This window comes from Mytilus edulis, chromosome 1 (genome assembly GCF_963676685.1).
Source record: "Mytilus edulis chromosome 1, xbMytEdul2.2, whole genome shotgun sequence".
NCBI lineage: Eukaryota > Metazoa > Mollusca > Bivalvia > Mytilida > Mytilidae > Mytilus > Mytilus edulis.
The window spans coordinates 126,172,251-126,280,668 of record NC_092344.1 but is presented as its reverse complement, the minus strand read 5'-3'; the positions used below and the strand labels follow the sequence as shown (position 1 = coordinate 126,280,668).

The following is a 108,418-nucleotide window of genomic DNA, read 5'->3' as shown; positions in this document are numbered from 1 at the left end:
CCCTACAACAAATATAGTTGGCTTATTGCTTATAAATTAAGAAAAACAGACCAAAACACAAACACTTAACACTTAGCAATGAACCGTGAAAATGAGGTCAAGGTCAAATAAAACCTGCGTAACAGACATATACATCATAAAATATTTCCATACACCAAATATTATTGACCTAATGCATAATGTATTAGAAAAATAGACCAAAACTCAAAAATTTAACTTTGACCAATGAACCATGAAAATGAGGTCAAGGTCAAATGACACCTTTCAGCTAGACATGTACACCATACAATCATTTCATACACCAAATATAGTAGACCTATTGCATATAGTATAAGAAAAACAGACCAAAACATAAAAACTTAACTATAACAACTGAACCATGAAAATGAGGTCAAGGTCAGATGACACCTGCCAGTTGGACATGTACACCTTACAGTCCTTCCATACACTGAATATACTAGACCTATTGCTTATAGTATCTGAGATATGGACTTGACCACCAAAATTTAACCTTGTTCACTGATCCATGAAATGAGGTCGAGGTCATGTGAAAACTGTCTGACGGGCATGAGGACCTTGCAAGCTACGGACATACCAACTATAGTTATCCAATTACTTATAATAAGAGAGAATTTAACATTACAAAAAATATTAACTTTTTTTTCAAGTAGTCACTGAACCATGAAAATGAGGTCAAGGACATTGGACATGTGACTGACGGAAAGTTCGTAACATGAGGCATCTATATACAAAGTATGAAGCATCCAGGTCTTCTACCTTCTAAAATATAAAGCTTTTTAGAAGTTAGCTAACGCCGCCGCCGGATCACTATCCCTATGTCGAGCTTTCTGCAACAAAAGTTGGAGGCTCGACAAAAATTATAATCCTGTCAACTTTGTTGTATCAAGAAAATATCATCTATACCAACTCAATATGAAATTAAAGTGCTTTGAGCACCCTAAGACTGCACAGAAGGGTAAAAATTTCTTTCATTTGGCAATTTTCTGAATTTTTAATAAAAGATAAAATTGTATTTTGCTACTTATAAAGTATTAAAAAATTTAAAATTAAAATCTGTTCATGATTGTACATTTGTAGTTGATCACAGATTCATAAACCATGCATATCTTATGTTGTATTCAATAAAAACTTATGTAGTATTCAATAAAACTTTTGTAGTATTCAATAAAAACTTATGTAGTATTCAATAAAAACTTATGTAGTATTCAATAAAAACTTATGTAGTATTCAATAAAAACTTATGTAGTATTCAATAAAAACTTTTGTAGTATTCAATAAAAACTTATGTAGTATTCAATAAAAACTTATGTAGTATTCAATAAAAACTTATGTAGTATTCAATAAAAACTTTTGTAGTATTCAATAAAAACTTATGTAGTATTCAATAAAAACTTATGTAGTATTCAATAAAAACTTATGTAGTATTCAATAAAAACTTTTGTAGTATTCAATAAAAACTTATGTAGTATTCAATAAAAACTTATGTAGTATTCAATAAAAACTTATGTAGTATTCAATAAAAACTTTTGTAGTATTCAATAAAAACTTATGTAGTATTCAATAAAAACTTATGTAGTATTCAATAAAAACTTATGTAGTATTCAATACAAGAGTGCACACACTGAAATGTCTCGCCTTCTTTACTAATCATTGATATTATGTTGATAGTCCTAAGTATAAAGCTTTATTACAACTGTCACATAAACTTAACATTAACCAAGTAGCTAAACAAAGACCAATGAACCATGAAAATGAGGTCAAGGTCAGATGAACCATGCCAGGCAGACATGTACAGCTAACAAAGCTTCCATACAACAAATATAGTTGACCTATTACTTATTATAGTTTAAGAAAAATAGACCAAAACACAAAAACTTAACACTGTGCAATGAACCGTGCAATTGAGGTCATGGTCAAATAAATCTGCGGGACTGACATATAGATCATAATATATTTCCATACACCAAATATAGGTGACCTTTGGCATATAAAATTACATAAAAAGACCAAAACTTAAAAACTTAACTTTGACCACTGAACCATGAAAATGAGGTCAAGGTCAGATGACATCTGCCCGCTAGACATGTACACCTTACAATCATTCCATACAACAAATATAGTAGACCTATTGCATAAAGTATGAGAAAAACAGACCAAAACACAAAAACTTAACTATAACCACTGAACCATGAAAATGAGGTCAAGGTCAGATGACACCTGCCAGTTGGACATGTACACCTTCCAGTCCTTCCATACACCAAATATACTAGCCCTATTGCTTATAGTATCTGAGATATGGACTTGACCACCAAAACTTAACCTTGTTCACTGATCCATGAAATGAGGTCGAGGTCAAGTGAAAACTGTCTGACGGGCATGAGGACCTTGCAAGGTACGCACATACCAAATATAGTTATCCTATTACTTATAATAAGAGAGAATTCAACATTACAAAAATTCTGAACTTTTTTTTCAAGTGGTCACTGAACCATGAAAATGAGGTCAAGGACATTGGACATGTGACTGACGGAAACTTCGTAACATGAGGCATCTATATACAAAGTATGAAGCATCCAGGTCTTTCACCTTCTAAAATATAAACCTTTTAAGAAGTTAGCTAACGCCGCCGCCGTAGCCGCCGCCGCCGCCGGATCACTATCCCTATGTCGAGCTTTCTGCAACAAAAGTTGCAGGCTCGACAAAAAACTTATGTAGTATTCAATAATCAAAGCCTTAAAGGCTGTAAAAGCAATTGCTGCCATGTTAATGTTTGGGGACTTTTATTTTTCATCCACATATATACAAGAATTAAACCTGACATGAGTGTTGTCTAGTTAAAAGTAAGAAGGTTTTAACTTTATATAAATAAAAGACTTTAGCAGAAAGTCATTTTTAATATGTTTTATATTTCACAAGAAGACAACACGTTTACCAGGCTAAAGTTGGGGTCAAATATACATGTGCTGAAACATATAACTCAAAAAGAAATCATCATGGATTATCCCCTGGTAGTGTTTGTAACTTCCTTGGCAATAATTTCCTTTATTGATTTAATTTTAACAATTTTCATTATTAATTTATATTTAACCATTAACACAAAATTAATGATTAAGTTAAAACATTTCAACTTTCCAGACGCAAATGTTAAAAAACGGGAAAGAAATAAAATATCTTACAAGACATAAACATGTAAAGAATAAATGTATATTTCAGCTTAATAAAAATATTTTCATAATGTTACTTTGTCATCATTTTTAAAACTAAGTTCCCAACATTATTGCTCAGTTGATATGTGTCCTTCTGATGTGGTACGAGCACAGGCACTTGTTTCTATCCATAGGAAGGTCGATTATCCATATAAATAGTTTTATATGGATAGTCGACCTTCCTATAGTATGGATAGAAACAAGTGCATGTGGGTACGAGATAACTACAATTCTCATGCAATCCCAAAAAAGGGGGTCATCACAGACGAACATGACATTAAATCGTTATCACTGAACTAGTATATATATTGTATAGGGGCCAGCTGAAGGACGCCTCCGGGTGCGGGAATTTTTCGCTGCATTGAAGACCTGTTGGTGACCTTAATTCTGCTGTTGTATGTTTTTCTATGGTCGGGTTGTTGTCTCTTTGACAAATTCCCCATTTCCATTCTCAATTTTATTATACGAACAAGAACAAACAGCTCTACGTTGCTTTGATATTTATCAATTTTCAGGAAACATTGCGAAAAATGATCTTCAATATTTCGAAAACATGTGAAATAAAATTGCTAACACGGTGGACCTTCGAGTGTCAACAAACGTAGTAGACTTGTTCACTGAAAAGACGAGGATAATGGTTTCATCTGACATTTGTTATGCAAACCCAGTTTTGATCATGATATTTAAAAAGACGTACTTTTTTTCAATCTATGTATTAATAAACTAGAAAATTCCAAATTGTAAATATCTCTTCATCTGGACCGACTTGGCATCTACTACGTTTGGACGGGTCCATTTCATTAGTAAGGTGATTGATAAATATTACGGAGTTTTGACAGAAAAGGAAAACGAACTTATTGTTATGTGTTTTCAACAAGGGTTTCGTTCCGCTAAATTATTTGCGCAAATAAAGTTTGTCTATTTTTAGATTACAGGTAATAATTTGACACTACGCATTAACCTGTGTAGTGATTTTGATTTTACGATAAATGTATGAATGAACGATAATTTTATGAATGAACAAGAGCACCTGACCTCTTAAAGAAACACAAATTAAACATAAAAAAACGTATTTATTAGGAGATAATTCAGTTAAATTTTCAATACTAAATCAACAACTGAAATGAATCCATATTTTGTTGAAACATCGTACGAACGGCGGAAAACGGAATCACATTTATAAAAATGTACTTTTTTTCACTCGGACTTCTATGTTATTTGATAGTCAAACGGTTGACCCTTTAAATACAAAAATACATCTACAAGAACATATTCTGAAACTTCTTAAATCCACTAACTTTTTTTAAAGTTTCAAGCTATGTATTGCATTAGAAAACATACATAGGTGTTAAAGAATGACTGACCAGGAGCCTGTTTAACAAAATACTATGGCTTGATCTGGGCGGAGTCTCTGATCTGGGTCACAAAGATGGCCATACGCGACGGCATAAAAGCAATTGCTTTAAAAACTTATGTAGTATTCAATAAAAACTTATGTAGTATTCAATAAAAACTTATGTAGTATTCAATAAAAACTTATGTAGTATTCAATAAAAACTTATGTAGTATTCAATAAAAAAAATATCTTTTTTTGACAAGTAAGGTAGGATCTTAATAATTTAATTATCACTTCACTGTGCCTTTTTGTTTGAACTATCAAAGCTGTTGATATACCTTGGAAGATATGAGATCTGTGTTTTATAACATTATCATTCTGTATGAGATTCTAAACATTTGGTTGAGGCAAACATAAGTTAGAAGATGGAAATAAAAAATTCATTTATTTTTCCATTTGTAAAGGGTCATAACTTTAGAAAGGTATAAGTGATGCCACCTAATTTCAAACTCGATCTGTGTTTTGTGGTAATAATTATTGCATTAAGTTTCATTACATTTGGTTGGGGCAAACTAAAGTTAAAGAACAGAAACCAATTTTCAGACATACAGATGTACATAAAAAATATAAACAAAGTTTTGTCTCACAACACAGAGATTTTTCTAACACATTTTTGCATTTTTCTTGATGTATTGCTATAAAATATTTTGTTATTCGGTAATATGGATAAAATTTACTTGATTTTCTTTTGTTTTACTGCAACAAGATAAAAATTAAGCTTACTTAAAATTTGGACCACCAAACACAATGGGAGACCAATTTAATAAACTCCAAATTATTTTTTGGACCTTAAAAGTTAAACCCTTGGTGTACAGGAGGCATCAGTTGAGATTGTCTCATTATAGATTGCTCTAAAAGATCAAACAGTCAAACAGGAACACAATTAGCATGTAACCAAGTGTGTAAGAATTTCAAGATTTTTTTTTAAATGTCTGCAAATGAATGACAAATTGTAAGATGAATTTTAAAAGTCTTATATCAGTGATATGAATTTATAAATTTTTCATTGACTTTAAACATTGCCTTTTCCATTCTTTATAAACTTGTCACAACTGTTAGTTCATTCTCAATTACATTTATCAACCAATTAGTCCTTAAAAAGCATGAAAATCCATAGTTTGTCTGTCACTGGTTACAAATAATTAAAAAAATTGATTATCCCTTTTTCCCCCCAAGCAATAACTTTAAAGGCTAACATGTCTTATTTATAGATAGTTAAAATCCATTTACAGTTTAAAGAACCTATCAACATTCAATAGAAGTTTTTTCTAAATAAAAAAATACTTTCTTTTTCATTGACTGTAATCCTCACAAAAAATCTTCAGGCTAAAAACATTTTTTATATTGTAAAATATTAACCAGGTATTCAGAAAAATATTGCACTATCAAGGACTTGAACACATATTTTGTAAGAAAATATTTGCTTTAAAAAAAAGAAGAGGAAATATCAATGTGACTTCTTTATTATTTTTAATTAAAATAATCCATGTATGATCAGACTTATGTACATTTGTTTTAAATGAGGACATAAAATACAATGCAATACTACACAAGAAATGAGTGTGTTGGTTTTTTGCCTGGCCATGCTTCTTTGGCATATTTCTTCTTTCTGGGTTCCTTTGATCCCTCCTCTACTTGGAACACCACCTGTTGATTAGCATCTATTACAGGCAGAGTTGTCGGTTCTTCCTCAATGTCAGGAGCCAGATTGGGTAAATGTATTCCCATTTTACTAGCTATACTTGCTGTAGTGTCACTAGATGGCAAATCACCATATAAATTAGGATTAGAGTACGAGAAACTTTGTAGTCTTTTTGTAATATTGTCTGTCATTGAACCTGAAGATGATAGTAAATTCCCATCTAATTTCTGTCGCTGTAATAAAACAAAAACATTTTAGATACTTGCAGAAATTATAAAAGACTTAATAAGAAAGATAGTGTTTTAAGCTGTTGCTTAGGCTTAAACATAAAAGATAATACTTGTCAAATCCTTCCAAGGAGCAGACAAAAAGTCAATAAAACTTCTTGATCAAGTAATATCTTATTCATCAACTTCACATATTTAATTCATAGATGTAAATCATATTTGTGCAGAAACTTCCAATGCGCTATATATAGATTAATATTGACTGTAAATCCCGATTAAGAATGTTCAAAATGGTTTAGGTTTTAAAAATAATCTGTATTCTTTGGATTTGGTACATTTCTAACTATATTACATTAACTTTGAGTGTCCCCTCCCTAACATTGACATTGTATTACATTATCTTTGGGTTTCCCCTCCCTAACATTAACATTGTATTTTATTAAAGTTTCCCCTCCCTAACATTGACATTATATTACATAAATGTTGAATCTTCCCTCCCTCACATTGACATTGCTTAGCATTACCTGAGTTCCCCCTCCCTAACATTGACATTGCTTAGAATAACCTAAGTTCCACCTCCCTAACATTGACATTACTTAGCATTACCTGAGTTCCCCCTCCCTAACATTGACATTGCTTAGTATTACCTGAGTTCCCCCTCCCAAACATTGACATTGCTTAGAATGACCTAAGTTCCGCCTCCCTAACATTGACATTGATTAGTATTACCTGAGTTCCCCCTCCCTAACATTGACATTACTTAGCATTACCGGAGTTCCCCCTCCCTAACATTAACATTGCTTAGTATTACCTGAGTTCCCCCTCCCTAATATTGACATTACTTAGCATCACCTGAGTTCCCGCTCCCTAAAATTGACATTGCTTAGCATTAACTGAGTTTCCCCTCCCTTACATTGACATTACTTAGCATTACCTGAGTTCCCCCTCCCTAACATTGACATTGCTTAGCATTACCTGAGTTCCCCCTCCCTGACATTGTCATTGCTTAGCATTACCTGAGTCTCCCCTCCCTAACATTGACATTGCTTAGCATTACCTGAGTCTCCCCTCCCAACATTGACATTACTTAGCATTACCTGAGGTCCCCCTCCCTGACATTGACATTACTTAGCATTACCTGAGTCTCCCCTCGCTAACATTGACATTGCTTAGCATTACCTGAGTCTCCCCTCCCTAACATTGACATTACTTAGCATTACCTGAGTCTCCCCTCCCTAACATTGACATTACTTAGCATTTCCTGAGTTCCCCCTCCCAAACATTGACATTACTTAGCGTTACCCGAGTTCCCCCTCCCTAACATTGACATAACTTAGCATTACCTGAGTTCCCCCTCCCTAACATTGACATAACTTAGCATTACCTGAGTCTCCCCTCCCTATCATTGACATTTTTTTTTTTTTTTTAAGACTTGAAATACATTTATTGAAAATCACCTGATTACATTTTCCTTGTGTAACCCAGGGAAGAATACACAAGGGGCCCTGTGTTTACAATGATCCAACGTCCAGGGATAAACGGTGGACTCTTATAAAAAAAAATCTATTTTATATTTTTTCCATACATAAGTTATACATTCATATTAATTACACAGATTGAGTTTGCGTATAAATTATTCACAATATTCTACCAGTAAATAAAATACATCAAAAGTCCCCCAAAACACATTATAATCTACACAATAATTTACCTTTACTTATACAATTGACATTTTATTTTTTGTACTTTTAACACCTGGATTACATTGTAATGTGTCGGTCAGTGATTTTATAGGTCACATGCGTGTATTGTATATTTGGATGTATTATTATGTTCTAAAAAGAAAAGGAAAGTAAGTACAAATTATTACGTCACTTACTAATGCATAAGATTTGTTATAAGTTTTATTTCAGCTGCAAAATTTTCTTTTTTAGATGATAATGATTTGTCCATAGATTCAATTAAACTGCTCAGTTCCCGTTTTGCATATGCTATCAATTGACTGGAAGTAAAACTTTTAGACTGATATTTGATTATATTCCTACATTTCCAAATAATCCATTTAACTGTATTCATAATCGTATTAGTTATGACATTGTACTTTTTGTTGTAATCGTACATTCCTAGTATGATAAGTTCTTCGCTCAATGGAATATATACAGTGTTATTAAGTACATTATATGTTTTAAGCGCATCAAAAATGTGTTCCCAAACAACCATTATAATGTTACAGCTGTGAAAAAGGTGTGTGAGAGTTTCGTTTTCAGTTTTACAAAAATGGCATTTGCCATTATTTGATTTGCCGATTCTAAATAGTTTTTGCTCCGTATAGATAATGTTATGAACAATTTTCCAGCTAATTTGATTTGCTTTCCTAGAGGACATACTTTTATTTAAATTTATCCAGATCTTTTTCCACGGTAATTCCGAATTATACTGAATATTCCATTTTATTTGACAGTTTGGAACTATATCTAAATTTAACGAATATTGGATTAATTTCAAAGATATCTCACTTGGGATTACTACTTTATTCTGTTTATCGTAAAATTCAAATGTATTTTTAATGTAATAACCATTTTTGGGGGGTTCTGGATCAACGTGGACGTTTTTTAGTATGTCCTTGAACAATTTTGGAATAGCTAATTTCAGCCTTGTCCATTCCGAGATCCAGTTTCTCTTATCTTTAAGAGTATTGTATATAAAGTTGTCGCTTTTGATGTTTTTCGTTTCTTCATCCCAAATATCTTTTATTGTATGAATTCCACTTTTTCCGAAGTTAGCGAAAAAAATAGGTTTTTTGTTGTATTGAATTTTTATGTTTCCAAAAAGTTGTTGGTTTAGGATATCGTTTTTATTTATTGGACTTTGTATACTTAAAAATTTTGACCACGTTTTAATTAACTCAAGATAGTATTTTGGAAAATTTTCCATTTGTAATCCTCGTAAGTCCGAACACTTTGCTAAAAAATTATCACAATTATATTTGATATCAAACTTCTGTAGCCACCATTTGGCTATTGTATTCCAGTTATCGGTTTTTGATCTTAAAATCTTTTGCATACTTTTGATTTGTTTGGATTTAATGAACGAGTCTATATTGATCATACCAATCCCCCCTTCCTCTACCGGTAAGCAACACACGTCCCTTTTAATTAAATTTACTTTTCCCTCCCATATAAAATTCCACATGACATTGTTTATTTCTTTTTTATATTTTTCCGGTATACCTCGCATTTCGATTTCGAACCCTATTTTAGATATAATCAATGATTTTAATATTAAGACCCTGCCCTTCAATGTTAGGTCACGAGATTTCCAAACCTCAAGACACGCCTTAATCTTCTTTATTTTTTCTAACCATATAGCTTCTATATCAACACTGTATCCATGCATGACTCCCAATGCTTTAATTGGTTCGCTTGACCACCTAATTTTTTTATATTTTGGTGTTTTATTTTTCCAACGACCCAAATATACCCCTACAGTCTTTTCATAATTTATCTTAGCACCCGATGCTTTCTCGTATATTTCTAAAACCTTGAATGTTTCCTCGATTGATTCCTCTGTTCTATTAAAAAATTGTGTATCGTCTGCAAACATGTTAATCTTAACCTCTTTCTTTTCATTTTCTATGTCAGGGTGGGGTAAATTTATTCCTTGAATTTTCGGATTAGCCCTAATTGTGGCTGCCATCGGCTCTGCTTGTAAAATGTATAGCATCGGCGATATTGGACAGCCCTGACGGATTGATCTAGAAATTGGGACGTATCTTGATTGAAAACCGTTAGTCATTAAACAAGTTTTAGCATTTTTTAGTAACATTTTAACCCATTCCTGAAAATTTTCCCCAAATTGAAATTTTTCTAAACATGCATCTAACCATTCCCATTCTGCATAGTCAAAAGCTTTTGTTTGATCAAGAAAAAGGATTGATCCTTCTTCGTCTTCCATATCTATAAAATCGAAAATATCTTGCAGCATTCTATTAGAATCAAAAATATTTCTGCCCTTAACAAACCCTTTTTGATCTGTTTCTATAATAGATGGTAGAACTATTTTCAAACGTTCAGCCAGAATTTTTGAGCAAATTTTATAGTCTACATTTAATAATGTTATAGGTCGCCAGTTTTTAATATCCTCCCTCTCCCCACTTTTATATAATAAGCCTATCATTGACATTGCTTAGCATTACCTGAGTCTCCCCTCCCTAACATTGACATTACTTAGCATTACCTGAGTCTCCCCTCCCTAACATTGACATTGCTTAGCATTACCTGAGTCTCCCCTCCCTAACATTGACATTACTTAGCATTACCTGAGTCTCCCCTCCCTAACATTGACATTACTTAGCATTACCTGAGTCTCCCCTCCCTAACATTGACATTGCTTAGCATTACCTGAGTTCCCCCTCCCTAACATTGACATTACTTAGCATTAACTGAGTTTCCCCTCCCTAATATTGACATTACTTAGCATTACCTGAGTTCCCCCTCCTTATCATTGACATTGCTTAGCATTACCTGAGTCTCCCCTCCCTAACATTGACATTGCTTAGCATTACCTGAGTTCCCCCTCCCTAACATTGACATTGATTAGTATTACCTGAGTTCCCCCTCTCTAACATTGACATTACTTAGCATTACCTGAGTCTCCCCTCCCTAACATTGACATTACTTAGCATTACCTGAGTTTCCCCTCCCTAACATTGACATTACTTAGCATTACCTGAGTCTCCACTCCCTAACATTGACATTACTTAGCATTACCTGAGTTCCCCCTCCCTAACATTGACATTGCTTAGCATTACCTGAGTTCCCCCTCCCAAACATTGACATTACTTAGCATTACCTGAGTTCCCCCTCCCTAACATTGACATTACTTAGCATTACCCGAGTTCCCCCTCCCTAACATTGACATTACTTAGCATTACCTGAGTCTCCCCTCCCTATCATTGACATTGCTTAGCATTACCTGAGTCTCCCGTCCCTAACATTGACATTACGTAGCATTACCTGAGTCTCCCGTCCCTAACATTGACATTGCTTAGCATTACCTGAGTTGCCCCTCCCTAACATTGACATTACTTAGCATTAACTGAGTTTCCCCTCCCTGATATTGACATTACTTAGCATAACCTGAGTTCCCCCTCCCTAACATTGACATTGATTAGTATTACCTGAGTTCCCCCTCCCTAACTTTGACATTACTTAGTATTACATGAGTTTCTCCTCCCTAACATTGACATTACTTAGCATTACCTGAGTCTCCCCTCCCTAACATTAACATTACTAAGCATTACCTGAGTTCCCCTTCCCTAACATTGACATTGCTTAGCTTTACCTGAGTTGCCCCTCCCTAACATTAACATTACTAAGCATTACCTGAGTTCCCCTTCCCTAACATTAACATTACTAAGCATTACCTGAGTTCTCCTTCCCTAACATTGACATTGCTTAGCTTTACCTGAGTTGCCCCTCCCCAACATTGACATTACTTAGCTTTACCTGTGTTTCTCCTCCCTATCATTGACATTGCTTAGCATTACCTGAGTTCCCCCTCCCTAACATTGACATTGATTAGTATTACCTGAGTTTCCCCTCCCTAACATTGATATTGCTTAGCTTTACCTGAGTTGCCCCTCCCTAACATTGACATTACTTAGCATTAACTGTGTTTCTCCTCCCTAACATTGACATTGCTTAGCATTACCTGAGTTCCCCCTCCCTAACATTGACATTACTTAGCATTACCCGAGTTCCCCCTCCCTAACATTGATATTACTTAGCATTACCCGAGTTCCCCCTCCCTAACATTGATATTACTTAGCTTTACCTGAGTTGCCCCTCCCTAACATTGACATTACTTAGCTTTACCTTTGTTGGTATAACTGTTGTAGAAACAAGATTTCTGAACCTGCCAACTGATGGATCAATGTCCTCTAAAACAGAAAAAAACAAGCGCTTACAGTCATTAGGAGCAAAATTATTTCTTAATATCTGTCAAGTTACTCTTGGACCTACTACTTGGTGTACAATAGAGAATATTTATCAAGTTTGTGTCCAGGTATTGCAGTTTACACTTGTTTTCACCTCATTTCAGCAAACACTGTATATACAGGATATATGTTACATTAAAATAGAAAATATCCTTAGCTTATTATTTCAAAAAAATATATTGATCAATAAACTTGGCTTTACAATTTTACATCACATGATTTTTCAACAAAACATGGTTAATTTTTTCCAATTATTAGATAAAAAAAAAACATGGATATTTGATTTCATTGTTTTGTATCTGTATACAAGGTGTACAAAGCCTATAGAAAACTTGAGATTTGTTGAACATTTAAATTCCTGATTCACCTCTACTGATCAAACACATGAAGATTGGTATTATAATGAATTGTCAGTATTTATCAAACAAACCTAGATATAACATTCAAATCATTATATTAATCAGCAAAAAATAACTCCAAGGAAAATTCATAACAGAAAGTCCATCATCAAATAGAAAAATCAAAAGCTCAAACACATCAAACCTTGATTTATTATTTTTAATTAATAGGTTAAAATCAACTATACACCTAATCGGATATCGGTTAATCGAATATATCGGCTATTGTAATATTATTTCAAAACACCGAACCATTCCCTATGCATTTCAGTCAAAATACATCGGATAATCGAATATCGGTTATTAGAATATATCGGCTAATTGGATAAGAATATTCATGGAAAATGTGTGAAAACCATGTACAATCGAATATATTATGAAATAATTTCATATTTTTTTTGACAGGAAATGAAGCCGGAAGTTACGCCATTACGAAGTTTAAGAAAACTTCAGTACAGAAATGTTTCATTTTATTAATAAAAACGATCTTTCATAGTCAAATAAAACATATTTTTTCTTATTGTCTTGTTTATTTTATGAATTTGATATTATATTCTGCCCAAGATGTGTTTGTTATGTGTTTATCCAAATGTGATCGTTATCATTTACTTCACAAACAATGAGACGACCAGAAATGATAAACTGTGCGCGATGTTCATCAATGTTTATTAAATATGAATGAAATGTACCTCTTTCTCAACAATTTATTAAAATATATATAGAAGTCCCGTGTAAAAACAAGGAATCGTGTGTCAATCGCATGGTGAAATAGAATTATGTAACTTGTACACACGTACGCCATTTTCCTAATTTACATAATATTCAGCCTTTTATTTTGAACCACGACAGATAAGATAGACAGGCAAAATTAATTTTACTCATCTTGATGCAAAATTTTATATTCATAAACATAGTTGTATTACTTAAAATTGGAAATGGGTTTCATAAATAAAAAACTGTAGAAAATTAGATCCGAGTACGATTACAGTTAGAAGTTTATAGTCGGCATGAATTCGTAGCTATTAATAGAATTTACCTGTGGCCTACTTCCGAGAATTCATAGCTATTTTTAGCTTTTACCTGTTTTAACACACAAATGAAACAAATCACGCAAAAACAACAAGTCACATTTATTTAAATGGTACATATTTTATTCAGATAATCAACACATAATTAATAATCAATAGACTGACAGATAAACAAAATACATAATAATCAACTGATCGATCTGTTACTCAATCAAGCGAATTATCCGAACTTGTACCTGAAAAAACAATGAGATTAGTTACAAATTTCCATTAATAAAGCAGCTGTAATAGCTATTGGTATCTTAGGGTTGTGTCTGTCAATTTTGAAAAAAAAACTTGGAGGAATATACGTTCATCGGCTAATTGAATATATCGGACAATCGGATATTTTTAGCTGACATTTTGGGTATCCGATTGGCCGGAGTCTACTGTACCAGTTTTAATATTTCAAATCAACATATAACTCCATGTACTCTACAAACCTGGATTTATTATATCTTCCTCATCATAAAAGAACACATGGGCATTTTTATGTTTCCTCTTTAATGGATTAGGGGCTGGGCCATCCTCTTTCATTGATGCTATTCTTCTGTTGTGGGCTGTGTTAAATTCTGTTAAATTCTACAATATCAAAAATACATATAATTAATGTTCTGTGCTGTTTTACATCAGATAATCATACATAAAAAAGTGTATTTCTGTTGTGTGCTGTTTTACATTGATCATATTATCATACATATAAAAGTGTATTTCTGCTGTGTGCTGTTTTATATTGATCAGATAATTATACATGTAAAAGTGTATTTCTGCTGTGTGTTGTTTTACATCAGATAATCATACATATAAAAGTGTATTTCTGCTGTGTGCTGTTTTACATTGATCAGATAATCATACATGTAAAAGTGTATTTCTGCTGTGTGCTGTTTTACATCAGATAATCATACATATAAAAGTGTATTTCTGCTGTGTGCTGTTTTACATTGATCAGATAATCATACATGTAAAAGTGTATTTCTGTTGTGTGCTGTTTTACATCAGATAATCATACATATAAAAGTGTATTTCTGCTGTGTGCTTTTTTACATTGATCAGATAATCATACACATAAAAGTGTATTTCTGCTGTGTGTTGTTTTACATTGATCAGATAATCAGACATAAAAAGGTGTATTTCTGTTGTGTGCTGTTTTACATTCATCAGATAATCAGACATGTAAAAGTCTATTTCTTTTGTGTGCTGTTTTATATTTATCAGATAATCCTACATGTAAAAGTGTATTTCTGCTGTGTGCTGTTTTATATTGATCAGATAATCATACATGTAAAAGTGTATTTCTGCTGTGTGCTGTTTTACATTGATCAGATAATCATACATGTAAAAGTGTATTTCTGTTGTGTGCTGTTTTATATTTATCAGATAATCATATATGTAAAAGTGTATTTCTGCTGTGTGCTGTTTTACATTGATCAGATAATCATACATGTAAAAGTGTATTTCTGCTGTGTGCTGTTTTAAATTGATCAGATAATCATACATGTAAAAGTGTATTTCTGCTGTGTGCTGTTTTACTTTGATCAGATAATCATACATGTAAAAGTGTATTTCTGCTGTGTGTTGTTTTAAATTGATCAGATAATCATACATGTAAAAGTGTATTTCTGTTGTGTGCTGTTTTACATTGATCAGATAATCAGACATGTAAAAGTGTATTTCTGTTGTGTGTTGTTTTACATTCATCAGATAATCAGACATGTAAAAGTGTATTTCTGTTGTGTGCTGTTTTATATTTATCAGATAATCAGACATATAAAAGTGTATTTCTGTTGTGTGCTGTTTTATATTTATCAGATAATCAGACATATAAAAGTGTATTTCTGCTGTGTGTTGTTTTAAATTGATCAGATAATCATACATGTAAAAGTGTATTTCTGTTGTGTGCTGTTTAACATTGATCAGATAATCATACATGTAAATAAAGGCAACAGTAGTATACCGCTGTTCAAAACTCATAAATCCATGGACAAAAAACAAAATCGGGATAACAAACTAAAACCGAGGGAAACGCATTAAATATAAGAGGAGAACAACGACATAACACTAAAATGTAACACATATAGACAAAATCCCACGAGAATAACAAATATAACATATATATATAACATCAAAACCAAATACATGAATTTGGGATAGACAAGTACCGTGACACGTCTTATCGCAATGTGAATTTACACTCAAAAATAAGAGAAAACAAACGACACAACATTATAATGTAATACACACAGAAACGAACTATAATATAACAATGACCATATTCCTGACTTGGTACAGGGCATTTTTAAAGGAAAAAATGGTGGGTTGAACCTGGTTTTGTGGCATGCCAAACCTCGCACTTTTATGGCCATGTGAAATATAACATCAAAATGACAACACAGGACTACAATATAAATAAATTGGAGAACACAATTGACAAAGAATCACACGAACAACAGCCAACAAAAGGCAACAAGTTCAAAATTTTAATACGCCAGAAGTGTATTTTGTCCACACAAGACCTATGTGTGACGCACAGATACAAAAGTTTGAAAGCCGAAACGATTACAAAGTTGAACAGCATCGAGGACCAAAAGATCAAAAAGGTTGTGCTAAAAACGGCAAGGGTTTTCTGTTAAGTTACGAGAAAATCCCTATAATTTAGAGTAATTTATACTTTTGCAAACAGTAAATTTAATAAAAAAGTGTATTTCTGCTGTGTGCTGTTTTACATTGATCAGATAATCAGACATGTAAAAGTCTATTTCTGATGTGTGCTGTTTTACATTGATCAGATAATCATACATGTAAAATTGTATTTCTGCTGTGTGCTGTTTTACATTGATCAGATAATCATACATGTAAAAGTGTATTTCTGCTGTGTGCTGTTTTACATTTATCAGATAATTATACATGTAAAAGTGTATTTCTGCTGTGTGCTGTTTTACATTGATCAGATTATCATACATGTAAAAGTGTATTTCTGTTGTGTGCTGTTTTACATTTATCAGATAATTATACATGTAAAAGTGTATTTCTGCTGTGTGCTGTTTTACATTTATTAGATAATCATACATGTAAAAGTGTATTTCTGCTGTGTGCTGTTTTACATTGATCAGATAATCATACATGTAAAATTGTATTTCTGCTGTGTGCTGTTTTACATTGATCAGATAATCATACATGTAAAAGTGTATTTCTGTTGTGTGCTGTTTTACATTTATCAGATAATCCTACATATAAAAGTGTATTTCTGCTGTGTGCTGTTTTACATTGATCAGATAATCCTACATGTAAAAGTGTATTTCTGTTGTGTGCTGTTTTACATTTATCAGATAATCATACATGTAAAAGTGTATTTCTGCTGTGTGTTGTTTTATATTGATCAGATAATCCTACATATAAAAGTGTATTTCTGCTGTGTGCTGTTTTACATTGATCAGATAATCCTACATGTAAAAGTGTATTTCTGTTGTGTGCTGTTTTACATTTATCAGATAATCATACATGTAAAAGTGTATTTCTGCTGTGTGTTGTTTTATATTGATCAGATAATCCTACATGTAAAAGTGTATTTCTGCTGTGTGCTGTTTTACATTGATCAGATAATCCTACATGTAAAAGTGTATTTCTGTTGTGTGCTGTTTTACATTGATCAGATAATTATACATGTAAAAGTGTATTTCTGTTGTGTGCTGTTTTACATTGATCAGATAATCAGACATGTAAAAGTGTATTTCTGCTGTGTGCTGTTTTATATTGATCAGATAATTATACACATAAAAGTGTATTTCTGTTGTGTGCTGTTTTAATTTACATCAGATAATTATACATGTAAAAGTGTATTTCTGTTGTGTGCTGTTTTACATTGATCAGATAATCAGACATGTAAAAGTGTATTTCTGCTGTGTGCTGTTTTATATTGATCAGATAATTATACACATAAAAGTGTATTTCTGTTGTGTGCTGTTTTTATTTACATCAGATAATCAGACATATAAAAGTGTATTTCTGTTGTGTGCTGTTTTATATTTATCAGATAATCAGACATATAAAAGTGTATTTCTGCTGTGTGTTGTTTTAAATTGATCAGATAATCATACATGTAAAAGTGTATTTCTGTTGTGTGCTGTTTTACATTGATCAGATAATCATACATGTAAATAAAGGCAACAGTAGTATACCGCTGTTCAAAACTCATAAATCCATGGACAAAAAACAAAATCGGGATAACAAACTAAAACCGAGGGAAACGCATTAAATATAAGAGGAGAACAACGACATAACACTAAAATGTAACACATATAGACAAAATCCCACGAGAATAACAAATATAACATATATATATAACATCAAAACCAAATACATGAATTTGGGATAGACAAGTACCGTGACACGTCTTATCGCAATGTGAATTTACACTCAAAAATAAGAGAAAACAAACGACACAACATTATAATGTAATACACACAGAAACGAACTATAATATAACAATGACCATATTCCTGACTTGGTACAGGGCATTTTTAAAGGAAAAAATGGTGGGTTGAACCTGGTTTTGTGGCATGCCAAACCTCGCACTTTTATGGCCATGTGAAATATAACATCAAAATGACAACACAGGACTACAATATAAATAAATTGGAGAACACAATTGACAAAGAATCACACGAACAACAGCCAACAAAAGGCAACAAGTTCAAAATTTTAATACGCCAGAAGTGTATTTTGTCCACACAAGACCTATGTGTGACGCACAGATACAAAAGTTTGAAAGCCGAAACGATTACAAAGTTGAACAGCATCGAGGACCAAAAGATCAAAAAGGTTGTGCTAAAAACGGCAAGGGTTTTCTGTTAAGTTACGAGAAAATCCCTATAATTTAGAGTAATTTATACTTTTGCAAACAGTGAATTTAATAAAAAAGTGTATTTCTGCTGTGTGCTGTTTTACATTGATCAGATAATCAGACATGTAAAAGTCTATTTCTGATGTGTGCTGTTTTACATCAGATAATCATACATGTAAAATTGTATTTCTGTTGTGTGCTGTTTTACATTGATCAGATAATCATACATGTAAAAGTGTATTTCTGATGTGTGCTGTTTTACATTGATCAGATAATCAGACATGTAAAAGTGTATTTCTGTTGTGTGCTGTTTTACATTGATCAGATAATCAGACATGTAAAAGTCTATTTCTGATGTGTGCTGTTTTACATTGATCAGATAATCATACATGTAAAAGTGTATTTCTGCTGTGTGCTGTTTTACATTGATCAGATTATCATACATGTAAAAGTGTATTTCTGTTGTGTGCTGTTTTACATTTATCAGATAATTATACATGTAAAAGTGTATTTCTGCTGTGTGCTGTTTTACATATATTAGATAATCATACATGTAAAAGTGTATTTCTGTTGTGTGCTGTTTTACATTTATCAGATAATCATACATGTAAAAGTGTATTTCTGCTGTGTGTTGTTTTATATTGATCAGATAATCCTACATGTAAAAGTGTATTTCTGTTGTGTGCTGTTTTACATTTATCAGATAATCATACATGTAAAAGTGTATTTCTGTTGTGTGCTGTTTTACATTGATCAGATAATTATACATGTAAAAGTGTATTTCTGTTGTGTGCTGTTTTACATTGATCAGATAATCAGACATGTAAAAGTGTATTTCTGCGGTGTGCTGTTTTATATTGATCAGATAATTATACACATAAAAGTGTATTTCTGTTGTGTGCTGTTTTAATTTACATCAGATAATTATACATGTAAAAGTGTATTTCTGTTGTGTGCTGTTTTACATTGATCAGATAATCAGACATGTAAAAGTGTATTTCTGCTGTGTGCTGTTTTATATTGATCAGATAATTATACACATAAAAGTGTATTTCTGTTGTGTGCTGTTTTTATTTACATCAGATAATCATACATATAAAAGTGTATTTCTGCTGTGTGCTGTTTTACATTGATCAGATAATCATACATGTAAAAGTGTATTTCTGTTGTGTGCTGTTTTACATCAAATAATCATACATATAAAAGTGTATTTCTGCTGTGTGCTGTTTTACATTGATCAGATAATCAGACATGTAAAAGTCTATTTCTGTTGTGTGCTGTTTTACATTGATCAGATAATCAGACATATAAAAGTGTATTTCTGCTGTGTGCTGTTTTACATTGATCAGATAATCATACATGTAAAAGTGTATGTCTGTTCTGTGCTGTTTTACATTGATCAGATAATCATGCATATAAAAGTGTATTTCTGCTGTGTGCTGTTTTATATTGATCAGATAATTATACACATAAAAGTGTATTTCTGCTGTGTGTTGTTTTACATTTATCAGATAATCATACATGTAAAAGTGTATTTCTGTTGTGTGCTGTTTTACATTTATCAGATAATCAGACATATAAAAGTGTATTTCTGCTGTGTGCTGTTTTACATTGATCAGATAATCCTACATGTAAAAGTGTATGTCTGTTCTGTGCTGTTTTACATTGATCAGATAATCATGCATATAAAAGTGTATTTCTGCTGTGTGCTGTTTTATATTGATCAGATAATTATACACATAAAAGTGTATTTCTGCTGTGTGTTGTTTTACATTTATTAGATAATCATACATGTAAAAGTGTATTTCTGTTATGTGCTGTTTTACATCAGATAATCATACATGTAAAAGTGTATTTCTGGTGTGTGCTGTTTTACATTGATCAGATAATCATACATTGTACATATAAAAGTGTATTTCTGTTGTGTGCTGTTTTTCATTAGGGAGCTACCATTGGATTTTTATGGGGGGGGGGCTAGGATGAAAAATTTTGTCCTGCATTTTTTTTAGCTGTAATCTCTGTCCTGCATTTTTTTTAGCTGTAATCTCTGTCCTGCCTTTTTATTTTTCACTCTGTTCGGTCCTGCCTTTTTTTTAGTTTATCCTGACTTTTTTTTACCAAAATTGTCGTCCTGACTTTTTTTTTGCAAGTGTTTCATCCTGCCTTTTTTTTTACTCAAAACTCCTGTCCTGCCTATTTTTTTCAAATTTCATCCTAGCCCTTCTCCCCCCCCCTAAAAATCAAATGGTAGCTCCCTTACAAAATCATACATATAAAAGTGTTTTTCTATTGTGTTTCATGGCAATACTACACAAATGTTGTGAGAGTGCAAACAAAGATTTTTTTATAAAAATTAACATTTCTTAATGACACAAAACTCAAAAGATAATTGATCAGTGATATTCAGCACTGGGTACAAACATTAAGAAGATATGAAGTATTAACTTTACTCAATTAAATCTGTTATAATTTGTTAAAATAATCACTAAAGAGTACAAATACAATACTGATATTAATTGTTCTTTGATAATTATCTTACATCTAGTTCTGTTTCAGTTTCTGGTAATCCTAATAAACTGCCTTCTAAATCCTCCCCTCTTTTATCTTTATCATCATTCATTTGTCCAGATATTGGCTGTGGTCTTTCTCGTATAATATAGAGTCTAGTGGATGCACCAAAATGAATTTCACTGTCTATAGGAACTTGTTGTGGCTTCTTTGATTCTAACCGTATTCTGCCAATGAAGGTGCCATGTGCTGTAAACATCATAATAAATTAGTGAAAAAAGAGGCTCCAAGGATCTATATTCACTAAAGCCTCGGTCACACCTTACCGGATAGCACGAACTGACGCCTAACGGATGAAAATAAAAGTTGTCCGTTGACAAAATTGTTATCCGTTGGGAGTCCGTTGATGTACTGACCGAATAAAACAGACGTGTAACAAATGCATAACGGACACAAACCGGATATGCAACGTACAAGAAAAGGAAACGTACCGGACAAAACGGATGTCAAACGTACATCCAACGGACAAGTACCGCATAAAACGGACACCTAACGGAAGCGTACCATATAAAACAGATGAACAAGATATATGGAAAAATTAAAGGTTTCAATAATAGTACATGTAAATCTGTGTAATTGGTTTTGGTTTGTTCTTCAAAATGCCATCAAAGGGCAGTGTCTGGCCTGAATAAGAGCTGCTTGATTGTGAAGACGTGCCCTTACTCTATAAGATTGATTATCAATAATAAGAATTCATGAACCTTGAAAAATCTGACATACCAATAATTGGCATTTCTGACGCAAAATTTTCAATTAGCATTTATCCGTTTCAAATCCGTTCATCATCTGTTTTATCCGTTATACGTCTGATAGAAGTCCGTTTCTCATTCGTTCAACATCCGTTTTATCCGTTTAAACGTCCGTTAGAAGTCAGTTGGTGAATTTTTCGTACGCTTAACGGACATGCAACAGATATGGACGGACGTCTAAAGGTTAAGAACGGATGTCTAACGGACATGAACGGATTGAAAAAAGTTTACTGTTAGGCGTCCGTAAGAGCTATCTGGTAAGGTGTGACCGAGGCTTAAGTAAAACACAATAATGTTTTCAGTGAAAAAAGAGGCTCCAAGGATCTATATTCACTATGTAAAACATCATAATGAATTCAGTGAAAAAAGAGGCTCCAAGGATCTATATATTCACTACGTAAAACATCATAATGAATTCAGTGAAAAAAGAGGCTCCAGGGATCTATATTCACTATGTAAAACATCATAATGAATTCAGTGAAAAAAGAGGCTCCAAGGATCTATATTCACTATGTAAAACATCATAATGAATTTAGTGAAAAAGAGGATCCAAGGATCTATCTTCACTATGTAAAACATCATAATGAATTCAGTGAAAAAAGAGGCTCCAAGGATCTATATTCACTATGTAAAACACCATAATAAATTCAGTGAAAAAAGAGGCTCTAAGGATCCATATTAACTATGTAAAACACAATAATGAATTCAGTGGAATCAGTAACTAGAGGCTGTCAAGAGCCTGTGTCGCTCACCTGTTAATGTGTTTACTGATGTCGGCCATCTTTGTTGGTAGGCGGGGTCATTAGACACTCTTTTTAAAAATAGATACCCTAGTATTATGATTGTGGCCAACTTTGGTTAAATTTGGCCAAGTAGTTTTAGAAAAGATTTTTATACAAGTTACAAAAATGAGGAAAAGTTGTTTAATATTGACTCTAAAGGGCAATAACTCCTTAGGGGGTCCTCTAACAATTTTGATCATCCTAACTTATTTGTAGATCTTACTTTGCTGAACATTATTGCTGTTTACAGTTTATCTCTATCTATAATAGTATTCAAGATAATAACCAAAAACTGCAAAATTTTCTTAAAATAACCAACTTAAGGGCAGCAACCCAACAACAGGTTGTCCGATTCAACAGAAAATTTGTGAGGGGATATATCTTATTCTGATGGACATTAAAATCTTGAAAGATTTGCCCTTAATGTCTTGGTTTCAAAGATATAAAGCAAAAACTGCATTTTACCACTATGTTCTAATTTTAGCCATGTTGGCCATTTTGTTTGGTAGGCTAGGTCATCGGACACATTTTTTAAACTATAAACCACAATGATAATTGTCGCCAAGTTTGATTAAATTTGGAAAAGTAGTTTTAGAGAAGAAGATTTTTAGAAAAGTTACAAAAAATGATGAAAAGTTGTTAAAAATTGACTATAAAGGGCAATTACTCCTTAACAGTCAGAGCTCAGACATAAACAAGTCGATTTCTGTTTTTGACTTAAAGAAGTCGAAACATGTATTTATTATAAAAATGTGTTTTCAATTTTAGACTTATCTAAGTCACAAAATGACAGACTTGTTTAGGTCTATTTATGTTGATGAAAAATCTAAACTTGACTTGGTGGCCAAAGTACACCACCTATGACAGCAAAAACCTGTCTGAGTGTTCACAAGGACTTGAGCTATCTATATTTAATTTTCTAATTGAACATCCTTACTAAACACAGATGTTTTACCTCATTAAGTGTGGATCCAGGTGGTTGCATTGTAAGGTTAATTAACATGATTCCCCCATTTTTTAGCCTCTCATTCATATTTTTCTTTAGTAGACAAAGCATTGGCTTTCAATGTTGTCATTATTTGATTTAGATGCATGACCTTTTTATAAATATGCGTGGGTCTTGAAGTTAACCAATTTTGGTAACTTATCGACTTGTAGGAGTCGATATTTGCAACTTTTTGATTTTGGTCAATCATTTCTTGCTTAACAATATTTGACTTATTAAAGTCGTATTTTGTCTTGCATTAAAGGGAGACAAATCCTAAAACTGACAAATTTAGACCTCTATGAGTCAAAAGCAGATTCAGACTTATTTATGTCTGAGCTCTGACTGCTTAAGGGGTCGACTGGCAATTTTGGTCATGTTGACTTATTTGTAGGTCTTACTCTGCTGAACATTATTGCTGTTTACAGTTTATCTCTATCTATAATAGTATTCAAGATAATAACCAAAAACTGCAAAATTTCCTTAAAATAACCATTTCAGGGGCAGCAACCCAACAACAGGTTATCCGATTCTTCTGAAAATTTCAGGGCAGATAGATCTTCACCTGATAAACAATTTCACCCCATGTCAGATTTGCTCTAAATGCTTTGGTTTTTGAGTTATAAGTCAAAAACTGCATTTTACCCCTATGTTCTATTTTTAGCCATGGCGGCCATCTTGGTTGGTTTGAAGGGTCACGCCACACATTTTTTAAACTAGATATCCCAAGGATGATTGTGGCCAAGTTTGGTAAAATTTGGCCCAGTAGTTTCAGGGGAGAAGATTTTTCTAAAAGTTTACGGACGACGGACGCCAAGTGATGAGAAAAGCTCACTTGACCTTTCAGGTCAGGTGAGCTAAAAAGAGGCTCCAAGGATCTATATTCACTATGTAAAACACCATAAGGAATTCAGTGAAAAAAAGAGGCTCCAAGGATCTATATTCAATATGTAAAACACCATAATGAATTCAGTGAAAAAAAAGAGGCTCCAAGGATCTATATTCACTATGTAAAACACCATAATGAATTCAGTGAACAAAGAGGCTCCAAGGATCCATATTTACTATGTAAAACACCATAATGAATTCAGTGGAATCATAAAAAAGAGGCTCCAAGGATCTATATTCACTATGTAAAAAAACATAATGAATTCAGTGGGATCAGAAAAAAGAGGCTCCAAGGATCTATATTCACTACCTAAACACCATAATGAATTCAGTGGAATCATAAAAAAGAGGCTCCAAGGATCTATATGAATTCAGTGGAATCAAAAAAAGAGGCTCCAAGGATCTATATTCACTATGTAAAACACCATAATGAATTCAGTGGAATCAGAAAAAAGAGGCTCCAAGGATCTATATTCACTATGTAAAAAACCATAATGAATTCAGTGGAATCAGAAAAAATCTATATTCACTATGTATATTCACAACATTGTGTTTAAGTCAGATTATTTACGAACATGTGTTAGGTATCTGAAAAGCTCTCACGATGTAAATGCCATTTTAACATCAATTTTTAAAAAGATTAAACAGTGGTGCCCCTTTATAAAAGCTTGTCTTATTAGATTTATTCCTTCCAAAAGACTGGACACATTGATAATTACTGGTTAGATTGGAATTATTCACCAATAAACATGAGACAACTTGCCAAATTGATAATGACTAGCTTAACATGATCTTTGTCTCCCTTCAATTTGAACTTCCTATTGACAATATGGCTGTTTCAATAAATTATTTAATATTATTTCAAATCCAAGCCATAAATGTTGATCAAAAATATTATTCAATAACTTTTCATCGAAGATTGGTTAACATACTTAGATATTATGATATTTACAACTAGAGAGCCTGTGTCGCTCACCTTGGTATATATATGTCATGTATGTGCATATTAAACAAAGGACACAGGATTCATAACAAAATTGTGTTTTGGTGATGGCGATGTGTTTTTAGATCTTACTTTTACTGAACATTCTTGCTACTTACAATTTTCTCTATCTATATAGACTTGGCCCTTTAGATACACAGGAAATATTTTGCAAAAATTTACAAAAATTTACCAATTAATGAAAATTGTTAAAAATTGACTATAAAGGACAACAACTTCTTAAGGGGTCAACTGACCATTGTGGTCATGTTGACTTATTATTAGATCTTACTTTGCTGAACATTATTACTGTTTACAGTTTGTCTCTATCTATAATAGTATTCCAGATAATAACCAAGAACCAAAAATTTCTTAAAAAATTACCAAATGGTGGCAGCAACCCAACAACCAGTTGTCCAATTCATCTGAACATTTCAGGACAGATAGATATTGACTTGATAAACAATTTTACCACATGTTAGATTTGCTCTAAATGCTTTGATTTCAGAGTTATAAGCCAAAATTTACATTTTACCCCTATGTTCTATTTTTAGCCATGGCGGCCATCTTGGTTGGTTAGCCGAGACACCGGACACATTTTTAAACAAGATACCCCAATGATGATTGTGGCAATGTTTGGTTAAATTTGGCCCAGTAGTTTCAGAGGAGAAGATTTTAATATTTTCCCGCGTTTCGATCAGTATAGCGGGAAAATGTTGTATTCTCGATATGGGAATCGTCAATTTTCGGTAGGCCGAAGAAAATCTATCCAATCAGAGGACTGAGTTGTGGTCATATATAAGGTGTTTTTTCTGTGGTAGCTTCACTTCTAGCCGTCGTATTGACCGTGTAAACCAATGGACGCCGAATTACAGCAAGTTATCCAGACAGAAGTACAGAATGCCGTTCAATCCACACAGGACCAGATGTTGAACAGTATGACAACGTTACTGGATTCACGTTTAGAAGGGTTCCAAAGACGGATACAGGACAACCAGAAAGTGCTGTTGGACACACAAATAGCTAGGATGGACGAATCACTGACCGACAGTTATAAATTCCGAAAGAGGGGGAACGAAGAACAACACAAACATAACCAGAAAGTGTACGCCAAAATCAGAGAAGTTCATGCAGAATTTGAGACCGACAACTTGACGCAGTCCAATATTAACAGTGCGAAAAGAAAAAATTTCAGAAGGTATGGACTTATAAAAATCGACAAAAGCTTATCAAACTTGCCGATTCTTCAGACGCAGGTTGGCGCATGGTAGAAGAATACGTTACCAAACCACTCGCTGAAGATTCCGAGGACGAGAAGAAGATGTATAAAGCGCAGAGTAGAGCAGAAAGCAAGCTGAAAAAGGAAAAGTTAAAAAGACGTCCAGACCGCAAGAGCGTGCCATACACACAACAGGCCCCAGCAGAAACAGCAAATTCGATCCCTGTGAACGTTATTGGTGGATCCAGGTCTGATGTACGACCCAGTAGATGTTTCTATTGTAATGAGTACGGGCACTGGATTAGGAATTGTCCAAAGTCTGCTGCTGAGCAAAAACATAAGATAAGTATTGATACTACTATATGTAAAATTGATAAAGTAGAAATGTATACTCACCCAAAAACAGATCTAGCATCGAGTGAACTCTATTCAATGAGGAATGTTAATTCAATAACACAGACATCATGTGATGTCCAGTCAATGAGCAATACACATACTACTACTATAGTAAAATATAACGGTACAGGTGTAGGTCATTTAAAAGAAAGCTTGAGCGAATGGAAGAGAATAGGTGCCACGGATTTTGTATTAGATATTATAGCAAACGGGTATAAAATTCCTTTCAGCACCATTCCATGCATGGTTGAATTACAAAATAACAAATTATCAGCAAGAGACAATCCCAAATTTGTTAAGAGCGAGATTGAAAAATTGCTAGAAAAAGGATGTATTACTCAAGTGTCTTGTAAGTCATATGTAGTTAATCCCCTAACTGTAGCTCATAATAGAGGTTCAAAATTCAGATTAGTATTAGATGCAAGACATATCAATCCACATGCAGTTAAATCTAAATACAAATATGAAGATGCAAAAACTGCTAGACATTAACTATATGATCAAGGAAATTTTGTATTTTCTTACGATTTAAAAAGCGTATATCATCATATAAGCATTTTTGAAACGCATACTACATATTTAGGTTTTAAATGGGAGCATGAATATTATGTGTATAATGTTTTGCCTTTTGGGTTGTCAACCAGCGGATATATTTTTACAAAGGTAAGTTATAAAATATTGGAGAAGTACGGGTCTAAAAATTGTCATGTATCTAGACGATGGCCTCGGCGGGGGCAAAAACATGAAAGAGGCCATGTTAGCGAGCGAAAAAATCCATTCCGATTTGGAGAAATTTGGGTTTGTTCTTGCATCAGAGAAGTGCAATTGGGTTCCTATTCAAGGTCTAGACTGGTTAGGTTTTCATTGGGATATGATAGAAGGGGTTATAAGAATTACCGAAAAAAGAATAGAGAAGCTTTTAAGAATTTTGGAAGTTTTCAGGATACAATTTCACTACGGAATTAGGCTTTTGGTGGTGAAATTTATTGCAAGTCTTGTAGGACAGATCATATCAATGCAGCCTGTATTAGGAGATCAGGCACGTTTAAGAACAAGGTATTTGTACCAATGTATATTGCAAAGGGCAAGTTGGAACGCCAATGTACTAGTTAGTACGGACGCATTCGATGAGTGCATTTTTTGGGAACATCTATACTATTAAACGAGAAGACCTCATTTTTGGTGTCGCTTCTCTTCTTTCCACAATAAATTAATCAACACGCCTCTGTGTCCTATAGGTACAGTGCATAGTCGCATTTGTCATCCATTCATATGATTATTCAGATTGAGTTATTTTAGGAGAAAAACGAGAAAAAAGGCATCCGGGTATTGTCCGGTCATTGTACGAAATTTTAAGTCAGATTAGACTTCCGGTTTGCGTTTTTCTGTATACTTTGAACATACATATACTACGAATAAAGTGTATTTTCAGAATTTTATCTGCTATCATTTTCAAGTTTACTATCCACGGCAGTCACAGAGTTTATTAAATAGAGAGGGTCTGTATACTATATCAATGATCACCTTGGATCGATTAGTAAACTTAGAATTGAAAGTAAATACGCTTTATTTATATAGTTATGAATGTTCATAATATATAGATAAGCGCTAAAATTATTCATGTGAACTTTTGATACTTTATCTGAAATTCTCCAGTCATTAAATCTTTTCCAAAATTCATTGATTACAAAAAAAAAGAAGATGTGGTATGATTGCCATGTTGAGACAACTCTCCACAAGAGACCAAAATGACACAGAAATTAACAATTATAGGTTACCGTACGGCCTTCAACAAAGAGCAAAGCCCATACCGCATACTCAGCTTCAAAAGGCCCCGAAATGACAATGTAAAACAATGCAAACGAGAAAACTAGCGGCCTTATTTATGTACAAACCAGATGCTCCGCAGGGCGCAGCTTTATACGACCGCAGAGGTTGAACCCTGAACGGTTGGGGCAAGTATGGACACAACATTCAAGCTGGATTCAGCTCTAAATTTGGATTGTGATTAAAAAGTTGACACAGCATAGGTTTCTGACGCAGAATGAATGTGGTCTAATGAACTTAAAAAAAAATGTTTGCCTTTGAGCAATTCACTATGCTGTTGAATATTAATCCTCTCAAAAAAATGTTTGAAGAAATTTTCTTTTTATTTATGAAATCTGAAATGAAAAAAATTGACCCTCCAATTTTTTTTTCACATCCCCCTTTCCCTTATTTCAAAACTGATCTCAATTCAAATTTCTAATGAAGTTTGCAACAATAACTACTCATTTAAATACATCATAAAATATTAAAATGTAAAAAAAGTGCTTGTTATCACTGAATGGTAAAGATTGTTTTAATCTATCAGTTGGTAGTAAAAGTGAATATACATTGTATATTGTATAAAACAATGATTTAAGTTGATTCAACTACTATTCTGGACAAAGAAAGATAACTCCAATTGAAATCCAATTGGAATTTCTTGCTATTGCACAATATTGTGCAATTAGATATTTCTTGCTATTGTGCAATACTGTGCAATTGAAAATATTTGCTATTGCACAATACTGTGCAATTGAAGATTTCTTGCTATTGCACAATACTGTGCAATTGAAGATTTCTTGCTATTGCTGAATACTGTGCAATTGAAAATTTCTTGCTATTGCACAATACTTAATATAATAATTTTGGATCCCTATTTGGACCAACTTGAAAACTGGGCCCATAATCAAAAATCTAAGTACATGTTTAGATTCAGCATATCAAAGAACCCCAAGGATTCAATTTTTGTTAAAATCAAACTAAGTTTAATTTTGGACCCTTTGGACCTTAATGTAGACCAATTTGAAAACGGGACCAAAAATTAAGAATCTACATACACAGTTAGATTCGGCATATCAAAGAACCCCAATTATTCAATTTTTGATAAAATCAAACAAAGTTTAAATCTGGACCCTTTGGGCCCTTTATTCCTAAACTGTTGGGACCAAAACTCCCAAAATCAATACCAACCTTCCTTTTATGGTCATAAACCTTGTGTTTAAATTTCATAGGTTTCTATTTACTTATACTAAAGTTATGGTGCGAAAACCAAGAAAAATGCTTATTTGGGTCCCTTTTTGGCCCCTAATTCCTAAACTGTTGGGACCTAAACTCCCAAAATCAATACCAACCTTCCTTATGTGGTATTAAACATTGTGTTTAAATTTCATTGATTTCTATTTACTTAAACTAAAGTTATTGTGCGAAAACCAAGAATAATGCTTATTTGGGCCCTTTTTTGGCCCCTAATTCCTAAACTGTTGGAACCAAAACTCCCAAAATCAATCCCAACCTTTCTTTTGTGGTCATAAACCTTATGTCAAAATTTCATAGATTTCTATTTACTTAAACTAAAGTTATAGTGCGAAAACCAAGAAAATGCTTATTTGGGCCCTTTTTGGCCCCTAATTCCTAAAATGTTGGGACTAAAACTCCCAAAATCAATCCCAACCTTCCTTTTGTGGTCATAAACCTTGTGTTAAAATTTCATAGATTTCTATTCACTTTTACTAAAGTTAGAGTGCGAAAACTAAAAGTATTCGGACGATGACGACGACGACGACGACGACGCCAACGTGATAGCAATATACGACGAAAATTTTTTCAAATTTTGCGGTCGTATAAAAGTGAACGAAAAACAAATATGTAACACATAAACAAACGACAACCACTGAATTACAGGCTCCTTACTTAAATAAATGTTCATAACATACTAAATGTATGTTCATATTGAAATTGATAGAAAACCAAAAATTGGGAACTTTGGAAATAAAGGTGGAGGGTAAAAAAAAACATTTTCCTTTCCTATAACCTATGACTTATGATACTTTTGCTGAAATTCTTCAGTCATTCTGTATTTAACAAAATTCTTCCAACAACACTTTATACAGATACTTTAAACTACGCTCTGAATGCCCGCGATTTCGCGGGGGTGTTCTAGTAAAGTTGAAAGCTTTAACAAGATAGGATCTCGGTTGAGTCAGTTGACTTATAATGTACCACAAGATTATTATGTGTTCATTGATGCATCTGGTACAGGTTTCGGTGGTTTTGTTACCACTGGTTCAGAGGACGAACCTTTGGAAATGTTTGGTAGTTGGTCAATGGGGGAACAGGCCAAAAGTTCGACCTGGAGAGAGCTCGAGGCTGTAAAAAGATTATTGATGAATTTTGTCAATATCCTCTCTGGTAAGACTATCAGAGTTTTCACAGATAATCTGAATATCACACATATACTTAATATTGGTAGTAGGAAGATGGTTTTGCACAAGAACGCTTTGTTCGTTAATGAATTTTGCAGAGAGAATGCAATTAAGATGAGCTTCGTTTGGTTACCAAGAAAATCAAACCAGTACGCAGACACTTTAAGTAGGGTAACAGATTGTGATGACTGGGAAATACAAGATGAGATTTTTCTGTATCTTAATCACGTTTGGGGTCCACATGACATAAATAGGTTCGCACATGATTACAATGCCAAGTGCAAGCATTTTAACTCAAAGTTTTGGTGCCCCGGGACTGCTGGGATAGACTCATTTACATTAGTATGGGGTGGACATAATAATTGGATAGTTCCACCACCAAGTTTGATTCCAAAGGTTATTAATAAGATTAGAATAGAAAAATGCAATGGCACTTTAGTCATCCCGGAATGGACATCGGCACCATTTTGGCCTATGTTGGTGGATCGATTTGGAAATTTTAAGGATTTCTTGTTGACAGAAATTTTTTTCAGGGGGAAAATCTGACTAAAAGAGGCAGAGGCAGTGCGAAGTATTTGGGCAACAGTGTTTCAAATTTAGATTGATTGCTTTAAGAATAGAATTTTAGTTTTCAATATACTTATGACGTTATTTATTTCAACAGGGATTACATTAGACAACACAGTGAAGGAGGCCGTCCAGGACAGTGGTATAGAAGTTGGCAGTTATATGTACGAGCTTTATCCGAAGATGTGTGAACTGTTGATAAACTCTTAAAGTGACAATACCGTTAAATCATATTTTAATTCTTACAAACTATGGGAACGTTTCATTACTTTACAAGGACACAAATCTTTGCCAGCTCAGCCAGTTCATGTTGCACTGTATTTAACACATTTATTGAACAATAATTCTACTTGTCACCCTATTTCGAACGCAGTGTATGGTATAAAATGGGCACATGAGATAAATGGTCTAAACGATCCTACATCAAACACTTTTGTAACATCAATTCTTGAAGCATCTAAAAGAGTAGCACCAAAAAAGACAGAAAAGAAAGATCCAATTACTCCGGAAACTTTAATCGAACTTTGTGATATGTTCAAAAAAAAAATTTATTTGTTTCGGCCTATTTATAGATCTCGTAATACATGCAAGCTTATTACTAAAGATAAAAAGCTAAGTTACACAGCGGCTAGAGAGTCCATTCTTAAGAGAATTCGAACAATTTGTCCAGAGGGAAACATAGGTCTTCATTTATTCAGATCCGGTGGGGCCACAATGGTGGCAAACGCCAATGTTAGTGACAGATGCTTAAAGAAGCATGGTAGATGGAAGTCTGACTCTAGTAAAGACGGTTACATACTAGATTCCACTGAGAACCGTTTGAAGATATCTAAGGTATTAGGCCTATAGATTACCCCTTTCTTTGGTTTTCTATCACATACAACGGGCTGTCCACAAATTTGAATTTGTGTTTGAGTTTTATTTCTTTTACTGCCATGTGTACAAAGAAGGTGTTGTTGGTGTGCTGTCAATGGCAGAAAAGGGTGTCATTTGTGTGTCTGTCGTGTGTAGTATAGAGAATACTTGTAAAAGTCTACGACGACACCAACAACTGACACCAAGTGATGAGAAAAGCTCACTTGGCCCTTTGGGCCCTCCGTGAGTTAAAAATGTATTTATGAGATTTTGATTTTTGTTTTTTCATTGAATAACAAGTTGTGTTAACAAGTTTTTGTCAAAAACGGACTTGTAATGACTCCCTGAACAACTGGGATGTATCTCTGAAGCAATTCTGATTTAACAGCATAACAAAAACACTTATAAATAATGAATTAATCAGAGAAACTTTAAAAATAAATAAGAATAAGTGTTTAGAGAAAGGGTATTCATGAGTCAAATCATGACTTTGCATCAAAAACTTAGTTGCCTGACTGTATTTTGGTTAAAAATGTCCTGAGTTCAATCTTCCGGCTTTAATTAGACAAGGCCTAAATTAAAATATTCTTTGTTTGCCCTTAAACAGTGTTAAAGGGTATAACCTATAGTAAACAATATATACTCACTACTGCCTAGATCCAATATAAAGGGTCTTGATAAATGTTTATGCCACACTAAAGCTGCATGTACACGTGAACAAGACTGATGGTCTATACAGAAATCACACATCTGTTTATTTCTCCCAAAGAAGTAACATTTCTTGGTGTCTATCATTAATTTCTACAACAAAAAGGCAATGCAAAAGATGAAATAAATGACTACTTTAACCTCTTACGTTAATTAAAATATACTAATATCAATACTGTATGTCTGAAGTTGTAATAACACAATACTGTATGTCTGAAGCTGTAATAACACAATACTGTATCTTCCAAGCACCATGCTGATAAAACTCATATTAATATTGCACCTATGTTAAAATGAACCTCACACCACTGTAAGGACACTTTCTGTTCTAGTGCTTTTATAACAAATATCTCATATTAACAAACAGATCACAGTGACCTATTGTTGCATGGACATGCAAATTTAAATTACCATCCACTACCTTTCATTTTCATGTGCTTTTAAATATTAATGTTGGCAATTTAGATGAAAAACCAGATGCTTCGCAGGGTGCAGCTTTATAAGACCGCAGAGGTGGAACCCTGAACAGTTTGGGCAAGTATGGACATGATGGACACAACATTAAAGCTTGATACAGCTCTGAATTTGGATTGTGATTAAAAAGTTGACACAGCATTTCTGACACCGAATAAATGTGGTCTAATGAACTTTTTTTTTTTTTTTTTGCTTTTGAGAAATACACTTTGCTGTTGAATATTAATCCCCTCAACAAAAGTATTTGAAGAAATTTTCTTTTTAATTTCTGAAATCTGAAATGAGCAAATTTGTACCCCCCCCCCCCCCTTTTTTTTCTCCTAACCTTTTCCTTATTTCAAAAATAATTTTTGATTGCAACAATAACTACTCCTTTATTACATAATAAAATATTCAAATTAATTTTTATCAATTTTTATATTCTGATTTAACGAACGTAAAGCAGTAAAACATGTGAAAATGGCAGACAGTTTTTTAACACTGTTGTCTGTACTGCCAAACCCTTCCCTATAGGCTCAATGTTAATTTCATTGTGAAATCAAATATCATATAAAAGAATATTTGGCATATCGGATAAGAATATTCAGGTAGATTTGTCAAAACCATGTGCAATCGAACATTTTCATGTATTCTGACAGGAAATGGATCTGGAAGTTGCAAATTTACAATCTTGCAAGAAGATTTTGTTTTTACCAAATAAAAAGGAACTATTTCTTGATAAATTGTTGTCTTTAATTATAATCTTCCTTTATCCTGTGAATTAGATGCCCTTTTATTCAAATAGTTCAAATTTACATGTTTCAGTTGACAAGATCAGTACGTTGCTGTTAGGAGATTTGATAAAATGCTCATTTGACAGAATCAGATATATAATCTAAACTGAATGTACGTCCTTCTGAATAATTTATTGCAATATAGATATAAATCCCTTTTGACAAGAGAAATCTGACTTTTGTCAGAAATATTTTTTTGAACATGTCTTTAAATTCATTGCTCTTCAAAGGTTTGACAGAATAAAAAGATATAATGTTTTAATATTTTCATGCAAATTCTGGTAAAAAAAAAGGATTTGCCTACCTACCTACCCACAAACTATATAGTCATCATGGGTCGGGTTTGGGAAAACTGAAATATTTTTAATTGTGGCCCTACCATCAAGATGAGTATCCATGTGATAAGTAGTAATTTTGAAAACTTAAAAATAACACTGTTTGATTCCTTAATTTACAATGTCAATAAATTAAAATATAAAACACAGTATATCACCAAGAAGGAGATAGAATTCCTCTTATCTGGATTACAATGGTGACATAGTTATAATTATGTCCCCTAGTATATAGATACAAAATGTCTATTACCTGATACCATCATTTTGACCATGAATGGCATTGAGGCACTGCCTTTCTATATTATTCCTGAAGTTTCAGAATATAAAATTTTGATATCTATATAGGGTTAGGGTTAAATGGGTTAGGGATAGGATAATAATCTCAGTGATGACAAACTTTAATGCTCTCATCCTTAAAATTAAGGTTTTTTTTAATTCTTTTTAGTTCATAATAGTAAAATCTAGCTTACCTGAACCATTTTGTTTTCTTTGACAACATCCAAATGGAGGCCTGGTGGTGGTTTGCCTGCCCTAAAAGTATATCCCATATCATACATGTCATGTTAATCAGCAAATTATATCTATTTTTTTATTATGATTCTGAATTCAGCAGAAGATGTCATATATAATTAGTGAATCATAAGATGATAAGACAAGAGTGCACACGCTGAAATGTCTCGCCTTATTTACTAATCATTGATATTATGATGATAGTCCTATTAAAGTATAAAGCTTTATTAAAAACTGTCACATAAACTTAACATTAATCAAGATAACTAAACAAAGACCAATGAACCATGAAAATGAGGTCAAGGTCAGATGAACCATGCCAGGCAGATATGTACAAATAACAATGCTTCCATACAACAAATATAGTTGACCTATTACTTATAGAAAAATAGACCAAAACACAAAAACTTAACACTGAGCAATGAACCGTGAAAATGAGGTTGAGGTCAAATAAAACCTGCGCGGCTGACATATAGATCATAAAATATTTCCATACACCAAATATAGTTGACCTATGGCATATAGTATTAGATATAAAGACCAAAACTAAAAAACTTAACTTTGACCACTCAACCATGAAAATGAGGTCAAAGTCAGATGACATCTGCTCACTAGACATGTACACCTTACAATCATTCCATACAACAAATATAGTAGATCTATTGCAAAAAGTATGAGAAAAACAGACCAAAACACAAAAACTTAACTATAACCACTGAACCATGAAAATGAGGTCAAGGTCAGATGACACCTGCCAGTTGGACATGTACACCTTACAGTCCTTCCATACACCGAATATACTAGCCCTATTGCTTATAGTATCTGAGATATGGACTTGACCACCAAAACTTAACCTTGTTCACTGATCCATGAAATGAGGTTGAGGTCAAGTGAAAACTGTCTGACGGGCATGAGGACCTTGCAAGGTACGCACATACCTAATATAATTATCCTATTACTTATAATAAGAGAGAATTCAACATTACAAAAAATCTGAACTTTTTTTTCAAGTGGTCACTGAACCATGAAAATAAGGTCAAGGACATTTGACATTTTTTTCAAGTGGTCACTGAACCATGAAAATGAGGCCAAGGACATTTGACATGTGACTGATGGAAATTTCGTAACATGAGGCATCTATATGTATATACAAAGTATGAAGCATCCAGGTCTTCCACCTTCTAAAATATAAAGCTTTTAAAAAGTTAGCCAACGCCGCCGCCAACGCCGGATCACTATCCCTATGTTGAGCTTTCTGCAACAAAAGTTGCAGGCTCGACAAAAATTAATATTCCTCATAATATATGAGACAACAATCTGTGAAAACAGATAATGGAACATTTTCTCTAAAATTAGGACTGTATTACTTTTCATTTCAAAATTTCAAATTTACAACAAAAGCTAAATATATTAACAGAAACATTTCAGTAAATTCAGAAATTATTGCGATGCTTTTATTAATGCAAAAAATGTGACAGGGTAATACATGTCATTGCATGTAATCCCAATAATTTGAACTCGCATTTTTTTACATTTTTTACACATGACTTGTTGAAGATTTTTGGCATTATGCTTGTGGTTGGTAAAAAAAACCGATCACTGTCAAGAACAATATAGGTAATTAATGTACAAAATGTAGCTATATATAGATACATACAAGTCTAAATTGAAATCAACGTTCAATCCTATGATCAGTGATGATTGCATTTTATCAAAACTAGAATTGTATACATGTTCCACAGTTTGGGATGCAGTAACCTGATTTAAATCTATAACATCACATGGTCAACATATAGTCTAAATAATTATGACGTCTTGAAAGGCTATTATAATTTTTTTCTTCTTACTTCGAAGTAAGGCGTCAAAGAAAAAAATTACAATAGCCTTACAAGACGTCATAATTATTTGTACTAGGTCAACATATAGATGTACATGTACTGTAGATCAGATTGTTAAATATAGTGTTACCTGGGCGACTTTTGACTTGAACATGTAGTCTAGAATGCATACCAGTTGACATATTCCAGACTAAATGCATCTATTGTAGAGTACGCCGGTTACGTACAATCAAACACAATATGCATTAGTCAAGAGAGCTCCCAATGGTCAGGAGTTCCCTTAGAGTTAATATAGACGTCCAAGCTAACAGACGTGTTTCCTGATGGTAGGAGCCTGGAATTTGGTGCTGTACACAGACCCTTGTAACTCTCAACCTTAGAGTACTCAGCGACACTCTTATATATCTATTAGTATACTTAAGTCACTACACTATGATACAAGCCCCAGTTGTAGACCAAACAGGTTACTGTAAGTAGATGTGGTTTCTCAGTTTTAAGGTTTGTTTGTACAGAGTAGTACATGTATATTGTGTAAACACTTAACACAACTATTTTTGTCAAATGTTTATGAGTAGCTTCACATTTCAGACGAAACATAATTATATCAGAAAAAGTGACCAGTGTAATTAAGGTTCATCATAACAAATGGACAAATATGGCCGTATTTTCACCTCAAAAACTACTCTGTGTTCAGACTTACCTGTGCTGTTTGGAAAGTTTTAATGCCTAGCATCCACTAGATATATAAAAGTTAAATGCATTTTGTGTTTAAAAAAGATAAAATCTTTCTTGGTTTTTGATGGGCATTTTTTTTTCCTTTCTGCAGAAGGTGCAAATATAAACAAACACCTGAATTACTTTGATACTGTCCACTCACTGACTCAGATAAACTCTTTAACTCACCCAAAGTTGTGAAGATACCTGGTGTCCTAGTCACGGAGAGATTCAATATGACCGAATAAAATAGGCGGAGAATGTATACAAATGGAAATAATTAGATAATAGTGTTAAGGAAATGAATATTCAAACATAAATAGGTACGTCATATCCTAGAAAAATATCTAACGAAACGAACTATATATATTGACAAGTTTTGCATGGATTATAAACAATATTTTTTTTGAGAAATAAGTGCGACCTGAACCTGGGTCGCAATTCCGAACATTTTGTAATAGGAAAAATCTGTAGCTCTATGGTCCGCAAATAGTCAAAAAATAACATAAGGACATAAGAGCTACGGTTCCGCAGCTAACATAAATGAAGAGATAAATGAAAAATGAACAGATTGATGCCCGATTTATATAATTCCAAGGCCGTCAGTCGGCACCAGAAGCAACGAAGCAGCGCATCTATTTTGGGTGGGCAAATATACACGTTTTGATATGGGACGAGCTCTGACGTCCCACGGCCCCAGCTTGTCTGGCAAAACAGCCGTTGGACGTCAGAGTAATCGGACTACTGGTGTCCATGTCAATTAAGGACAGTGAAAACAATACAAACCGTTTTTTTACCTGAGGGAGCATCTCATAGTTGTACCACAACTTGGTCAATTTTCAAACCTTTTGCATGAAGGAAAAAAAATGCCTATCAAAATCCAAAAGAGATTTTATCTTTCTGAAACACAAAATGCATTTAACTTTATTATATCTAATGGATGCTAGGCATTAAAACTTTTCAAACTTTACAGGTAAGTCTGTACTCAGAGTAATTTTTGGAATGTAAATACAGCCATATTTGTCCGTTTGTTATGATGAACCTTTAAAAAAAGTATATAATTACAAAGAGAAATGCCCGAGACTGAATAAACAGTGAATTACAGACACTCGGTTTGGCCTCTTTATGTTATGCACTGTCAAAATTAAATTTATATGCATAAATAATGAATAACATATGTTTCAGTCACAATTTCAAATACGTTATTAGTTACACACCATGACGGTACTTCGAAATTATTGACCAGCGGGCCTTCATTCTGTTGGATGTGTTGATTCTTCGCCATGTTTTTATAGTAAGCTGTGATCAACTCGCCCCATTGGAAAATCGACCCACACCAGCTCCGCTTTTTCACCAACTCGCCCCTCTTTTTAAAAAAATCGTCCCACTCTTATCAACCCGCCCCAATTTAACTATATTGCGGAAATAATAATAATAATAATAATAATAATAATAATAATAATAATAATAATAATAATAATAATAATAATAATAATAATAATAATAATAATAATAATAATAATAATAATAATAATAATAATAAGGCTCATTCTATATGCCACTGACACCGGAACATGGAACACATTTATAAAGGAATTAGATAAATCATTAGACCATATTTCAAACAAAAATCAAACCATCATACCAACTGGAGATTTCAACTGCCCAGACATAAACTGGAACACCATGTCCGCAAACCAAAATGCACAAGACAAGGAAATCCAAAGAGCTCTAATGGAAGTTATCATATCACACTCACTAACACAGATACACGAAACACCAACAAGAAGCAATAACTTACTGGACATAGTGCTGACTAACTTCACTTCAAACCCGTCACTTATCAAAACATCTTCTAATGCTCCAGGAAAATCTGACCACGATATGATTGTAACAGACTGCGACATAAAACCACATTATCAGAGTAAGAAGCCACGCAAATGCTACATATACTCCAAAGCAAAATGGGAAGATCTACACAAAGACCTGACTATATATATCCTTTCAACCAACACCATTGAAATGTACCATACAGGCGCCACAGTACAGGAATTATGGGACAAGTTCAAGACAGACCTTTTTTCGAACCTTGACAACCATATACCATCAAAACTCATCCAATCTAAAACCAGTCTACCCTGGATCAATCATAAAATCAGGAAAATGTTTTAAAAGAAAACAAGGCTATATCAACAGGCAAAGAAAACCAAAGACAAAACTCTGCCGACAACATCAAAGCATATAAAAAGCACAATACTGCCTTTAGACATAAGACCAGATGAAGTCGAAAAGCTGCTGAAAAAAAATAAATACATCCAAGGCATCAGGACCAGACGGCATACCAAACCGTATATTGAAAGAATGCTCAAAACAACTAGCACCTGGACTTACAATGATATTCCCAAAATCCATCAACACTGGTACACTACCAAGAGACTGGCTAAACGTAAATATATCAAGTGTCTTCAAAAAGGGAGATAAACATGCACCAGAAAACTACAGACCAGTATCACTAACATCTGTACCATGCAAGCTACTGGAACATATTATCTGTAGACATATACTTTAAAAAAAATAATCATCTAGAGAAGCACAGAGTACTTACATCACTAAACCATAGCTTCAGGTCAGGCTATTCCTGTGCAACCCAACTGCTAGTCACACTACATGACTTCATGAAAGCCTTTGACGCAGGAAACAAATTGATGTAGATATCCTGGACATTTCCAAAGCATTTGACACTGTGCCACACTACAAACTGCTGCACAAAATGAATGAATACGGTATAAGAGGACCACTAAACAAATGGTTGGAGATGTTCCTAACCCAAAGGAAAATGAAAGCTGTCGTAGATGGGGAGGAATCAGAAGAAGCTTCAGTTGACTCCGGTGTAACACAAGGTACAGAACTAGGACCCCTTCTCTTCCTCTGCCACATTAACGACCTTCCAGATTCAGTACAATCTTCTGTGAAGACTTTTCGCAGATGACTGCCTCCTGTACAGGAACAGAAATAGTCAACATGACAACACACTCCTACAGCGAGACCTCCAAAACCTAGAAGTATGGACCAAAAACTGGGGCATTCGCTTCAATGCAAAGAAGTGCTATATACTTAGTATCAAGAACAAAAGCCAGATGATGTACAGCCTAGACGGACATGTACTACAACAAGTCCAACGCAACCCATACCTAGGCTTACAAATATCAGAAGACATAAAATGGACCACGCATATCTCAAATGTAGCCAAGAAAGCCAATTACACACTCGGCTTTCTAAGAAGAAATCTACACTTCTGCCCAAAAGATTGCAAAATGACCGCATATGTATCATTAGTACGATCAACTATGGAATATGGTGCCATAATATGATACCATATACACAGCATGATATAAATCAATTGAAAGTATACAATGCAGAGCAGCTAGATTCATTACAGGCGACTATAGGTTTAGAGAAGAGGGGTCGGTAACCAAAATACTAGCCGAGTTGGAACTAGACAACCTACAAACGAGAAGAACAAGTCAGCGGCTGGTATTTCTGTACAAAGTGGTTGAGGTGTTGGTCTCAGCTCTTAATCCCGACGATTTTCTTGTTAAAAGTAAACCTAAGAGGAAAATCAAACCCAAAACATTTGACAATTTTGTAAGTGCCAATATAGTGACAAATTCAGTGAAGAACAATTCTAAAGGCACTAGAAACTATTCCTAGCAGCACCGATCCATATAAGAACTCTATCTTTGTCAAGAGCATACTACACTGGAACCAACTGGAAGACCGTATTGTATGCGCAGATACAGTTGAGAGCTTCAAGGCTGCTCACCAACACCGTTAATAGGTGTCTTTCTCTCCCGTTGAGTAAAAGTCAGAATTTGTGTCTTCAACGTACACATACAGGTACCAATACAGACAGATAATAATTATAATTTTATTCCACAACGCTTCAATCAGTTTGGAAGACTTTCCGATTTTTCACATTCACAAGTTTCGATTTCCATGACAACGGCAGCCATCTTTAAAGTGCCAGCCCCCGATTGCACATCTACACATGGGGGTTAACATTATGATAAAGTTCCATCAATCATCATTGGTCCATACAATTCCGAGAAATAGTCTGGACAAAAAGAGTGAAATAATAATCATTATTAATAATAAAAAAAATTTAAAAAAAATAAAAATTTGGAACAATAACAATATGTCACCCGACCTCCGTCAGGGTGACATAATAATAATATCTTTTTTAAAGAGAGTAACTCATCAAGTTTGCATTAAACCAATTTTCAATAAGGCTCTCTACATACAATAGCAACTACATGAACAAAATTAAGTAAACATAATTAATCTTATAACCTTATTACACACATATAAACAATAGATGTATATTAACACAAATATATATAACAATAATAAAACACAAAAACAAACAAAAACAAACAAACAAAAAAAAACAAAAAAAAAACCCACCTATACGGTATACATTGTGGCGTAGCTTATAAATTTTACACTTTAGAAAAAGACTTGTAAGAGTAATTGATTGCAGATATACTTTATTTACTAATTTCAATGGATAGTGAATTCCACACTAAGTTTTATGAAAAGAAAAGCCGGAAAAACTTGATTTGTATAATTATTTTGTATTTAATTTAGGGAAAATACAATTATCTGCTAATAAAAGTATTGTACGATTGTTACTATTTGTAGTCACAATACGATTGGATAAATATGTTGGTGTCAGGTCATGTTTTGATTTATACATTATAATAATGACTTCTGGTAGAGTATTCTATTTTCAAGAGATCTTCCCTAAAGTTTGAAAGTACTATTTTTGTTTCAAATGTTAAAATTCGCTAAAAAATAATTCTCAATTGAAATAAGTATACTACAAGTATATCACGCATTATATCAAACCTCTGATTATGAGCGACCTACTTTTAGCGAATTTGAAAATGACAAGCCTTACATTTGCTCTAAGAAATGGTATTACGTTTTCGCGATTTCACCTGTAATTTACCTAAATTAGGCTTTTACATGTGATTTAATCACAGGCACTTGTCTCCAATTTTGTTTCCCTATTGGTACCTTAATGATATATTAATGTATATAGGAAAAAAAATTCTGAGACAGTTGCCTGTGGATTGAATCATGAGAATAATAATATTACTTGTGTGTGTTTTTTTTTAATATAGGAAAATGAGGTATCTCGTTGGTTGTTGTCATACATGTTTTTTTCATTTATTGATTTGAACCGTGGCATGGTTTGCATTCATACCAGATTTTATTTTTTATAAACATTTTCCTTCAGTATAACTGAAATAGCCTTTGTTTGTATACAGTGTCTCGTAAGTCTTTATAGGCTGGGTATTGATCCTTTTTTTTATGATTTTGGTTTGTAATTTTATTGTAGATCAATATGTGATACTTTTATAAACTATCATTTATCTTTATCTTCTCTTATCTTTATCTTCTAAAATTTAAGAAATATTTCACATCAGCCGTATATTTGTTTTCATTCAACCATCTGACAATATATCGTTTGCAAAATTGTCTTCAATTTTCTCCATCGTGAGAAATGAAAATCCAAAATCTGCATAATTAATACATGCCTTCGTATGTTCCGTAGAATCAGAACAATCTTAATATCCTACTAAATAAGTTTTCTCTAAATGTATCATACCTTTAACCAAAGTCGAGTTGTTGCTCTTTTACAAATAATAACTGTACAAATCGGTGCCAAAAACGTCACAAATCCTTTTCGTTTTAAGGTATTCGACATGGCATCAGCGACCCTTTTGAGTATGATATTTCAAATTTGTATCTGTAAACTTTGTCTAAATAGCAGACCATAAAATTATCAGTCATCTAAAGCTAAAATTCAAATGTTTTAACCAGCGCACATCTTACGGAAATTTTTCTGTTGAAGACTATGTATTTCAACGTTATACCAGATGAAATGATATATAAAACAGATATATTCCAGATGAAATAAAGTTTCAAAAAAATATGAAAACCAATAAAACTTCAATAACTAGAGGTTACTTTTCACAATTAGGGCTATTTCAAATGCCGATGTTGGTCCATGTTCGCTCAAACGAAAGTAACATCAAAGCAGCCCTAGGTGCTCGATAAACAGAATGCGGGGTTATATATGTGAGCCCTCAACTCTTTCCCTAAACTGGGACATTATACTAAGTGTAAGAGCACAAGTGCACAAAATAATTTTTAAAAACCTGTACAAATCAGTTTCAATCGGCTTTATTCAGAGTATTGGTACGAGGTGCATGTACATCTAATGCCGAAATAAGAATACTTGTGCTTACTGATTAACTCACGTCATATAAACGCATGTTTATAGCTAAAATATGAGTAAACAGTTTCGAGAGGATGTATGATCTCACGAGTTCTCATAATTATGCATATAGTGATGCATATATAGTTATGTTCTGATTTTCAAAAACAAATTCAATGTTAGTACCGATAAATTATATTCTAAGATTTTCTGCTGTTAAGCTGGGGTCACACATTCGCGATTTTTACTGCCGTCCTTGACAGGACCATTCCCGATTAAAATTTGTATAAAGTGTGATCAAGATCCTGTGAATCGTTGATGGAAATTCAACTTAAATTAAAATAAAAATTAAAATTAATCACGACAACAATCAGATACTGTTCAGCTAGCATCGATATTCCAATGTTTCTAAGCGAATTTGTCCCGATAATGACGTTCTCAATACGATTCTAATCCGATTTGTATCTTTCGCATAGTAAAAATCGGCCGAATCTGTCATAACTGCGTCCCGATTTTACCAAATGTAATTTCAACAGAGATCAGACAGTGGCCAGACAGTGAACCGACTCTGACGGATTAAATTTGTTAGAAAACTGTCGGCATAATCGAAATGATCATGTACTGTCGGAACGTAATACTACCACGGTCCGCTCTACCGCATTGCAAACGACTTTATCTGGGCCCAGTCGCATTGTGTTCTGTAATTATCGGAACTCTGACATGGTATCATTGCCGAATATCATATTAATAACGGGACTATCCCGGAACGTTTCCGACAAACTTGAAGATGGTTCACAAACGACAAGATCTGGATGCAATCTGGACTCATTCGGTAGAAAAAACATTAATTAAAAATTTCTCCAGATCATTCCAGTACCACAAGACACCGTCCAGAAAACACAGAACATTGTTAACATTTTATCCGATGAAGCAGAATCTGTCACGACATAGTCACGCTTGTAATCCGACTAGACAAAATCGATTGAGTTTCACCGAATGTTATGCGGGGTTTACACATTGCCGATTATTGCTCCCGTTTGAGATCAGTCAGCGATACGACACAAAAAGGGAAAAAGTCGGATTACTATCCTCAATTATCTGGTATGTCCTATCATTGTCTGAATGCAGTCGATTGATTTCGCAACAGATTCCTACGGGTTGGGAAGGGTCCAAATAGTTCGGCGAAGCACCCGTCCCGTAAACTATGATAAAGGCAACAGTAGTATACCGCTGTTCAAAACACATAAATCCATGGACAAAAAATAAAATCGGGGTAACAAACTAAAACTGAGGGACACGCATTAAATACAAGAGAAGAACATTCGGGAAGACTCAGCCAATTTTGTCTAGTCGGATTTCCATTGTGCCTACGTCGTGACAGATTCTGCTGTATCGGATCCAAATCCTAATAATGTTTAGTGTATTGTGGATGGTGTCCTGTGGAACTGGAATGATCTGGAGACATTGTTTCATTACTGTTTTTCTGCCGATTGAGTCCAGATTGTATCCAGATCTTGTTGTTTGCGAACCATCTTTGTCGAAAATGTTCCGGGATACCCCCGCTATTAATACGATTTTCGGCAATGATATACCCACGTCAGAGTCCCGGCGACAAATACAGAATACAATACGACTGAGACAAGACACAACCGTTTACAATGCGATAGAGCTGACTTTGATAGGATTACGTTCCGACAGTACCTGATCATCCCGACTATGCCGACAGTTTTTGAACGGATAACTTCCGTCAGCGTCGGTTCACGATATGTCACTGTCTGATCTCTGTTGGATTACATTCGATAAAATCGGGACGCAGTCGTGACAGATTCAATCGAATTTTATCAGGCGAAAGACACAAATCGGATTAGAAGCAGATTGAGAACGGAATTGTCGGGATAAATTCGCTTGGAAACGGTTGAATATCGACGCTTCCTGAACAATATCTGATTGTTGTCGTGATTAAATTAAATTTTTGTATAAATTTAAATTAAAGTTTGAATTTTCATCCATGATTCACAGGATCTTGATCAGTCTTTTGACAAATTTAAATCGGGAAAGGTCGTGAATGTGTGACCCCAGCTTTACGGGACGCACGTACCTGTCGGGGTGCTTCTCCGAACTGTCCGGACCATTCCCGACTCATAGTGATCTGTTACGAACTTAAACGACTGCGTTCAGACAATGATAGACATTCTAGATAATTGAGGATAGTTATCCGACTTTTTTACTTTCCGTGTCATATTGCTGTCTGATCTCAAACGGGAGCAATGATCGGCAATGTATGAACGCCGCATTCATATGATATACTTTCGATCCTCTTACAATATTAATTCTAAGGATCAATTAGTTTACATGGAGCGTGTCTAAATTTACGTAATTTCTTATTTTGAAATACGTCCCATTTTAATAACCTCCGCAAAATAGAACAATAACACTTTTATTATTTATTGAAAATTAATGTCAAGTTCACTAACACACACTTTTCTGTATCTTGGTGGTGTTCCTTTTCAAACTTCCCTTCTAAAAAATAAATGAATTATAGTAAAACATGATTTCCTAAAAAGTGGGTAACGGTTATGATTAATCTTAAAATCATATGCAAATTAATAACAGGTCAATGACATTTTATATTTCTTTTGTTATCTTTGTATTTCTTTGTATTTCTCTTATGGATTTGCAAATCTATCATTGCTGGGGAGAGGATATGAAAGCTTGAGATACATTTAAAAGAGATATACGATGATTTTCTGCATGATAACAATACTTTTTTTTTTTGGAAATTATTAAACCGAAGCATGTATAATTATACCCGGTATACAATACAAAGTAATTCTTCAAATTAACTTTTAAGTTTTATTGCCCAAGATTACCAAAAATGACACAACCAACATTTAATCATAGAAATTGAACACAGTAAGCAGTGTATTCACCACTTCGGTGTTGACATGATGAATATCAATTATATTGTATTTTTTTTTTTTATAAATTTGCTGCTTACAAAACTTTGAGATTTTTTTTCAAATGAAACTTAGGATTTTCTAATTCCAGACATAGATTACCATAGCTTTATTTGGCACAACTTTTTTGGGAATTTTGCGTCCTCAATGCGTTTCAACTTTGTACTTGTTTGGCTTTATACATATTTTGAGATGAGCGTCACTGATGAGTCTTATGCAGACGAAACGCTCGTCTGGCGTATTATATTATAATCCTGGTATCTTTGATTACTATTTATACGTTAAATGATTGAGCGATGCCAGTGTCTTCGTGTTTCATAATAACAAGTGTTTTAGCATCCCCATTTTAGGTGTATACCGGTGTTTTTCGCCTAATTTTGGCAAGGAGGGGGGCATAATTTTTCTGTCTTTCTTATAACTAATGAGTTTTGATTCTTCATTTGATATTTCACGCCTCATTTTATCTGTTTTGCATTAAAGTACATTTTTATCCGACATAAACTGATAATTAATTAGTAGACCATATATATCATAAATTCCCTTTGAATGTTGGTTTTGGTTCAGAATTCTTATTTGTTTTTGCAACATATCCAGAAATCAACGCCCCATTGCTTATTTGAATATAATACTAACGAAATTGGATACGGGTTACGGAAGATATATTAAAATGATAGGGAATTTTGAAAAAAATGTCTGTTTTAATTTTAATTGAAGTGACAGACAGGTTGCCGGGGCAGAAAACAAATATACACAACAATATGCACCATTTAAACAAAACATAATTATGACTGTTGTTGCAAAAATAAAGGTTCCTGAGGTTTTTTTAAAAATCGAAGCAAGAGGCTTTTAATATTGCAGGGTAAAATACAGGCTGAAATGGCTGAAACGTCAAATTTTCAAACTTCGTGTTGAAATTTGGCATACAAGGTCATTAGAAAAACAGGTTGCCGGGGTGAAATTTGAAACTTGAATGTCCTACGAATAAGGAAGTCCAAACCTTGTATGTGTAGTCGTTGAACTCTAGGTTCCCACATAAAGTTAAAATGCCCCTATTTCAAGAAGAATAAGCTAATGAAAACATTAAAAAAATAACTAAATTCGCGTTTATTGTTTTGATTTTGACCACCTGACAACTTTACGGAACTATAAAAGCATTCTTTACAGCGGGTGAAAATAAGCTGTTTTTCTCTGCTAACGCTATTTGAATGAAATACATTAAGTTCTTTTATCCAGAATCTTTCTACTGATCCTTGCTTTCAATTAGTTGGTGAACTAAATTAACCATTCCACAAACACCGCAACTGATGTGGGAGCGATATATCATAAAGACGCCATATCTCTCAATGAGCCAACAATTAAGACAGTCTGCTTACCGTCTCGACGACGACCGTATGAACGTTCTAGTATTCTAGCAAAACAATCGATTTAAGGATATCCAGCGAGATGATCGGATTATATTCAGGATATAGGTTACTTACTGTCCTTGATTGGAGCAGCTTAGAAAAATAGAAAAAGCTAGGTTTGGTTTTGTTAGGGTTAAGGGTATGTTTATATTAAGAAGTCATGACGTCAAGCAAAACCTAGACCAATGTATACACAATTCGTTAGTTAGCTGATGTCTATTCATAAAGGGTTGTATTACTGATTAGATGTATAAAACATGCCAGTATATCTTTTCTTAAAATAAAGCTAGAATTTATGCAGGGAACAATTAATTCATGTTTTTTTTTTTTCATACGTACTCTTTTTCACAGATGAAGAAGGCTAAATTGTCCGAACAGAAGTCATCATGCCATGTAAATCCAGTACTGTACCATAGTATTCCACAGTTTTCACTCTGACGCAGATCCGGTTGACCAGGATTCCAGTTGACGTATGACGCAGAATTTCCGCTTTCAATCCATTTCCATTCATTTTCTATCTCAATGTCTGTTAGACCAATCCAATAGCCATGGGGTGGAACTGTAAAGTAAATGCAGGGACATTACTTTCTTATAACAAACTCAATGTAGCAATTGAATTGCACAGAACAGAATTTCAAACACATATTACATGTCGTTATCATTTTTTTTTTCATACCAAACTACAAGTTTGCAAGTTTGTATGCCAGTTATGTATTTAACCCTAAACTCTAACCCTATTTTATGTTCCATCGGTTTAGATCAACACAATTATTTGGTTTATGCATGGTACGTGATTATTTTCAAAAGAGGTTTGGCGATTTGTTTCCCCTGATATCATTTTACTCACAAGGTCAAAATAATAAATAAAGTTTTTAAAGGCGTCAATAATCCAAGTATCAACGAGTGAGGATAAACAATACAGCATAAAGATATGCAGCCAGTGTCTTACATTGATATAAATATTCAGAAAACTCCAGCATGTTGTAAAATGATTCAAGTCCGACATGTACAACTTACTTTCATTCCATACGAACAAAATAGCTTTTAGTCATTTCCCTTACTACATGTACTATAAAAAAAAACTTACCATAAACTTTTGTAATAAAATATATGAAAATGGTGGAATCAACTATTTCTGGGGTGTAAACATTCTTTGAATGTTTAAAATAAACTATGTGCTTTTGGTGGTCCTTTTAGTTTTGACAACAAAAGTACGAACTATTTAAAATACTACGGATTTTCTTATCCAAGGCATATATTATATTAGCCGTATCTGGCACAACGTTATGGAATTTTAGGTCCTCAATGTTCAACTTTATACTTGTTATGCGTCACTGACGAGACTTATGTAGACGAAACGCACGTCTGGTGTATCAAATTATGAACCTGGTACCTTTGATTACTATTGAATTTTCCACTCTTTACACTACACTTCCACACAATCTCATCAAACAAAAGTTTTCCTATTTTATTCAATGGTCGTTTGGTTCAATCTGAACGCAAACATATTGTGTGAAACTCATATAAAGCTTCCTTCTTCTTAAATGAGAACGGCCAACATGCTAGATATATTGGTTGTTTCATGAGACAATTGAAGCGGTTAATTTTCTCCTTGATAATTTTTATGTACGTTTCGGCAATAAAGTTTATGGACAGATTGTAGGTAACCCGATGGGCAATAATTGCGCGCCTCTTTTAGCAGAACTATTTTGTTAGTTCTGTAATGAATCACAGTTTATAACCAAATTAATAAACATCCGTCTAAATTGCAATTAATCAATAAATTCAACAACACTTACCGTTATCATCATTGATTTTTTTTTATATTGAATAAACAAGAATTTTCTAAGCATTTTCTGAAATTTACCGTAAGGAATTAATTTTGAATAAATCTAATGTAAATGCTAATTACTGTCTTTTCCTAGATTGAGATATTTCAGTTTTTCACGGGAAACACCACGGGAAAATTAACGATAAAAGGGACAATTGTCCGTTCCCTATTTTAATGGTGATGATCCTTGGGCACAATCTTATGGTGTTTATACTTCACTATTCGTTCGTTACGCACTTGTCTGTTGTGACATTTTAGATTTTCACGAACGTAATCTATATGTATGACTGTAAAAATGATTGAGACAGTGATTTTGTTACCATACATTTCTGAAAACTTTTACTAAATTCGTCCATATAAATAAAGATTTTATTTTGAAGTTAGGTTGTTCTTGTAAAAACTCATTTCTAACGGAATACCATATCCTCATTTATACGGAGATGTAGTTTACCGTGCCCAGAAAATTTAGAAACGATCCTGGTAAACATATCGATCCTTTTAAATACACTACTCTAATAGGTTACCAATTCACCATTGTAATTAGATCTTTGAATACTGTTTTTATTGGTATTAATATTGATTTTATTATCAGTAAATTAAAAGCAAACTAAATATCAATGTTATATTCATATGCAATTTCATGGATCTTTAATCTGCCGATTCCAGTATATTGGCACAAGTCCATGGTATACTTATAGACAACAACCTTAAAGCGATTAAATGTGTACCTGATCTGGAGTTACAACCTCCGACCTCAATAACTGGTATGTTGACTGTCCGCTAACATAGGGTTTCTACTTGATTTAACTAGTGAATCAGCGATATTTTTATTTTAATCTAATTATTTATAAATCATGTAACTTTTCAAGCAACAAATATGATTACCTAATCTGATGATGTCGTAAGAAAATTAAAACAATTGAAAAACTACAGTCACTCCCAATATGGCGTCTTAAATTCATGCCTTCCAAAGAGGACCCAAGTCTGAAAATATATAGTACTCTCTGTTCAGTTAAACCGGTATTTACTCAGGCATTACTTGACTGTGAATGAATATATGCAGTTGTTAGAAAGGTAGTTAAACACTGAAGTATCTAAGAATCCATGGACCATTGCGAATGTACCTAGATAAAGACAAGGACAGATGTCTTAAAATGTCTAATTGCTTGCGATCTCGTGCCAAGTCAGTATCAGTTCATTATAGATTCCATGGACTATTGTGGATGTACCTAGATAAAGACAAGGAAAGATGTCTAATGATGTCTTATCACTTGATTTTTCGTGGCAAGTCAGTATCAGTCCTTTATAGAATCCATTGACTATTGCAGATGTACCTAGATGAAGACAAGGAAAGATGTCGTATGATGTCTAATGGCTTGAGACCTCGTGGCAAGTCCGTATCTTTCCATTATAAAATCCATGGACTCTTGCAGATGTACCTAGATGAAGACAAGGAAAGATGTCTTATGATGTCTAATGGCTTGAGATCTCGTGGCAAGTCAATTTCCGTCCATTATAGAATCCATGGACTATTGCGAATGTACCTAGATAAAGACAAGGAAAGATGTCTTATGATGTCTAATGGCTTGCGATCTCGTGGCAAGTCAGTATCAGTCCTTTATAGAATCCATGGACTATTGCGGTTGTACCTAGATGAAGACAAGAAAAGATGTCCTATGATGTCGAATGGCTTGAGATCTCGTGGCAAGTCAGTTTCAGTCCTTTATAGAATCCATGAACTATTGCGGATGTACCTAGATAAAGACAAGGAAAGATGTCTTATGAAGTCTAATGGCTTGAGATCTCTTATCAAGTCAGTATCAGTCCATTATAGAATCAATGGACTCTTGCAGATGTACCTAGATAAAGACAAGGACAGATGTCTTGTGATGTCTAATGGCTTGAGATCTCGTGGCAAGTCAGTATCAGTCCTTTATAGAATCCATGAACTATTGCGAATATACCTAGAAAAAGACAAGGAAAGATGTCTTATGATGTATAATGGCTTTGAGATCTCGTGGCAAGTCAGTATCAGCCCACTATAGAATCTATGGACTATTGCGGATGTACCTAGATGAAGACAAGGAAAGATGTCTTATGATGTATTATGGCTTTCGATCTCGTGGCAAGTCAGTATCAGTCCATTATAGAATCCATGGACTATTGCAGATGTACCTAGATAAAGACAAGGAAAGATGTCTTATGATGTCTTATGACTTGAGATCTCGTGGCAAGTCAGTATAAGTCCTTTATAGAATCCATGGACTATTGCGGATGTACCTAGATAAAGACAAGGAAAGATGTCTTATGAAGTCTAATGGCTTGAGATCTCTTATCAAGTCAGTATCAGTCCATTATAGAATCCATGGACTATTGCAGATGTACCTGGATGAAGACAAGGAAAGATGTCTTATAATGTCCAATGGCTTGAGATCTCGTGGCAAGTCAGTATCAGTCCATTATAGAATCCATGGACTTTTGCAGATGTACCTAGATGAAGACAAGGAAAGATGTCTTATGATGTATTATGGCTTTCGATCTCATGGCAAGTCAGTATCAGTCCATTATAGAATCCATGGACTATTGCGGATGTACCTAGATGAAGACAAGGAAAGATGTCTTATGATGTCTTATGGCTTGAGATCTCGTGGCAAGTCAGTATCAGTCCATTATAGAATCCATGGACTATTGCAGATGTACCTGGATGAAGACAAGGAAAGATGTCTTATAATGTCCAATGGCTTGAGATCTCGTGGCAAGTCAGTATCAGTCCATTATAGAATCCATGGACTATTGCAGATGTACCTGGATGAAGACAAGGAAAGATGTCTTATGATGTCTTATGGCTTGAGATCTCGTGGCAAGTCAGTGTCAGTCCATTATAGAATCCATGGACTATTGCAGATGTACCTAGATGAAGACAAGGAAATATGTCTTATGATGTCTTATGGCTTGAGATCTCGTGGCAAGTCAGTATCAGTCCATTATAGAATCCATGGACTATTGCAGATGTACCTGGATGAAGACAAGGAAAGATGTCTTATAATGTCCAATGGCTTGAGATCTCGTGGCAAGTCAGTATCAGTCCATTATAGAATCCATGGACTTTTGCAGATGTACCTAGATGAAGACAAGGAAAGATGTCTTATGATGTATTATGGCTTTCGATCTCATGGCAAGTCAGTATCAGTCCATTATAGAATCCATGGACTATTGCGGATGTACCTAGATGAAGACAAGGAAAGATGTCTTATGATGTCTTATGACTTGAGATCTCGTGGCAAGTCAGTATAAGTCCTTTATAGAATCCATGGACTATTGCAGATGTACCTGGATGAAGACAAGGAAAGATGTCTTATAATGTCCAATGGCTTGAGATCTCGTGGCAAGTCAGTATCAGTCCATTATAGAATCCATGGACTATTGCGGATGTACCTAGATGAAGACAAGGAAATATGTCTTATTATGTCTAATGGCTTGGGATCTCGTGGCAAGTCCGTATCAGTCCATTATAGAATCCATCAACTATTGCGGATGTACCTAGATGAAGACAAGGAAAGTTGTCTTATGATGTATAATGGCTTGAGATCTCTTATCAAGTCAGTATCAGTCCATTATAGAATCCATGGACTATTGCAGATGTACCTAGATGGAGAAAATGAAAGATTTCTTATGATGTCTAATGGTTTGAGATCTCGTGGCAAGTCAGCATCAGTCCGTTACATTATCCAAGAGTTAACGCATACATATACTATATATATTAAGATTCACGTCCAGAATGTATCACTCAGTCCATTACACAATCCAAGAGTTAGTTCATATACATAATAAGATTCGTGTCAATGATGTATCACTCTGATAAGATGATGGAATAGATACTTAGAGCGCTTGATTGAAGGTTCAGGTGTGTACGTATAATCATATTAGAAAAAGACACCGATATCACTCATACCAACAATGTAAAAATTATATACTACCTTTTAATGTAATGTTTTTCAGACTGTTTTGTATAAATTTGTTTTCATCATCAGATTCTATCTCAACTAACACTGCATCAATGTTTTTGCAAAAAACCTGCAAATAGATTTTATTTTTTCTTAAAACATTATCCGGTCTGTAAAATATATTTTTTACGCTGCCAAGAAGCCAGTAGTAGATATACTTAGCTCGGTCAATTAATCTACTGTTTTGTTCTTTTCTGTGTGTATTACATTTTAACGTTGTGCTTCCTTTGTGTCGTTTGTTTTCTGTAGTGTTTGAGTGTGAATTCACATTACTATAAGACGTGTCACGGTACTTTTCTATCACAAATTCATGTATTTGGTTTTGATGTTATATTTGTTATTCTCATCGGAGTTTGTCTAATTCTTAGTCCGTTTCTGTGTGTGTTACATTTGAATGTTGTGTCGTTGTTCTCCTCTTATATTTAATGCGTTTTCCTCAGTTTGAGTTTGTTACCCAGATTTTGTTTTTGTCCATGGATTTACGAGTTTTAAACATCGGTATGACAATGTTAACATATGTACTTGATGAAGGTTTTTCAAGAAACAAGTACTAAAATTGTTGTATTTTACGTATTTCAGCCTGTTTTTGTTTATTTGGAGAACATCTTTCAAGAAACTCGTATCTACATTGGTATACAATATGTATGTTTTCTGTTCCATGATGACTTGTTATATGTCTTTCTGAGAAACAAATACTAACATTGGTATATTATACCCAGCTCCGAGCATCCTCTATCAACGACATACTAGTATGCCTGTCCCAACCCATTCAACAGTCGTCAATGATATAGCTTCATCTGATAAGATCATTATAAATGTAGTTAATGATACTCACCATAGCATCCGCAAAGTCTACACTTGTTTTACTATAGAAATAACAGGACAGTCCATGACTAAACCAACCGTTTGGACATGCCCCGTTTGCAACTGTAATATAAATTCCTGGTCGTAATTAATGAGAACATACCAGTAAAGTTTATTTTGCAGTCAATAGTTTTAAACATTAAAGGATAGTATTAGTTAGTTAAGGTCCATTTATGGTATCATCTATCATGTTCTATATTACGCTCTTTCTATCAAGGATTATCAAACCAACTATTTTTTTATTCAAAAATTTAGTTTAATATTGACGATTTCACTCTTGCTATTCAGGAGTAATTGTCGTTGATTGTTTTTACAATGACACACAAACATATACAAAGTACAACTATTTAACAGTCGTGTTGACAATCTCTTTCTTAAGGTTCCAAAACAGTAAGATGAGTTTCTAGTGAAATGTGTAATATGAAAACTAGTATTAAATGAAATTAATATTTAGATAGCTGAAGAATAATTTAGCCTTCAAAGTAAGTTTATTTGAACATTTACTTTACATTTTGCATCTTTTCAGAGGTTATTTTTTAGCCTTGCGATTTGAATTTCCATATCAATACCGGTCCAGCAGTTTTCTCACCGTTTTATTGGCCGGGACTTTGATTTCCTTCCCATCCCGTGATGATAATTTTTATATGACGTATTTTTATATGTTATTTCTGATATAAAAAGGGGCAAAAGTTTGAACAAAACGACTACAGACCAATATCGTTTACCTGTATATATTGTAAAATGATAGAGCACAACGTCATCAGCCATTTTATTTGCCATGCAAATAACAACAACATCCTGTATGAAGTCCAACATTGGTTTCGGGAGAAACTATCATGTGAAACCCAGCTGATAGAACTTATAGACGACATCTCCAAAAACCTTGATAATGGCCAACAAACTGACTGCATAACCATGGAATTTTCAAATATTAAGCAACAATGCATTCTACACGATCCTTTTCGCGGTATTGAAATATTCTGTCACCAAATTTTAAAAGAGCAATCTGCCTTTTGTACTTTTATAAAAACGATGATATTTAAAACTCTTGACTTTCTGGAATACTGATGATATTGTTGTACCATTTTAACGGACAATTAATTTTTTTGTTCAAAACGTTTCTTTAGAATTTAGTAAATGTGATTACCTATTGACCTTGCATATGTTTTTTTGAGATAAGATCACTTCACGATCCAATCGAAATAATTAACCACCGTAACGCTTTCTTTCACGACCGTCTTCCTTTTTATAACGAATGACAGCCGAGTTTGCCTACTAAGGTGAAGGAAGGTGTGGATTTACCATATTATGTATCTTGGCTTTATATTTGTGTGCATAGATTTATATATATTTACATTCCATGCGACATTTTTTATTATAGTTTTATATATCAATATGGATTGGGATTATCTTGATTTTATATAGAAAATATTGTATTGCTTGTGGGGTAAATTGTTTTTACTCGTGTCGGTTCAATCCTTTAATCTTATTGGTGTTTCCAGAGTGGACTTTTTGTACGCTTCTGTTGAGCTAAACATTAGTGTATGAAATATATTCGCAATTTTACTTCAAAAGCCAATAAGAAGACTTTACGAAAAATAATCTGTATTTTGCATTGTGATATTTCTTATGCATATGAATTTGTCAATGTTTTGTACTAAATTTTTGTGTGCACTAGAATTAAGTTTGTTGCAACGTTATATTTGATTTCCTACTGTCGAATGCCATATATCAATCAATTGTAACTTTGTCATAAACATCAAATGAAGGTAGTCGTCTGTGTTCACTATCATTTTGGTCATTTTTATAAATTTCCTGTTTACAAAAGTATGAATTTTTCGAAATACTAAAGATTTTCCTATCCTAGGCATGTATTACCTATTAAGCAGTATTTTACAAGATGTTTTAGAATTTTGGGTCGTCAATGCTCTTCATCTTTGTATTTGCTTGGCTTTATAACTCTTTTGATCTGCGCGTCACTGAGGCGTCTTATGTAGACGAAACGTGCATATGGCGTATTAAATTACAAGCCTGGTACTTTTGATAATATTTACATCACTGGATCAATACCACTGCTGGTGCACGTTTCTTCTCCGAGGGACCAATAGTCAGCACTTCAGTGTAAACTGCCTACTAATCTGACACATGAGTATTCCAATATCCTGCTTTAATCGACACATTTTCATGGTCCCAAAATATGCATATCCTTGCCGAGTATTTAGACAACCAGCTTAATCCCATATATTGTTATGGTCACCAGTGTGTCGAATTACACAGGTTACACTGTATATGGTCATTTTTATAAAGTTACCTGTTTACGACAGTATGAATTTTTCGAAATACTTAGGATTTTCTTATCCCAGGAAAGGAATAGATCACCTTAGCCGTATTTGGCACAACTATGCTCTTCATCTTTGTACTGGTTTGGCTTTCTTACTCTTTTGATCTGAGCGTCACTGATGAGTCTTATGTGGACGAAACGCGCGTCTGGCGTATTAAATTATAAGCATGGTACCCTTGATAACTATTTACACCACTGGGTTGATACCAATGCTGGTGGACGTTTCGTCCCCGGTGTAATCGACAGCCTAGTAGTCATCTATGGTGATTTGAACATCAATTACAGTGTAAACTGCATAATCCGACACCCGAGTATTCCGACATCCTGCTTTAACCGACACATTTTCATGGTTCAAAAATATGCCTATCCTTGCCGACAAAACTGAGTATTCAGACACCCTGCATTATCCAACCTTTTTTTCTATACCCCCAGTGTGTGTATTAAATTATAATCCTGGTACCTTTGATAACTATTTACACCACTGGGTCGCTTCGTCCTAGGGGTATCACCAGTCCAGTAGTCAGCACTTCGGTGTTGACATGAATATCAATCATATGGTAATTTTCATTAATTTCCTGTTTACAAATGTATGAATTTTTCGAAATACTAAGGACAGTAGTATGAAAGTAGTTTACCGACAGAACACACAAAGGCAACAGGAAGGCAGGACAAAGGCCACACGGTGTCTACAAAACATAGTTATTCAGAGTGCGATGCGTTCGAAATTGATCATAAGGGCGCCATGTGAAATCCAGGTGGTATAACACCTTCGATTAACCGTGACACATTCATGACCAACAGCCCAAGACAGTCACGATTAGTAAGGGTCGTTAAAACAATCCTGGTCGGCTATTCAATTGCTGATCGGAGATTATTTCCAGCACGTTTTATCTTAATTTCGAATTTAATTCAAGTCTGATTCAACTTTAATATAACTTAAACATACTACTCAAGAGGCAGCTGGATAAGAATGTTGGACTCTGAAGAGAAAAGCAGAGGAAGCTAAGAATTAAGGAGTCTGAGAAGTCAGAAATGAGTCTCTAACCTGAGAGAAACAGGTAAATGAATGCAAGATGTCAGTCCATGTCAAAGATAAACTACACACATATCCGCAGAGGGTGTCATATATTATTAGCGGTCTGAATGGTCTCCGGGGCAGTGTTACTGGTTTTCTAAGCACTCCGATGAGTCTCGACAGCATTTACGTCCCCCTTATTTCGTAACAGACAGGCCAATCATTGAATGAAGTTAACATCTATAACTTATTTTAAGTATAGACGAGGGCCACAAAGGTTAATGATGTGTTGTATATTCCAATACATTGTCTTCCTGCATTTCTGAATAAATATCCTCATTTGGTTTTCTTTTCAGATAAATTAGTATTCCCATCTTCCATCTAGATAGGTCCAAGATCAAGCATCAAGTAAAAACCGATGACAAATGAAAAAAGCAAGATCTAGATTAAGAACCCACCCTTGAAATGCCGTACATCTTCACATAAAGAGGAAGAGACTGTTGCTTGCTACGTGGACAGATTATAAACTTCTGAATGACATAAAGGACAAACAGTACAAAGACAAGTATTTAGGCTGCTGACTAAGGATTAGTCCAAATGATGTATACATTGCTATCAATGAACATATTATTGATTTAACTAATTGTATCATTAAAGAAGACTTAAGTTCAAACATAATACCACAGATTCGCGACGATGGAGCCCCATATCCTACATTACATGAAGAATACAACAGCTAAAGTGTGAGCATATTATAAACATTAAATACAATCTGAACTTGATAAACATTTTCAATTTCCAAAATGTTTATTTCCAACTACAACTTTCAAATGTACTAATATTTGTTTTTGTCTTTGTAGTTTAACGTAAAATTACAAAAATACCAAACTCCAAGGAAAATTCCAATTAGAAAGTCATTAATCAAATAGCAAAACCAAAAGCCCAAACACATCAAACGAATCGATAACAACTGTCATATTCATGATTTTGTATAGACATTTTCTGATGTACAAAATGGTGGATCAAACCCTGGTATATAGCTAACAGTAAAAGCAACAGTAGTATACCATGTTCAAAAGTCATAAATCAATTGAGAGAAAACTAATCTGGATTACAAACCAGAACCGAGGGAACATATCAACTATAAGAGGAAAATAACCGAACAACAGAAACACGAAAGTGCAACAAAGGCAAACGCCAATGCAACTTTAACAGAAACGAACTATTAGATAACAACTGCCATATTCCTATATTGGTACATGACGATTTAAGAAAAAATAATGGTGGATTGAACATCTCACCTGTATTTACAAAGACGTCTGAACAAAACAAACACATATAAATAAGACGAACTGAGACAAGTCAACTGGCTGGACGTTACGGAAGTACAATAACAAGCAACACCAAGCAGCCTGCTCAGAGTCCTCCTACGCTTCCTCAATTTCAAAACCAAGTTAATAGTGTTAGTATCATCAACATATTCGATCTCTTAGCTTAATTGACCCAAAGTTATAAAAGACAGTAATCAGAAATTGAGAGTAAGCTAAAGAAATATAAAACATTATAACCAGGCTTATAATTTGAGACGTCAGACGCGCGTTTTCACTTACATAATTAGAATATTTACCGGATTTGTAATAAAATGAGCAACACGACAGGAGCCACATGTGGAGTAGGATCTACTTACACTTTTTTCCGTTATTGACTTGTATATGAAAGGCTATTCCTTCGTCAATGACATTTCTAACGTGATCTATCAAATACATGTATATAAAAAGACTGTTCATTCACAATGAACATTAAAGACCTTTTCGATCGTTAGCATGTATACCGGATGACTATTTTCTCATTAATTATATGAAAATTATATTGTTCTTTCATTGATGAAAGGGATGCTCCTTCATCAATGAACACAAAAGAACTGTTATATCAATGACGTAAGGGATATAAGCCGATAACAGTCCATTTTGTAAAATATTGGACCTGTTCAATATTTTACAGAATGGACTGTAAGAGACTTGTATCTTACTTGAAACATTGTTTAACTCGCCAAAAAAAGGTAAAACAAAAGAAAAAGCAAGCAAAGATTTATTTTCATCAAGTATGAAAATTGTTTTGTGCATAAAATTTCTTTTATACTGATGGGTAACAACATGCATTTTTGCGTGCGCAAGGACTACTCATAGTTTTCACTCATAGTTTCCGCTACTACCATTGCATGCGTTTTGTGTTTGAAAATGGATAAAGTGATGAAAGTATATTCTTAATGCAAAACCGAAGAAAGAGAATGTCATTTTTAGTGTTTGTGTTGTTTAAAACTTTAGATTAAAATCAGATGTGTATTCAGAATCTATTCAGATACATTATTTCAGTGTGGATTACAAATAGGATACAGTCAAAGTAGCTAATAATGGCAAATGTTATGTATATTATATTTTAAAATGCAGTCCTCTCCTATTAGTTTCTTGTTCTTCGATCTCAGGTTTTATTTTTTACTTGGTGAATGAGGAAAAAAAGAATAGCATATGAAGACAGGTTCTCGTTGAACCATATCGAGTGCACTGCAGTCAATTTTTGTTTCGAATATATAACTAATATGAGCAAATGAAAAGATAACAACATGCATTTCTTTTTTGTTTTTTTTTCTTTCTGCCAGGTTGTGTCGCTCTATTGAGTCCCTTGTGTTTTTTAAGTGACACCGAAATGTAAAATGTAACGAAAAAAAGCTTTTATAAAACGACCACGGCGAGAAAAGTACGATTGGTTTGTTTGACAGATAAAATGCAACAACTTGTAAATCAACGCAGTTACCTGACAAAATTCTTATAGTCCCCTAGTTTATTAAGGAAGTTCTAGATTCGCACTTTGTACACATGATAAGGTTTAGGTTGTTCGTGCCCCTTGTATTGCGGCATGATCTATAAAATTTTAGAAGCATTAATTTATTGTTTTTTTCATTTTAATTGTAGTTGAAAATGAGGTTAGAAAGAATAAGAGCAACACCAGAGGTTAATTTTGATTACCTAAAGACGGACGAGGATAACTCTTTTGAAAAAAAAGAAATTCATAAAGGCAAAAAAAACAAGACTGACAACGAGCATAATCAACTTATTGAATTAGTGCTAAAAGAGACAACCGAAGAACATGAGGAAAATGGCTGTGATATAAATATTGGTAGTGTTGAAAATAATAATAAAGTCATTTGTTTTCCTCAAGAAACCGTTTTGATGAGTGACAACATTATAGTATTGGAAGGTGACTTTAATCAAAGGTGTTTTTTTTTAATTGCCATATGTTCTTTGGATGTATTTTTGTTTACTTATACATGATGAAAACAATTGGGATAATTAAGAGGTTTTTAATTTTAGTGATTGAACTATCATTTACCTGTAAGAATCAGTTAGGCTACCTTTAGCTGTCTAATATTTTTTTAAAAAGAAGAGGGTTATTCTTAAAAATACTGAACAGCTAAAGGTTGAATAATGGTTTCTTACAGCTAAATGATAGTCCAATCACTGAAATAAAGAACAGGTTGAACAATAGAATGACGTCACAGCAATGTTTTAAATATATATGAAAGAAAGATTCCTTCGCTTGATAAACTTCCATAATCAACATGTATATTAAACGATGTCATTGATAACAATTAAAGATAATTTATACTTTTTTTGGCTTTTTTTTTTTTTTTTTTTGGATTCGAGCGTCACTGATGAGAATGATGAAAGGCGCGTCTGGCGTATTTATAAAATTTAGTCCTGGTATCTATAATGAGTTTATTTATACCATTAACATACGAAAAGGATGGCTTTTCGTTATTTTGAAACAACAACTATAGGCTCCAAGAAGCCTTTGTTGCTCACCTCAAATTTTAATTTACATACGATGCTAAAATAATGCAACAGTTATACTTTTTCTTTGGTTTCAGAGATATAAGTCGAAAACTGCATTGTGTCCCTATTTTTAGCCATGTCTGCCAAGTTGGTTGTTGGGGTCATCAGAAATATTTTTTAAACTAGATACCCTAATGCTGAATGTGTTCAAGTTTGGTTAAATTTGTCTCAGTTCTTTCAGGAGAAGACTTTTGTAAAAATTACATATATTTCCGGGAAATTATTAAATTTGACTTAAAAGGTCAATAACTCCTTGGAAATGTTTGAATTATTTGAAGATCTACTTGCTTTAACATTATGGCTGTATACAGTTTATCTCTATCTATAATAATATTCAAGATAACCCAAAACTGTAAACTGTCCTTAAAATATCTAATTCAGGGGCAGCAACCAAACAACGATTTGACTGACTCATTTTTAAATTGCAGGAGAGATGGATCCTAATCTGATGAACATTTTTGTCCATTGTCTAATTTGCTCTAAATGCTTTAGTTTCAGAGATATAACCAAACGACTGCTTTCCCCCTTATCTTCCATTTTTAGCCATGTTGGTCATGTTGGTTTGGAGGCGGGGTCATCGGACATATTTGTTATACTGAATATTCTAGTAATGAATGTGAACAAGTTTGGTTAAATTTGTCTCAGTAGTTTAAGAGAAAAAAGACTTTTGTAAGATTACACAAATTACCAAAAATATGTTAAAACATTTACTCTATAGGACAATTCCTCCTTAAGGGGTCAATTGACCATTGTGGTCATATAACCTATGTGGAGATCTTTGTAAGGGTTAGGGTTAGGGTTAGGGTTTATAAATATTTCGATTTGAGCGTGACTGATGAGTCTTATGTAGACGAAACGCACGTCTGGCGTATTAAATTATAATTCTGGTACCTTTGATAACTATTTACTTTGCTGAACATTATTGCTGTTTACAGTTTCTCTCTATCTATAATAATATTCAAAATATAACCAAAAAATTCTAGATTTCCTTAAAATTACCTATCTAGGGTGAGCAACCCAACAATGAGTTGTCCGATGTGTCTTAAAATGTCATGGCAGAGAGACTCGACCCAAAACAGTGATACACTTTTTCAGATTAGCTCCAAATGCTTTGGTTTCAGAGATGTAATCCAAAATCTACATTTCATCCCTATGTTCTATTTTTAGCCATAGCGGCCATCTTGGTTGGTTGGCGGGGTCATCGTACAACTTTTTTAACTAGACACCTTAATGATAATTGTGTCCAAGTTTGGTTGAATTTGGCCTAGTGGTCAACGACGGACGACGACGACGAGCTTCGAGCCAGGTGAGCGAAAAAAGCAGGAATTGTATCAAGATGTATATATGTCTTTGAAAGAATTCTTCATTCATTGATAAATATTAAAGACCTGTTCTATTATCAGCAAAATAAATGACTGTTTCCCCATAAAGTAGAATCCTGTTCTTTAATGGATATATTTTGTCATAACTAGTAATTAATAAAAAAAAAAAAACACTTATTTATTTATCTGCAGGGAAAGCAATAAAATATGGTTAATTTGCATCAATATATGAAACGACTAATCATTTATTAGAAAAAATAAAAAACCGGTTATATTTACCTGCATAGAAAGTATGATAGAAATACAAAATCTGTATATAAACTAAATTCATTTCCACTCCTTAGATAACCCTGCCGCTACTATATATTCAAAATCAGTTCATCTTATCATTCTAGAACATAAAGATAACACGCCGCAAGGACAATTAGTCATATACCAGTTGTGACAATTGAAATCAGTCGTTAGTCTGAAAATTATTTCTGACAACGGATTTCAAGTGTGTCAAAGAAAAGAAATAAGTTGTGAATGCGAAAATCATTTTTGACAATGGGAATCAGTGGTGACAACGGATTTCAATCGTGACAAAGAACGGAAACTAGTCTTGAGTGCGAAAATCTTTTTTGTCGACAAAATTTAGTCGTGTTAAGAGATTTCAAACGTGAAAAAAGAACAGAAATAGATCGTCGCAACCGAAATTAGTTATGATCCTTGGATTTAGTCGTAAAAAACATAAGTTGCGACAACGGATTAAAGGTTTCGACAATAAAACAATTATTGACAATGACAAATGTTTTATTTTATTTACATATATTGTTTCTTACTAGTATACAGGATTTTTCAACTGACAATGATAAAGATACAAGAGAGGCGAAAGCAATGGCTGAAACGAAAAGGACAAACAGACAAATAATAGTACACGAGACACATAGAAAACTAAGAAGCAGATTTGACTCCACATTTGGCACCCGTCGTGTTGCACATGTCATTAAAAACCCTGTATATACTTTTATTCGATAGGTCAGATTCTGTAAAAAATGGGATTGTAGTTATTTCTAAATAACACATATACAACATGCAAAGTTTATTTCAACCAATTATCTCTGAACCACCAGGACGAAGTCTGAAAAGAGTTTAAAAAAGTGATTATGCAGATAAATACCTCATTTACATCCATCCATTATTGTTTATATATATGTCGTGTACAAGTTGCAATTTTGTACAGGTTATAATATGTACAAAAATATTGTACATGTTATAATTTGTACAATGCCAAAATACAAAATATAACATGTAAAAAAGTACCTCGTACATGTTATAACATGTACAAAATATTACTTAAAAATGGTCTTAACCTGTACAAAATTTTAGAAAAATAATAAAGCAGAATAATCAAATTATTTACAGCATGCATAAAATACTACATTTTCATATATTTTAGAATCAAGTTCTTTTACCTGTTGCTTCAAGACAGAGGCATGCGACACCTTTGAATTGCAAAACAAATTTCATTCTTCTACATTTACACCTACCAGCTGCCTTACAAATGCCTTTCTTAAACTGACAATGCACAAAACTTTGCCCTCCACTTAATAATATCTTAGGCACCATCTCTCTCACACTCGTATCACTCATTGGGACTTCAGACACATCAAAAGAGGGACGATAGATACCAAAGGGACAGTCAAACTCATAAATCTAAAATAAACTGACAACTCCATGGCTTAAAATGAAAAAGACAAACAGACAAACAATAGTACACATGACACAACATAGAAAACTAAAGAATAAACATCACGAACCCCACCAAAAACTAGGGGTTATCTCAGGTGCCCGGGAAGGGTAAAAGTGGCATTTGCAAGACATTGAACCTAGATTTTACTGAAGTATCTCTTTATTTGTCCAACTACACAAAATGTAAGTCTTTAGTTAATCTAGATTTTGAGATTTTTGTCAAAGTGACAGCTTGTACCTGCAGGCCAGAAAGGGACATCTTTCGTGCATGCTTGATGTCAATATTTGAAATTTCAGACAAACCCTCACTTGTATTGACAGCAGACATATCACTACCAGAAAGCGCACTCTCACGAGGAAGTGTACCAGTAGATGTCATGCTGATACTACCTCACCAACCATGTTAGCATCACATCATTCAATAGGATTGTTTCTGTTTCTAACCCAATTGTTTGTTCATTGTAATGTTGTTTGCTGAGTCATGACCATTCAATTCGCTATAAGTTTCAGTGTTTGTGTCAGTAATAATGTCCGTCTCTGGCATTGTTTTGTCAGTTTAAATTTCAGTGTCGGTATAATGTTCTGTTTCTGTAAAAGGGTCTACAATATCGGAATTATTGGATACAGAACTTGCTTCAAATATTGCTTCTAAGTTTTCTTCTGTTTAAATACTAGGAAAGAATACTAAATAATGTTTGTTGATTACATGTGCATTTTAAAAGTATTTAAGGACTTGTATTTGAAAAATTATCATACAAACTTTTTATCTGGCCATTAACTGTATCAAAAAGGTTGGACTCTTATATGAATGGACAATAACAAAATAATGTTGAAAATATTATTGAGGTTAATGACATGTGTTGTAATAATAGAAACATATTTTTTATTTCTAAATTTGAGTTAAAACCATTTTTTAGCAATATTTTGTACATGTTATAACATGTATGAGGTACTTTTGTACATGTTATAACTAGCATTTTTGCATTGTACAAATTATAACATGTAAAAAATATTTGTACAAGTTATAACCTGTATAAAATCGCAACTTGTTCATGACATACACATATCCACATAAGGTTTAAATATTCATGTATAATATGTGTCCTAGTAGGATGACATTTATACCTTGTGGACATAAATTTTGATGACAAATTTGAAAAGGAATAATTTTTAGGGGTATGATGACATCAAACTTATAAATATTGTGTAATTTAACTCCTCTAAGTACCTCTTATAATGTGTACGGTTAGGGTGACATTTATATTTTTCTTACCTTCTTTGTAATTCTATGAATATGATTGTTTTAAAGCAACCATGTGAACACCGTTTATATCATATGGGATTAGTAGGCGTGGTTTATTTCAATACCGGTTAGTACAAGTTCTTGTTGTCGGAATATTTTTTTGGTTTTTTTTTATAGAAAATAGGTTCTTAATATTAAAGATTTGATCACTTTAATAGACCGCTATCTAAATATCCCATATTACGATAGTCAGTAGGTTAAATTCGTTACATCGTGTGCTTGCGACCTAATACGATGAATATGTCCTCAGTATATTCTTTATGGAGATATGAGTTTCACTCAAAAACCACAGAATTTTTCAGACCTCCTTCTATCGTATTAGGTCTCTGACACACTATATAACTAACAAAAACTCGTATTCATCAAGTTTAACATCATGACAAAGTCCCCAATAACAGTAAGAAAGGTAGTGTATGAATGATTATTTTTTTTTCGACACTTTTGTTCATTGTAATATTCTCGTTCTAGTGACAGCGGTGCCATTTTGAATTCCAATTACGAAATAAAAAATAATGACAATAACAATTGCACAAATACTTCTAAGTTATTTTGTTTGTGAACGTTTTAAAATTATTGTATAATGTATATTTTCTAAACAATAAATCCATGTTTTATTTTTTCATACATACTCTTTTTCACAGATGAAGAAGGCTAGCTTGTCTGAACAGAAGTCATCATGCCATGTGAATCCTGTACTGTGCCAAAGTATTCCACAATTTTCACTTTGACGGGAGTCTGGTTGTCCTTTCTCCCAATGACTATACATGTTGGACAATTCTCTTCCACTTTCAATCCATGTCCATTCATTCTGTATAACGACATCTGTCAGTCCTAGCCAGTATCCATGTGGTGGAGCAGAATCTACAAACACAAGATAGAGAAATAGAGAGATATAACACAACAATCACATCAAACATATAAACATAAAAGAGGGACGAAAGATACAAAAGGGACAGTCAAACTCATAAATCTAAAACAAACTGACAACCCCATGGCTAAAAGACAAACAGAAAAACAATAGTTAATAAAGGCAACAGTAGTATACCGCTGTTCAAAACTCATAAATCCATGGACAAAAAACAAAATCGGGATAACAAACTAAAACCGAGGGAAACGCATTAAATATAAGAGGAGAACAACGACATAACACTAAAATGTAACACATATAGACAAAATCCCACGAGAATAACAAATATAACATATATATATAACATCAAAACCAAATACATGAATTTGGGATAGACAAGTACCGTGACACGTCTTATCGCAATGTGAATTTACACTCAAAAATAAGAGAAAACAAACGACACAACGTTATAATGTAATACACACAGAAACGAACTATAATATAACAATGACCATATTCCTGACTTGGTACAGGGCATTTTTAAAGGAAAAAATGGTGGGTTGAACCTGGTTTTGTGGCATGCCAAACCTCGCACTTTTATGGCCATGTGAAATATAACATCAAAATAACAACACAGGACTACAATATAAATAAATTGGAGAACACAATTGACAAAGAATCACACGAACAACAGCCAACAAAAGGCAACAAGTTCAAAATTTTAATACGCCAGAAGTGTATTTTGTCCACACAAGACCTATGTGTGACGCACAGATACAAAAGTTTGAAAGCCGAAACGAGTACAAAGTTGAACAGCATCGAGGTCCAAAAGATCAAAAAGGTTGTGCCAAAAACGGCAAGGGTTTTCTGTTAAGTTACCAGAAAATCCCTATAATTTAGAGTAATTTATACTTTTGCAAACAGTAAATTTATTAAAATGAATATTCAAAAGATGTACATGATAAAGCTGAAGTATTAACTAATTACAGGAAACAACATTACTGAAATACATTTACATAACCAGACATTTGAAACACAAAAGTAGACACATCCGAATACGTTTAACCTCTACGCAAAGTGACGTCCTATTTGAAACTGAAAAATGACGAAAAAATGACGTCATTTGAATTAGTAAAACAGAGCATCAAAACATGAAAAATGACGTCACATAAGAATGAATAAGATAGAATTAGGATTAATTTAAGATTATATATTTGAACTAAATACTGATATTGCATTTAATAACAAAGCACATTTTAATTCTTATTAATATAAAACTGAGGTAGCAATTAACTATATATTAGTAAACATGACACAACATAGAAACTAAAGAATAAACAACACGAACCCCACCAAAAACTAGGGGTGATCTCAGGTGCTCCGGAAGGGTAAGCAGATCCTGCTCCACATGTGGCACCCGTCGTTTTGCTTATGTGATTACAAATCCGGTAAATAGTCTAATTCGGTAGGTCACATTCATGAAAGGGAAAGGGATTGTAGTTACGACGTAAGGAACATATCCGATATCATTTGTGAAACGGTTATTCCATAACGGTCAACCAACTTGTGATGGCGTCCGTAAAATTTACGAAGGGGTGATTTCAACTTCACCATTTGGAACTCTTGGTTTAATAGCTTTCTTGTGAGCAGCAACCCTCTATCAAGAAAATCATGATAGGAAATGCAAGCACGGGAATATCGTATCAATTGGGAGATATATACCCCGTATGCAGGTGCTGCTGGAATGTTGCTACTTAGAAATGGAAAGTTCACAATTGGAAAACTGTATCAATATGATCTATCTATCCAATTACAACTTATAGGATGTAATCTACAAATGCATGAAAGAGAGAACTTACACAATCATGAGTATATCTCTCGGATCTACCCAATCTCCATATTAGTGTAAAAATTATATAACAATAAGACAAAAATATAACACTACTTGTCACATCTGAAATAAAACCACCATTACTGTGTTTTTTTCAGAACTATCAAGTTCAAATGTTTTATAACAGATCGCCAAACAGATGACGAAAACAGAACAGCACGTATCAATATGGTATCTATCAGACCTCTTCCTTTTCAATGTGAAAGAAAATGATGTACGAACAGATGACGATCTGAAAACAGCACGTATCATTATTGTATCTAGCAGATTCATCCAGTTTCAATGTGAGGGAATATATTACACAAACACATGACGAAAGGAACACAGCATGTAACATTATGGTATCTAGCAGATCTATCCAGTGTCTATGTGCGGGAATATATTACACAAATAGATGACGAAAGGAACACAGCACGTAACATTATGTTATCTAGCAGATCTATCCAGTGTCAATGTGCGGGAATATATTACACAAAGAGACGACGAAGTGAAAACAGCACGTATCATTATGGTATCTAACAGATCTATCAAGTTTCAATGTGAGGAATAAGATTACACTAAAAAAATGACGAAAGGAACACAGCATGTAACATAATGGTATCTAGCAGATTTATCCAGTTTCATGTTAGGGAATATATTACACAAACAAATGACGAAAGAAACACATCACGTATCAGTACGGTATCTAGCAGATCTATTCAGTTTCAATGTCAGTGATAAGATTACACAAACAGATGAAGAAAGGAACACATCACGTAACAGTATGGTATCTAGCAGATCTATTCAGTTTTAATATTAGGGAATATATTACACAAACACATGACGAAAGGAACACAGCACGTATCAGTATGGTATCTAGCAGATCTATCAAGTTTCAATGTGAAGGAATATATTACACAACCCCATGACGAAAGGAACACAGCACGTATCTGTTTAGTATCTAGAAGATCTATCCAGTTTCAAATGAGTGAAGAGATTACAAAAACAGACGAAAAAAGGAATACAGCACGTAACATTATGGTATCTAGCAGATCTTTTCAGTTCAATGTGAGGAAAAAGATTACACAAACAGATGACAAAAAGAACACATCACGTATCATTATGTTATCTAGCGGATCTATTCAGTTTCAATTTTAGGGAATATATTACCCAAACAGATGAAGAAAGAAACACAGCACATAACATTATGGTATCCAACAGATCTATCCAGTTTCAATGTTAGGGAATATATTACACAAACAGATGAAGAAAGGAACACAGCACGTAACATTATGATATCTAGCAAATCTGTTATTGTTCAATGTGAGATGACTTCACGATTAAACAGACAATCACAAACGGAACTACATTAGTTTTACTGTGTCTATCAGATTGGTCATTTTTTTCAATGTGAGGGACCAGAATCTACAGACATATCATTAAACGATTTCACCTACAATCTCAACTTTAAAAATCAAAAAACTCCGAGGAAAATTTAGAACGGCAAATCCCTTATCAACTGACATAATCAAAAAGCTCAAACACATCAAACGAATAGATAACAACTGTCGTATTCCAGACTAGGTGCAGGAATTTTCTTTGGTAGAAAATGGTGGATAAGTCGCATAAAAGTCCATTATATTGACAACGATGTGTGAACAAAACAAACAGACATTATAGGCAAAAGTTGTCAACATTGTGTAATAATCTTAATCACTATAAAAAGAAACAATAGTCAATAAAACAATAAAGTGATGTATAAGTACCGAGCCAATGCCACGTGGATATCACAAACAAAAACACTAAACACTAAAAGTAATATTCTTAAAGACAATTAAAAAAACTATAACACGTTATTAGATTGATATGGATCGTCAGTTCCCAGAATCTATAGACCATGATCGTGTTTTATTTGTGAAGCTGAAACGAAATGTTTATCAACAAGGTCTTTGTATCTTCTTTTTTTTTTAGAAAAAGGACGAGACGTTCTTTGACATATCCCTGGTTTATCAACTTTCTGTGCAGACACTGGTGACGTTTACCAAAGTCTGAGTAACAGCTGCAAGCTCTTGAATACCGGATAGATAATTCTAAAATAAAAATCGTCTGTTAAGTCATAGATCCTGATTCTGAAATGAACGGGAATTTCAAATTCGAAGTATAAGTCTAAAAATGAGACAGAGAAAGCTATGTCTGTTGTTTCTTTAATTTCTAGATCTGGGGATATATAAATAGAACACAATCAGACAAGTTTAGATTGTTAAAGGAAAGAGCATCATCAATATACCTGAATGTGAAATTAAATGACCTGGCTTCTTATATGCTTTTGTTTTTGACATATGTTTGAAGGAACTCCGACTCAAATGAAAATTGAAAAAGGTTGCCAAGGAGACTACTCAGTTTCCATGTGAGAATAGAATCTACAGACACATAATTAAACGATAACATTGACAATCCCAACAGAAATATTATCAACCGAATCTCATTTTGTTATACTTGCATGTCCTTCCAAGAAACATCTTATTGTTTATAATAGTTAAAACTTTCGATAAGCAGAAAATGAACATAATTATAATAACGAATCATTGATGTTACATGCTAACACTACGTGCTGTGAGTTGGTGAAACATTAGAACTAAAACGTCCACTAACCTAAGGTTGTAAATACATATAAAAAATATATATGGTTTATAAAAGAGGGACGAAAGATACCAAAGGAAAGTCAAACTCCTAAATCTAAAACAAACTGACAACGCCATGGCTAAAAATGAAAAAGACAAACAGACATACAATAGTACAAATGACACAGCATAGAACATTAAAGAATAAACAACACGAACCCCAAAGACTAGGGGTGATCTCAGGTGCTCCGGAAGGGTAAGCAGATCCTGCTCCACATGTGGCACCCGTCGTGTTGCTTATGTGAGAACAAATACGATAAATAGTCTAATTCGGTAGGTCACATTCGGTAAATTTTTAATTAATTAAAAATACCTAATTCCATCTCGGATGCTTTCGACATTACTCGTTACCTTTCGGCATTACTCGTTACCTGTTTGTACAAAATTTATCGTTCGTAATTTAACCGCATTTGATTGGTTAATAGAAATACCTGTTCACTTCAGGTAAATTTTCATACAAATATTTCCTGGTCATTTCGAATTGTGTACTGGTCAATTCAACACGTTAAATTTTCTGTTTGCTTTTTTTCTTATGGTTAGAAAGTCAAATTTAGTTCCAACTTCGGCAAAGAATTTTGATCCGCATAAACAATTATGCAGAAAGAACGTTATTGTTTTTAGTGATTATTTGTTGGTTAGAATGGAATGGTCAAAAACCATTCAATTTGGTAATAGGAAACTGGAGTTACCATTGGTCAAGATAAAAGAGTCTCCGCTTTGTCCGTACAATGCGTACAATCGTATGTGCACTCTAATACCAGCCGATGGTGATAAACCCGCCTTTTTAATTCCACAATCTAAAGGATATAAAACTTTATGTTATTCATTTTTTCAGAAAAGACTAAGGGACATTTTAGAAATGTGTGGTTTAAATTCTTCCAAATTTTCCTCTCATTCTTTTCGCAGAGGAGGGGCTACATGGGCTTTTCACAGTAAAGTTCCTTCCGAGTTGATACAATTTCACGGGGATTGGCGTAGTGACGCATATAAAGTTTATTTAGAGTTTGACTTACAGGACAAATTGTCTATTTCACGAGCTATGGCTGATGAAATTCTGAATTAATATTGTTTGTTTACCTTATCTTATTTTATTTTTTGTAGACTTTGTGTCAAAAAATAAGGTTTTGTTGCTGTCAGATTCCACTTGTAAATATGTCAATAATATTAACTGGCTGGATTGCAATGCTATATCTGGTGCTAATATATACACTTTTCAACAATTTGTAAAAGACAACAAATCACTTTTAAGAAAATATACACATTTGTTATTGCATGTAGGCACAAACGATGTTGGGAATGGTTTATCTAGTAAATTGATTATTCAATATTATAATAACTTAATTGATTTTATTTGCATTGTTTTTCCTTCTTTAAAAATAATAGTTTCAGCAATTTTGCCAAGACCCATAGATTATGATGACACAAAACAAACTGTAATAGACTGTAATAAAGCTTTGGCTAAGTTATCTTTGAAGAAAAATATTTTATTTGTCAAAACTTATAAGCAATTTGTTCAGCAACCTGGATCAATTTATAAAAGTAAATGTTTTTGTAAAGATAGATTACATTTAAGTTATTTTGGTGTTTCAGTTTTAAGGAACTTTTTTATAGGTGTAGTTAATCATTTGTAATTATAGAATATTGTATTTACATGTATTTTTGGTCAAGATACTTTGTGGTTTTTAATTTTATTTTTCAGAAGATGATGGTCAAGAAAGCTGGGCTAGACCATTACTTCTACATCTGGTTTACTTGTGAACCTATATTAGTTTGCAGGATTCCAGTAGTTGTTGTTTGTATTATCAGGTATGTTCATATTATAAATTAATGTAGGTTTTTCTTTAACACTGAACACTTTATAGTGGCCGTTGGTTTGGTGCATTTATATATTTTGGAAATTAATAATTATCAAGAATATGGACTTAAAATGAGAAATTATTTATGACATATGTATGATTGTAATTTTTTTATTTATGCCAAAATATGATTATCATTACTTATGTGTTGAGTTTTGTTTTATTACATCGAAATGGGAGTGGAGGGAATTGGTAAATTTTTAATTAATTAAAAATACCTAATTCCATCTCGGATGCTTTCGACATTACTCGTTACCTTTCGGCATTACTCGTTACCTGTTTGTACAAAATTTATCGTTCGTAATTTAACCGCATTTGATTGGTTAATAGAAATACCTGTTCACTTCAGGTAAATTTTCATACAAATATTTCCTGGTCATTTCGAATTGTGTACTGGTCAATTCAACACGTTAAATTTACCCACCCTCCCACCCATTTTATTTTGTATTATTTGATTTTTGTACATGAGTTATACCTTATTAAATCGAAGAAGTTAGTCTTTTTCAGATAATGCAGATTGATGAATGTGATGTCTGTTTGGGAAGTGACTAGTGCATTTATATATTTTGGAAATTAATAATTATCAAGAATATGGACTTAAAATGAGAAATTATTTATGACATATGTATGATTGTAATTTTTTTATTTATGCCAAAATATGATTATCATTACTTATGTGTTGAGTTTTGTTTTATTACATCGAAATGGGAGTGGAGGGAATTATGAAAGAGGAGGGGATTGTAGTTTCGACGTAAGGAACATATCCGATATCCTTTGTGAAACGGTTATTTCATAACGGTCAACCAACTCGTGATGGCAACCGTAAAATGTACGAAAGGATGATCTCAACTTCACCATTTGGAACTCCTGGTTTAATAGCTTCCTTGTGAGCAGCAACCCTCTATAAAAAAAAATCATGATAAGAAAGGCAAGCAAGGGAATATCGTATCGATTGGGAGATATATATCCTGCATGTAGGTGTTGCTGGAATGTAGCTAATGGAAAATTCGCAATTGGAAAGTTTTGTCGTAAAGTTTTGTTTTCAACCGACCCTCATTGTCAATTTCTAGATGTAAGTCAAGATATTAGGCCGACTTAACTGTATCTGTAGTATCCTTTATCTCTAGTTCGTTGGGATAGATGCGTTCCACATAGTCACCAAATTTTGAACTATTTAGTGAAAGAACATCATCTATATAGCGGAAAGTAGAGTTAAAGGATATTGCTAACTTCTTATCTTTATTCCTAAGAAGTTCCTGCATGAGGTCAGCCTCATAATAATAAAGAAACAAGTCGGCAAGTAGAGGGGCACAGTTTGGTTCCATTGGAATGCCGACAGTCTGTTGAAAAACACGTCCTCCGAACGTAACAAATATGTTATAATTTTGTACACTAGCAGGTAGAGATGAAAGATATAAAGTTTATAATTGTGTACACCAGCAGGTAGTGGTCGAATCAAACCGGTTGTCTATACAGAAACGAATACTCAAAAACATTGAAAAAAACGAAAATACCGAAGCATTATGCCACAAATGGCTAAGGCTATCTCGACCGACTGTTAAAAAAACAAGTAAATTTACAGGAATTTAAGTTTGATTGATGTTTCAAGCAAGCACATATAAATATAAATACTGACAACTAGGCTGGTGATACATTCGTGGATAAAATTTCAACCAGCAGTAACTACTACATAGCGATTTAAAAGAATTATCAAAGACACCAAGCATATGTTTTAGAACATCAACTTCAGGCATCGTCTATAGACGTAAAAATGTCTAAAAACAGCCAATGCGACATAATAGTATAAATAGATTAAGAGATTACCGTGTTCGTGTTTATGTTTTAATGTCGTCTGGATGAAATTATCCTCTTTTTGTGATTCTATCTCTACAAGTTTTGATCCAAATGCTTTACAAAATGTCTGAAAATTCAAATTATTCATTTAATACATATAATAAAATTGAGAATGGAAATGGGGAATGTGTCAAAGAGACAACAACCCGACCAAATAAAAAACAACAGCAGAGGGTCACCAACAGGTCTTCAATGTAGCGAGAAATTCCCGCACCCGAAGGCGTCCCTCAGCTGGCCCCTATACAAATATATACTAGTCCAGTGATAATGAACGCCATACTAATTTCCAAATTGTACACAAGAAACTAAAATTAAAATAATACAAGACTAACAAAGGCCAGAGGCCAAAAATGCGGCGGGGTTAAACATGTTTGTGAGATCTCAACCCTCCCCCTATACCTCAATGTAGAAAGGTAAACGCATAACAATACGCACATTAAAATTCAGTTCAAGAGAAGTCCGAGTCTGATGTCAGAAGATGTAACCAAAGAAAATAAACAAAATGACAATAATACATAAATAACAACAGACTACTAGCAGTTAACTGACATGCCAGCTCCAGACTTCAATTAAACTGACTGAAAGATTATGATTTCATCATATGAACATCAGGCACAATCCTTCCCGTTAGAGGTTTAGTATCATACCATCATAACATATATGAGAAGAACATAACCCGTGTCATGCCAACAACTGTTTTTAGAATAAATGTGTTTAGATCCGATGCAAAGACCTTATCAGTGACTCAATATTAACGCCAAAATATGCAATCTTTAATGACTTGACAACAGTATCGTAATTATATCCCTTCTTCATTAGTCTATTCAAAGGTTTTGTAAGTTTTTGAGGTGAATACTGACACCTTTGTGCTTTATAAAGAATATTTCCATAAAAAATTGGATGTGAAATACCTGAACGTATTAGAAGTCTGCATGTTGAGCTATATTTACGAAGGATGTCTTTATACCGATGATAAAATTTAGTAAATGTTTTGACTAGTTTGTGATATCGAAAACCCTGGTGTAATAATTTTTCAGTAATACATAAATTTCTCTCGTTAAAATCTAAAAAAATTGTTACATACACGAGGGAATCGTACAAGTTGAGATATATAAACACCGTAAGATGGTGACAAGGGAACGTCACCATCTAAAAACGGATAATTAACGATAGGAAATGAAAAATCATCCCTTTTATCATAAATTTCAGTATTCAGCTTTCCATTAGTGATATAGATATAAGTTTGCTATTTATAAAAATGCACTTTAAATTAAAAAATTTAAAAAGACATTAATAAAAAATCAATTATTTTCAAAGACTATGACGTTGGTTTTTCGTTCAATACTTTACAGTTGTTGATAAGAGAATTTTTATTGTTGATGAGACGGAGACCTAATGTTGCCAATACACCCCAGCCATCGATCCCTTGTTGATATTTGTTTCATTTGCAATCATACGCACCCTATGCTCTTTGTTTTATATTTTTGATATATTTTTAAAAGATATGTCTTTATGTTTTTGAATAATAGAATAAGCATATGTTAAAGTTTTTAATACAACATCGTACATATTTAAAACATTCTTACGAAGCATTATCACTCTCTAACAAAACATATTTGAATATTAATTTCACATGTCAGAGTTAATGTATTGTTTTAAAAAGATGTTTGCCCACCTATGCTATTCTAGATGATACTCCCACCTTGTCTATCTAACAGAAGCTAACATAATACTCGCTACCGAATCCGTCGAATCAATAATACCCTAACTCACACTTACTCTGTCCAACATTCACTATCCTAACTGATACTCAACACCGAGTCTGTCCAATCGAGAAATTCCTTCTTGATGCACACCATCGAGACAGTCCAATCAACACTATACCTATTGATACTCATAATCGAGTCTGTCAAATCAATGATATACTTATCAATACTCTCAACCGGTTCTTCCAAATAACGGTATCCTTACTGATACTCACCAACGAACTAGTTCAATTAGTTATCAAATGTACCAGGATTTTAATTTAGTACGCCAGACGCGCGTTTGTCTAAAAAAGAATCATAGTTATCAAAGGTACCAGGCTTATAATTTAGTACGCCAGACGCGCGTTTCGTCTACATAAGACTCATCAGTGATGCTCATATCAAAATATTTATAAAGTCAAACAAGTACAAAGTTGAAGAGCATTGAGGATCCAAAATTCCAAAAAGTTGTGCCAAATACGGCTAAGGTGACGCTTATATCAAAATAGTTATAAAGTCAAACAAGAACAAAATTGAAGAGTATTGAGGATCCAAAATTCCAAAACGTTGTGCCAAATATGGCTAAAGCGATCTATGCCTGGGATAAGAATTTCCTTAGTTTTTCGAAAAATTCAAAGTTTTGCAAATCCAAACTTCTCTATCCTTTTGTAAACTCAAAACCGAGTGTATTCAATTAATGCTATCCTAATTTGACACTCTGATACTAAAAAACAGTTTGTTCAATAAACGCCATTCTCACTAATTCTCAACACCCAGTCTGTCTAATAAACGTTACCCTAAGTGATACTCACCAATTAGTCTCTTTAATAAACGCTATCCTTACAAGTACTCACCAATAAGTCTCTTTAATAAACGCTATCCTTACAAGTACTTACCAATGTGTCTGTCTAAACAACTACATCCTTACTGATGATCACTATCGAGTATGTCAAATAACCGATATCAAAATTAATACTTACCACTACGTATTTCTAACTAATGCTTTGTCTACCTGACACTAACCACCGAGTCTGTCCTTCAAACGCAATCATAACTGTTATTCACTACAGAGACCGTACAAACGCTGTTCTAACTGATACACATTACCGAGTCTGTCGTACCAGCGCTTCTTTTACAAACTCAACGTCGAGAATGTCAAATCAATGCAATCATAATTTTATTGATACTCCTAACCGAGTGTGTCCAATCAACGCTATGCTCACTGATACTCAGCAATGAGTCTGTCCAATAAACGTTTTCTAAAAGTATATTCATTACTCAGTCTGTCTCATAAACGCAATCCTTAGGGATACTTACAATACCGAATTAGAGTCTGTCTTAGATAGGCCATCCTAACTGATACCGTAAATTGGGTTATTTTGGTTGTAGTTTTATTTTGGTTTATTTGGTGCCTCCAACTGTCCAATGAAAGTGTCAAAATTAAATAAACGAAAATAAAGCAAACACTATTGATATTGAAACGCCAAAATCGAGGAACTGTACGACGTTGGAGGAAATAGCTTATGCTATTATATCTTCCTTATATTTCCATTCTATACATAGCCAAATCTTCCAATAAATACGGAGCATAATTTGACAACATACTACATAATTTACAATTAATTGTCAAATGAAATTGTTGAGAAAACACAATATGAATTTGTATTCACATATGTCATAAAAATTCCAGGATATTGCTGATTAGACACCGTAATTGGTAATTACCTTACCTTACCTCTGTATCTTTAACCTCCTATATAGGAGAACCACACCAGTGTTTTCATATGCACCAGTATGTCTAACAGTAATATCCTCCACCTGTGTGCTTTATATATAGTGTAGTAAAAGTCCAATAACATTGAATTTTTGTTTTACATACAAGTTATTTAAACATTGTTCCTTTATCACATCACAGTTGTTGGGTTATTACACATTTACGTTTTTCTTGTCCTTTTTCCATCCTTTTGACAGGAAACTATATCTGGTGGTGTGTAACAAAAAGAGAAGTCGGCGGCTACAGTATTCCATTTCGGCCATTAATTTTGTATCTAGTTTTAGATTTTCCCGCAGCATTGTAATGTCCAGAAGAATTTGCATCTTTACTTTTGATGTTTGCTCATAAAAGGCTACATTTATTGAACCCTTCAGAATGGCACTAACTTCATCCATAATTGAATACCTGGTATTGGATAACCCTTCACATTCTAGGATAAAATGTTCCAGCGTTTCGTCCCCTTGGTGACATATAAGACACATCGGGTCTGTTTCATTTTCATACATTTTGATTCTGTGCGACTCAGAGATATTTCCTCCCCATTTGATGGTACTGGCAGCATTTTGGTGCAGACAACTTATTAGTGACCAATGTTTGTCTTCGATACCTGCTTGGTACACTCTTCTCATCATATGGCTATGTATCACTTTGTCTAACGCTGATTTGGCATCTAGCAGCATTATTTGTGCTTCTGTTTCACCGTCATGAACTTCGCGGTACACTTCTTCCACTGGTAGTGCTGAGTTCATTGGTCCTGAACCACTTGTGGATCCACGTTGATATTTATGTTGCACGGCTTTTACTGATGGTTGTGTTCTATTTTTCAGCACTATTATTTTGCTCACTACTGGCAGCACTGTTATTCCTCTGTAATTTGTTGCATCATTCTTACTTCCTTTGTTTTTGAAAATTGGTGTGAGAAGTCCGATTTTTAGGAGATCTGGCACATATCCTTGTTGGAATATTTCATTTATGATGTTTTGGAGCAAGATGACTATAATTTCTCCCGCATTAACGATATGTTCAATTGTGATGCCATAGTAGACAGCAGACTTACCCTTGTTGATTTTTTTGATTGCGTTTGAAAATTCTTCCCTTGATGCATCAGGAATGTTCTTGCCTTTGACCAGTTTATTTATTATAAGAATTTCATGTTCCACATTTTGATGATAGTCGTTGTCAATGTTAATGTTTTCATCGTATGTTGCTAGTGTGCGGAAATGTTCCTTGAAACCAGCTAGTATGTTTTCATCTCCAGTATAGCAGTGTTCATTCACATTCAAGTCCATTATAATTTCTCCGCCTTTTTTATGTGTATTTCTGACTAGCCTATGGAATAGTTTCATATTTCTGGTTCTAGTTTCCATGATCAGCTCTTTTTCATCCTCTCTTCTTTTTGCAATTTCCACACGGACTGTTTTTCGAAATGCTTGTTTTGTACGTCGTTTCTCCAGAAAAAGGACATTATATAGATCTTCATGTTTTTCAGAATTTACCCACGCATTGTAGCTATTTCGCATTTCCTTAAGAGCAATCTGTATTGCAGGTGTCTATACTTTGAGTTTCGGTTTTGCATTGTACGAGGGTTTGATGTTAGAAGATTTAATGGCTGAGTTGGCCATTATCTTACACGTCGTCTGCATGATTTTTCCAGTCCTATCTGATGATTAGAATATAAAAACTCCTTGGAATCCTTTATCTTCTATTAATTAGCATGTACTGCCAGAGGCATAAGTATTCACCAAAGAGTTTATAGATATAGGAAGATGTGGTGTGAGTGCCAATGAGACAACTCTCCATACAAATAACAATTTAAAAAGTAAACCATTATAGGTTAAAGTACGGCCTTCAACACGGAGCCTTAGCTCACACCGAACAACAAGCTATAAAGGGCCCCAAAATTACTAGTGTAAAACCATTCAAACGGGAAAACCAACGGTCTAATCTAAATTAACAAAACGAGAAACGAGAAACACGTATATATTACATAAACAAACGACAACTACTGTACATCAGATTCCTGACTTAGGACAGGTGCAAACATTTGCAGCGGGATTAAACGTTTTAATGGATCCAAACCTTCTCCCTTTTTCTGAAACAATAGCATAACACCACAACAAAGAAAAACATACGATAAAATATCAATTGGCAGACTTAACTCAATCAAAAAACGTATGATTAAACAATGAACGAATAAATTTGATCTGCGATATCTGAATACAAATGCACAGTTAATTAAATATTAGAGACAAACATTCATGACCAAAAAGCTAACAAACAAATTCAAAAACAGGACATGACTGAGAAATATTTAACCAATCAATGTTCACTTTAGAAAAAAAACGGTTTTTTTATAATCTTGAAGTTTATACAAATGTTGTAAGAATAAGTGAAGATATTACAAATAATCAAAGCTGGTGTACAGACAAGATCCGTATAAATAAAAAATGACAAAAAAGCATAGTTTGTCTTATAAACGTCATCTTAACTTATGACCATTCAACTATTGATTCCGATGTGAACGCGTCCAAACTGATGCTTACCACCGAGTCTGTCTAATAAACGCCATCCAAACTGATACTGACCACCGTGTCTGTCTTATAAACTATATTCTTACTGATAATCACTAACGTGTCTGCCTTATAAATGCTTTCCAAACTGATACTCACCAATGAGTTTGTCTTATAAACGCTTTCCTAAATGATGCTCACCACCGAGTCTGTCCTGTACACGCCATTCTTACTGATACTCACCAACGAGTCTGTCAAATAATTGATATCATAGCTGATGCTCACTATCGACAATGTCTAACAAACGCCATCCTAACAACTACTGACCACCGAGACGGTCAAATAAACGCTATCCTAAATGGCACTTACCACCAAGTCTGTCAAGTTTAATTGCTATCCTAACTAGTGCTCACCACCGAGTATGTCTTCATTGTGTCGTCATTCTCCTCTTATGTTTAATGCGTTCCCCTCGGTTTTGGTTTGTGTCCCGGATTTGGGTTTTTCTATCGATTTATGAGTTTTGAACATATGTAAACTACTGTTGCCTTTATTTATAAACGCCATTGTAACTGAGACTCGACACCGTGTTTGTCAATAAACGTTTTGCTTAGCTGATTTGCGTCACCGAGTCTGTTTAATAAACGCTATCCTAACCATGCTCACCACCAAGTGTGTCTAATACATGTTATATTTACTGAGACTCACCACCGTGTCTGTCAATAAACGCTATCCTAAATTATAGTCACCACAGTCTGTCTAATAAACGGCATCCTAACTGATACCCACCCCCAATTCTGTCCAAAAAACTCCTTCTCAACTGTTTCACACCACCGAGTCGGTCCAATAAACGCCTTCCTTACTGATACCCACAACCTAATACGTCTTATATATAAACGCTCTCCTAAATGAAACTTAACACCAAGTCTGTCTTATTTACGCCATTTTTTTACTCACCACCGAGTCTGCCCAATCCACACTTGTCTGACTAATGAGATAACATGAAGAATCATATATTAACCAACCATTTGGACAGTTCTCGGTTAAACCTGGAAGATACCGATACATTATGCTGTTTCATTGTTACATGTTCGATCTTCGCATATAATATTGATTCAAATAGCCTGGGGGTAAATTCAGAAGGTTGCAGCGAAATAAAACCTTGTACAATTTTGGATTTATGTCAAGTTCTAAAATGGTAGGCATCTTTAAAGATATAAAGAAATACAAAATGTACATGTAATAAATTATCAATTCAAAAAGATATATAGAATTAAAAAAAATACATGTAATAAATTATCAATTCAAAACTAAACGAATGCCGTATAAGAAAAATACCTGCTGGAATAAGGATCAAGAAAATCAGATTAAATCTTAACGACGCCATTGTTCTGTATAAAGATAATATTTTATCTGCCAATCATGTCCTATCTTAATATCTATATCAAACCATTTTACACAAAGGAATCAACCATTAAAGGTTTAACAATAATTTACTTAGAACCATTCTGACGAAAAAAAACCAAATCAATTCAATTTGCTATGTGTTCAAACTGCATGATCCATCAATGGAAGAATTTAGGATAAGTAAAATCTTAGTATTTATTGGGGTAAAAATTCCAACAAAAGGCAAAACCATAAACTAATGTCCTATTTCTATTTGTTTGTCTTTTAAATTTCGTATGCTTCTGTCGATAAAACAACAGCCTAGTAAAATGTTATACACCCTTCGGTTTGCATTAAGCTCAGTAGTAAAACTATACACCCTGGCAGCAGTTTGCTCGTAGATGCCAATTTAAACACACACCATGTGGTTTGCTTTAAGTTGCATAATAAAAGTGTTCTAGTAAATATAGTACATTACCAATTACGACTGCGATCATAGAACAATTAAATAGAGTAAGAGACACATAGTTTCATTTGAAGACATGCTTCAAGAAATTAAGATACTATCAAATTTGTATTTAGATGTCAAACTAGTACAATGAATATGCTTTCAATCTGGCATATTTGCTATTTACTTTTACATTTCACTTTTATTTAAATCAATTTCAAAACATGCTCCTTACTCATATGCATCAAATGGAAATGCTTTTTAGAATTTCTGCAGTCATACCTTTATAAGTAATTAGACACAAACAGACGATAGATACTGACTGCATATACCATAATGTGCATACAAACTGAATATAGCATTGACTGACTGTATCCACTTGTTTTAACGAATGAAAATCAACCAATGAATGTGTAGATTGGAAAGTAAACGAATGTGTATGTAAATCGCGAAGTGAATGAAATGAACGAATGTGTGTGAAGATCGCGAAGTGAATGAAATGAACGAATGTGTATGTAAATCGCGAAGTAAATAAAATGAACGAATGCGTGTGTATATCGCGAAGTGAATAACATGAACGAATGTGTATGTAGATCGCAAGGTGAATGAAATGAACGAATGTGTGTGTATATTGCGAAGTGAATGAAATGAACGAACCTGTGTGAAGATTGCGAAGTGAATTAAATGAACGAATGTGTGTGTAGATCGCGAAGTGAATGGTTAGAAACAATGCGTGTGAAGATAGCAAAGTGAATGAAATGAACGAATGTGTGTGTGGATCGCAAAGTGAATGAAATGAACGAATGTGCGTGAAAATCGCAAAGTGAATGAAATGAACGAACGAGTGTGTAGATCGCGAAGTGAATTGTTAGCAAGAATGCGTGTGAAGGTAGCAAAGTGAATGAAATGAATGAATATGTGTAAAGATGGTGTTGTGAATGAAAATGAAATCACAAAAATACTGCACTCCAAAGAAAGCCCTTATCTCACACGACCAAACCAACAGCTCATACACATCAAACGAATGGATCACAACTATCATATTCCTGACTTGCTACAGGCATTTTCGTATGTAGAAAAAGGTGGATGAAACCTGGTTTTAAAGCTAGTTAAACCTGTCACTTGTATGACAGTAGCATCAAATTCCATTATATTGACAACGATGTGTGAACAAAACAAACAGACATAATAGGTAAAAATGTAAAATAAATAGGGGTACAGCAGTCAACATTGTGTTATAGTTTTAAAACAATGTATATATACAAACAAACAAAGAAGTCAAAAAGAAGCACAAAATGGCATATAAACCAAGCATATTAGTAAGAATTAAAGACATGAATAAATAAATTTACCATAGAACAATACACAATGATGGGATGTGTAGGTACAGAGCCACGTCATATGTGTATCAAAGAAACGTAAAAAGGCATAAAGACAAAGCTCATTAGCAAAATTGAAACACAAGAATACAATTTTTTTTTACCATAGCACAGTACCGGGATGAATAAGTACAGAGCCAGCCATATGTATAAAGGAAACACCAAAAGGCATATATATAGACAAAGCACATTAGTTTAGCAAAAATGAAAGACAAGAATACGAAAATAATCAAAGAACAATAACACAATGACGGGATGAACAAGTACCGAGCCACGTCAAACAGATATCAATAAAACACTTAAACAGTAAAAGTAATATTAATACAGACAAATGAAAGAATAGTATAACACGTTATTAATGTGAAACGTCAATGAAATGAACGAACGCGTGTGCAGATGGCGAAGTGAAATAAAACCACATTTACGTCGTAGAAGATACACAGCAAGTTTACATTGCTAAATAATGTGTATTCAATATCAGTGGTGATTTTTTTTTAAATCTTGGTACAGACATCATTTGTTTTCACAAATTTGCAAGTGCAAATCGACGAATAGCCCGATTCAGAGGACAGATATGTTTTCACCAGAAATTCTTCAAATCTTTTTAGCCTGCGAAAATTTAAGAGGGTAGCTCGGCGAAGGTCTTGGAAAGGTTAGACTGATTTTCGATTTCCAATTTTTGTAGATAAGGTGTGATAACTTAGAATGGTAAATCCGGACTGACGGGACTCTTTTGTTGACTTTTTTCTTTTAAAGTTTGTACCTAGTAAGTTAGTTTAAACTTTATTTATTATTGAAAAATCTAATATTGAAAGAGGACAATTAAACATAGCAGTCAAATATATGGATAATCGGAAAACAGTTTAAAAAATTATTAAATCCGTTTCTGGTATACTTGGCAGTTCTTTTGTCACAATTCAATCTTGTGTAGCCGTCATGATTAACATGATATAAGTCTATTGAATGTCTATAGTTCATATCGGTGCTGTTTAAATACCATGAATATGTAAATCCTTGATTTTCAATAACCGTAGTATTTACATTAAAGAAAAACTGCTTTGGATTTAAAGTAACACAAATTTCTAAAACTTCATCTAAATTAATTACCAATGCAGGATATTACTGGGGATGTGAAGTCTTTCTCGATACCTAAGGGATACTTCGGTACCTCGCAAAATAAAAGTAAAAATTGCTCATGCTAATTTACTGTTTTACTAGAGTGATAATATTCGCTGCATCATTTGATATTTAGATCAGAAGGGTCATTATTGTCTACGTTTAAAACTCTTCCTATGCAGTCATCCATGTGACGTATTATTACACAAAGATATCATAATATAAGCCGGGTAACAATTCGAATATTGGCATTTGTTAAATCAATGTTTACTTATAACGATCAACAAAGTTTTAAATTCGATCTAAAATAATATTTTGTTACACAAATACAGTCTATATAAGATGTGTAAATCGTATCGATCTATAACGGAGAGAAAATATTTGTATACAAATAGAATGAGTACAGTGTGACGTTTTTAAAGTGTCCAAAAGCGTTTTTATAAAGAAATCAATACATGTAAACATAGCCAGATTAAAGGTGCTGGCACAGATCAATGCTTCTGATAGGATTATAGAACTGACTACCTATTTATTCTAACTCGGACAGGATATAGCTAAACAAAAAAATCATAACTAAAGGTAAGAAAATACTACACACAATACATTATTACATGTGTTAGTTAACAAATGCACATTATTATTTTACAAAATAACACAGATTCGCCATATTTACAAAAAGTAAATTATTTAACGAATTTGATATTTATCTTGTAAACTTTCCTGCTTGAATTTTCGAATACCATATTTATTTAGTTATTTTTGTATCACATAAAACATAAATCATGTTACAGGTAAAAATTGACGCGCCAGGTGTTAGGGAAAGGTAAACCCGTATCATTGTATGGATTTATTATTTTTTATTTAGGAATTCTATTCATTTTTAAAAGTGTATGAATGGTTTATGAAACACAGTGCTGTACAAAACCGGAAATAGTAATAACAAGCTGTATGAAGCAACCACTAATGATTCCTTGTAAAGCAGAAAGCAACCACGAAATATTCATTGACAGAGCAGTTCAATTTTGTAAGCTCTCTAATAAAAGTAAGCTATATTGGATCTAAACATCGATTTAAAACATGAACTTACTCAGTTCAGCATTTCATACTGATACCAAACAGACGGTTAGGGTGTGAATATAGGTCATTGCTACAACATTCTAGTTCAAGCAGAACTTTATATTTATAAGATAGTTTTCATTAATCCGAGTTTACATTGTTCAGTCTGCTAACGTCTGTTCTTCGTTTCACGGCAAAAAAGTGCACGTCAAAATTGAGGGCCCTCATGGGGTTTTTGATTATGTGATTACTTGGCCGTTTTTTTAATGATTATTTGATTATTAAGCCAAATATTTCATGATTATTTGATTACCTAGGACTGTATTTTTAGTTTATGATTATTTGATTACTAAAGATAAGCAAATATTTAATGATTATGTGATTATATTGGCAAAAAAATGGTGATTATGTGATTACTAGGACCCCCCCATGAGGGGCCTCAAAATTCTTTATTTTTTTATGCTTTAAATTACAGAGTTTGTAAAAGCCTGCATCGCTCACCTGTCTATATTATGTATCGAATGTCAACCCTATTTTTGAAAAGTCAGAAATAAATAGAAATGTCATATTGCCGGATAGTAATCATAATCGTCAACCAATTAACAAGATTTGAATGAACACATCCCTCTCGACCCAATGAACACATCCCTCTCGACCCAATGAACACATCCCTCTCGACCCATTTATCTGCATCATGCTAAAGAACGAAAAACGTCATCATCTCAAATCAAAATCTAAAATTTCTACCAGATTATATATTTATAAAAAAAAGAATATAAATGTTTTCAATTTTACGATGTTCGACGGTTTTTTACAAGATTAATGTTGCTTTGCATTTAATTAAGAATTGCATCAAGTTCTTGATGATTTAAAGTTTCCGAGGAAACGTCTGTTAGGCGGAACAAAGGTACGTTGACAGATTGAGTTCTCTGCTACAAATGTAGCTAGCAGACTCAAAGAGAAATGTAAGATACGTTGACTGTTTCTACACTATACCAAACCAAGTTCAGTTTATAGGTTCCATATGCATAAATCTACTAAGTTAAGTTTTTTCCGATCGAACGGATTTTCTACATGTCCTACGATGAATTAATATTACGATTGGATATATCTTAACTAAAGTGGTTTTATGCATACCAGCCTTAAATTCCAATAGACTTGGGAAGGTTACGATCGGACTACGGTTTTAAATTAAGTAAAATCTCTTGAGAAAAAAAGTACTGTTATACATCAATGCATGTATGGTCGGATGGAATGCATCAATAATCTACTGATATTGTGGCGGGATATGTTGTCAGTCAATGTTAAGTCCTAGTGCATGGCTTGTCAAGTCAATACGTGATAGGTCTAAATGCATAGCTTTTTGTCAAGTCAAAAAATGTAAGGTCTTTATGCATAGCTTTTTGTCAAGTCAATACGTGTTAAGTCTTAATGCATAGCTTTTTGTCAAGTCAAAACGTGTTTTTTTAATGCATAGCTTTTTGTCAAGTCAATACGTGTTAAGTCTTAATGCATAGCTTTTTGTCAAGTCAAACATGTTAGGTCTTAATGCATAGCTTTTTGTCAAGTCAATACGTGTTAAGTCTTAATGCATAGCTTTTTGTCAAGTCAAAAGTGTTAGGTCTTAATGCATAGCTTTTTGTCACGCCAATACATGTTTTAAGTCTTAAGTCTTAGCTTTTTGTCAAGTCAGAAAGTGTTAGGTCTGAATGCATATAGCTTTTTGTTACGCCAATACATATTAGGTCTTAATGCATAGCTTTTTTGTCTCGCCAATAAATGTTACGTCTTAAAGCTTTTTGTCCCCCAATACGTGTTAGGTCTTTGTATACAGCTTGTTAACTCGCCAATATGTGTTAGGTCTTAATGCATAGCTTTTTGTCGCGTCAATAAATGTTAGGTCTTAATGCATAGCTTTTTGTCACGTCAATGAATGTTAGGTCTTTTAAAATACATAGCTTTTTGTCACGTCAATAAATGTAACGTCTAAGTACATAAAATTTATAGCTTTATCTATACTTCTGTCAATTCAAAAGTATTAATGCACCGGTTATTTCCATTATATATATAAAATTGAGAATGGAAATGGGGAATGTGTCAAAGAGACAACAACCCGACCAAATAAAAAACAACAGCAGAGGGTCACCAACAGGTCTTCAATGTAGCGAGAAATTCCCGCACCCGGAGGCGTCCTTCAGCTGGCCCCTAAACAAATATATACTAGTCCAGTGATAATGAACGCCATACTAATTTCCAAATTGTACACAAGAAACTAAAATTAAAATAATACAAGACTAACAAAGACCAGAGGCTCCTGACTTGGGACAGGCGCAAAAATGCGGCGGAGTTAAACATGTTTGTGAGATCTCAACCCTCCCCCTATACCTCTAACCAATGTAGTAAAGTAAACGCATAACAATACGCACATTAAAATTCAGTTCAAGAGAAATCCGAGTCTGATGTCAGAAGATGTAACCAAAGAAAATAAACAAAATGACAATAATACATAAATAACAACAGACTACTAGCAGTTAACTGACATGCCAGCTCCAGACTTCAATTAAACTGACTGAAAGATTATGATTTCATCATATGAACATCAGGCACAATCCTTCCCGTTAGGGGTTTAGTATCATACCATCATAACATATATGAGAAGAACATAACCCGTGTCATGCCAACAACTGTTTTTAGAATAAATGTGTTTAGTTCCGATGCAAAGACCTTATCAGTGACTCAATATTAACGCCAAAATATGCAATCTTTAATGACTTGACAACAGTATCGTAATTATATCCCTTCTTAATAAGTCTATTCAAAGGTTTTGTAAGTTTCTGAGGTGAATACTGACACCTTTGTGCTTTATAAAGAATATTACCATAAAAAATTGGATGTGAAATACCTGAACGTATTAGAAGTCTGCATGTTGAGCTATATTTACGAATGATGTCTTTATACCGATGATAAATTTAGTAAATGTTTTGACTAGTTTGTGATATCGAAAACCCTGGTGTAATAATTTTTCAGTAATACATAAATTTCTCTCGTTAAAATCTAAAACATTGTTACATACACGAGCGAATCGTACAAGTTGAGATATATAAACACTTTATATATATAGTGAAATGAATTCTTGATGTTTCAATAGAGCAGCTTAATTTTTGACAAATCCTTTTATTATATTTTTTAATTACTTCCCAATAGGTTTTTATGTAGTAAATCTGTTGAAGTTAATTTTTCTTTTGAATTGATATATATTTTTTGTAAGTTCTATGAATTAAAGCTACAGCAGCTTGTTTTGTAATAATAACAGTTTTGTTGAAGTATAATATGTTAATTTAGACCAAAGATCTATTAATGTCCCCTCACCGACATTATGACACATATGGTTATATTGATATAATCCAAATGATTAAAGAACATTCTTCAACCCTTTATTAGGGAGGCGTGTCTGTAGTTCAATACTCAATACCTTGTTGAAATGAAATAAGTTTTACTTATAATGTGAAATAATGAAAATCCTGTGACTAAACAAAAAATGCACCACACGTTGTTATATATTCACAAGATCATTATAATACACTCAGCTAAACTAATAAGTAACACACACTGGAATATTCTCAGGAATACTAAATTATATTCAGTTAAGAAAAAATAAACCCCAAACTGGAATGATACACATGAATACTATAGAATAGTCAGCTAAACTATAAATAAACACACACTATAACATTCACATGAATACTAAAGTATAATCAGCTAAAACACATGAGTACTAAAGTATACTCACCTCAGCTAAACTATAAATAAACACACACTGGTACATTCACATGAATACTAAAGTATACTCGGCTAAACTAAAATTAAACACACGTTCTTTAGGGGAAAAGAATTATCAGCAACTTATACAGTAGCAAACTAAAACCAACCGCGCACCGTGATGTTCTTGTGTAAAACAAGAAATCAAAAATACTTGATTCCAATAAAAAAAAGTAGAAAAAAAAAACACATTATGAGGTTCTCGGGCATATAAAAATACACTCCGTAACTTATGGAGATATTACATGAATTCTAACCATTCCATGCCAAGAAATTGCCTCCGTTGAAATTCTGCAAACACCATATAGAGCAAATTACATGGATGAGTAATATTGACCATTTGGTATATGGCTGTGTTCTAAGCGACACGTACATGTATGAAGTTCATAAATTTATTTGTTGAATGAAATCAAAACTTTAACTACTAATGGGTGCCGCAGGAGGTCGACCGGAATTTTTAGCGAGGATTTCTTGGCATGTAACAGATAGAAAACTCAGGGTAAGAATTCATAGAACAAAAAAGGGGCAGTGGCAAATATTTCATGTATATTTTGAACACACAGAGAATTACCCCGGCACCCTTTGCCAAAAAAAAAACCCTTCTTTTTCTTATTTGTGCCTTCGGACTTTTATGTTTTAAATTTTAGTTTCACTTTCCATATTCGGTATTCATTCTAATGTAAGCTCCACGTGGTAAAAATCACGTGATGCAGGACTATAGTATCTTGGAGTTGGGCTATTTCTTTCTTTTCGTGCGTATCCTCCAAGCAAACAACATGCATGTGTATAACGGCACTTTTCGTATTAAATAAAGAAAGTTGCCGGTCCGGTACATGAACAGATTGGTTAAAAAGCAAGGTTTTAATTTTAATTAGATTGGAAAGCTGAATTCGAGGGTTGAAAATAGAGCACAAAAAAATAGGGGGGGGGGGGGGGGGAGGTGTTCCACAGTTTTTATATTATGAACTCTACATTTGAAAGGTTTATTAATAAAAAAAATTAAGTAAAAGAGAAAAACGATTGTAAAACAAAATGTGAAAGGTCTTTCTACCTTTCTCCCGGCTATTATCATCAGTGACAGCAAGATATAATCAGCTACGTACAAAATTACAAAAAAATAAACAGCCACGCATTATGATATTCTGAGAAATATAACATAAGTATTTTCAGCTACGTACAAAGTAACAACTACAAATAATAAAACCACAAATTTGGATATAATAGTTAACTATATTCTGCGACTTACAAAAGTAGCAAAGAAGAATATAAAACGTATACTCAGCTACTACGCAACTACTTTAACTTTTAACACGTATTAGTCCATACGTTAGATTGCCAGGCCTCACCTTTTTAAAGTCCGGCATGCATACCTGCATATACATAAATCATGGTTATTTGTATCTTTCTTTACATAGACCTGAACTAGACTTGTTTACTGTCCACATTATTGCAATCTTAAATCTTCATTCGATATTTTTTTTAATTTTTGTATTTGTATGAAATCGTCAATGTTGACTGACTTGTATTGTATTTGATGTACCGGTGTTTTGATGAAAACACATATTGAACACAATGGAGATCGGTACATTCGGATTTTTTTCAAATATTAAAGATTTTTGTTGTTGTCATTCTAAATCAAGAATGTCATCGAGTTGTGAATGGGAGTTATAATGAATTACATAGCCGTATAATGTCTGATGTGGTTCTATTGTTGTCCCTTTAATAGCGTCGTCACAGCAATGTACGTAGTGATCATTGTAGATATCCACATGTAGCCACACAAACTCCATGTATCTGAATAATCTATTGTGAGGTAAAATGCCACTCGATAATTCTATTTACAAACAAGTAATTTGTTCCCAACGGGAAGCCATATTAAAGGTAAGATTGTAGTGATAACGACCTATGATTATACTGAGGTCGGATAGACAATATCATTAACGGATGAAAGGGTCATTTAATATACAATATAGTCCGTACAATGTGTAGCAGAAGATGTATTGAGATTTTGTGAAGTTTCATTGCACACTTTGGTGCACTTTAAAGGTAATATATTAATTTTACCTGAGCATTATTTGGAAAGACGAAAGGAAATTGTAAGGTATGCTTTAAATCAACATTTCACATTTAACAATGTATAACTAAATATTAAATATTCATCAATTCTATATAACATATTCAACAATATATAACTAAATATTAAATATTCATCAATTCTATATAACATATTTAACAATGTATAACTGAATATTAAATATTCATCAATTCTATATAACATATTTAACAATGTATAACTAAATATTCAATATTCATCAATTCTATATAACATATTTAACAATGTACAACTAAATATTAAATATTCATCAATTCTATATAACATATTCAACAATGTATAACTAAATATTAAATATTCATCAATTCTATATAACATATTTAACAATGTATAACTAAATATTAAATATTTATCAATTCTATATAACATATTCAACAATATATAACTAAATATTAAATATTCATCAATTCTATATAACATATTCAACAATATATAACTAAATATTAAATATTCATCAATTCTATATAACATATTCAACAATATATAACTAAATATTAAATATTCATCAATTCTATATAACATATTTAACAATGTATAACTAAATATTAAATATTTATCAATTCTATATAGCATATTTAACAATATATAACTAAATATTAAATATTCATCAATTCTATATAACATATTCAACAATATATAACTAAATATTAAATATTCATCAATTCTATATGACATATTTAACAATGTATAACTAAATATTAAATATTTATCAATTCTATATAGCAAATTCTATATAACATATTTAACAATGTATAACTAAATATTAAATATTTATCAATTCTATATAACATATTCAACAATATATTACTAAATATTAAATATTCATCAATTCTATATAGCATATTCAACAATGTATAACTAAATATTAAATATTCATCAATTCTATATGACATATTTAACAATGTATAACTAAATATTAAATATTTATCAATTCTATATAGCAAATTCTATATAACATATTTAACAATGTATAACTAAATATTAAATATTTATCAATTCTATATAACATATTCAACAATATATAACTAAATATTAAATATTCATCAATTCTATATAACATATTCAACAATGTATAACTAAATATTAAATATTTATCAATTCTATATAGAATTGATGAATATTTAATATTTAGTTATACATTGTTAAATATGCTATATAGAATTGATGAATATTTAATATTTAGTTATATATTGTTAAATATGTTATATAGAATTGATAAATATTTAATATTTAGTTATACATTGTTAAATATGCTATATAGAATTGATGAATATTTAATATTTAGTTATATATTGTTGAAAGAGGGACGAAAGATACCAAAGGGACAGTCAAACTCATAAATCTAAAACAAACTGACAACGCCATGGCTAAAAATGAAAAAGACAAACAGAAAAACAATAGTACACATGACACAACATAGAAAACTAAAGAATAAACAACACGAACCCCAATTGAATATGTTATATAGAATTGATGAATATTTAATATTTAGTTATATATTGTTGAATTTTTTAATATGTTATATAGAATTGATAAATATTTAATATTTAGTTATACATTGTTAAATATGCTTTATAGAATTGATAAATAATTAATATTTAGTTATACATTGTTAAATATGTTATATAGAATTGATGAATATTTAATATTTAGTTATATATTGTTGAATATGTTATATAGAATTGATGAATATTTAATATTTAGTTATATATTGTTGAATATGTTATATAGAATTGATAAATATTTAATATTTAGTTATACATTGTTAAATATGCTATATAGAATTGATAAATATTTAATGGAAGTATTATGTCAATATAATACTTCCATGGTCTGAACAAGTGATGTAGAAAACCTATCGGATTATTTAGTTATAAATTGTTGAATATGTTATATAGAATTGATGAATATTTGATATTTAGTTATATATTGTTGAATATGTTATATAGAATTGATGAATATTTAATATTTAGTTATATATTGTTGAATATGTTATATAGAATTGATGAATATTTAATATTTAGTTATATATTGTTGAATATGTTATATAGAATTGATAAATATTTAATATTTAGTTATACATTGTTAAATATGCTATATAGAATTGATAAATATTGAATGGAAGTATTATGTCAATATAATACTTCCATGGTCTGAACAAGTGATTATTTATTTACGAAACGTTCCAACATCTTATGACATTTCTTTTTATGCATATATTATTAACAGTTCTTAGGAAAACAGCTACATATGTGTATTAATTTATGTTTTTTGATTGAGTTAAGTCTGCTTATTGATATTTTAACGTGTGTTTTTCTATGTTGTGATGTTATGCTATTGTTTTTTTACACTAATAATTTTGGGGCCCTTTATAGCTTGTTGTTCGGTGTGAGCCAAGGCTCCGTGTTGAAGGCCGTACATTGACCTATAATGGTTTACCTTTTTATAAATTGTTATTTGGATAGAGAGTTGCATGTCTCATTGGCACTCACACCACATCTTCCTATATCTACATACTAGTTTGTCATAAAATTTAGTTTTTTTAATAAATAATGCCGTTAGTTTTCTCGTCTAAAGTGTTTTACATTGTCATTTCGGAGCCTTTTATAGCTGTCTATGCCGTATGGTCTTTGCTCATTGTTGAAGGCCGTACGGTGACCTATTTTTGTTAATATCTGAGTCATGTTGGTCTCTTGTGGAAAGTTGTCTCGTTGTTAATCATACCATATTTTTTTGGCATTTTAGCTACTTCATGACTGTCACTGAAATTTCAATATCTCAGAAAATAACTATAAACAACACAAATTTAATTTTGAATTATAACAATATGACATCCTTTAAACAGTTAATGAGGGGGGATAGGACCTTTATCGGGACTCCGGGATCGGTTGTTTTTAAGCTCGGGATTTCGGGATTGACCCTTTCGGGATCCGGGAATCGTTTTTTTCGGATTTCGGGACATCGGGATTTACTTTATTTAAATTCGGGACCTCGGGAATTCGTTTTTTTAAGTCCGGGATTTCGGGATCAGGACCCCTCCTATCCCCCCTCGTTAATGCTATATAAGAATAGAGAAAGGTTGGGATTTTTGTGTATTATGAAATTAAGTAACGTGGAGTTCTTTGACAAACATGGATTTGTGTTCTCTTATAGTTTGGCCAAAAGCCCGAAAATGAAGAATTGAAGTTGATGTGGCTTTAAATTGTCTTACAAGGAATACTTATTCAAAGAATGACTGCAAAGTGGAGAATAAAATAACGCATATTCCGCAATATTAGAAACAAACTAATTCAAAAATTCATAAATACTCGGTATATGAAAAGTATGATGCATACATATGCATGGAAGATATTGTAGAGACAAATATTGAAGGTACTAAACAAGGAACATTTTTGTATTTGCATACTTGCCATACAATAAGTTATTTTCTATTAAATGAAAACAAAAATTAGCCTAACCTAATTGTCATGTATTTTTCTGAAGCACAAAATATTTGTTGTAAAATCTATAAAAATCTTTGTAATTAAACAAGTTCCGACTGTGATGATGTACATGTTATGCCTTCTGATGTAATTTATCAATATACATATTTGTGTGTGTTTTTTTTTCAGTCCGTCAAGTGCTTCGTATTAAGACTATAGGTAAGGCTAAAAAAAACCAAAAAAACAAAAGTAACTATAAACAAAAGTAACAATAAACAAAAGTAACAATAAACAATAGTAACAATAAACTGTAACTATTTTAGATCCTTTACCATACACACTGTTTAAAGAAACGTCCTAAAATACATGGGTATTTGATCAAAACATTTGAAGTAAATTTTTAAAATCATATATTATATCAGTATAAAATAGAAAAAAGGGAATCAAAGGGGAAAAAATGGACGGCTATATTTATTGAATTATAAGGAAAAGGGAAATATGAACACTCATATCTACCGATAAAGGTATCAACTGTTAAATCCGAAAATGCAGTTATAAAGTTATTGACGGAAACTTTTGTTCATTTCGCGCAGAATTTTAATATAAACGTGATATTGGAGGCAAAACATATAGAATGAAATTCAAAACAGTGTAGCTGTGGCCATTGATTGACACATTAAAATCATCCATTGACTGGGACAATTTAGGTGAACGTTTGTATGTAACGACCAATGCTCACTATGTACTTTTTAAAGACACTTAAACTATGGGGTCACCAAAGGTTCTCAACACCTAAATAAAGTAATTCGAAAAGTTAATCAGAAATAACACGATATTTTGATTTATATCAATTATATAAATCAAAACACAAAGGTTATTCCTGATTAATTCTTCGAATTATTTTATAATTAAAGGAATTAAGAAACCTTGGTGACCCCACAGTTTAAATGTCTATCGTAGGTACGTCGTGAACAGTGGTCGTTACAGACAAACGTTCACGTAAATTGTCCCAGTCAATGGATGATTTTAACGTGTCAATCAATGGCCACAGCTACACTGTTTTGAATTTCATTCTATATGACATATGAAAATGTGGTATACGTGACTTTCATTTTGAGCAATGAATTGAAAGGATTGCACTTTTGGGATATGGGATATAGCTAATCCCCCCTCCCCCTCCCGCCTAAAAAACAAACAAAAACGGACTTAAACGCGCACACAACATTAAAACTTTGAAAAAAATCAAAATATCTACTTACCACAATAGCTGTCTCGACAGCTGCTTCATTTTCCGTATCTTTAACAGGTACATGTATATATCAAAAAGGTTCACCAGCTAATAGAAATTTATTATAGGATATGCATGTCACTTGATGATCGCTGTATAACATCTCTTATATTATGTGATACCTCGAAAGCTTTTGATAGGGTATGGCATAGTGGCCTCTGAATAAAACTAAAAGCGTATGGTATTGATGGAAATCTGTATAAATGGTTTGAAAGTTATATTTCAAATAGAAAACAAAGCGTTTTCGTTTTAAATGCCTATTCGCCTTTTGATAATACTAATGCAGGAGTTCCGCAAGGCTCTGTATTAGGTCCCCTACTATTTCTTATTTATGTAAATGACATAGCTGAAAATTTGACAAGTCTAACTCAATTGTTTGCTGATGATACATCTCTTTCTTATTCCAGCAATAACCCTTACACTATAGAGGATGTCTTAAACAGCGATTTAGAACAAATTTCAGTATGGTCTAAAGATTGGCTTATTAACTTTAACCCTAATAAGACAAAGGCTATGATATTCTCCTGCCATACTTCCCAAGATGATATTGAAATAGAATTTCAAAACCAATTAGTAGAATTTGTCTCCTGTCATAAACACTTAGGGATTACTTTTGATTCCAATGATATATTCCATACACATATAGAAAATATTTTAAAGTGTGCAAGCACGAGATTAAATGTTCTTAAAAAATTGAAATATGTATTGAATAGAAATTATCTTGCTCGTATATATTTACCTTTTATAAGACCCGTTATGGAATATGCATGTGAGTTATGGGATGGTTGTACTCAACAAGAAGCCGACAATTTAGAACATGTTCAGTTAGAAGCAGGGAGGTTAGTAACTGGGTTGCCCGTGTTTGCTAGTCGGGAAGCTATATATTTTGAAACTGGCTGGCAATTGCTTGTGAACAGAAGAAAATCCAGAATGCTCAATATGTTCTATTCTATACATAATGAGACTGCCCCTGATTATCTCTGTGATTTAATGCCCCCGCTTGTTGGTCAAGTATCTAACTACGATTTGCGAAACAGTAATAATTATGTAGTACCCGGTTATAGACTAGACATAACTAGAAAATCCTTTTCCCCATCCACTACTATTGAATGGAATAGCCTTCCCCCCGACATACGTACGTCCAAAACATAAATATTTTTAAACGAAAGATGAAGTCCAAATTGATACAGCCACCTTCCTATTTTAGTTGTGGGGATAGAAAATTAATATCATTCATACACGTTTGAGAAATATGTGCAGTTCTTTAAATTCAGATTTACATCGTGTTAATATTAAACCCAGTCCCGCATGCAGCTCTGGCCACCCTGTTGAGGATAGTATACACTATTTTTTACAGTGCTCTCTTCACAACGAAGCCAGAGAAATACTGTTTTCAAAATTAGAAAGTTATGCTATATCCATTGAGCTTCTTTTAGCTGGTGACGGTGACCTTTCTTTTAAGCAATACAAAGACATTTTGAGTCCGTACAATCTTATATCAGAATAACACAAAGATTTAAAGCAGTCAATTAACATTCTAAATTTCTACTTTACAACCTTTCACTTCAGTCTAGTTGTTTCGTTATTATTCCTTATTATATTGTATTTTTTTTTTCTTTTTTCTTTTTATTTCTAATTTTTTTTTGAAGTATGTATTACATGCATTACTACTATGTTGTGTTTTTTTTCGCCATTATCTAATGTACTTTGTGTTTATATTTATATTGGGAGAGGACGTCTCTAATGTTGTTATAACTTGTGTCCAATCCCTTTTGCTACTTCTGCAAGTAAAATATGTTTAAACTAAAAGGTTATGCATATTGTTGTCAGTTGTAAATAGATATACAAGTTGAAATGATAGGACTTTTTCTTACTGGGAACTCACTTTAGTCCCATGACTATATATATATATATATATAGGTAAATTTGTCCTAGATATTAACCTGTAAGTTTCTTCATTTATTTTGATATGCGTTTATGTCATCGTTAAACTTGACATTTGCATTTTTAACACACAAAATACCATTGAAATGCTGAAAGACACATTTATTATGTTTCAGTTACTATTATCCGATAAAGAAAATTACGATTATCAAAGAAGAAAAATACCATAGAGTTACGATTATCATCCCGAATTTTCAACGGCAATTTTCAAAGCGCTCAGACGATTCCAGTGCACCGTTACGATTCAAATATGATGTAATGGTATAGATAAACCTTGCAGCTGAGTAACTATTGACAAAAGCATGCTACATTTAAGAAAAATGAGTGTAAAGATTTTACCTATATCTACCGTCGCCATATTGGGATAATCGTAATTGCAGTTACTATTATCTCTTTAATACCAGTGTAAAATATCAGCTGCTCGACAAAATATAAAGCCTTAAGTTAAGACAGACATATGACATAAGGCTTTATTTACAGTCGGTATAAGCAATACAATTACAAACATAACAGGTGGTTGAAACAAAACATTGACAGCCATCTTAGATTGAGGTTAATCAACTGATTAAAATTTAATCATCCTCAATGAGGTCGATTAAATATAACGACACTTTGACAATTTTAAACGACTCGTTAAATTTAACGACAAGTTGAACAACATGATAATGGACTGATTAAATTTAACGCAGTGATTAGTAAAATTTAACGACTCGTTTAATTTAACGACAAGTTGAACAACAGACCCCAGAAGAACCTTCAAAACCGACAGAACATCACGCCTTATGCAGCAACCATTTGATTTTCTGGGGGGGGCTATGTTTTTTTTTGGAAAAAAAAGTTTGTTTCCAGGTTTTGGTGAAAAAAATAATTTGTTTTGGACCCTGAGTAAAAAAAATTGTTTGATTCACCCTCAGCTGCCACTATATGTAATGCTAAAATTGAAAGAAAAAAATTGTGTTCGGTTTGTCGCTAAAAAAATAGATTGTTCTTCGCCGAAGGCGAAAAAAAAAGTTTGCACAGAAAAAAAAACCATAGCCCCCCCCCCGAAAATCAAATGGTTGCTGCCTTATCTCATCACATTTGTGCGTCTGTTCCAAATAAAAATTGAATTTACCAAATAGAGGTCAAAAAAATTAAACTGAATGGTAATATCCGACCTTCGTGTAGAAGAAACAAGACATAAATTCGTTAAAGACAAACTGCTGTCCACCCTTTTCTGTCTTGACAGTTTTTAGAAGATGTTAATGCAGTTTTTTCTTGCTAGCTTTATTTTGATATCTTTTTAAATAAAGAAGAAAACATTCTTAAGATAACAAAAACAGCAATAGAAACAGAAACCACGATACTTTTACTGACGATAGTTTATGTTAATATAAAAAGAGAAGATGTGGTATGATTGCCAATGAGACAACTGTCCACAAGAGACCAAAATGACACTGACATTAACAACTATAGGTTACCGTATGGCCTTCAACAATGAGCAAATTCTATTTCTGTTTTGTATTTAGCATATTATTTCAAACACGGAGTCTGTCTGTTTGTACCTGAAAGGTTACAATATTAAATTTGAAACGAAATTGATAAACATTTTCGAAAAAATCTAACAAAGACGCCAAAAAAATAATATTGTATTTGTATCTACATATAAATCAACTGGCTCATTTAAATATGAGAAATCACAAAGTACACGTTTATGTGGTTTGTAATATTTGTACCTTGGTACATATTAGTATTTATATCATATCAGTAGGGACCATCTATGTAACATTATATCATCAATGGAGGATTGATCACTCATGTGGTATACAAACACATTCCGCAGGTAAATACATTCAATTTTTCAAATCATTTCTTTCATTAGCTCTCGTTATCGAAATACATGAAATACTTACAACTGGACGCGGGGCCATCTTACTCACTTGTACATGACTGAATCCTTGTTTCATGAAGACAAGGTATCTATTACAGCTAATTTCCTAATTTCCTAATGCTTGTAGTGTAAAATTTTGGTTTGCTTGCTTGCTCTGTTTGTATAAATGCTATTTCAAGCTTTGTAATTAAGATCGACATCTTCAAACAATATAAAGGCATATTTTAACCTGTATATATTATATTTACCGGTAAATTTGATTATATGTTATCCCAATTCATAGGCGGATCCAGGGGGAAGGAGGGGGCGCCCCCTTTCGTGGTAAAAATTTGGTTGATTATATAGGGAATCACTGAAGCATGACTGGACCCCCCCCCCCCCCCTTGTTAGGTCAGTCAGCGCCCCAAGCCCCTTATGAAAAGTTCTGGGTCCGCCATTGCTGAATTACAATGGTACAATATACAAATAAAGCAAGTGAGCTAACCAAAGGCTTGCTTTAATTGCATGCATTAAGAAATTAGCTGTAATTTGGTGTAAAACGCAATCATGTACAGGTAAAACCATACTTAAAGATTATTAAAATTATCTATTAAAGAACCAGGGTAACACGGGGAACCAGTTGTCAACCAGGAACGTTCTGGCTTATCTCTGTAAAATAAACAACTCCGTAAAGCTAAACATAATTTAATTTAATTTAGAATTTATCATTGTTTGTTTTAAATATTTAGTGAGTATTCGATAAAAGTCCATCTCACAATTAACTTGTGGTGTATTGCTTTGGAAAGTTATGAATATGAAGATTTTTTAGGTAAGCACCCTGTTTTAGAATACTCGTAGACTTTATTGAACAACGTTATTTATAATTTTTACTTCCCCGTTACATTCGTTACATGTACTTTTATGTGTATACTTAATTTTCGCTGCTAACTTCTTTAGTTTTGTAGACAACTTATTCAAACATTTAACTTCAATGTTATGTAAACTTAACTTTATTGACAATTTCTTCATGAAGTCATTAGGTAAGGAACCGGATTCAAAATTACTAATGTAGTTGATTCCGAGTGAAAACGTTGTATAGTGTCGGACAGCACACTCTCTCTCTTGGCTATTTACATTAAACCCATGTACATCTTAATGTTGCCTAGGTCATTCAAGAGTAACCCTTCGATGCAGTTCTAAATCCAAGAACTGTATTGGCCAGCGATAATGATTTTGATGGGTTGTTTCAATCCCTGATGGTAATTGGAAAGGAAAGATTAGCAGAAGGCATCTGTTATTGTTCTTTCCTGGTAAACATGTTTTTTACCTCCGCCCTGGGTATAAACGTATTTACACTTTTGGTATTTAGCTGAATCTTGCCTCCGAATAACCTTAGATCTACTCCGAATCACATTTTGACGTCAAGCAACAATCACCTTTAAATTGTGACGTCAAATATTTTAAATTATGATGTCAAAGTTTACGGGAACCTGTGTGATTTTACGTAATGGCGGACAAATTTGCATACAAGTGTAAATACGTCTATTTTAAGGGTCAAATATTGTTGGCGAACTATGTCAATAAGGGGTCTGTTGTTCAACTTATCGTTAAACTAATCATATGATTAATGTTAATCGAATGATTAAGAAATTTTAACGACTCGTTAGCACTAATGACTAGTTGAACAACAGACCCAGGTCAAGTTTGAATCTAGAGATACATGTGAAATCTGTTTGTTTTCCTACGATTGCAAGGCTTTTCCATGTTAATGAGTCAACCATATGTGTGACACAGCCGCCCAGGTGTTCGGTTTTGTAAGCTGTTGTGCATAATCCTGCTGTTCTTTTCAAGACCTGTTATATTGCATTGATCTTATGTCGGTTTGTTGGGTCCGATATTGTTATGAATATTACACTGTAGGTTTCACCATGGATATAAATGTAACTGTCTTTACAAGTTTAATTAAGACTTTAATATTTCTAAGGATAATTCCTGGTGCTTTATTTCCTTTTTAAACTTTACAAAGTGTCTATCCTGATATTTAGTATAAAACAGGGAGCAGTTTTGAAAAGATCTTGAGTAAATACCAAATATGGAGAAGGATAAAACATCATATAATAAAACAATTGTTGACTTTTGATTTCAGTTGATACATCAAAGTCAATAATTATATATTGAAATAGATTTATTTTATGTTTTGATACTGACTCGGGCTAAATACAGAATGTCACTATTCTATGTTTGATAGTTTGCGTTCATGATGTATTAGGCGTTACATGCGTTAGTCTTGCACGAGTTTTGGGGAGGGACATGACTAGATGTATATAAATATCTTGTTTATTGCTAATTATTTATATGTTCCCGATGTATATTTCATTATACTTACACACGAGAACATTGAATATTTGGTTGTCAATACCTACCTCGTTTAATATCGTTCCAGCCACTGCTTGATAAGAGCCAGTGTTTTATATATATATATAAATAGAAGTTTACAAGGAACACTGATTTTTTATATTTTGATGGCAAAATAATACAGTGAAGTGAAATCAGACACACACTTCAATATATTAACACGTTTCAGTTGACTGAATATCTCTGGCTATCAACTATTGTTTAAAGTCACATAAAACATGAAAAAAAAAATTAAATGTCGTCATGAAATTGTGTGTTAAGAAACACACGAAAAAGACTCTGCCATTGTTATGATAAATAGTAATGTATACTCTACATACCACCTCTAGATTTATCTTCTATTGTATATTTATATAAACAGCTATGTAGGTGACCTTTGAACTCCTACAAGTAACCGGTATATCTTTGATGCTTTTGATATTACTGACACGACTAACTTTGCAGTCAGTGTAATTGTACACTTAGGTCAGGATATGTTTAATATATCCAATTTTATTACTATTTTATTCGTCCTGGCCCTTATTATGGAATATGATACGTTATTAACACAAACTACATATTATTTAAAAATGCAAATCGTCGGTTGCTAGAACAGGACATTGAAGGTTTTAGTTTAAATGCTTTGATAATAATCACACATAGTTAAATGTATTCAGAACTCAATCAGATATATTTTTCTTCTTTATTTCAGGTATATCAGATAACTGACTTGATTGTGTCACGGTGCTGTTGGATGACGGAAGTTGACGAACATCTCATCTACGACAAGGCATCATACAACAGGGTATACATCTAGTCAATATAAATTGTCGAGCATACAATGGAAAATAGTTCATTGTTAAACACTAGAGTAAACTCGACGCGAGTGGTGGATTGATTTACGCCTGCTTGTTCGTTCCAGGGTAATGTGAATTTAGTGTATTGTTGTCATGGGTAAACTGTGTCGTTATTTAGTCAATAGTATTAGCTAAGGATGGAAACGACAACTTGATACCGAAAATAAACTTACTCGATACCTGAGTGCTTGATAGGAACAATTCTACTTCAATTATGGACATTCCAAACGTGATACATTTAACTACTTCTACATACTCGACCAAGAACGTTGTTACACGTAACCATTCTCCAGTACTCGAACTTTAAACGGTACCATAGCTGAATGGGGTATTATAGTACGGATAGTGGCAACTTATCTTCTGTCATTGGCAGGAGTACATAGTGATATAAACTACACCATCCGTTACATGAGTACATAGTGGTTGACATTACTGACAATGCTACGGCAAATCGAGTAACCCAAAGCTTTCACACAACTAGCAATGCTAGGTATATTGTTGTCAATAACTAGCATGGTATTATACCTGGCAGAAACAGGTTTGAATATACACCTATGTCTAACCCGAATTACCTCAGACTTCACGTCATCGGTTATAATTTTATCTCTGACCGCCGGACCATTAGTTCTTGTGAACGTCATCTCTACCATACTGGTGCTAAGAAATATGGACTTCAGCGGTCGGGGATGTGCTCGTACAATCTGCATCTTACTCCATTTTCTACAAGTAGGACTTATTTGGCGATGTTTAAAGTTGCTTCTATTGTTTGATGAACATGATTGGAGGGAGTTTATAATACTCAGGTTGATACACACAGCTATGCAAAGTTTCCCAATCTTACTCCTGAAAGGCAGCCATTTCTTCAGTGACCACGATACCACTTCAGAAGTAATTATTCTTGTAATTATAGGAGTAATCGCTAATGCTATTGTGTTTTCAATGTACAATACACAAAAGTTTCTCTTTGAAAACGACGACTTTTCGAAATTAAGTGTTCGGATAAGAAAACCGGTTGGTATTATAATGTTAACATTTGGTACCATCTTTCTGATGTTCTCAAGATGTGGATCTATTATGTTATTTCAAGCTGTTATACCACGTTGGCTTCCTTTGCCATTAGGATTTCATTTTCTAGTGTATTTATTTTCCACAACTATTTTAACTTTTTGCAATGGGAAAGGCAGCATTTTACAAGTTTTTAAAAATATATGTTTATCTTATTTTAACATTTTTGACATTTTCAACAAAGAGAATCAAAAGATAATGTGCGTGAATGTTCTTCTGTATAGTGGACTTCTTGTAGAAAATGTGATTATGACAGGATTCTGGATGATGAACAACAAATGGGATTATAAATACCAACTAGGAACTACTGTCTCAATTATACTGACGTTTGTATGTGGAATGTTTCTTAAATGTTGCAGTTGTAGTTATCTGCAGAATGAAACATTCAAGCCATTCTCTGACACTGTTTACCAGCTTGAATTAGAAATAGCAATGAAAAATACAGCTAATGATTTCTCTGTAAAACACGGGATTGAGATACAAAATCATGAACAATATGGGGAAAATCATTGTTCAATTATTAGTTTACAAAATGGATATATTCATAAAGTTCCACATAACGGAAACAATAAGAATGGAACATCCGAAAATTTAAAGGGGGAAATATCAATTGAAAATGACGATTCCACACCATCAAGGAAAAAGCGAAGAAAACATAGTAGCAATGTAGATTTAGCATCTAGTAATAGTCGAAATACAAATACTTTAAATGTTAGTGACCCAAGTAATATATTCTGTCATATAAACAACTCTTATTTACATAATGCTCAAACAATGCCCTGTCTAACAGTCAAAAGACGATCAGAACTGTCTGTTCGAACATCTGATCGAAAACCAAATAATTCGGAGATAAAGCAATCGTTCTGTAAAAGTCCACCAAAAAATAGAAAATCGCCCCTTCCATTATTTCCGAACGAGTGCTCTGATTTCGTTTCAAATAAAACATTTGAAACAAAGCATGTGCTTAGTAACTCTGTTGACGAGTACAACGTCGGTAGCAGTGACACGTCATATTCTGTCAGTTATAGTTATTACGCGGACACCAGTGATTGGTCATCTATGTCATGTGATTCCAGTAGTGCGATGACGTGGCCCCCGTCAAATCCTATATCATTTATAAATCTTCACTGCTTGCCGAAAGAGAAGATAGCGCCCACCGATAGTGTTCAGCATTGGTTGACCCAGTTAGATGAATGGGACCAATCCATTGAAAACGATTCATTTGAAATATCATCCAAAGACAGAACTTTATCCCCAGTCCCGTCATCAGAATACACAGACAAAAGTTCAAGATACCAAAACGTCTTGACAGGAACACAAGCAAATAGACATACTCTTGCACACAGAGAGTCGGACATTTTACTGAGACCAAATGACGCATTATTACAATTCAGAGAATCAAAACGTTTAAGTTACCTCCCATATGATCCGTCGGATTATAAGAAAACGCAACAGTCAGCTAACGAGAACTCAATTGTTATATGGCATGAGAGAGAAACGACTCCGACAAATACAGTTCAGGAATCTATGGTATAGAATAAAAACAAGTCAATACTTTGTCTATCTTTTATAAGTAATGTGCATATGTATATATTATATATAATCAGTCTAAAAGGGTTATATATATATAGATACTATTATAATTCGTTAAGTTAAAATATAATCTACTAAGAGGATTTATTACGTACTATCAAGTAAGAAAAGTAATGGTCACCGTATGGCCTTCAACAATGAGCAAAGCCCATACCACATGATAGCATGAAAAGCAAGCAATATTTGAATAAACAGATATAAAAACATGTTAACTTATACTTGCATCGAAATCGTTGTCAAA

General features: G+C 33.2%; 4 protein-coding genes across 10 annotated transcripts; 1 reads left to right on the top strand and 3 right to left on the bottom strand.

Annotated features, from left to right (window-relative positions):
- Positions 1-6,068: 6,068 nt before the first annotated feature.
- Positions 6,069-39,711, bottom strand: LOC139506258 (nuclear inhibitor of protein phosphatase 1-like). The gene is made up of 7 exons (XM_071295421.1): positions 39,585-39,711; positions 35,776-35,836; positions 33,663-33,816; positions 21,335-21,552; positions 14,399-14,537; positions 12,369-12,433; positions 6,069-6,498 (listed from the first exon to the last, which is right to left on the bottom strand). The coding sequence occupies exons 1-7, from the start codon at positions 39,650-39,652 to the stop codon at positions 6,169-6,171; spliced, it is 1,035 nt and encodes a 344-aa protein (XP_071151522.1). The 5' UTR covers positions 39,653-39,711; the 3' UTR covers positions 6,069-6,168.
- A 7,373-nt stretch (positions 39,712-47,084) lies between these two features.
- On the bottom strand, positions 47,085-64,673 carry LOC139506217 (perlucin-like protein). The gene is made up of 5 exons (XM_071295415.1): positions 64,560-64,673; positions 55,684-55,775; positions 54,822-54,918; positions 49,353-49,572; positions 47,085-47,173 (listed from the first exon to the last, which is right to left on the bottom strand). Exons 1-5 carry the CDS (start codon positions 64,609-64,611, stop codon positions 47,161-47,163), a joined length of 474 nt encoding a protein of 157 aa, XP_071151516.1. The 5' UTR covers positions 64,612-64,673; the 3' UTR covers positions 47,085-47,160.
- Positions 64,674-65,348: 675 nt separating this feature from the next.
- On the bottom strand, positions 65,349-83,853 carry LOC139506201 (perlucin-like protein). The gene is made up of 5 exons (XM_071295414.1): positions 83,787-83,853; positions 83,406-83,497; positions 76,393-76,489; positions 67,944-68,175; positions 65,349-65,400 (listed from the first exon to the last, which is right to left on the bottom strand). The coding sequence occupies exons 1-5, from the start codon at positions 83,833-83,835 to the stop codon at positions 65,367-65,369; spliced, it is 504 nt and encodes a 167-aa protein (XP_071151515.1). The 5' UTR covers positions 83,836-83,853; the 3' UTR covers positions 65,349-65,366.
- A 2,847-nt stretch (positions 83,854-86,700) lies between these two features.
- LOC139506152 (uncharacterized) lies at positions 86,701-108,141 on the top strand. Of its 7 annotated transcripts, XM_071295386.1 has the most exons (3): positions 86,923-87,356; positions 87,643-87,819; positions 105,375-108,141. In XM_071295386.1, exon 3 carries the CDS (start codon positions 106,003-106,005, stop codon positions 108,118-108,120), a length of 2,118 nt encoding a protein of 705 aa, XP_071151487.1. In that variant the 5' UTR covers positions 86,923-87,356; positions 87,643-87,819; positions 105,375-106,002; the 3' UTR covers positions 108,121-108,141. The 7 variants fall into 7 exon arrangements, with proteins under 7 accessions (XP_071151505.1, XP_071151487.1, XP_071151513.1 ...); XM_071295404.1 differs by lacking the exon at positions 87,643-87,819 and having other exon boundaries at positions 86,701-87,356; XM_071295412.1 differs by lacking the exons at positions 86,923-87,356; positions 87,643-87,819 and adding an exon at positions 93,381-93,533.
- The last annotated feature ends 277 nt before the right edge of the window (positions 108,142-108,418 follow it).

Coding starts and splice junctions, on each gene's coding strand:
- LOC139506152 (XM_071295404.1), top strand. CDS start 106,003: ATGCTAGGTATATTGTTGTCAATAACTAGCATGGTATTATACCTGGCA.
- LOC139506258 (XM_071295421.1), bottom strand. CDS start 39,652: ATGGCGAAGAATCAACACATCCAACAGAATGAAGGCCCGCTGGTCAAT. Junction 35,837..39,584: donor AATTTCGAAGTACCGTCATG/GTGTGTAACTAA, acceptor ATATACTTTTAG/GGCAGGCAAACCACCACCAG. Junction 21,553..33,662: donor TATATTGGATCTAGGCAGTA/GTGAGTATATAT, acceptor TGATGTTTACAG/CACATGGCACCTTCATTGGC.
- LOC139506201 (XM_071295414.1), bottom strand. CDS start 83,835: ATGGCGTCGTTAAGATTTAATCTGATTTTCTTGATCCTTATTCCAGCA. Junction 76,490..83,405: donor TGGATTGGGCAGACTCGGTG/GTGAGTAAAAAA, acceptor TTGAATTTTCAG/ACATTTTGTAAAGCATTTGG. Junction 65,401..67,943: donor TTCTTCATCTGTGAAAAAGA/GTATGTATGAAA, acceptor AACTCTTTTCAG/ACTTCGTCCTGGTGGTTCAG.
- LOC139506217 (XM_071295415.1), bottom strand. CDS start 64,611: ATGAATTTAGTTTATATACAGATTTTGTATTTCTATCATACTTTCTAT. Junction 54,919..55,683: donor TAGACTTTGCGGATGCTATG/GTGAGTATCATT, acceptor ATCTATTTGCAG/GTTTTTTGCAAAAACATTGA. Junction 49,573..54,821: donor GAAAAACATTACATTAAAAG/GTAGTATATAAT, acceptor TTTACTTTACAG/TTCCACCCCATGGCTATTGG.